Source organism: Nerophis ophidion, linkage group LG06, assembly GCF_033978795.1.
Source record: "Nerophis ophidion isolate RoL-2023_Sa linkage group LG06, RoL_Noph_v1.0, whole genome shotgun sequence".
Taxonomy (NCBI): Eukaryota; Metazoa; Chordata; class Actinopteri; order Syngnathiformes; family Syngnathidae; genus Nerophis; species Nerophis ophidion.
The window spans coordinates 65,573,327-65,717,505 of NC_084616.1; the positions used below are offsets into that span (position 1 = coordinate 65,573,327).

The 144,179-nt window shown below is 40.1% G+C and overlaps 8 protein-coding genes across 16 annotated transcripts in view; 5 read left to right on the forward strand and 3 right to left on the reverse strand.

Annotated features, from left to right (window-relative positions):
- The window catches only part of LOC133555117 (IQ calmodulin-binding motif-containing protein 1-like), an 11,336-nt gene extending 10,732 nt beyond the window's left edge, over nt 1-604 (forward strand). For both annotated transcript variants that reach the window (XM_061904611.1, XM_061904612.1), the window contains exons 14-15: nt 97-253; nt 338-604. In XM_061904611.1, coding sequence (XP_061760595.1) covers nt 97-253; nt 338-513 — 333 coding nt within the window. In that variant the 3' untranslated portion in view covers nt 514-604. The remainder of the gene's footprint in view (nt 1-96; nt 254-337) is intronic.
- A 13,093-nt stretch (nt 605-13,697) lies between these two features.
- LOC133553980 (pro-opiomelanocortin-like) lies at nt 13,698-14,831 on the reverse strand. The gene is made up of 3 exons (XM_061902303.1): nt 14,699-14,831; nt 14,313-14,427; nt 13,698-14,237 (listed from the first exon to the last, which is right to left on the reverse strand). Exons 1-3 carry the CDS (start codon nt 14,722-14,724, stop codon nt 13,758-13,760), a joined length of 621 nt encoding a protein of 206 aa, XP_061758287.1. The 5' UTR covers nt 14,725-14,831; the 3' UTR covers nt 13,698-13,757.
- Nucleotides 14,832-35,353: 20,522 nt separating this feature from the next.
- Nucleotides 35,354-45,113, reverse strand: ftcd (formimidoyltransferase cyclodeaminase). The gene is made up of 14 exons (XM_061904618.1): nt 44,957-45,113; nt 44,043-44,226; nt 42,677-42,805; nt 42,521-42,609; nt 42,268-42,447; nt 40,204-40,341; nt 39,484-39,615; nt 36,451-36,512; nt 36,262-36,388; nt 36,037-36,198; nt 35,914-35,957; nt 35,715-35,853; nt 35,548-35,643; nt 35,354-35,484 (listed from the first exon to the last, which is right to left on the reverse strand). The coding sequence occupies exons 1-14, from the start codon at nt 45,008-45,010 to the stop codon at nt 35,401-35,403; spliced, it is 1,620 nt and encodes a 539-aa protein (XP_061760602.1). The 5' UTR covers nt 45,011-45,113; the 3' UTR covers nt 35,354-35,400.
- Nucleotides 45,114-49,112: 3,999 nt separating this feature from the next.
- On the forward strand, nt 49,113-64,840 carry LOC133555121 (sentrin-specific protease 7-like). Of its 4 annotated transcripts, none has more exons than XM_061904624.1 (20): nt 49,113-49,219; nt 51,737-51,780; nt 51,847-51,977; nt 58,539-58,642; nt 60,307-60,446; nt 60,516-60,768; nt 60,841-61,052; nt 61,206-61,239; nt 61,311-61,511; nt 62,778-63,001; nt 63,076-63,140; nt 63,197-63,313; nt 63,381-63,500; nt 63,568-63,660; nt 63,723-63,790; nt 63,869-63,909; nt 64,017-64,060; nt 64,129-64,197; nt 64,267-64,417; nt 64,618-64,840. In XM_061904624.1, exons 4-20 carry the CDS (start codon nt 58,582-58,584, stop codon nt 64,744-64,746), a joined length of 2,022 nt encoding a protein of 673 aa, XP_061760608.1. In that variant the 5' UTR covers nt 49,113-49,219; nt 51,737-51,780; nt 51,847-51,977; nt 58,539-58,581; the 3' UTR covers nt 64,747-64,840. The 4 variants fall into 4 exon arrangements, with proteins under 4 accessions (XP_061760608.1, XP_061760609.1, XP_061760606.1 ...); XM_061904625.1 differs by lacking the exon at nt 63,076-63,140 and having other exon boundaries at nt 60,841-60,876; nt 60,937-61,052; nt 62,778-63,052; nt 63,141-63,313; XM_061904622.1 differs by lacking the exon at nt 63,076-63,140 and having other exon boundaries at nt 62,778-63,052; nt 63,141-63,313.
- A 1,309-nt stretch (nt 64,841-66,149) lies between these two features.
- LOC133555120 (interphotoreceptor matrix proteoglycan 2-like) lies at nt 66,150-91,246 on the forward strand. 3 transcript variants are annotated; one of them, XM_061904619.1, is made up of 20 exons: nt 66,150-66,339; nt 66,403-66,570; nt 66,751-66,917; nt 66,989-67,017; nt 68,985-69,017; nt 69,149-69,204; nt 69,918-71,401; nt 71,470-71,622; nt 71,701-71,759; nt 71,848-71,868; nt 71,965-72,218; nt 72,307-72,368; nt 72,443-72,671; nt 75,764-77,250; nt 77,333-77,552; nt 80,303-80,513; nt 84,192-84,380; nt 84,463-84,658; nt 86,029-86,108; nt 86,211-91,246. In XM_061904619.1, exons 1-20 carry the CDS (start codon nt 66,261-66,263, stop codon nt 86,242-86,244), a joined length of 5,211 nt encoding a protein of 1,736 aa, XP_061760603.1. In that variant the 5' UTR covers nt 66,150-66,260; the 3' UTR covers nt 86,245-91,246. The 3 variants fall into 3 exon arrangements, with proteins under 3 accessions (XP_061760603.1, XP_061760604.1, XP_061760605.1); XM_061904620.1 differs by having other exon boundaries at nt 69,918-71,398; XM_061904621.1 differs by having other exon boundaries at nt 66,222-66,339; nt 66,473-66,570.
- A 7,523-nt stretch (nt 91,247-98,769) lies between these two features.
- On the forward strand, nt 98,770-113,747 carry cdk15 (cyclin-dependent kinase 15). Of its 3 annotated transcripts, XM_061904627.1 has the most exons (14): nt 98,770-98,903; nt 100,577-100,775; nt 102,476-102,607; nt 102,692-102,786; nt 102,877-102,956; nt 103,075-103,169; nt 103,242-103,304; nt 104,568-104,691; nt 110,102-110,222; nt 110,294-110,387; nt 110,450-110,513; nt 112,563-112,611; nt 112,751-112,893; nt 112,964-113,747. In XM_061904627.1, exons 2-14 carry the CDS (start codon nt 100,617-100,619, stop codon nt 113,074-113,076), a joined length of 1,332 nt encoding a protein of 443 aa, XP_061760611.1. In that variant the 5' UTR covers nt 98,770-98,903; nt 100,577-100,616; the 3' UTR covers nt 113,077-113,747. The 3 variants fall into 3 exon arrangements, with proteins under 3 accessions (XP_061760611.1, XP_061760612.1, XP_061760613.1); XM_061904629.1 differs by lacking the exon at nt 100,577-100,775 and having other exon boundaries at nt 98,771-98,903; XM_061904628.1 differs by lacking the exons at nt 112,563-112,611; nt 112,751-112,893; nt 112,964-113,747 and adding an exon at nt 110,577-110,707.
- Nucleotides 113,748-135,477: 21,730 nt separating this feature from the next.
- On the forward strand, nt 135,478-137,130 carry LOC133553981 (frizzled-7-like). Its single transcript, XM_061902306.1, has one exon. It carries the CDS (start codon nt 135,478-135,480, stop codon nt 137,128-137,130), a length of 1,653 nt encoding a protein of 550 aa, XP_061758290.1.
- Nucleotides 137,131-142,049: 4,919 nt separating this feature from the next.
- Nucleotides 142,050-142,880, reverse strand: LOC133553982 (claudin-22-like). Its single transcript, XM_061902307.1, has one exon. The coding sequence runs from the start codon at nt 142,821-142,823 to the stop codon at nt 142,188-142,190; it is 636 nt and encodes a 211-aa protein (XP_061758291.1). The 5' UTR covers nt 142,824-142,880; the 3' UTR covers nt 142,050-142,187.
- Between the last annotated feature and the right edge of the window lie 1,299 nt (nt 142,881-144,179).

The following is a 144,179-nucleotide window of genomic DNA, read 5'->3' on the forward strand; positions in this document are numbered from 1 at the left end:
GTCAGTAATAATGTGTGTGTGTGTGTGTGTGTGTGTGTGTGTGTGTGTGTGTGTGTGTGTGTGTGTGTGTGTGTGTGTGTGTGTGTGCGTGTGTAGTCAGTGGGTATCAGCAGTGAGCAATGTGAACATCTCCATGTAGACGTGCAGTGGCGGTTGCAGGCGCTGCTACAGAAGACAATACAAAAGAGTCGAGAAGAGCAGAAAATTGAATCTCTACTTGCTCACACTCACACTCAGCTGGACCTTCTCAGAGGTTCTAATCTTTTCACTTATATCACATGCCTCGGACACGCCCTTTTGCCCTATGTTTGATTCGTATTGTCCTCATTCTCCGCAGACACGCTTCCCCTCTCCGATGTCAAGGTGGCAGATATCCAGCGTTTTCTCAGCCCGTCTCGTGCCGTGGCCGCGAAAGCGCGTGACGCACACAACGCCAGGCTTCAGGCCGACAGGCTACCCTGGTGGCGGACTTTGGATGACGAGACAGCACAAGGCGAGTTTATGGGGTTATAGATAACATTAACTTTCACAGTCACAGTATATATTTTGTTTATGTGGTTGCTCCGTGAAATTAAAAATAAACTTGCTGCTTTTTGTTTTTAAACTTGTTACCCTGTTGTTGTGACCCTTTGGATCTTCGCATCGGTTTGATGCTCATTGTCGTGGTTGCTGTGTTGTCGTTCTGATCTATGTTTCAAAGTTTTCTGGATATCTTAAAGAAAGTATTTGATGTGGAAATCTCAGCTTGAGGAAGAAAACCCTCAGTGAATGATGATCAGTTCTATGCACATCACTGCTTTTTTCCACGCCATTTCATTTTTTACTGTACTATTTTAGTTGTTTTTTTTCTAAATACGCAACGCAAGTATATATGTGGGTGTGTAGCAGCTATATATATATATATATATATATATATATATATATATATATATATAATATACATAACAATGGACAGGTTTGCTCGTATGAACAGTTAGGTGCTAGAAATAGTTGAACCCATTTTTACAAGGCTGTCAGTGTGGTAAACATGAAAAGTAACCACCAAACTACCCCTTCTAACTGGACAACTCACTTTAGTGTTAACAGACAAGTGCTCTCTAGGGGACTGGAAAACATTCACAATGCTTCACTTTTTCCTATGTTACATTCTTATTACAAAATAAGGGAACAAATGTGCTTAATGACAATGTGAATTTTTGAATTCCCCCTTCCCCCCAATTTATTATAAATAAAAATAAATACGAATTCACATGCACATGAGTATTCACAGCCTTTCCTCAATGCTTCGTTGTTGCGTCTTTGGCAACAATTACAGCCTCAAGTCTTTTTGAATAAGATGCCACAACCTTGGCATACCTATCTTTGGGCAGTTTTGACCATTCCTCTTTGGGGAGCGCAGTGGACTAGATTAACCTTATACATTGTTATGGTGAAATAGGTTAAGCTTAAACGCGGGGAGTTGAAATGTGATTGTATACATGAGTGTATGTACAGCATGTGTATGTATGTACAAAACCCAAACCCAGTAAAGTTGGCACGTTGTGTAATTGTTAAGTAAAAACAGAATACAATGATTTGCAAATCCTTTTCAACCTATATTCCATTGAATAGACTGCAAAGACAAGATTTTTAATGTTCAAACTGAGAAATATATTTATATATTTTTTCGAATAATCATTAACTTAGAATTTAATGGCAGCAAAACATTGCAAAAAAGTTGACACGGGCATTTTTACCACTGTGTTACATGGCCTTTCCTTTTAACAACACTCAGTAAAAGTTTGGGACTGAGGAGACCATTTTTTGAAGCATTCCAAGTTGAATTTTTTCCCATTCTTGCTTGATGTACAGCTTAAGTTGTTCAACTTAAGCTGTAGTACTTTAGGCTTCATATTGCGTCACACATTTTCAATGGGAGACAGGTCTGGACTACAGGCAGACTGCCCTGAGATCGGTAGATTTGGAGTTCAAACCCTGGCCGAGTCATACCAAAGACTATAAAAATGGGACCCATTACTTCCCTGCTTGGCACTCAGCATCAAGGGTTGGAATTGGGGGTTAAATCACCACAAATGATTCCCGGGCGCAGCACCGCTGCTCCCCTCACCTCCCAGGAGGTTACTAAGGGGATGGGTCAAATGCAGAGGACAAATTTCGCCACACCTAGTGTGTGTGTGACAATCATTGGTACTTTAACTTCACCATTGTAGTATCCTCACTCTTTTACTATGAAGCCATGCTGTTGTAATACGTGGCTTGGCATTGTCTTGCTGAAATAAGCAGGGGTTTCCATGATAAGGTTGTTTGGATAGCAACATATGTTTTTCCAAAACCTGTATATACCCTTTTGAATTAATGGTGCATTCACAGATGTGTAAGTTACACATGCCTTGGGCACTAATACACCTCCATACCATCACAGATCCTGGTTTTTGAACTTTGCGTTGATAACAATCGGGATGGTTCTTTTCCTCTTTGGTCCGGAGGACACGACATCCACAGACTTGTCAGACCACAGAACACTTTTACACTTTGCATCAGTTCGTCTCGGTCCCAGCAAAGCCGGCAGCGTTTCTGGGTGTTGTTGATAAGTGGCTTTTGCTTTGCATAGTAGACTAACTGTAGTTACCGACAGTGGTTTTCTGAAGTGTTCCTGAGGCCATGTCGTCATATCCTTTACGCACTGATGTCGCTTTTTCGAGGGCCGTGATATCCCCGCTTACCTGCAGTGATTTCTTCAGATTCTCTGAACCTTTTGATGATATTACGGACCGTAGATGATGAAATCCCTAAATTCCTTGCAATAGCTTGTTGAGAAATGTTCTTCTTAAACTGTTGGACAATTGGCTCACGCATTTGTTCACAAAGTGGTGACCCTCGCCCCATCCTTGTGAATGACTGAGCATTTCATGGAAGCTGCTTTTATACCCAATCATGGCACCACCTGTACCCAATTAGCCTGTTCACCTGTGGGATGTTCCAAATAAGTGTTTGATGAGCATTTCTCAACTTTCTCAGTCTTTTTTGCCACTTGTGCCAGATTTTTTTTAAACATGTTGCAAGCATCACATTCCAAACGAGCTAATAGTTGCAAACAATAACAAACGTTTTCCAGTTCAAATGTTAAGTATCTTGTCTTTGCAGTCTATTCAATTGAGTATTGGTTGAAAAGGATTTGCAAATCATTGTATTCTGTTTTTATTTACGATTTACACAATGTGCCAACTTCACTGGTTTTGGGTTTTGTATGTTTTTACAGTGAACGTGCGTTTGGATGTGTGTACCGTGTGTGTTTGTTTGTATGTATGTATGTATGTGTGTATATATGTACAGTCGCGGTCAAAAGTCTACATACGTTTGTGACGGACATAATGTCATGGCTGTCTTTGAGTTTTCAATAATTTCTACTAGTCTTATTTTTCGTAGTAGAGTGATTGGAGCACATACTTGTTTGTCACAAAAAACATTCCTGAAGTTTGGTTCTTTTATGAATTTATTATGTGACCAAATCTGCTGGGTCAAAAGTATACATACAGCAACATACATGATATTTTTTGGTGATGTAGAAAAGTTACAATCACATCAATTTAGCATCATGGCTTGGTCTCTTAACTTTATGTGAGTGATAATGATTGATGACACCTGTTGACTTCTCTGAGCCCATTTAAACAGGGCTCATGCGATGTAGTCATTAGACTCGGTTACAAACGCGACAATGGGGAAAGTCAAAGGAACTCAGCACAGATCTGAAAAAACTAATCATTGACTTGAACAAGTCAGGAAAGTTACTTGGAGCAAGAGCAACTGTGCAGACAATTATACTTAAGTATATAGTGCATGGCACAGTTTTGTCACTGCCACCATCAGGTAGAAAACACAAGCTATCACCTGCTGCTGAGAGAAAATTTGTCCTGAATATCAAGAGTTAACTGGGAACCACCAAAAAGCAGGTTTACAATAAACTGTAAGCTGCTGCAACACAGGTGTCAGTGTCCACAGTCAAACGTGTTTTGCATTGCCATGGACTGAGAGGCTACCATGCAAGAAGGAAGCCATTGCTCCAGAAGCGACACCTTAAGGCTCGTCTAAAGTTTGCTGCTGATCACATGGACAAAGATAAGACCTTCTGGAGGAAAGTTCTGTGGGCAGACGAAACAAAAATTTAGCTGTTTGCCCACAATACCCAGCAATATGTTTGGAATAGAAAAAATTAGGCCTTTAATCCCAGGAACACCATCCTACCGTCAAGCATGGTGGTGGTAGTATTATGCTCTGGGCTTGTTTTGCTGCCAATGGAACTGGTGCTTTACAGATAGTAAATGGGACTATGAAAAAGGAAGATTACCTCCAAATTCTTCAGGGCAACCTAAAATCATCAGCGCGGAGTTTGGATCTTGGGTGCAGTTGGGTGTTCCAACAGGACAATGACCCCAAACACACATCAAAACTGGTAAAGGAATGGCTATATCAGGCTAGAATTAAAGTTTAAGAGTGGCCTTCCCAAAAGTCCTGACTTAAACCCCATTGAGAACATGTAGACAATGCTGTAGAAACAAGTCAATGTCAGAAAACCAACAAATTTAGCTGAACTGCACCAATTTTGTCAAAACGAGTGGTCGAACATTTAACCAGAAGCTTGCCAGAAGCTTGTGGATGGCTACCCAAAGCTCCTTATTGCAGTGAAACTTGCCAAGGGACATGTAACCAAATATTAACATTGCTGTATGTATACTTTTGACTAAGCAGATTTGGTCACATTTTCAGTAGACCCATAATTAATTCATAAAAAAAACAAACTTCTTGAATGTTTTTGGTGACAAACAAGTATGTGCTCCAATCACTCTTTCCCCAAAACATATGAGTTGTAGAAATGATTGGAAATTCAAGACAGCCATGACATTATGTTCTTTACAAGTGTATGTAAATTTTCGACCAAGACTGTATGTGTGTGCATAAGTACGTATGTATATATGTATGTAAGTATGTATGTACGTGTGAATATGCGTCTGTACAGTGGGGCAAAAAAGTATTTAGTCAACCACCGATTGTGCAAGTTCTCCCACTTAAAATGATGATAGAGGTCTTTAATTTTCATCATAGGTACACTTCAACTGTGAGAGACAGAATGGGGGGAAAAAAACCAGGAATTCACACTGTAGGAATTTTAAATAATTTATTTGTAAATTATGGTGGAAAATAAGTATTTGGTCAACCATTCAAAGCTCTCACTGATGGAAGGAGGTCTTGGCTCAAAATTTCATGATACATGGCCCCATTCATTCTTTCCTTAACATGGATCAATCGTCCTGTCCCCTTAGCAGAAAAACAGCCCCAAAGCATGATGTTTCCACCCTCATGCTTCACAGTAGGTGTGGTGTTCTTGGAATGCAACTCAGTATTCTTCTTCCTCCAAACACGACGAGTTGAGTTTATACCAAAAAGTTCTATTTTGGTTTCATCTGACCACATGACATTCTCCCATGTGTTCTCTGGCAAACTTCAGACGGGCCTGGACATGTACTGGCTTAAGCAAGGGGACATGTCTGGCACTGCAGGATTTGATTTCCTGTCGGCGTAGTGTGTTACTGATGGTAACCTTTGTTACTTTGGTCCCAGCTCTCTGCAGGTCATTCACCAGGTTCCCCCGTGTGGTTCTGGGATTTTTGCTCACCGTTCTCATGATCATTTTGACCCCACAGGATTAGATCTTGCGTGAAGAAGCCCCAGATCGAGGGAGAGTATCAGTGGTCTTGTATGTCGCAGTTGATTTTTTCACACCAAGCTGCTTGCCTGTTGTAGATTCACTCTTCCCAGTCTGGTGCAGGTCTATAATTCTTTTCCTGGTGTCCCTCGACAGCTCTTTGGTCTTGGCCATAGTGGAGTTTGGACTGTTTGAGGCTCTGGACAGGTGTCTTTTATACAGAGATCGAGTTCAAACAGGTTTCATTAATACAGGTAACGAGTGGAGGACAGAAGAGCTTCTTAAAGAAGAAGTTACAGGTGTGTGAGAGCCAGAGATCTTCCTTGTTTGAAAAGACCAAATACTTATTTTCCACCATAATTTACAAATAAATTCTTTAAAATTCCCACAATGTGAATTCTGGATTTTTTTTTCCACATTCTGTCTCTCACAGTTGAAGTGTACCTATGATGAAAATTACAGACCTCTGTCATTATTTTAAGTGGGAGAACTTGCACCATCGGTGGCTGACTAAATACTTTTTTGCCCCACTGTATGTGTGTATGCACCGTATAAATGTCTCCCAGTATATGCGGCTGCAGCCACCCAGTGAGCCCAACCCAAAACAGCAGGTCCGGTGCCCAGGGAACAAGGGACCAGCGACCCTATGCTGTCAGGCCGGCCAGCGAAAGGACCCCCGGGACCAGGCCCACCGTGCCTCTGGGCAGGCCACCTGCAGGCCGTAGACAGATGCCCTCGGCCATAAACAAGGCACAGGGGAAGCAGGAAACAGCCAGCCCTTAAGCCCACGTGGGCAAAAAGATGGGGTGTCCCGCTCTGAGGGGCCCAGAGACTCCCCATAGCTGCACGAGAAGACAGCCCAGCCCCGCAAGCAACCCAAGAGTCCCATCACTCCCCAAGAGAGTACAGCAGGACTGCTTAACACGGGCCCAAGGGAACAACCAGCGCCCCTGAGGCACAAAACCTCGCCCACAGACAGAGCACAGCTCACTCACACAATCAGTAACCGCAGCCCACAAAGCTTCCACCGGTTGAGGAGGCGACGAGGGGCGCCCCACACTCCCTGGCCCATTTCACCCGTGCGTGTGCTGTGGGAGTGTATAAGGCCCCCAAATTGTCTACTACGTGCTATGCTACTTAGATGATCTATTGGTGTTTTCATCTGATTAAACGATTGCTTTGCAGCAGCCGTTTGTTAAGCTTCGTGGTCATTACTTGAATCTAGCCCCCAAAAAGGACTTCTTCCTCAGAAGGTAAGTAAAATCTCTTCGCCACATTATTTATGACAATGGTGTTTCAGTAGACCTTAAAGGCCTACTGAAATGAGATTTTCTTATTTAAACGGGGATAGCAGGTCCATTCTATGTGTCATACTTGATCATTTCACGATATTGCCATATTTTTGCTGAAAGGATTTAGTAGAGAACATCCACGATAAAGTTCGCAACTGACGGTGCTAAGAGAAAAGCCTTGCCTCTACCGGAAGTCGCAGGCGATGACGTCACATGTTTGATGGCTCCTCACATATTCACAATGTTTTTAATGGCAGCCTCCAACAAAAAGTGCTATTCGGACCGAGAAAACGACAATTTCCCCATTAATTTGAGCGAGGATGAAAGATTCGTGTTTGAGTATATTGATACTCAACCAGCGCCCCTCAGGCACAAAACCTCGGCTACAGACAGAGCAGGCCTCACTCTCACACAATCAGTAACCGTAGCCCACAGAGCCTCCACCGGTTGAGGAGGCGACGAGGGGCTCCCCACACTCCCTGGCCCATTTCACCCGTGCATGTGCTGTGGGAGTGTATAAGGTCCCCAGATTGTCTACTACGTGCTATGCTACTTAGGTATGACATTAAACTACATCCAGGCATGAGATGGGAGGTTGTGTGTGGGCTTAGTGAGTCCCAACTAACGCCTATAAAATGCACACAAAGGACCGTTCGCACCTTCTCTTGTGACTGGCGGGCGGTCGGCGCCATACAGCTGAGCGGGTCCCTGGGTAAATAGGGCGCAGACAACAAACAGGACAGACTAAGTTCAACAGCCCAGTAAGGCAATTAGTCTAGGAGAAGGATCTCTGATATAAAATACCCCTTCCAACCCGCGCCAAGCCAGCGTGGAAGGTGTAGGCTAATAACCAGCATGAAAAGTACGCCAAATGTCAGAAACATGCTGAGGCTTTCGTCCAGCCGTGGACTGACAACGGCTGATGATGATGATGATATTGATAGCGACGGACTAGAAAAAAAACGTGATTGCAATCACGTTGCATTGAGACGGATTCAGATGTTTTTAGAGACATTTACTAGGATAATTCTGGGAAATCCCTTATCTTTCTATTGTGTTGCTAGTGTTTTAGTGAGTTTAACAGGAAGGGTACGTCCACGGCCGGGTGTTGACGCGCAGTGTCTCGGAGAAGTCGACGGCAGCTGTACGGGAGGCGCAAGCTCAGCTGATATCCGGTAAGTGGCGACTTTTTAACAACAATTTTCTCACCGAAACCTGCTGGTTGACAACTTGGTCGGGATCCATGTCCGCTGTGATCCATAGGAAAGTTTCAACTCTGTGAATTTTAAACAAGGAATCACAGTGTGTTTGTGTGGCTAAAGGCTAAAGCTTCCCAACTCCATCTTGCTACTTTGACTTCTCCAATATTAATTGAACAAATTGCAAATAATTCAGCAACACAGATCTCCAAAATACTGTAATTATGCCGTTAAAGCAGACGACTTTTAGCTGTGTGTGTGCGCAGCGCTCATACTTCCTAAAAACCTGTGACGTCTTGCGTACACATCATTACAAAACATTTTTCAAGATGAAACTCTCGGGAAATTTAAAATTGTAATTTAGTAAACTAAAAAGGCCGTATTGGCATGTGTTGCAATGTTAATATTTCATCATTGATATATAAACTATCAGACTGCTTGGTGGGTAGTAGTGGGTTTCAAAATAGGCCTTTAATGAAGGTTGAGAATATCACAAACATGTGACCACATACCAGAAATGGATCAGGGGCCTCATGTATTGGGAATTGTTTAGATTTTTCCTAAAAAATGGCATAAGTTCAAATGCAGAAAAAAACATAAGCAAGAAAAAAAAAAAAAGGTGTATTAAAGTGTGTGTGCTCTAATTAAAGCATATTTCTTTTTTACATCCTAATAAAGGTGGAATTGACCACACATGCTTGTTTGGCTGGGCATGACTAGACCATGTCCAGTCCACACTATGAAAAAAACTGCAACTTATGGTCCGCAAAATACGGTACATCCATTTTTTTTCCCGTCAAAACGGAAACAATGAAAGGAAGATAAAGTATCCAAATCCTTCCCAGGCTTTCACGGGCCACGTTAAATGACATGTCAGGCAGGATCCGACCCACAGGCCTTGAGTTTGACATTTGTGCTATACAGCATTTCAAAATATGACAAAACCAACACAAATTCTTACTAGTTTCTGTCTCCTCATGCCATACCATTCTTCTGTAGAGGAAGTGTAGTGTCTATTGATATTACCACATAGTATAGGCTGCGCGGTGTCTTGGCTGGGTGAGCAGGTGTCGGACACCTCAGTCACCTTGGATGTATCCTCTCTCATCCATGTGGACTGGACACTGGCCGAGAGTGGAGTCGGCTGTCTTGGTTGCTTTGTTGGGTCTGCTCCTGTCTCTGGCCATGCTCCCTCCTCCCCAGCGGACGATGGCGTGGAACACTGCAGAGGCCACCACAGTGGATATGTTTCTTTTACTTTTTATTCATAGCTGTATGTAGAAGTGTCTGGTTGTATCTGCTGCTTTAATGTCTTTAATGTCCTCTTTGTTCTTTGATGTTTGATGTTTCCCTCTTACACACATGTAAGAGGTATGTGTACTATGGCTATGAGTTGTTGTTTTCCATTGGCCTCCGTCTAAACCCCCTCTCCAGGGCCCAGGCTAAGACCGATTTTTTTATTTTATTTTATTTTAATCTTTTATCCCCCCCCTGAGTAATCAATCCCGGTCTCAGGATCGTTCTGTGTGGAGTTTGCATGTTCTCTCCGTGACTGGAACAGGCAGAGCTTATATAACATAATAGTGCAAAATCAACTTTCAAAAAACAAACGTAAAAACACCAGTGGTATATTAAATAAAAATTAATGCCTCTTTTCTATTTGCAGCCTTCTGAGGTAAATATCAACATTAACTTTTTCCACAGGCTAATAAATTAGAAAAGAAAATAAAAATGAGGTGGGCGGGGTTTGGTGGTAGCGAGGGGTGTATATTGTAGCGTTCCGGAAGAGTTATTGCTGCAAGGGGTTCTGGGTATTTGTTCTGTTGTGTTTATGTTGTGTTACGGTGCAGGTGTTCTCCCGAAATGTGTTTTGTCATTCTTGTTTGGTGTGGGTTCACGGTGTGGCGCATATTTGTAACAATGTTAAAGTTGTTTATACGGCCACCCTCAGTGTGACCTGTATGGCTGTTGACCAAGGATGCGTGGCATTCACATATGTGTGTGTAGAAGCCGCATATATTATGTGACTTGCCCAGTACGCTGTTTATATGGAGGAAAAGAGGACGTGATGACATGTTGTAGAGGACACTAAAGGCAGTGCCTTTAAGGCACGCTCCCAATATTGTTGTCTGGGTGGAAATCAGGAGAATGGTTGCCCAGGGAGATTATCGGGAAGGGCACTAAACTTCGGGTGTCTCCCGGGAAAAGCGGGAGGGTTGGCAAGTAAGAGTATTAGCGGTGATTTTGGTGTTCCCGGCGGGCCAGCTCTAATGTTAATTTGATATTGCCTCAAGGGCCAAATGAAATTAAACGGCGGGCCAGATTTGGCCCGCGGGGCAGAGTTTGACACCCATGCCTTAGATGGTTTCAAAAGTGCACATGTCCATCACAAACTCCTCAGAGAGCAGTTGCAATTGCCCCGGGGAAATTGGAATCCAGGAATGCAGGTTTGGATTTCAGAAGTGATAACAAAAACATTCGCAACATCTGGTAGGAAGCCCCCACAGGGAGGAGTAGAGGATAGGGCTCAGAGGTCACCCGACTCAAACTGATAAAAGGAATATCGTCAGGGAAAGATTGACTGGCCGGCTCCAAGGCGAGAGTTACAAAGTGCGGGGGTCTTCGGGAAGGGGTATTTAGTCACTGTGGTCAGAGAAGACATCAAAGGAGTGATTGTCCGCCCTGAGATCGGTAGTTCGTGTGTTCAAACCCCGGCCGAGTTATATTAAAATGGGACCCTTTACCTCCCTGCTTGACAGGGGTTGGAATTGGGGGTTAAATCACCAAAAATGATTCCCTGGCGCGGACACCGCTGCTGCTCGCTGCTCCCCTCACCTCCTAGGGGGTGATCAAGGGTGATGGGTGAAATGCAGAGAATAATTTTGCCACACCTAGAGTGTGTGTGACAACCATGTGTACTTTAACTTTTTAAGAAGAGTGATCAGGCCCATACTCTTTCTGCTGGAAGCTGCAGTCCCAGTCAGAGGCTCGCTGAAACAAATAAAGCCTTTTGTTCGACGATTCCTCGTTGGTGTCTTTTAGGCTCATCAATCATCACAAGACCACTAAATATATAACAGCAGAACTAAGAATCTAACAAAACATTCATATAAAGCCATCCAATTATTTGTGACTTTAATAATGTCTTCTACACTTCAACTTCCATCCATCCATCTTCTTCCGCTTATCCGAGGTTGGGTCGCAGGGGCAGCAGCCTAAGCAGGGAAGCCCAGACTTCCCTCTCCCCAGCCACTTCGTCCAGCTCTTCCCGGGAGATCCCGAGGCGTTCCCAGGCTGGCCGGGAGACGTAGTCTTCCCAACTTGTCCTGAGTCTTCCCCTTGGCCTCCTACCGGTTGGACGTGCCCTAAACACCTCCCCAGGGAGGCGTTCGGGTGGCATCCTGACCAGATGCCCGAACCACCTCATCTGGTTCCTCTCGATGTGGAGGACCAGCGGCTTTACTTTGAGTTCCTCCCGGATGACAGAGCTTCTCACCCTATCTCTAAGGGAGAGCCCCGCCACACGGCGGAGGAAACTCATTTCGGCCGCTTGTACCCGTGATCTTGTCCTTTCGCTCATGACCCAAAGCTCATGACCATAGGTGAGGATGGGAATGTAGATCGACTGGTAAATTGAGAGCTTTGCCTTCCGGCTCAGCTCCTTCTTCACCACAACGGATCGATACATCTTCCGCATTACTGGAGATGCCCCACCAATCCGCCTGTCGATCTCATGATCCACTCTTCCCCCACTCGTGAACAAGACTCCTAGGTACTTGAACTCCGCCACTTGGGGCAGGGTCTCCTCACCAACCCGGAGATGGCACTCCCCCCTTTTCCGGGCGAAAACCATGCACTCGGACTTGGACTTGCTGATGTTCATTCCGGTCGCTTCACACTCGGCTGCGAACCGTTCCAGTGAGAGCTGAAGATCCAAGCCAGATGAAGCCATCAGGACCACATCATCTGCAAAAAGCAGAGACCTAATCCCGCGGCCACCAAACTCGGAACCCCTCAGCGCCTTGACTGAGCCAAGAAATTCTGTCCATAAAAGTTATGAACAGAATCGGTGACAAAGGACAGCCTTGGCGGAGTCCAACCCTCACTGGAAACATGTTCGACTTACTGCCGGCAATGCGGCAACTAGGGTGACAAGTTGAAGTGTAGCTTATTGTCACCCTAAAAATATTATTTATATATAACCTTCACTCTCATTGTTATTCAGATGGTTTAGTCCAAGGATCACCAACCTTTTTGAAACCAAGAGCTACTTCTTGGGTACTGATTAATGCGATGGGCTACCAGTTTGATACACACTTAAATAAATTGCCAGAAATAGAAAATTTGCTCAATTTACCTTTAATAAATACATTTATATATATTAAAAAAAAAAGTGGGTATTTCTGTCTGTCATTTCGTCGTACATTTTTTTTCCTTTTACGGAAGGTTTTTTGTAGAGAATAAATGATAAAAAAAAAAAACACTTAATTGAGCAGTTTAAAAGAGGAGAAAACACGAAAAAAATGAAAATTTAATTTAGAAACATAGTTTATCTTCAATTACGACTCCTTAAAATTCAACCGAAAAAAATGAAAAGAAAAACTAGCTAATTTGAAACTTTTTAAAAAAATTAAAAAAAGAATTTATGGAAAATCATTAGTAATTTTTCCTGATTAATATTAATTTTAGAATTTTGATGACATATTTTAAATAGGTTAAAAACCAATCTGCCTTTTGTTAGAATATATAACAAATTGGACCAAGCTATTTTTCTAACAAAGACAAATCATTATTTCTTCTAGATTTTCCAGAACAACAATTTTAAAATAAATTCAAAATACTTTGAATTAAGATTTAAATTTGATTCTACAGATTTTCTACATTTGCCAGAATCAGTTTTTTGAATTTTAATCATGATAAATTTGAAGAAATGTTTCACAAATATTCTTCCTCGAAAAAACAGATGTTAAAATGAAGAATTAAATTAAAATGTATTCATTATTCTTTACAATAATAAAAAAAAAATACTTGAACATTGATTTAAATTGTCAGGAAATAAGAAGAAGGAATTTAAAAGGTAAAAGGTATATGTGTTTAAAAATCCTCAAAACATTTTTAAGGTTATAATTTTTACTCTAAAATTGTCTTTCTGAAAGTTATAAGAAGCAAAGTAAAAAAAATAAATGAATTTATTCAAACAAGTGAAGACGAAGTCTTTAAAATATTTTCTTGGATTTCCAAATTCTATTTGAGTTTTGTCTCTCTTAGAATTAAAAATGTCGAGCAAAGCAAGACCAGCTTGGTAGTAAATAAATACAATTTAAAAAATAGAGGCAGCTCACTGGTAAGTGCTGCTATTTGAGCTATTTTTAGAACAGGCCAAAGGGCTACTCATCTGGTCCTTGCGGGCTACCTGGTGCCCGCGGGCGCTGCGTTGGTGACCCCTGGTTTAGTCTTTCTGAAGAAATATTGATGATTGTGATATGGTAATAAACGAGCAGTCAGTTTGTTTGCAGAATCTTTATGTATAACTTTATTCATTTACAGTGGTAATTGTTTGTATCACTAATGCATCTGTCCATCTTTGTTGATGACGTTTTTGAGAAACGTGACCAAAGGCCTCTGCTTGCCGTCCTCCCAGTTCTTCATGAAGCCGCCATAGCGTTTGCTAGCGGGGGGGCTGCTCCAGCGGAAGTGCTTCATCTTGTAGGAACCGTCTTTCTTCTGGACGCCGTCCGAGAGCTGCTCCTCCATCACCTCCTCGGCCACCGGCACCTCCTCCACCTCCGCTCCCGTCAGCAGGTCTTTGGTTACATCTCGCCTCATCACAGCAGGAAACACCTCAGAGGACTCTTCCTCCACCCCGTTGGGGGTGTACACTTTGACGGGGCGGCGTTTTCGGCCAACGGGCTTCCCCCAGCGGAAGTGCTCCATGGAATACGAGCGCTTGGCCGGTAAAGAGAAAGGGGAGTCCGGCGGAGAAGGTAGCCGGAGTTGGCCGGTGTTCGGGTCCCTGAGGTCCGCTGGACACAGCCGCAGACAGTCCTGTAGACGGGGAATGATGCAAACACCAGTCAGTACATCGATGCTACAGACAGGATGACCAATTTTGAGGTTTACCAATACGTCCGCCGAGTCCGACCCTTGGCAGTCAGATTGGTCCCAACATTGGCTGACGGTTCCTTTGGACCAACCTACCAGAACCACATACACCAACACCCATGCAGGACACATCCTGAAAACCACACACACACACAAACACACAGTTTCAACCATCAGTAAAGTTGACGAATGATATTAATCACTCAGTGGAGTCACTGGGGAAAGTTTCGGGAAAGTTTCGTTTTAGAGTAGGCTACAACCGAAAAAAAGAATCCACTTCTCCACATGTAAACACAATGTCACAATACAACACATGTTAGAATTTGTGACATGTTACTACATATATCTGTCGTAATATATATTAGTGAGTGATGAATGAAAATGGAAATAGAGTAAAATCTGACCTTTGTTGTGTCATTGTTGTTCTCATATGAACGCTGTGTTCTTCTTCCTCTTCTTCCTCTTGGGTCAGCCTGCTTTTATTCTCTCAGCCAAGGACGCACGCAGACGTACACACACGCACGCACACACACACGCACGCACACACACACACACACACACACACACACACACACACACACACACACACACACACACACTGGTTATCATTGTGAATGAGGACCAATTTTCTGATCAGGACTTGTGGGGACCATCCTTTTCTACAGGTTGTGGAGGCATGAAAAAAATGAGGTCTTTGAATCTCTGGATTGATGAAGTAATGTGCTGATCATACTTACCGGGGATCCTTGGGAAAAAGAGTTTATACGGTTCATGGGGACCAAATTGAAATAAGTTTTCATAATTCACACAAATTTGTTCGTGACTACTGAGGACCATTTAAAAAGAAAAGTAAGTTCATATTAAATATGACATGATCAAGCTTAAAACAACACTTTGGCATCTTAAGAATGGATCTAACTATCATTTAAAAAGGTTTTTGTTTAGGGAACCAGTTTTTTTGTCCCCATACCGTCAGAGGTCCCCTAAAGGTAACTGTGTAAACAGAGTTATGTCCCCATTACGTAAGCATTGCCAGAACACACACACACACACACACACACACACTGGTTATCATTGTAAATGAGGACCAATTTTCTGATCAGGACTTGTGGGGACCATCCTTTCTACAGGTTGTGGAGGCATGGAAAAAAAGAGGTAAAATGGCCACTGCCCAGTTAACTCATACACTTCTTTGAATCTCTGGATTGATGAAGTAACGTGCTGATAATACTTACCGGGGACCCTTGGGAAAAAGAGTTTATATGGTTCATGGGGACCAAATTGAAATAAGTTTTCATAATTCACACAAATTTGTTCGTGACTACTGAGGACCATTTAAAAAAAAAAAAAAGTTCATATCAAATATGACATGATCAAGCTTAAAAAATCTCTTCGGCATCTTAAGAATGGATCCAACTATCATTTAAAAAGGTTTACGTTTAGGGGACCTGTTTTTTTGTCCCCATACCGTCAGAGGTCCCCTAAAGGTAACTGTGTAAACAGAGCGATGTCCCCATTACGTAAGCATTGCCAGAACACACACACACACACACACACACACACACACACACACACACACACACACACACACACACACACACACACACACACACACACACACACACTTCTATTTGTTACCTTCTTGAGACCTCCGAAAAATGCCTACCTACCTATGTCTTTAGGACCACCCTTTCTAGATATATAAAGATTTGTATTGACAACATTAATGATAAATACATACTTTGCAAATATAAAAAAAAGTTTTTGGGGATTTTTTGTTTCTAATTGTTTTTAAAGCTCCATTAGTTACTTCAAGTTCTTATATGTCCCTATATACATATATATTAGATTTTTTTTTAATTAATTTTGGCCGAAAGGAGCGCATTTCAAAGTCTTACACATTCTTCTTATTACATATGTTGGCCAGAGGGGGAGCACTTCAAATTTTCACACACTAGTTATTTCATACATTGACCGGAGGGGGAGCCCTTTTAAAACCGACGCAGTTTGAAAAATCCCTCCTTTTTGGGACCACCTTAATTTTGGTAAGACATTCCCTATCATATAAACATATTATTTTCGGGTCTCCCCATGTCTAGCATTACAAGATTACAGTTGGTACAAAATGCGGCTGCTAGACTTTTGACAAGAACAAGAAAGTTTGATCATATTACGTCTATACTGGCTCACCTGTACTGGCTCACCTGCACTGGCTTCCTGTGCACTTAAGATGTGACTTTAAGGTTTTACTACTTACGTATAAAATACTACATGGTCTAGCTCCATCCTATCTTGCCGATTGTATTGTACCATATGTCCTGGCAGGAAATCTGCGTTCAAAGGACTCCGGCTTATTAGTGATTCCCAGAGTCCAAAAAAAGTCTGCGGGCTATAGAGCGTTTTCCGTTCGAGCTTCAGTACTCTGGAATGCCCTCCCGGTAACAGTTCGAGATGCTACCTCAGTAGAAGCATTTAAGTCTCACCTTAAAACTCATTTATATACTCTAGCCTTTAAATAGACCCCCTTTTTAGACCAGTTGATCTGCCGTTTGTTTTCTTTTTCTCCTCTGTCCCCCTCTCCCTTGTGGAGGGGGTCCGGTCCGGTGGTCATGGATGAAGTACTGGCTGTCCAGAATCGGGACCCAGGATGGACCGCTCGTCCAGAGTCGGGACCCAGGATTGACCCCTCGCCTGTGTATCGGTTGGGGACGTCTCTGCGCTGTTAATCCGCCTCCGCTTGGGATGGTTTCCTGCTGGCTCCACTATGGACGGGACTCTCGCTACTGTGTTGGATCCACTTTGGACTGGACTCTCACGGTTGTGTTGGATCCACTATGGATTGAACTTTCACAGTATCATGTTAGACCCGCTCGGCATCCATTGCTAGGGAGGGGGTGGTTGCCCACATATGCGGTCCTCTCCAAGGTTTCTCATAGTCGTCACTGTCACTGACATCCCAACGGGGTGAGTTTTCTTTGCCCTTATGTGGGCTCTACCGAGGATTTCGTTGTGGTTTGTGCAGTCCTTTGAGACACTGGTGATTTAGAGCTATATGAATAAACATTGATTGATTGATTGATTGATATCAGATGTAATGTTTTCCCGTATTGGGACCATGATTTATGTCCTAACTTGTTCACTGGTCCTCATATGGAAGGTACTTTTCCTTGTTGATGTCTCAAGAAGAGTAGGAATACACGAACACACACACACACACACACACACACACATACACACACACACCCACACACGCACGCACACGGACATACTCACGTACGTCATGGGCATCCGTCGGTGCCGCCAATAAAATTAGTAGTTTGAGTTTTCTGTGAATGGATGAACCATCAATGCAGAACCACATCGGAGAGGATGCTCAATATCAAATACCAATATCAGTGGGAGCAGATTAGCACCAGGCTGACATGTCGTCAGTGGGATTAGAAAGTGTGATAGGAGGTGTACGCTTACATGCAGTGCAGCAGCTTCTTTTGTCTGAAGGCTCAGCCTGACTTTTTGGGATTCTCTATGCTGGTTGTGTGTGGAAATGGACAACAGAAACCTCTAACACCTGACCTTTGTCTCTGCTTTCAAACGGAAGCTGTACTTACTTGCCATCTTTCCATTGTTGGTAAATGTCTATAACAGTGGTTCTTAACCTTGTTGGAGGTACCGAACCCAATTAGTTTCATATACGCATTCACCGAACCCTTCTTCGTGAAAAAAATAAAAATGTTACAATTCAAGACAAAGTTATGTGGTTTTGGTAACACTTTAGTATGGAGAACATATTCTAAGTAACAAAGACTTAATTTAGAGGTTTTTGGACAGTACGGGAACATATTCGAAGTAACAAAGACTTAATTTAGAGTTATTTGGTTAGGGTTAGGGTTAGAAGGTTAGGGTTATAATGAGGCCATGCCGAATTAGGCATTAATAAGTATTTAATAATGACTAGTTAAGCGCCAATATGTTACTAATTTGCATGTTAATAAGCAACAATAATTAATGGTGAATATGTTCCCCATACTAAAGTGTTACCATGTTTTTTTAGTGGTGCACAAAATGAACCGTGCATGAACATCACCTTGTTCAAAGAACAAAAATGACACCAAACTAACACTAGACTGCATAAACTCACAACAATTTACACACCTGCAAATCAGTGTGACTTCTGCTGTTGCCGTATCCGTAATATGCCGATAAGGGATAAGTTTTTATTGAGACGATGAGTCGGGTGTGTTTTGACCTCTGCCGAACCCAGGTTAAGAACCACTGGTCTATAACTTTCACTTCACCACCAATCTGGGGTCTCATCTATAAAGTTTGCATAGGGATAGAAAGTTGTTACGGAGTTATTCACAAAGTATTTTAGCTCTAAAAACAACCTGAAGTGAGAATATGCCTTGTAAACATTCAGACATGTGGTTCTTAACCTTGTTGGAGGTACCGAACCCAATTAGTTTCATATACGCATTCACCGAACCCTTCTTCGTGAAAAAAATAAAAATGTTACAATTCAAAACAAAGTTATGTGTTTTTGGTAACACTTTAGAATGGAGAACATATTCTAAGTAACAAAGACTTAATTTAGAGGTTTTTGGACACTAGGGGAACATATTCTAAGTAACAAAGACTTAATTTGGAGTTGTTTGGTTAGGGTTAGGGTTAGAAGGTTAGGGTTATAGTGAGGCCATGTCGAATTAGGCATTAATAAGTACTTAATAATGACTAGTTAAGTGCAAATATGTTACTAATTTGCATGTTAATAAGCAACAATAATTAATGGTTATTATGTTCCCCATACTCAAGTGTTACCATGGTGCACAAAATGAACCGTGCATGAACATCACCTTGTTCAAAGAACAAAACTGACACTAAACTCACACTTGACTGCATAAACTCACAACAATTTACACACCTGCAAATCAGTGTGACTTCTGCTGTTGCTGTATCCGTAATACGCCGATAAGGGATACGTTTTTATTGAGACGATGAGTCGGGTGTGTTTTGACCTCTGCCGAACCCAGGTTAAGAACCACTGGTCTATAACTTTCACTTCACCACCAATCTGGGGTCTCGTCTATAAAGTTTGCATAGGGATAGAAAGTTGTTACGGAGTTATTCACAAAGTATTTTAGCTCTAAAAACAACCTGAAGTGAGAATATGCCTTGTAAACATTCAGACATGTGGTTCTTAACCTTGTTGGAGGTACCGAACCCAATTAGTTTCATATACGCATTCACCGAACCCTTCTTCGTGAAAAAAATAAAAATGTTACAATTCAAAACAAAGTTATGTGTTTTTGGTAACACTTTAGTATGGAGAACATATTCTAAGTAACAAAGACTTAATTTAGAGGTTTTTGGACACTAGGGGAACATATTCTAAGTAACAAAGACTTAATTTGGAGTTGTTTGGTTAGGGTTAGGGTTAGAGGGTTAGGGTTATAGTGAGGCCATGTCGGATTAGGCATTAATAAGTACTTAATAATGACTAGTTAAGTGCAAATATGTTACTAATTTGCATGTTAATAAGCAACAATAATTAATGGTTATTATGTTCCCCATACTCAAGTGTTACCATGGTGCACAAAATGAACCGTGCATGAACATCACCTTGTTCAAAGAACAAAACTGACACTAAACTCACACTTGACTGCATAAACTCACAACAATTTACACACCTGCAAATCAGTGTGACTTCTGCTGTTGCCGTATCCGTAATACGCCGATAAGGGATACGTTTTTATTGAGACGATGAGTCGGGTGTGTTTTGACCTCTGCCGAACCCAGGTTTGATCGAACCCAGGTTAAGAACCACTGGTCTATAACTTTCACTTCACCACCAATCTGGGGTCTCGTCTATAAAGTTTGCGTAGGGATAGAAAGTTGTTACGGAGTTATTCACAAAGTATTTTAGCTCTAAAAACAACCTGAAGTGAGAATATGCCTTGTAAACATTCAGACATGTGGTTCTTAACCTTGTTGGAGGTACCGAACCCAATTAGTTTCATATACGCATTCACCGAACCCTTCTTCGTGAAAAAAATAAAAATGTTACAATTCAAAACAAAGTTATGTGTTTTTGGTAACACTTTAGTATGGAGAACATATTCTAAGTAACAAAGACTTAATTTAGAGGTTTTTGGACACTAGGGGAACATATTCTAAGTAACAAAGACTTAATTTGGAGTTGTTTGGTTAGGGTTAAGGTTAGAGGGTTAGGGTTATAGTGAGGCCATGTCGGATTAGGCATTAATAAGTACTTAATAATGACTAGTTAAGCGCCAATATGTTACTAATTTGCATGTTAATAAGCAACAATAATTAATGGTGAATATGTTCCCCATACTCAAGTGTTACCATGGTGCACAAAATGAACCGTGCATGAACATCACCTTGTTCAAAGAACAAAACCGACACTCAACTCACACTTGACTGCATAAACTCACAACAATTTCCAGACCTGCAAATCAGTGTGACTTCTGCTGTTGCCGTATCCGTAATACGCCGATAAGGGATATGTTTTTATTGAGACGATGAGTCGGGTGTGTTTTGACCTCTGCCGAACCCGGGTTCGATTGAACCCAGGTTAAGAACCACTGGTCTATAACTTTCACTTCACCACCAATCTGGGGTCTCATCTATAAATTTTGCATAGGGATAGAAAGTTGTTACGGAGTTATTCAAAAAGTATTTTAGCTCTAAAAACAACCTGAAGTGAGAATATGCCTTGTAAACATTCAGACATGTGGTTCTTAACCTTGTTGGAGGTACCGAACCCAATTAGTTTCATATACGCATTCACCGAACCCTTCTTCGTGAAAAAAATAAAAATGTTACAATTCAAGACAAAGTTATGTGGTTTTGGTAACACTTTAGTATGGACAACATATTCTAAGTGACAAAGACTTAATTTAGAGGTTTTTGGACACTAGGGGAACACATTCTAAGTAACAAAGACTTAATTTGGAGTTGTTTGGTTAGGGTTAAGGTTAGAGGTTTAGGGTTATAGTGAGGCCATGTCGGATTAGGCATTAATAAGTACTTAATAATGACTAGTTAAGCGCCAATATGTTACTAATTTGCATGTTAATAAGCAACAATAATTAATGGTGAATATGTTCCCCATACTCAAGTGTTACCATGGTGCACAAAATGAACCGTGCATGAACATCACCTTGTTCAAAGAACAAAACTGACACTAAACTCACACTTGACTGCATAAACTCACAACAATTTACACACCTGCAAATCAGTGTGACTTCTGCTGTTGCCGTATCCGTAATACGCCGATAAGGGATACGTTTTTATTGAGACGATGAGTCGGGTGTGTTTTGACCTCTGCCGAACCCAGGTTTGATCGAACCCAGGTTAAGAACCACTGGTCTATAACTTTCACTTCACCACCAATCTGGGGTCTCGTCTATAAAGTTTGCATAGGGATAGAAAGTTGTTACGGAGTTATTCACAAAGTATTTTAGCTCTAAAAACAACCTGAAGTGAGAATATGCCTTGTAAACATTCAGACATGTGGTTCTTAACCTTGTTGGAGGTACCGAACCCAATTAGTTTCATATACGCATTCACCGAACCCTTCTTCGTGAAAAAAATAAAAATGTTTTAATTCAAGACAAAAGTTATGTGTTTTTGGTAACACTTTAGTATGGAGAACGTATTCTAAGTAACAAAGACTTAATTTAGAGGTTTTTGGACACTAGGGGAACATATTCTAAGTAACAAAGACTTCATTTGGAGTTATTTGGTTAGGGTTAGGGTTAGAAGGTTAGGGTTATAGTGAGGCCATGTCGAATTAGGCATTAATAAGTACTTAATAATGACTAGTTAAGTGCAAATATGTTACTAATTTGCATGTTGATAAGCAACAATAATTAATGGTGAATATGTTCCCCATACTCAAGTGTTGCCATGGTGCACAAAATGAACCGTGCATGAACATCACCTTGTTCAAAGAACAAAACCGACACTAAACTCACACTTGACTGCATAAACTCACAACAATTTACACACCTGCAAATCAGTGTGACTTCTGCTGTTGCCGTATCCGTAATACGCCGATAAGGGATACGTTTTTATTGAGACGATGAGTCGGGTGTGTTTTGACCTCTGCCGAACCCAGGTTCGATCGAACCCAGGTTAAGAACCACTGGTCTATAACTTTCACTTCACCACCAATCTGGGGTATCGTCTATAAAGTTTGCATGGGGATAGAAAGTTGTTACAGTGTTATTCACAAAGTATTTTAGCTCTAAAAACAACCTGAAGTGAGAATATGCCTTGTAAACATTCAGACATGTGGACAGTAATTTGATATGTCAGATTTAGGTTGACATTTTGGTTCAATTGTTAAACATCATTTTCACTTTTTCATTATGATTTCTTTGATTTGTTGGTACTTAAAAATAAGAAAAATCAAGTCAACAATGAGCTTGAGTAAACTGAACACTGGCCAATAAGTTGACGTTCATTCAATACAAATTTCATTTTGTGCCAATCTGACATCAAATTTTAGTTTGGGATTTGATCAAAAATGTTAAATGACATTTTTCAAATAACATTTCCACATTGATAAAATCCAACACCAAGAAAAGACATTTGAAAGGCAATTTAAAATAAATAAATAATAGTGAACAAGAGGCTGAATAAGTGTACGTTATATGACACATAAATAACCAACTGAGAAGGTGCCTGGTGTGTTAACATAACATATTATGGTAAGAGTCATTCAAATAACTATAACATATAGAACATGCTATACGTTTACCAAACTATCCGTCACTCTTAATTGCTAAATACAATGAAATCTTATACAGTGGGACAAAAAAGTATAGTAGTCAGCCACCGATTGTGCAAGTTCTCTCACTTAAAATGATGACAGAGGTCTGTAATTTTCATCATAGGTACACTTCAACTGTGAGAGACAGAATGTGAAAAACAAATCCAGGAATTCACATTGTAGAAATTTTAAAGAATTTATTTGTAAATTATGGTGGAACATAAGTTTTTGGTCAACCATTCAAAGCTCTCACTGATGGAAGGAGGTTTTGGCTCAAAATCTCACGATACATGGCCCCATTCATTCTTTCCTTAACACGGATCAATCGTCCTGTCCCCTTAGTAGAAAAACAGCCCCAAAGCATGATGTTTCCACCCCCATGCTTCACAGTAGGTATGGTGTTCTTGGGATGCAACTCAGTATTCTTCTTCCTCCAAACACGAGGAGTTGAGTTTATACCAAAATGGATACATGGAGGATATAGCAGAGGATTGGGAGAATGTCATGTGGTCAGATGAAACCAAAATAGAACTTTTTGGTATAAACTCAATGCGTCGTGTTTGGAGGAAGGAGAATACTGAGTTGCATCCCGAGAACACCATACCTACTGTGAAGCATGGGGGTGGAAACATCATGCTTTGGGGCTGTTTTTCTGCTAAGGGGACAGGACGATTGATCCGTGTTAAGCAAAGAATGAATGGGGCCATGTATCGTAAGATTTTGAGACAAAACCTCCTTCCATCAGTGAAAGCTTTGAATGGTTGACCAAATACTTATTTTCCACAAAAATTACAAAGAAATTCTTTAAAAATCCTACAATGTGAATTCCTGGATTTTTTTTCACATTCTGTCTCTCACAGTTGAAGTGTACCTATGATGAAAATTACAGACCTCTGTCTTCATTTTAAGTGGGAGAACTTGCACAATCCGTGGCTGACTAGATACTTTTTTTGCCCCACTGTATGACTTAAAAGAAGGGCTTCACGGTGGAAGAGGGGTTAGTGCGTCTGCCTCACAAAACGAAGGTCCTGAGTAGTCCTGGGTTCAATCCCGGGCTAGGGATCTTTCTGTGTGGAGTTTGCATGTCCTCTCCGTGAATGCGTGGGTTCCCTCCGGGTACTCCAGCTTCCTCCCACCACCAAAGACATGCACCTGGGGATAGGTTGATTGGCAACACTAAATTGGCCCTAGTGTGTGAATGTGAGTGTGAATGTTGTCTATCTGTGTTGGCCCTGCGATGAGGTGGCGACTTGTCCAGGGTGTACGCTGCCTTCCGCCCGATTGTAGCTGAGATAGGCACCAGCGCCCCCCGGTACCCTGAAGGGAATAAGCGGTAGGAAATGGATGGACGGATGGACTTAAAAGAAGGAGTGTATTATCAATTACATTAGAATGGTGGTGGTCATGACATATTTATCTTTCTTCAATAAAAGCTCAAAGTGTCTCAGTTAAAACTGTGAGAGTCCAAATACTTAAAAAAAAAAAAACATTATTTCTTCTTTCACTTTGTGCTTCTATAGAACACGTGTCCACGTCTCGAGGACTGCTTGTGTGTCTCTAATGGAAGACGTGGTGCCATTAGCTGCTCTGCTGGCCTTGAACATCCCGGACAAACACACGTTTAAAGGAAACAGGTAATGGCCGACTCGGAGAAGACATTTTAATGACTTGTGGTCAGACGTTTTTGTTGGAATGAGTCAACCATGTTGTCAGTGATATTAACGAGACATTCAAGCCAACCTTAAAAAGGACCTATTATGATTGTTTCCCTAATTTTTAAATCACTTCATTTTGGTGTACATAACATGTAATGATCTTTCTTTGGTCAACATGTTGCCTAGCTTTGTGTGTTAAGATATATCTTCAAGCCACTTTTTGGTTGCCCCGGGAAATGAGACGTTTTGAGAAGCGGATTTATTAAAGTGGAACATTATCACAATTTCTGAAGGGTTAAAATCAATAAAAATCAGTTCCCAGTGACTTATTTTATTTTTCGAAGTTTTTCTCAAAATTTTACCCATCACGCAATATCCCGAAAAACGGCTTCAAAGTGCCTGATTTTCACGATCGGTATATCCACCCGTCTATTGTCCTGTGACGTCACAGCGTGACCACGCAGAAACAAACATGGCGGATAGCACAGAAAGGTATAGCAATATTAACTCGGATTCAGACTCGGATTTCAGCGCCGTAAGCGATTCAACAGATTACACATGTATTGAAACGGAGGGTTGGAGTGTGGAGGCAGGTACCGAAAACGAAATTAAAGAAGAAACAGAAGCTTTTGAGCCATATCACGACAGACAGCGGCACGGGAGGAAGCGCGGACGAATTCTGCGATCGCCTTCTAACCAACGATTTGTATGTGTTTGTTTGGCATTAAATGTGAGTGGAGGGAAAGGCTGAATGCAAAAATAGCTACAAATGAGGCATAATGATGCAATATGTACATACAGCTAGCCTAAATAGCATGTTAGCATCGATTAGCTTGCAGTCATGCCGTGACCAAATATGTCTGATTAGCACACTCCACATAAGTCAATAACATCAACAAAACTCACCTTTGTGCATTCATGCACAACGTTATAAGTTTGTTGGACAAAATGGGACAGAAAAAGAAGTGGCATTAATCACGTCTTAGCCAACATATCCAGGGGGTTTACCTCGCTTGTCTGCGAGAACAGACTGCCGTCGTCCCTGAATAGCTCGCACTCCGGCAGAATCAGAGGTGGTCTATTTTCCAATATTGCAGATTTATTTGACTTTATCGTTGGAAATGCATCTGCTTTGAGTGTCGCAGGATATCCACACATTCTTGCCATCTCCGTCGTAGCATAGCTGTCGTCGGTAAAGTGTGCGGAACAACTTGAATCCGTCTCTGTTCGTGTTGTTACACCCTCCGACAACACACCGACGAGGCATGGTGTCTCCAAGGTACGGGAAAACAGTCGAAAAAACGGAAAATAACAGAGCTGATTTGACTTGGGAAAATGGCGGATTGCTTCATGTTGTGACATCACGGGTGAAAGGTCATCGCTCCGACAGGCTATCAATTAAAATGCGTTTAAATCGCCAAATTCACCCTTTTAAAATTCGGAAATCGGTTAAAAAAAACATATGGTCTTTTTTCTGCAACATCAAGGTATATATTGATGCTTACATAGGTCTGGTGATAATGTTCCCCTTTAAGATGCAAATGAACCCCTCTAAAGAGAGTAGGCCAACTAAACAACAGGCACCGTGTTTGCTACAAAGGAAGCATGCATTGGGGTTTTCCTGACAAAATAAACTAAAATAAATGTCAAAATATTGTTTTAAACAAACTCCAGCTCATAAATATGATGTCGTGGTTGTATTTGATGCACTCCACTGTATAGATTCTGGCTGTATTTAGTGAAAAGCAGGCTGTCAACACGCTCCCAATGGTGCAATACACAGAACGAGCAAAAAAAATCCTCATTAGCTTTGGACAAACAATGAAAACAAAAACAACAGAAAAAAATGTGAAGAATTTGTGTCAAGTATTTTAACTGTGGTGGCTGCTTTTGGGATTTAGACTGCCTTTAATGATTGCTTATATACAGGAAATAAAACCCAAAGCCAGTGAAGATGACACGTTGTGTGAATCGTAAATAAAAACACAATGATTTTCAAATCCTTTTCAACTTATATTCAATTGAATAGAATGCAAATACAAGATATTTAATGTTCGAACTGAGAAACTAAAAATGTTTTTGCAAATAATCATCCGTACATCCATTTTCTACCGATTTATCCGTTTTGGAGTCACGGGTGGTGCTGTAGCCTATCTCAGCTGCATTCGGTTATATAATCATTAACTTAGAAATTAATGGCAGCAACAGTTGGCACTTGGGAATTTCTATCACTGTGTTACATGGCCTTTCCTTTTAAAAACACTCTGTAAACTTTTGGGAACTGAGGAAACCAATTTTTGAAGCTTTTCAGGTCTACGTTGTGGTATTTTACGCTTCATAACACGCCACACATTTTCAATGGGAGACAGGTCTGGAGTACAGGCAGGCCAGTCTAGTACCTGCACTTTTTTACTATGAAGCCATGCTGTTTTAACACGTGGCTTGGCATTGTCTTGTTGAAATAAGCAGGGGCGTCCATGATAACTTTGCTGGGATGGCAACATATGTTGCTCCAAAACCTGTATGTACCTTTCAGCATTAATGGTGCCTTCACAGATGTGTAAGTTACCCATGCCTTGGGCACTAATACACCCCCATACCATCACAGATGCTCGCTTTTCAACTTTGTGCCTTCAACAATCCGGATGGTTCTTTTCCTCTTTGTTCAGGAGGACATAGTTTCCAAAAACTATTTAAAATGTGGACTCGTCAGACCACAGAACACTTTTCCACTTTGCATCAGTCCATCTTAGATGATCTCGGGCCCAGAGAAGCCGGCGGCGTTTCTGGATGTTGTTGATAAATGGCTTTTGCTTTGCATAGTAGAGCTTTAACTTGCACTCACAGATGTAGCGACCAACTGTATTTAGTGACAGTGGTTTTCTGAAGTGTTCCTGAGCCCATGATGTGATATCCTTTAGAGATTGATGTCGGTTTTTGATACAGTGCCGTCTGAGGGATCGAAGGTCACGGTCATTCAATGTTGGTTTCCGGCCATGCGGCTTACGTGGAGTGATTTCTCCAGATTCTCTGAACATTTTGACTATATTATGGACCGTAGATGTTTAAATCCCTAAATGTCTGAAAATGATTCATAAGTATCGCACTACTCCACTAATTATACCGTACAACCCTAATATATATATATATATATATATATATATATATATATATATATATATAGAGAGAGAGAGAGAGAGAGAGAGAGAGAGAGAGAGAGAGAGAGGCTATTTCCCTGTTTCACAGGTTTTCCTTCTCTTCAGGGGATTTTATTGAAGTGTCTGTGGTTGTTACATCTATATAGGGTACATTGCATGGGGGTGTGGCCATTGTTTCACAGTAGTGCCTTGCTTCTGTGCCGGCATGATGAGACCAGTTAGTTGCGTTTGTTTAAAGTGGACATGCTGGGGTGGTATATAATAAACATTTTTTCTTTCAGGCTGAAGAAAGTGAGAAAAAAATGTTTATTATAAAATATATATATACAACAACCACAGATACTTCAATAAAATCCCCTGAAGAGCAGAGAAAAATGTGAAACAGGCTTGTGAGGATGAAATAGCCTCTGTGTTTGTGTGTGTGTATATATGTATACATATATATATATATATATATGTATATGTATATATATATGTATATATATGTATATATATATGTGTGTATATATATATGTGTATATATATGTACATATATATGTGTGTATATATATACACACATACATATACATATGTATATATATATATGTCTATATATACATAGACATATATATATACATATATATATATATATACACACATATATATATATACATATATATATATATATATATATATATATATATATATATATATATATATATATATATATATACACACACACACACACACACACACGTTCCAACCAATGTGGCCCCGGGTAAAAATAATTGCTCAGGCCTGCTTTTGACAAATCATTTATGGAGTCGCATGAAATCGAGTTGGCTAACCTTTCTCTATACGCTACTCTGCCGCTCCTCACCGTGCCCCCTCTCCTCTGGCTGACTGAACATTCGTCCTTGGCCGTATTTGTTGTTTATGTCAGAGAAACTTTCTGCAGGAAAAAATAGCTCCTTCTAAGTATGTTCAACGTTTGCGATGCAACATACATGACAACAGCGACTGATATTAGCCTTCAACCATATATTAACGAGTCCGAGTCAGATTTGATGCAAAAAGGAACTGAAAAAGAAACTTGCCCTTTAAGGCTTGAAATGAATGTACCTCAATGGTTCTCATTATGTCTCCCGTTCCAATTATCTTAGCCTTAAAAAGTAGGTGTTGGAAAAATAATTTATAAACTACCCGAGGTTGATGAAGCTGGTGTCCTACATTAGAAGGCTAAGCTACAAGATACACTACAAATCGAGCTAACGTTGCTCATGTATCATTCAAATGTGCTCGAGTTATTTATGTGACTATAGGAAAATCTCATGGTTACGTTGTTCAGTCATTCACAAGAGAAATAACCATTCTGCTTCCTACCCTGATAGAACACAATAATGTCCCCAACTGCTGAGCACAGATTCTAACTCCAGAGGCAATAAACCACCGCTATTTCATGCGAGCTATCGCGGACCAAATACCTCCCAGGATTCTTCTGCGAACATTTTGCTCCTGTTATAGGACAGCACGTTATTTTGGTCCAAAAGGTGCGTCAGCAGTATAGTGGACCTGTAATGCTCCCTTTGCCCAGGAGCATGACCTTGGTTGGGTCATTGTTGGAGACGTCTACCTAGGTAATGGGTGTCAAACTCTGGCCCGCCGTTTAATTTAATTTGGCCCTTGAGGCAATATCAAATTAACATTAGAGCTGGCCCGCCGGTAACACCACATTCGCTGCTAATACTCTTACTTCCCAAACCTCCCGATTTTCCCGGGAGACTCCCAAAGTTTAGTGCCCTCACGAAAATCTCCTTGGGCAACCATTCTCCCGATTTCCACTCGGACAACAATATTGGGAGCATGCCTTAAAGGCACTGCCTTTAGCGTCCTCTACAACATGCCGTCACGTCCTCTTTTCCTCCAAATAAACAGCGTGTTGGCCAAGTCACATAATATTTGCCGCTTTCACACACACATACTTGGTCAACAGCCATACAGGTCACACTGAGGGTGGCCGTATAAACAACTTTAACATTGTTACAAATATGCACCACACTGTGAACCCACACCAAACAAGAATGACAAAACACATTTCGGGAGAACACCCGCACCGTAACAAAACATAAAAACAACAAAACAAATACCCAGAACCCCTTGCAGCACTAACTCTACCGGAATGCTACAATATACACCCCCCGCTACCACCAAACCCCGCCCACCTCATTTTGATTTTATTTTCTAATTTATTAGCCTGTGGAAAAAGTTAATGTTGATATTTACCTGTGAAGGCTGCAAATTTTTTAAATTAAATGTTATTTAATATACCACTGATGTTTTTTCGTGTTTTTTTTAAAGCTATTACGTTATATAAGGGGGCTTCACGGTGGCAGAGGGGTTAGTGCGTCTGTCTCACAATACGAAGGTCCTGCAGTCTTGGGTTCAATCCCAGGCTCGGGATCTTTCTGTGTGGAGTTTGCATGTTCTCCCCGTGACTGCGTGGGTTCCCTCCGGGTACTCCGGCTTCCTCCCACTTCCAAAGACATGCACCTGGGGATAGGTTGATTGGCAACACTAAATTGGCCCTAGTGTGTGAATGTGAGTGTGAATGTTGTCTGTCTATCTGTGTTGGCCCTGCGATGAGGTGGCGACTTGTCCAGGGTGTACCCTGCCTTCCGCCCAATTGTAGGTGAGATAGGCGCCAGCGCCCCCCGCGACCCCGAAAGGGAATAAGCGGTAGAAAATGGATGGGATGGACATTATATAAGATCTGCCTGTTGCATGGGCGGAAGCCTGAGTACCCGGAGGGAACCCACGCAGTCACGGGGAGAACATGCAAACTCCACACAGAAAGATCCCGAGCCCGGGATTGAACCCAGGATTACTCAGGACCTTCCTATTGTGAGGCAGATGCACTAACCCCTGTTCCACCATGCTGCCCTATTTAAGCCTTGCTTGTTCAATATTCAATGCAAAACTTGTTTGGGTCCCTATTAAAAGGTTAATTTGTTCAACCTTGGCCCGCGGCTTTGTTCAGTTTTAAATTTTGGCCCACTCTGTATTTGAGTTTGACACCCCTGACCTAGGTGGAGCACACACTCCTAAGAAAGAGAGCACATTCAAACTTGCACATGAAGTCAGGATCCAGGGTGACCACTCCGTATGCATCAGCCGGTGACGTCTCTGTGCCGCGACGTGTCTACATGAACAAGGTATCCCCGCCGGCCCCTCTATGGACTGGACTCTCACATTATTAACTGTATTGACTCAGCATCCAATGCACCGGTCACCCAGGAGCCAGGGTGGCTCCACATCTGCGGTCCCTTCCAAGGTTTCTCAATGCGCCCGATGGGCTGAGTTTTTTCTTGCCCTGATGTGGGATCTAAACCAAGGATGTTGTTGGGGCTTGTGCAGCCCTTTGAGACACTTATGATTAAGGGTTATATAAATAAAAGTTGATTGATTGATTGAAACAAATGCTGATGGACTGAGAAGGTGTCCCTGCAAGAGAGGGTTCACAGGCAGAAATTAAAAACACTCGCACTACAATCCTGAATGCCCATCCATCCATTTCCTACCGCTTGTCCCTTTCTGGGTTGCGGGGAGTACTGGAACCTATCTCAGCTGCATTCGGGCGGAAGGCGGGGAACACCCTGGACAAGTCGCCACCTCATCACAGGGCCAACGCAGATAGACAGAAAACATTCACACTCACATTCACACACTAGGGCCAATTTAGTGTTGCCAATCAACCTATCCCCAGGTGCATGTCTTTGAAGGTGGGAGGAAGCCGTAGTACCCGGAGGGAACCCATGCAGTCACGGGGAGAACATGCAAACTGGTTCAGAGACAGAGACTGTGCGAATGATGATCATCACGGTGATAACAGACAGAACTTTAAATCACACTGTTCCCCATCTACTCGTCCAAAGAAAACAAACAAGAAAAAGTCCAGCCAAAGAAGAAGTCGGTTTGGCTGGACATCACCTACTCGCAGAGCTGACGAAAAAGAAAAGAGTGGGAATAAACACAAATGTCAGGTATAAATCTGGCTCCAGTAAAGGGAGGAGGTACAGATCAGGAAAACCAAAGCACAAACACAATGACAAGAGCCAACAAAAAGGAACTACTGAGAAACCCAGGACTATACAGCGTCAAGACAGATGCTGCAGCAACTGCAGCGCTTCAGTGACGTCCAGGCAGAGCACCTCTAAGTCTCCCAGCAGACTGGACACCAAACACAAGAAGAATATAAAATAAGATTCAAATATGAGGAGATCTGACAAAAAGTTGCACAGCTAGAAGCCAAACCTCAAGGTAGGTGGACGTAAAGGTGTAGTCCCACCTGCACCTAAAGACATACTGTACCTCAGGCCTGTCTCCTAGTTGGTTCTACTGTTGGACTCAGGCATTATGTAGTTGTGGAATCTTCTGGAGTGTATTGTAACAGATTAGGGACTTAATTTGCTAAAATTTATTTGGAAGTTGGGGCCTTTATTTTGGCACATCCTGTCATGCAGAAACTATATGTAAGATCCAGAGGGCAGTAATTTTGTTGGGGGAGACATGTGTTGGTGCATGTTGGCACAATCATTCACCTTTTGCATTCAGCTCCTTTCCCGTGGCATGGCCAGGAAGTACATTTTAGTTTAATAAGTTTAGGAAAAGTTTTATGTTGATTATTTTTCACAAACTGTATTAGATACAGTGGGGCAAAAAGTATTTAGTCAGCCACCGATTGTGCAAGTTCTCCCACTTAAAATGATGACAGAGGTCTGTAATTTTCATCATAGGTACACTTCAACTGTGAGAGACAGAATGTGAAAAAAAATCCAGGAATTCACATTGTAGGAATTTTTAAAAATTTATTTGTAAATTATGGTGGAAAATAAGTATTTCGGTCAACCAATTAAAGCTCTCACTGATGGAAGGAGGTTTTCGCTCAAAATCTCACGATACATGGCCCCATTCATTCTTTCCTTAACACGGATCAATCGTCCTGTTCCCTTAGCAGAAAAACAGCCCCAAAGCATGATGTTTCCACCCCCATGCTTCACAGTAGGTATTAGAGATGCGCGGATAGGCAATTATATCATCCGCTACCGCATCACCAAAGTCGTCATCCACCCACCGTCCACCCGAACCAACATTTTATCAGAACCGCAACCGCCCGCCACCTGCCCGTTAAAATACATCAGAGGTCGGCCACCTTTACCACTCAAAGAGCTATTTAAACCCGCTTCACAGAGTAAAGTACACAATGGGTGCCGCTTACGTTCTCGTGAATATCCAATGGTGTTCATTCTGATGACAAGCATAAGGGCGTGTTGTGAAGTCATTGCCTTTGACACCTTCAACAACATGTACAAAACAATTGTTAGTCCAGCAACATGTTGTGGGCAGCTTCCGTAATCACACGTACAAGATTGAAAGGCATACTGGGTGACACAGCGTACACTGATGGTTGTGATATAAACGATTTTAACACTCTTACTAATATGCGCCACGCTGTGAAGCCACGCCAAACAAGAATGACAAACACATTTCGGGAGAACATCCTCACAGTAACACAACATAAACGCGACACAACAAATACCCAGAATCCTTTGCATCTGTGACACTTACTGAATATATTTTACACCCCCGCGCCCCCAACCCCGGGGGGGGTTGCTGCTAGCGGGGTGTATAAAATAGTCAGAATGTGTCATGTATACAAAGGATTCTGGGTATTTGTTGTGTTGCGTTTATGTTGTGTTACTGTGAGAATGTCCTCCCGAAATGTGTTTGTCATTCTTGTTTGGTGTGGCTTCACAGCGTGGCGCATATTACTAAGAATGTTAAAATTGTTTATATCACAACCATTAGTGTACTCTGTGTCACCCAGTATGCCTTGCAGTTGTGTGCGTGAGTTTGTGGAAGCCACACACAACATGTTGCTGGACTGACAAGCAGATCGTACATGCTGTAGAAGGCGTCAAAGCCAATGGCTTCATAGCACGCCCCAATACTTATTATCTGGGTGACTGCCTGCAGTCATTCTAGAGAATGTTTGCGTCTCCTATTGTCTTCTTTTCTTTGTGACACGGGTCCTAAATGGCTCTCTGTATGGTAAAGGATACCGATCCCTGAACCATGTATATCAAATATTTCCAAATGGTTCAACCGCCACCTGCCCGAATCTAATTAAAATCTATTTTTTCGTCATGTCACCCGCCCGACCTGCAGTTTATCCGCGGACTCCACCGAAGAGACCGCAAACCACGCATCTCTAGTAGGTATGGTGTTTTTGGGATGCAACTCAGTATTCTTCTCCCTCCAAACACGACGAGTTGAGTTTATACCAAAATGGATACATGGATGATACAGCGCAGAGGATTGGGAGAATGTCATGTGGTCAGATGAAACCAAAATAGAACTTTTTGGTATAAACTCAACTCGTCGTGTTTGGAGGAAGAATAATACTGAGTTGCATCCCAAGAACACCATACCTACTGTGAAGCATGGGGGTGGAAACATCATGCTTTTGGGCTGTTTTTCTGCTAAGGGGGCAGGACGACTGATCCGTGTTAAGGAAAGAATGAATGGGGCCATGTATCGTGTAATTTTGAGCCAAAACCTCCTTCCATCAGTGAGAGCTTTAAATGGTTGACCAAATACTTGTTTTCCACCATAATTTACAAATAAATTCTTTAAAATTCCTACAATGTGAATTCCTGGATTTTTTTTCACATTCTGTTTCTCACAGTTGAAGTGTACCTATGATGAAGATTACAGACCTCTGTCATCATTTTAAGTGGGAGAACTTGCACCATCGGTGGCTGACTAAATACTTTTTTGCCCCACTGTATATTTTACTGTATATTTGTGGTAGTTAACAGTGTACATGTTTCATTGCAGTTTGACATTTTTTACAATAAACATGTCTGCCAATTACAACATGTCGCCTGTTCATTGGAGGAATCTTTTAGGAAATTAGTTTATGCTAGCGGTTATATCTCGCATGGGAACAGCATATCTACCAAGCATAATCCATCCCATCCATTTTCTACCGCTTATTCCCTTTCGGGGTCGCGGCCGGCGCTGGCGCCTATCTCAGCTACAATCGGGCGGAAGGCAGGGTACACCCTGGACAAGTCGCCACCTCATCGCAGGGCCAACACAGATAGACAGACAACATTCACACTCACATTCACACACTAGGGCCAATTTAGTGTTGCCAATCAACCTATCCCCAGGTGCATGTTTTTGGAGGTGAGAGGAAGCCGGAGTACCCGGAAGGAACCCATGCAATCACGGGGAGAACATGCAAACTCCACACAGAAAGATCCCGAGCCTGGATTTGAACCCAGGACTGCAGGAACTTCGTATTGTGAGGCAGACGCACTAACCACTCTTCCACCGTGAAGCCCCACCAAGCATAATGATATCCACAAAGGTATATGAATAAGAAGGCATTTTTGAGCATGGTGCTGACAATTTCTGGATTGGAAGATTTTAATACATTTTCACGTCAGCGCTCAGGTGCGCTTGTCCGCAGCGTCGAGGATATCGGCGACGCAGCTTTTGGCTTCCTGCAACAACGCTGTGACTCTGGACTGAGTCTGCAACACAAAACAAGAGGTCAGGTGTGTAAACGCGAGCCTCATTCAATGTTGGACATCTACCTCCATCTTAAAATGATCATCTGTGATGTCCTGAAGGTTGATGATGACGTTATAGTATGCCCCAAAAACCGCCATCTCCAATGCTTTGGCTGCAACCTAGAAGCCACACAACCTTTTAAGTTTTCTACAGTAACATGACCGGGTGCACAAATCTCATGGTCACGCACCTGAGCGTCGGATTTACAACTGATATTCCCATAGAGGACAAGTTCTTTGAGCGGCGACCACAGGACACTGATTTTTAGGGCCAGAGCCAACGGGACACTCACCGCTCGCTTCAGACCGTCCTGCATTGCTGCCTCACGTCTGCCAGGACGCAACACAACCTCCGTCAAACGTTACTGCAACATGACCACACTTTTCTACCTTTTTAGTTCCTCCTGGGAATGTTTGGGCATCTTCAAAGCTGCCTACAATCAAACAATGAGAGAATGGGGTGTGACAATGGAATGGATACGGATGACGTGAATGCAGGAAGTGAATGGTCACCATGTAAGTGTTGAAAGCAGAAGAGTCGCTGTCCACCATGTCCAGCAGCTCGTTCATGGCCTGATGGAATGGAGGAATCAGCCTTCTCATCACACCGTCCACGCTCTCAAACTGTCTCTTGCCGTATGTCATTTGGCCAACCATGGCGCCAAGCGCCGCTCCCTGCAGTAAAAATATTATCATGGCAACAGAGTCGAACCGGATTAGGAACAAACAGCTTGTTACCAGGGCAGCCACGGCAGCAGACACTGATCCTCCACCGGGGGCTGCTGTTCGAGCTCCAACGCTTTGAACAAACTCCTTCAGAGGAAGAGACACCAGGCGGCCGTTGTCCTGCGACCTGACCATGTACCTGCACAGGTATACAATACGTCACGTTTGCGCGTTTAACAACATTAGTCGAGTTGAACTCACTCGATGATTCGTTCTTTTGCTTTGAAGATACCCAGCGAGTCCAGACCCAGCTTGCTGATCACCTGACCATGCACATTAAGTTTAGAAGGTTAGAAACCTGGGGACATACTTGTCAACCTTGAGAACTCCGATTTCGGGGGGTGGGGCGGAGGCGTGGTTGGGGTGGAGGCGTGGTTAAGAGGGGTGGCGTATAATTCACCAACTTGAGTATTTCATATATATTTCATACATATATATTAGATTAGATTAGATTAGATAGTACATTATTTATTCCGTCAGGAGAGTTCCTTCAGGAAAATTACAATTTTCAGCACAATCCCATTCAAGATCAGACAAACATTACAGGGAGACAGAACAGGATCGCTGACGGGTCTGCCGGCTTCCAGCGCCCCTTACAAAAACGACTCATAGCCATAGTACACATCCCTCTTACATTTGTGTAAGAGGGAAACATCAAACATCAAAGAACACAGAGGACATTAAAGACATTATATATATATACAGTACATATGTATGAAATACTTGCCTTTCAGTGAATTCTAGCTATATATATTTATTTTATTATATATAAATAGACTCCCTTTTTAGACCAGTTGATCTGCCGTTTCGTTTCTTTTTCTCCTATGTCCCACTCTCCCTTGTGGAGGGGGTCCGGTCCGATCCGGTGGCCATGTACTGCTCGCCTGTGTATCGGCTGGGGACATCTCTGCGCTGCTGATCCGCCTCCGCTTGGGATGTTTTCCTGCTGGCTCCGCTGTGAACGGGACTCTCGCTGCTGTGTTGGATCCGCTTTGGACTGGACTCTTGCGACTGTGTTGGATCCATTATGGATTGAACTTTCACAGTATCATGTTAGACCCGCTCGACATCCATTGCTTTCCTCCTCTCCAAGGTTCTCATAGTCATCATTGTCACAGACGTCCCACTGGGTGTGAGTTTTCCTTGCCCTTATGTGGGCCTACCGAGGATGTCGTAGTGGTTTGTGCAGCCCTTTGAGACACTAGTGATTTAGGGCTATATAAGTAAACATTGATTGATTGATTGATTGATATGAATAAAATAAATAGTTGAATTTCCGACGGCACCTATCAAATACACAGTAATAAAAACACAGTTGTTCTGAACATCCTTCACGAATTTGTTGTAGACATCCGCAAATAAGAACGGGATGTTGCTTCCAGCTATCAGCATAGCCATCTTTGTCTCAGCATAAGTTACACCATCGGGTCTCCATTTTGCGAGGTGGGCCATAATACTGGGTTGTGAACGATACTGCGCTGCGGACGCTTTGTGCTTCGCTGACCGTTCATGACTGAATATCCGTTCGGCCGCCGTGTTAAATGGAGAAGTCTGTTCTACAAAATTTCCAGGCAACATACCCCTTCCCCTTCGAAGTCTCCTGGATAAACTGAAATTCTTCTTTCCAATCGTTCTGGAACTTGCAAGCGTATTTTTTCATTTTGCCCGTCGACGGTGTAATATATTGGGTTGGAGTCAATAACCAGGCGACGTGATGAAGTTACGTCTCTTTACTGTGGGCTTCAGAACAGACTGTGTAATGCATAATCCTTGACTGCGCTTAAATGTAGAATATATTTACATTCTATTCTATGTACAGTAGATGGCAGTATTGTCCTGTTTAAGAGGGTCACAACATTGAGTCGGGTCTGTCTGCATGGAGCTGGAGGGGGCGTGACCTCCAGCTCCGCTTGAATTTCGGGAGATTTTCGGGAGAAAATTTGTCCCGGGAGAGGCGCTGAATTTCGAGAGTCTCCCGGAAAATCCGGGAGGGTTGGCAAGTATGCCTGGGGAGTCGGAACCAATGAACTCTTTTACCGTGTCTCTATTGGTGCTCTTACATACTTACCCGTAGTCTTTCAAGTTTGTAGTATGAATAGTAAAATGCGGTACAGTAGAAAAATGGGTGGGTGTGCAGTGACGAACAATTTCAACCCTCAATAGTCACCACATTGGCTTTAGTACATAGCAGAATGGGAGTGTAAAACCTGAAAAAAATCTCAGCTTAGGAGCAACTCAAACGGTGCAAACTAATACACATAAACATCCATCCATCCATCATCTTCCGCTTATCCGGGTCGGGTCACGGGGGCAACAGCCTAAGCAGGGAAACCCAGACTTCCCTCTCCCCAGCCACTTCGTCTAGCTCTTCCCGGGGGATCCCGAGGCGTTCCCAGGCCAGCCGGGAGACATAGTCTTCCCAACGTGTCCTGGGTCTTCCCCGTGGCCTCCTACCGGTTGGACGTGCCCTAAACACCTCCCTAGGGAGTCGTTCGGGTGGCATCCTGACCAGATGCCCGAACCACTTCATCTGGCTCCTCTCGATGTGAAGGAGCAGCGGCTTTACTTTGAGTTCCTCCCGGATGGCAGAGCTTCTCACCCTATCTCTAAGGGAGAGCGCCGCCACACGGCGGAGGAAACTCATTTCGGCCGCTTGTACCCGTGATCTTATCCTTTCGGTCATGACCCAAAGCTCATGACCATAGGTGAGGATGGGAACGTAGATCGGCCGGTAAATTGAGAGCTTTGCCTTCCGGCTCAGCTCCTTCTTCACCACAACGGATCGGTACAACGTCCGCATTACTGAAGACGCCGCACCGATCCGCCTGTCGATCTCACGATCCACTCTTCCCTCACTCGTGAACAAGACTCCTAGGTACATGAACTCCTCCACTTGGGGCAGGGTCTCCTCCCCAACCAGTAGATGGCACTCCACCCTTTTCCGGGCGAGAACCATGGACTCAGACTTGGAGGTGCTGATTCTCATTCCGGTCGCTTCACACTCGGCTGCGAACCGATCCAGCGAGACATAAACATAAGGTACACAAATATTCTGATGGTCATGTTTTATAAATGTGCAACAATGCTAATAAATTTGAGACACTAGTGTACTAAGAAGTAAGTACACTACATATACTTTGTACACACAGACGAGTAAACTAATTGAAGTATACTGACGCAAGTATTCCATTTGAGACACAGCCTGCCCTTGAGGTACTGTACACTATTCCTCACCATCCGCAATTTGTGCTCCTCCTCCAAGATGAAGAGTTCTTCTTTATGGATGTAGAAGTCTGCCGCATCCAGAAGAGCTTTAAGAGGAATCAAACCAACAATCTGGGAGCCGACAACCGGCAGCTTGAGATCCTGAAGACATGAGTGTAAGTTGTCAGCAGACGGAACTCATTTTACTTTTCCAAAGGTTGCTTTATTTTTTTGCGTAGTCACAACGTTACGCTCCTTTTATAATTTTGTGTCGGGGTTGAGCGTGTGACATGCAATTTGCCACTGAAACGCTGGGAGCAGTGTTTTCATATGAGTCACATAGTAAGCAACCAAGACACTCATCAGATAGTGTTACTGTACAACATATCACAACATCATTATATCCCAGCATCGTAGCATGGCAACATGATATCTTGACATATCATGAAATCGTGCCATCATCATCATCATATCATGACATCATAATATGGTATCATTATATTTTGACATCACCATACCATTGCATTATTTAACGATGGCATTATTAGACCATCCTTGAGTCATGAAATAATATTATGGCCTCATTATACCAGGGCATGAGTACATCATGACATCATTATATGGAATTATTGCATCTGACATCATGATGTATTACATATGGTGTATCATGGCATCATAAGATGACATCATCAGATAATGTCAACATGAAATGATGTCATGATGAGCATGTGTGAATGAGTAACGTCAGACCTGAGCTTTCTTGCAGACGGCTTCATAGGTGCAGTGAAGGGAGGTTTGTTGGTAGTCCAGGATGTTGGTGGACACCTGAGCAATGTTAGCTTCTTCCAGGTACCAGCCTATAGCTTGCACCTTTTTCAGCAACCCTGGCTGAGAAAAACACGTGGCTGAGCGTTCATAAAAGAAATCGATAGTAAAATGAGTTGCCAACAAATTCCATGTTGATGATTGACCTAGAAAACTTGAGTTTAAAAAAAAAAAAGTTTTTAGTCCCACGATTCGATTCAATATCGATTCTTGGGGTCACGATTCGATAATATATCGATTTATTTATTTTTTTCGATTCGATTCGATTCTCGATTCAAAAACGATATTTTTCCGATTCAAAACGATTCTGTATTCATTCAATACATAGGATTACAGCAGGATCTACCCCAGTCTGCTGACATGCTAGCAGAGTAGTAGATTTAAAAAAAAAAAAGCTTTTATAATTGTAAAGGACAATGATTTATCAACTGAGTGCAATAATGTAAATTTGTTTTAACTATTAAACGAACCAAAAATATAACTTATTTGATCTTTGTGAAAACATTGGACACGGTGTGTTGTCAAGCTTATGAGATGCGATGCAAGTGTAAGCCACTGAGACACTATTGTTCTTTTTTATTATTTTTATAAATGTCTAATGATAATGTCAATGAGGGATTTTTAATCACTGCTATGTTGAAATTATAATTAATATTGATACTGTGGTTGATAATATTCATTTTTGTTTCATTACTTTTGGTTTGTTCTGTGTCGTGTTTGTGTCTCCTCTCAATTGCTCTGTTTATTGCAGTTCTGAGTGTTGCTGGGTTAGGTTTGGTTTTGGAATCGGATTGCATTGTTATGGTATTGCTGTGTAGTGGTTTGTTGGATTGATTAAAAAAAATACATAAATAAATAAATAAAAATAAATAAATAAAAATCGATTTAAAAAAAAAAAAGAGAAGCGATTCTGAATCGCACAACGTAAACAATCCGATTCGTATTCGAATCGATTTTTTTCCACACCCTTAATATATATATATATACACATAAAATGTAGATATATGCATATATAAATACACATGCACACACACATACAGTATGTGTGTATGTATATATAAATATATACAGTATATTTCCTAGTGTAGATTCACACTGTCATGTCTGGGATCATGTTTTGTTTAAGTTCTGTTCTGTTTGTTTTTTGGACTCTTTTTAGTTCGTGCTTTGTCAATCCCTTGTCTAGTTTCCACGGTTACCCATTAGTTTCACCTGTTCCACGTTTGGACTCTCACACCTGTCACCAATCATGTCCTGTCTTTTTCTGTTGGTCGGTGTCGCGACAATAACGCTGTTGGACTTCTGCTACCATAGTTCCATGCCAAGTGAGTTTTGTCTAAATTAGAGCCACTTTATAGGTGTGTGCTTCATAATCCGATTAGTCGACTAATTGTAAAGATGTCATTATAGTCGTTAGTTGTAGCCCTTATTTGATCATATATATCATATCTAACATTATCAATCCAATCCAATCCACTTTATTTATATAGCACATTTAAACAACAATAACATTTCCAAAGTGCTGCACAGCCATGTTAAAAACAATTGTAAATAAATAAATAAATAAATACAATAAAATAAAAAAAGTATATATATATATATATTATGCTCCACCAATGACTGAATAAAAACAAATAATAAATAAATATGAAAACAATATAAAAACAAATATGATTAAAAATTATTTTAAAGGGTAAAATCAATTAAAACAGTAAAATAGAAATCAAAGTGTATAAAAAACACAGAGGACAACAGAGAACAGAGGACCACACAACTCACATAGTGTTAAAAGCCAAAGAATAAAAGTGGGTCTTAAGACGAGACTTAAAACACTCCACTGTGGAAGCAGTTTGAACATGGAGCGGCAGAGTGTTCCAGAGCTTAGGGCCGACCACAGAGAAGGCCCTGTCTCCCCTGGTCTTAAGTCTGGTTACTTATCAGTTTCTCAATTATGTCATGAAGTAGACATCCAATATTCCCAACATGTACCTGGTCTTTGCCTCGTCCTTGTTCCCTGATGTCCAGGGCAATGCGATGTGCCTGCTCTTTGGTACCGATCACGTTGACGTTGTAGGCTATGAGGAACTTACGAGCGCCAGTTACTGTAGCCCCCCAGGACGCCACAAAGGTGCTGGGTCCAAAATCAGGTGCCCACTCTGTCTGTTTCACCTGGAAAGAGAGTGAACGAACTCAGTTTTTAAGTAAAAACTAATTGTGTCTGATTTGTTCAATGACCCATCACCTTGTCAGGTAAAGCTTCGTACTCGCCAGCTCTCACTGACGGGAGACTTCTTCTTGCTTCGTTTTTTGCTGCTTCGCCATAAAGGAACACTGACAACACAAAACTGGTTCAAGTTTTCGATTGACATTTGATTTATTTTCTTGAGAGACGTCCAACCAGGCACGTGTAGCAAGGACGCCAATTTCTGTCCAAAGATGTTGGCGCAGTGGACGCAGTCCTCCATGCTGACGTTCTGGACAGGAATGAACGGACAGACATCTAGCGCTCCCATACGAGGGTGCTCCCCTGTGCGTGCACACACACACATGAAAGTAATAATGGTGTGTTCGTGTGTACAGTGGGGCAAAAAAGTATTTAGTCAGCCACCGATTGTGCAAGTTCTCCCACTTAAAATGATGACAAAGGTCTGTAATTTTCATCATAGGTACACTTCAACTGTGAGAGACAGAATGTGAAAATCCAGGAATTCACATTGTAGGAGTTTTAAAGAATTTATTTGTAAATTATGGTGTAAAATAAGTATTTGGTCAACCATTCAAAGCTCTCACTGATGGAAGGAGGTTTTGTCTCAAAATCTCACGATACATGGCCCCATTCATTCTTTCCTTAAAACAGATCAATCGTCCTGTCCCCTTAGCAGAAAAACAGCCCCAAAGCATGATGTTTCCACCCCCATGCTTCACAGTAGGTATGGTGTTCTTGGGATGCAACTCAGTATTCTTCTTCCTCCAAACACAACGAGTTGAGTTTATACCAAAATGGATACATGGATGATACAGCAGAGGATTGGGAGAATGTCATGTGGTCAGATGAAACCAAAATAGAACTTTTTGGTATAAACTCAACTTGTCCTGTTTGGAGGAGGAAGAATACTGAGTTGCATCCTAGGAACAGCATATCTACTGTGAAGCATGGGGGTGGAAACATCATGCTTTGGGGCTGTTTTTCTGCTAAGGGGACAGGACTATTGATCCGTGTTAAGGAAAGAATGAATGGGGCCATGTATCGTGAGATTTTGAGCCAAAACCTCCTTCCATCAGCGAGAGCTTTGAATGGTTGACCACATACTTATTTTCCACCATAATTTACAAATAAATTATTTGAAATTCCTACAATGTGAATTCCTGGATTTTTTTTTTCACATTGTGTCTCTCACAGTTGAAGTGAAGTGAAGTGACCTGTATTTATATAGCGCTTTTCTCTAGTGACTCAAAGCGCTTTACATAGTGAAACCCAATATCTAAGTTACATTTAAAGCAGTGTGGGTGGCACTGGGAGCAGGTGGGTAAAGTGTCTTGCCCAAGGACACAACGGCAGTGACTAGGATGGCAGAAGCGGGAATCGAACCTGCAACCCTCAAGTTACTGGCACGGCCACTCTACCAACTGAGCTATGCCGCCGCAGTGTACCTATGATGAACATTACAGATCTCTGTCATCATTTTAAGTGGGAGAACTTGCACAATCCGTGGCTGACTAAATACTTTTTTTGCCCCACTGTATATGTATCTTGGGGGATTCACCTGTGTGTTGGCTCATGTCGATCAGGTTGAATGCATGACGGGCAGCGTTCAGCGCGCCTTCCACCACAGCTTCAGGACTGCCCACAAACGTGTAAACAGTCCGGTTGGTGGAGGCTCCGGGGTCGACGTCCAACAGGCTGCAGCCAGGCGTGTTGCTGATGGCCGCTGAGATGGCATCAATAACCTGAAAGGTGATCACTAGAACATTTATTCTTCTCTCACATAAGCAAAACAAAGACTCCAGGATTAAGCATGTTGAGCTTCCTGCAGCTTGCTTCTCAATCAATCAGTCAGTCAATCAACTTTTAAAAGCTATTTTTAAGTGTCTTAATGGATCAGCCCCTGATGTAATGTGTAAAGAAATACAAAGATACAGTAGTGAAGGTGTGCAAACTTGAGCTGCAGTCGGTGGGAGATGTAAAGTGTAAAGGTGCCGGACCACTCTGGGTCAGTCTGCGTTCTCAGTGAAGGCTTCACATCCGTGGAACTCTCGGCCTCTGGAGTTAAAGTCAGTCGAACATTAACCTTTTCTCCAAACAACTGGAAAAGTGGCTTAAGGAAATTCCGAATTGTGAGCAATAGAACTGGATGCCGTATGGACAAATGGGGCCAACGATTTTCAATGTATTTTTATGTTATACTTGTCTTAATCCTTTTGTATGTGTTTTTCCACTTTTCTCAACGTTCCTTTAAAAGCCTAACCAGGGACGAGGGTTGCAAATTAGCCTGTGACTGGAAGTCTTATGTACTTTGACAGTTGTTACATACATATTTTTAAAGGTGTGTTGAAGTGTGCCCAGACCTGAAATTGAAATTGTGTGAACCACAACCAACAGACCATAACAAAATTCCTGTAGGACACATCTTACATAATAATAATGATGATAATAAAAACAATAATAACAAAAGATTACCTCTTGATTTCGCCCCTCTGAGAAGTTTGGGACACATTCCACCAGTTGAGCCATGCTGTCTTCACACGGAGCTCCAAATGGAACCGCCTGGACCAGTCACTTCACTCCTAAATCCTAACAAACATGCACACACACACCCATAATATGTGTCTGCACAGCCGGAGGCTGCAGTATTAAATCATTAACATCTGCGCCCCTGCAGGATAGAATGTGTACTGGAGATAAATGTGTTCATTACTAATGTGTGTCACTGTCAGGGATTTAAAGACACAAAACCACATGACTCCACTGGACAAAGGTCCTGCCCACAAGTTCTGTGTACAATATTTGTTAAGTTAATGTTAAAGTTGAAGTACCAGTGATTGTCAGACACACACTAGGTGTGGCAAAATTATTCTCTGCGTTTTACACATCATCCTTGATCACCCCCTGGGAGGTGAGGGGAGCAGTGGGCAGCAGCGGTGGCCGCGCCTGGAAATCCTTTTTGGTGATTTAACCCCCAATTCCAACCCTTGATGCTGAGTGCCAAGCAGGGAGGTAATGGGTCCCATTTTTATAGTCATTGGTATGACTCAGCCAGGGTTTGAACTGACAAAATATACATTTAGGCCTCCACTCAGGCTTGATCCCAGGGACCCCAAAGGATTTTGCTCAAAAAATATTTAAAATGTGTCATTATTTTGTATTATTGTTATTCAACGTTTAAATCGCTAGATCAACATTAGGTCTATCTGTCAATATAACGTTTTTAAAGATTTAAGTCATATCAATCAATCAATGTTTACTTATATAGCCCTAAATCTTGCACATTTTGTCAAAGAAAACCCTGTTTTGTTATGGAAAAAAAAAACACAAAATATGCAATAGTTTACCCCAATAGAATTTTAAAGTGGAATATTTGTTGAGTCCCACTTCTCTGTGAGCGCTTTGAGTGTCTAGAAAAGCACAATATAAGTCTAAGTTATTATTTGAGATTATAGAATAATTGGAGCCTTAAAAATGTCAACACATAACACCATTGATTTCAATTTTTTTTTTTTTTCTTTAGCAATGACACACAAAAAATCGCACTAAAATTATGGGCATCCAAAAGGGTCCTACTCAATTAAAATAAACCCTTTTTTTTTTTTTTTACTGTTTACTTTAAACACAATCTTCTTGAGATCAACTTCAGATCCATCTGTCAATTATAACTTTTATTGTTGTTGATGTTTTTTGTGTCTTCTTATTAGGGCCTTCTTTAAAAAAAATTAAAAGAAATTGTTTTTTATATGGCAAACACAAAATGTGCAACATTTTCCCCCCCAAATTTCTCAAAGTGGTATATTTAATGTGACATTGATTTTGATTAAAACAAAGAAAAAATTAAAAGAAAATAACAGCCTGCATGGCAGCTTTGTGTTATTAGAGTAAACATTGCAACATTTTCTTGTCACATTTCACCTGTTTTACTCTTTTATACCACTTTTTCAGTTTTTAATTTTTTTCATCGTATTTTTAGAATGTGCTTAGGGCCGGTAAAAAAATTACCCGCGGGCCGTACTTTGGACACCCCTGACGTAAACAAACTGAAAACATGTTTTTTGAAAGTCAAAGGTCATGTTAGCTCATTAGTTGACCATCAACTACTATTTCATAAAAAAAATTACAACAGTTAAAACAACATTCTTTGGCTCACTGTTGCTTGCATTGGAACTTTGAACTATGGACTTGAGCATGTCCATGTTTACTTTTTCTTTCTTTCTTTCTTTTTTATTTTATTTTGAACATGAACGTGAACACACTTACAACATAATACATCAACAATCCCACATCATTTCACATCACATCATGTCCGAAAAAGAGTAGGAAGAAGCAAAGATTATTTAATCCTACCCCTTTCCCACGTCAGAGCGTCTACAATTATATACATTCACCCACTGACCTCTTTTATGATAAAATGTCTTCCGTATGTTTAATATGTTTTAATGAATTCAGTCATTATTAACAAACTGAGATGAAAAATATCTTATTTTCAATAAGGTTGAAAGTGTTACTCATAATTCTTCTTCTTTGTACTTTGTAAGCACTATTAATTTGAACAGCCTCTAAACTGGATCATATCAGTACAATGTTTAACTTCTGTTTTAATTCCACATACTGATATGCTAAAGGTTGTAAGTGTTGTACGTGCATACAAATGTTTTAAATTAGATTGTCCTCTAAGGTTATATTTCTCCTCATTATTTGAGAAGAATTGTTGTACATTCTTTGGTAGCAGGTTATAATTTGCTTTGTACATCGTTTTAGCTGTTTGCAATTTTACCAAATCATCGAGCTTTAATATTTTTGACTCAATAAATAAAGGGTTTGTATGTTCTCTATATCCAACATTACGTATTACTCTAATTGATCTTTTTTGTAACACAGTTAACGAATGTAACGCACATTTGTAGTTATTTCCCTATATTTCTGCACAATAACTCAGATATGGTAACACTAGCGAGCAGTAGAGAATATAATGTTTTCTGTTAAAAAAAATGCACTTTTTCCAACCTTTATATCTGTTATATTGCTTAGGGAGGACATTTGTTAACAACAGTATTTTAGGGAGGGATGGATGAAATCTTAAAATAGAGAGGAAGTAAAACAATGTCCTCAACGCCTAAATAAATCAACACTGAACTCCCCTGCAAATACTACATACTAAATTCTACACAAGTGGTTCTCAAATGGGGGTATGGGTACCCCAGGGGGTACTTGAAGGTATGCCAAGGGGTACGTGAATTTTTTTTTTAATATTCTAAAAATAGCCACAATTCAAAAATCCTTTATAAATATATGTATTGAAAAATAGCAACAATTCAAAAATCATTTATAAATATATTTATTGAATAATACTTCAACAAAATATGAATGTAAGTTCATAAACTGTGAAAAGTAATGGAACAATGCAATATTAGGTGTTGACAGCTCGATTTTTTTGTGGACATGTTCCATGAATATTTCTTTTTTTGTGAAGAAATGTTTAGAATGAAGCTGATGAATCCAGATGGATCTCTATTACAATCCCCAAAGAGGGCACTTTAAGTTGATGATTACTTCTATGTGTAGAAATCTTCATTTATAATTGAATCACTTGATTATTTTTCAACAAGTTTTCAGTTATTTTTATATCTTTTTTTCCAAATACTTTAAGAAAGACCACTACAAATGAGCAATATTTCGCATGTTATACAATTTAATACATCAGAAACTGATGACATAGTGCTGTATTTTACTTCTTTATCTCTTTTTTTCAACCAAAAATGCTTTGCTCTGATTAGGGGGTACTTGAATTAAAAAAAATGTTCACAGGGGGTACATCACTGAAAAAAGGTTGAGAACCACTGCTCTACACCAGTGGTTCTCAAATTGGGGTACGGGTACCCCTGGGGGTACTTGAAGGTATGCCAAAGGGTACGTGAGATTTTTTTAAATATTCTAAAAATTGCAACAATTCAAAAATTCTTTATAAATATATTTAGTGAACAATACTTCAACAAAATATGAATGTAAGTTCATAAACTGTGAAAATAAATGCAACAATGCAATATTCAGTGTTGACAGCTAGATTTTTTGTGGACATGTTCCATAAATATTGATTTTAAAGATTTCTTTTTTTGTGGAGAAATGTTTAGAATGAAGTTGATGAATCCAGATGGATCTCTATTACAATCCCCAAAGAGGGCACTTTAAGTTGATGATTACTACTATGTGTAGAAATCCATCCATCCATCCATTTCTACCGCTTATTCCCTTCTGGAGTCGCGGGGGGCGCTGGCGCCTATCTCATTATTTATAATTGAATCACTTGTTTATTTTTCAACAAGTTTTCTGTTATTTTTATATATTTTTTTCCAAATAGTTCAAGAAAGACCACTACAAATCAGCAATATTTTGCACTGTTGTACAATTTAATAAATCAGAAACTGATGACATAGTGCTGTATTTTACTTCTTTATTTCTTTTTTCCAACCAAAAATGCTTTGCTCTTATTAGGGGGTACTTGAATTAAAAAAATGTTCACAGGGGGTACATCACTGAAAAAAGGTTGAGAACCATCATTATTGTTACTTCATGTATTTCTAATGTGTGCTTTCGAGTTATGCAATTTGTCATCGAAACGTTCCAACGACGTGTAAATAGTGGAATTCTGTAGATTACGCATTTACGTCACGTACGTAACTAGTTACTGTTTCTTGACGACTAACAACTGATTCGGGAGATGCTTGCGGAATGATGGTATGACACTTTACTGTCGGAATTAAGAAAACTAGCGCAAGATATTGCACACAAACCGACTTTGCGGTTTTTGGGGACGACGCGAGGACAAGCGAGAGGTTTTTATTTCGATGTCATTCAGCTAGGAAGCTAGGCTAGCAACTTGCTAGAGGCTGGCTCACAAGCTAACTAGTTGTTAGCAGTCTTGTGTTACCAGCAGCATACTCTAAATAGTTGTACAGGTGAAGCTTCGACATGGGTTATTTATCTCCAAAGTCTATATAGAGACGTTAGTTGTAATGGTAAAGTTTCTGTAGGGACTTGCGTTTGTTAAAGTGTCTTAATAACGTTCTGCAACAAAATCGATGGTATTTTTTTTTACTCTCCCAAACTAAAGTGAGTGTTTGTTATAATGGTACAAAGAACAAACATATTATTCATCCATCCATCTTCTTCCGCTTATCCGAGGTCGGGTCGCGGGGGCAGCAGCCTAAGCAGGGAAGCCCAGACTTCCCTCTCCCAAGCCACTTCGTCTAGCTCTTCCCGGGGGATCCCGAGGCGTTCCCAGGCCAGCCGGGAGACATAGTCTTCCCAACGTGTCCTGGGTCTTCCCCGTGGCCTCCTACCGGTTGGACGTGCCCTAAACACCTCCCTAGGGAGGCGTTCGGGTGGCATCCTGACCAGATGCCTGAACCACCTCATCTGGCTCCTCTCGATCAATCTCTATATAAATGTCATTTGTAAAGTTACAAGAGATTTAAAGTTAGTATTATTTGCGGATGATACAACAGCGTTTTGTTCAGGAGAGAACACACAGAATATAATACAAATAATAACAGAAGAAATGAACAAAATTTAAAAAATGGTTTGACAAAAACTGACTATCATTGAATCTCAGTAAAACTAAAATAATGCTATTTGGTAACAGTAGAAGAGAAAGTCAAACACAAATACAGATATACGGAATATAAATTGAAAGAGTAAATAAAACCAAATTTTTAGGTGTAATGATTGATGATAAATTGAACTGGAAATCTCATGTAATAAATATACAACATAAAGTAGCAAGAAACACGTCAATAAGGAATAAAGCCAAATATATTCTAGACCAGTGGTTCTGAAATGGGGGTACGCGTACCCCTGTGGGCACTTGAAGGTATGCCGAGGGGTACGTGAGATTTTTTTTTTAATTCCTAAAATAGCAACAATTCAAAAATCCTTTATAAATATATTTATTGAATAATACTTCAACAAAATATGAATGTAAGCTCATAAACTGTGAAAAGAAATGCAACAATGCAATATTCAGTGTTGACAGCTAGATTTTTTTGTGGACATGCTCCAAAAATATTGATGTTAAAGATTTCTTTTTTTGTGAAGACATTTTTAGAATTCAGTTCATGAATCCAGATGGATCTTTATTACAATCCCCAAAGAGGGCACTTTAAGTTGATGATTACTTCTATGTGTAGAAATCCTTATTTATAATTCAATCTCTTGTTTATTTTTCAACAAGTTTTTAGTTATTTTTATATCTTTTTTTCCAAATAGTTCAGGAAAGACCACTACAAATGAGCAATATTTTGCACTGTTATACAATTTAATAAATCAGAAACTGATGACATTGTGCTGTATTTTACTTCTTTATCTCTTTTTTTCAACCAAAAATGCTTTGCTCTGATTAGGGGGTACCTGAATTAAAAAAATGTTCACAGGGGGTACATCACTGAAAAAAAGTTGAGAACCACTGGCCTAATGGGTAGAATGTCCGCCCTGAGGTTGGTAGGTCGTGAGTTCAAACCCCGGCTGAGTCATACCAAAGACTATAGAAATGGCATCCATTATCTCCCTGCTTGGCACTCAGCATTAAGGGTTGGAATTAGGGGTTAAATCACCATAAATGATTCCCGGGCGCGGCACCACTGCTGCCCACTGCTCCCCTCACCTCCCACGGGGTGATCAAGGGTGATGGGTCAAATGCAGAGAATAATTTTGCCACACCTAGTGTGTGTGTGTGACAATCATTGGTACTTTAACTTTAACTTAAATCAATTCATGGTATCATCACCCATCACCATCACCCTTGATCAACCCTGGGAGGTGAAGGGAGCAGTGGGCAGCAGCGGGAATTATTTTTGGTGTGAAGAGTAATAATAGTGTTAGCGACAATCACTCAGTTATGTTGAGTCAGGTACTCACTAAACTGTACATTGGTATGATACAAATTAAGAGTGTGCAAGTATATGGATTTTGGTATATTTTTGTCTCTGAGGTGTTCAGCACACTCTGGCTTGTCATATTGATTGCGATGTCCAGTATTTTGTGAAATATCAGAAAAAATGTAGCATTGAATTAAGCAGTATTTCGTTTTAATTATTTTTTTTTTAGATTGATCGCGTCTCTGATTGTTAAAAGATAACAACTGACTGTGCCTACCAACATTTGCCCTCCCCTGGGAATCCCCTTAACATTAAGATGATGCTTTTTGTTAAGTTATTTAAGTATTCAGAACTCTGTTTATATTTGTTTTGTGTCTAGGGTAGAATTGTCCACTGCAGAACCTCACCAAGACGTTGAAACAGGTTAGTAGAGTGTTAGTATGCGTCTCATTGAGTGACAGGACCTAAGTGTTTTTTCTGCTTTGTCAGTGTGTTTTTCAAAGAAGCAGCCAAAACAGTTGGAACTGAGGAGACTGAGCACATCAACCAATCATAGGACAGTCCAAGGTGGACACAGCCAATCAGCAGACACATGAAGAATCAATTTCTCTGTTATATGGGTGAGGCCTCCTTGTCTGTACACCTCTGCTGAAAAGTTTGCCAAAACATATCTTGTAATTGAATACATTTCACAACAATCAATATGAAAATTTACATGATTTAATTAATTTCATCAATTTAAAAGGGAGATGGATTAGGGATATTCGGCTTCCTTGACCTAAAAATCGCCTTAGCCTTTAGAAGTTAATTTGACCTTCTCTAAAGTTTCGAATGGACACGTCCATCTGTTCAATGTTTCACTACTTTTTTGCACATCTTCTTGTTTTCTTATAGGGACAGGCTTTCCGTGGGTCTTTTAAAAATCATTTAATACAGTGATGTTGCTAGGTACGTGTCATGCGTCCCTTTCACATTAAAATCTGAAAGGATGCACTAAAACTACTACCCATATGTCCCGCGGACGCAACCAATTTTTCCCATTAAAAAGATACATTGTGAACATTAAACAATCACACAGTAAGTGGCAACAGAAACCTTGTTGTTAGCAGACTGGACAAGCGCTGTTCCAACCTTCTGCGCATCTACTCGTCGCAGACGTGATCTCCTGGAGTATTGCGACCTGCTAATTTAGCTGCTACAGAAATAACTAGCCTGTCACCGCTGATTTAATTTCAACAATTAAAAATACAAACTTCATAGGAAATAAACCCATGTTTCTACTGCTCCATGCTGTGCTCATTCATGTCGATTACGTTTTAACGATTAGAGGATGGGCTGTAATGAAATAAATAAAACATAATCCGGTGGTGGTGATGAAAATTACATTTTATGCCCAAACGGCATCTGCGCATACATTCTTCCAACGAGAATAGTTTTTTTTCTCTTTTTTTTTCCTCCACTGTTTTAGTTATGTTTCATTTTTGTGTGAATACAGTAGCTAAATACACAAGGTTTCCCAGTGACTGATCAAATTAAACATTTATTTGATGTTCAGATGAAAATATTTTGGTGACACTTCTTTCTTTGACTGTCATGGTGATGACAATGTTTTGTTAATTTTTTTAAAGTAGCACTATTGAAATTTTCGTTTGGTACTACAGACCATAGAGACACCATTTTGTTATTTGAATTTTATTCATTGGTATTATTTATGTTGTTACAAAATTTTTTTGATTTTAAAGTCATACGTCATGCCACTGTGTTATTTGGAATTGTATTTAATTCAAGATACATTTTGAACATACATGAATACAACCGTCTATTATAACCAAATCATACCACCGTCAAAGGAGTTTAACCCTCAATAGAGAAATACACTTTTTTAACTGAGTAGTTGGGACTCATTGAATTTCCCACTCAATCAGTTAGTCCTGGGGACTCACTACATTGAAAAGCTATCAACACTGTAAATAGATTTTTCGAAAATTAAGGCTTTGAAGGCCTACTGAAACCCACTACTACCGACCACGCAGTCTGATAGTTTAGATATCAATGATGAAATATTAACATTGCAACACATGCCAATACGGCTGGTTTAGTTTACTAAATAACAATTTAAAATTTCCCGCGGAGTTTCTTGTTGAAAACGTCGCGGAATGATGACGCGGCTAAAAGTCGTCTCTGTTCATCGCGCAATTACACAGTAATTTGGACATCTGTGTTGCTGAATCTTTTGCAATTGGTTCAACTAATAATGGGGACTATAAAGAACAATGCTGTTGGTGGAAAACTGTGTATTGCAGCTGTCTTTAGCGCTGAGACACATCCGGTGTTTCTTTGTTTGTTGTGAAGCTTTAACACAGAGCGGTCAAGCGAACATGTTTCTCTACGTCAACCAGCATGTTTTTGGATGGGAAAATTGTGATATATATCTTACCGGAGACATCAGTGGATTATTCGTCCTCCTGCACTACCTGTCAAAAAAGGCAGCTGTGAGCTTGGCTCTTCGGCTTCTCTCTGAGAAACTGGCGTGTTCACCGCAGCCATCCGACCTTGATGTATGTCTTTACAATCTCAATAAAACACCATTAAAACAATAAGCAGATAAGGGATCCTCCAGAATTATCCTAGTAAATGTGTCTAATTACATCTGAAATGCTCACACTGCCGCCTCCCGAAGCAGTCGCTTTTAATTTTTTTCCTAGTCCTTCACTATCAATATCCTCAGCCACAAATCTTTCACCCTCGCTCAAATTAATGGGGAAATTGTTGTTTTCTCGGTCCGAATAGCTCTTTTTGTTGGAGGCTCCCATTATAAACAATGTGAGGAGCCCTCACACGGTAGACGTCATCGTCTGCTACTTACGGTAAAAGCAAGGCCTTTTTATTAGCGACCAAAAGTTGCAAACTTTATCGTCGATGTTTTCTACTAAATCCTTTCAGCAAAAATATGGCAATATTGCGAAATGATCAAGTATGACACATAGAATGGACCCGCTATCCCTGTTTGAATAACAAAATCTCATTTCAGTAGGCCTTTAAATTACTGATGGGACCAAATGTGCCGAGGCTTTGAAGCATGTGTCGAGTTATGGAGGGGGCGTATCTCAGGAACCTCGCTGCCCGCTCGTCCCACGTGACTGTTTCGATATGCGGTTCAGATTTGCCGGGAGATTCGACATCTTATAAACCGCCCAAGCTCCATTGAAAATGTGAGCTTTTGAGACTTGTGGTCAGTGTGGAATATAGATAGAAAATAAAAATCGTTTTTTTTAAAATACCGCTAGAATCAAGAAAGGACGACAAACAGAATCCAAATGGCAAACTTGATGTCCATTTGATGAACATTTATTTGCCGTGCCTAAAGAATCGTCTAAAACCAAAAATAAAAATAAACTAAATCTCCTCTGTTCTGTATGTCATTATCCAAGTTACATTATATTATGCCTCTTTATGCCATTTTCTCAAGGTAACAGAAACACATTACACAACCTGCCCTATCATATGATTCTATCATGTTGGCAAAATACAAACACACAATATATGTATATATACAAAGGTGGGTAGTAATGCGCTACATTTACTCCGTTACATCTACTTGAGTAACTTTTGGGATAAATTGTACTTCTAAGAGTAGTTTCAATGCAACATACTTTTACTTTTACTTGAGTATATTTATAGAGAACAAACGCTACTTTTACTCCGCTCCATTTATCTACATTCAGCTCGCTACTCGCTACTGATTTTTATCGATCTTTTAATGCACGCTTTGCTTGTTTTGTTTATAAGACAGACCTTCAAAGTAGGCTCTATCACATGCCTGCGTTTCACCAATCAAATGCAGTCACTGGTGACGTTTGACTATGTTTCACCTATCAAATGCAGTCCCTGGTGACGTTTGACTCCGTTTCACAAGCAAACAGAGCCAGGCGGTCACATGATTAACTGCACAGTTTTAAAAAAAATAAACCTTTGTTTATCAATTTCAACATTTATAAACAGTTGAAAATAATAATCAAAGTAAGTACAAAAATTGTACAAAACGGTATAAAAAATGTACAAAACAGCGCCAGGGGGTTGTAAATTCAAAGTAACTAAAATAGAATGCAAAAAAAATATATATATATAATATAAACAAAGTGCAAAGCCATAGGCTCACTCAAGCTCAGTAAATAACTTAAATTTGGAACACAGCATCATCGTTTTCACAGCTTTTTGGATGTTAAAGTTAGAGTGTTTTAATGTAGAGTTCTAAATCTTTTTTAAAGGCACAAAAACAGGTCGGGTATCGAGAAACTTACATTTATGAATATAAAATTTAGCCAATAGTAAAATGAGGTTGCTAAGTTAAAATTAATTTTCAAATTTTTTTTCAATACAATGTAAAACCAAATATATATATTATTTAATGTGTATTTTTGTTTTAGTTGCTTAAGAGATATTCCTGGCTCTGAATTTGTTCATTGCTATTTTTATGTTTTTGTGCTTTACTTGTTGCCGTCATCATTAAACAAACAGGTTACTCATCAGTTAATCAGTACTTGAGTAGTTTTTTCACAACATACTTTTTACTTTTACTCAAGTAAATATTTGGGTGACTACTCCTTACTTTTACTTGAGTAATACATCTCTAAAGTAACACATACTTGCCAACCCTCCCGGATTTTCCGGGAGACTCCCGAAAATTAAGCAGCTCTCCCCAAAACCTCCCGGGCCAAATTTTCTCCCGAAAATCTCCCGGAATTCAGGTGGAGCTGGTGACTACGCCCCCTCCAGCTCCATGCGAACCCGAGTGACGTGTCGACAGCCTGTTTTCACGTCCGCTTTCCCACAATATAAACAGAGTGCCTGCCCAATGACGGTATAACTGTACAATGATCGAGGGCGAGTTCTTGGTTTCTTATGTGGGTTTATTGTTAGGCAGTCTCATTAACGTCCTCCCAGCTCGGCAACAACACACAACAGCAGCAGTCACGTTTTCGTCTACCGTAAAGCAGTTTGTCTGCCGTAAACAGCAATGTTGTGACACTCTTAAACAGGACAATACTGCCATCTACTGTGCATGCATATGTGACAATAACATCTACGGATTTTAAAGCAGTGGTTCTCAACCTTTTTTCAGAGATGTACCTCCTGTGAATTTTTTTTCAATTCTAATCAGAGCAAAGCATTTTTGGTTAAAAAAAAAAAATGATAAAGAAGTATAATACAGCACTATGTCATCAGTTTCTGATTTATTAAATTGTATAACAGTGCAACATATTGCTCATTTGTAGTGGTCTTTCTTGAACTATTTGGAAAAAAAGATATAAAAATAACTAAAAACTTGTTGAAAAATAAACAAGTGATTCAATTATAAATAAAGATTTCTCCACATATTGCGATGAGGTGGCGACTTGTCCAGGGTGTAACCCGCCTTCCGCCCGATTGTAACTGAGATAGGCACCAGCGCCCCCCGCGAACCCAAAGGGAATAAGCGGTAGAAATGGATGGATGGATAGCTGTAAATATACTCCTCCCCTTTTAACCACGCCCCCAACAACGCCCCAGCCACGCCCCTCGCCCACCCCCCGACCCCGCCACCTCCCGAAATCGGAGGTCTCAAGGTTTGCAAGTATGAAGTAACAGTACTTTTACTTGAGTACAATATCTGGATACTCTACCCACCTCTGCATATATATATAAAATACATAAAACATATTTTATTATACTTTGTTGATTTACCTAGTAAAACCATTTTGTCAAACATTTAGTGTTTGAATTTGAGTGTGAATGTTGTCTGTCTATCTGTGTTGGCCCAGCGAAGAAGTGGCAGCGACTTGTCCAGGGTGTACCAATGTAGTTGTTAGTAATTATACATTTTACCAGCAGGTGGAGTCTTGTCGAAGCATGCATTGAAGCTTTGAGAAATTTTAGAACCAATTGGCTCAAGTGGTTCAATGTCTCATATGACCAGCACTACTTCAAATGGTATTAAAAAACATTACATTTGATGTTCATAGGCATTGAAAAATGTAATTTATTTTCTTCGTCTCTGGCTTTCAAGATGGATACAAGAGATTAGATTAGATTGATTGATTGATTAGATAGATTAGATAGTACTTTATTTATTCCGTTAGGAGAGTTCCTTCAGGAAAATTACAATTTTCAGCACAATCCCATTCAAGATCAGACAAACATTACAGGGAGACAGAACAGGATCGCTGACGGGTCTGCCGGCTTCCAGCGCCTCTTACCAAAAAGATGACATACAGGTAAACGGGGGGTCCCAAACTTTGCCATTCTTTGGTCTCTGTAGGCGCGTAGTCCTTAACTCTGACACCATGTTATGTAAACAAGGAAGCTGAGCTTGTTTCATGCACGACCCCTTCACACATAGGCTAACTTGACTATCATTAGCAATTCTCCAGATGCACTTCAATTGACCTACGTTTTTTTCACTGACATTCCCACGGTAAATTAAATAATAGGTACTTTAGCTGCCTAACACTCTATACAAAACTTGCTATCTACTATACCCGTTTTAAACAAATGAGAGGGTGTAAAATACAATCTATTTAAGATGTTAAATTGACTCAGTTGTTTTTTTATTGCACTGAGTGCATATTGGCATTTTTCCCCCAAAAATCATTTAATGACATCTAAAGTCAGTCATTCATTTCCAAACATGTGTCATTTGTATTTCTCATATGATGTTTGATGAGGTGACGACTTGTCCAGGGTGCACTCCGCCTTCCGCACGAATGCAGCTTGTCCCCGAAAGGGACACGCAGTAGTAAATGGATGGATGGATGGATGTTCATTTATTATTTCATTAAACCTTTTAAACAATTTTTAAAATTATTTCCTGATTAAAAAGTGTATTTTACAGTTTTGGTGACAAATCTTATGCCGTACAAAAGGGCATGTTTACATGGCAAAAAAACATTGAGTAAAAAAGAATTGTCGAATGAGGAAACGTAGTGTGGCTTAGCGGCAGCTCCAAAATGGTGTTCAACATGGGGTCCTGTAGTCACGCAAGGGGGTTTTTGGACCATTCCTTTGGGAGATCTTCTAAAATCGAGTTGTCCATACTCTTTCTATACACAGCTCTGTATGAAAGGCAGCTGAGTGAACCACTACACTATGAATCAGTTGTAATTTTATTCAATGAAACAGCTGTTTTACATCTCGTCCACCAGATGGCGGCCACAGAGTGCCTCAGATCAGCTTCTGCAACCTTCAATGGATTCAGAGCGCCTCTCTCCAACACTTAAGAGTGACCATATAAGTGAGGGAAGAACAGGTGTGCATTTTGTCTGTTCAATGTCTGCATATCACAAGAGACAACATACAACCTTAGAGCATGAAGTGGGGTTTGTTTGAAGTTTCAGGCCAAGTATCCATTTTGATGATGTCTTCAATAGTTCAAATGTTATTTTGTCCTTGTGGTTTAGAAGATGCTTGTTCAGATCTCAATTTCTAACATGTTTTAGTGCTGCAACGTTTAATCGATTAATTCGATAAGAAAAATATTTGATTCATATTCAGTTGCTTTGATTGTACGTTCAATTAGGGTAACTAATACAATTTAATAAAATCCAGGTGTATGGAGTGGCAGGAACTTTAAACACAGACAAAGTTTCCAGAGTGCACATGAAAGCGGTTGTGTGTAGGTGCCGTGATTTGTGTTGCGGCGAACAACGGATATATATATATATAAGTATATATATATATTTGAACTGCCATCCCTTTCGTAACCCATAGGGTTCAATATGATGTCGGTCCACCTTTTGCAGCTATTTCAGCTTCAACTCTTCTAGGAAGGTTGTCCACATGGTTGCGGAGTGTGTATATAGGAATTTTCGACCGTTCTTCCAAAAGCTTTTGGCAATATGTGTATGAATGTATATACACTATATGCACCAAATACTTTCGACAACATAGTGTATGTATATACAGTAAATTATATTAATGCACTCATTTTAAAAGTGCAATTTCACTGTTGATTATGTCCATTTATTAGAAAAAGAATGAAGGTAATGGCAAGCAGAAAAATATATTTTCTAAAATACACATTGAGGGTAATGTGTGATTTCTCCAATTAGTAAAAACTCTATGGATGTGTTGATTACTAAAATAATCTATAACTACATTCCTAATGTGTTCTTGATACATTTAGATCTTGAAAAATAGAAGTTGACGTACAGGTTATACCAAATACCGTGACATGATTTGAAATGGGAATATCTGAATAAATACATGTCCAGGGCAAATCATATAATAATAAGTGGTATTTGTTCATTTCGAAATAATAGCAATTGCTAACAATTTTTTTCACATCCTGTGTTTAACCTGTAACACAAAAAAAACAATAAATACATTGATAATAAGTTCACGTGACTATAAAGGAATAGACAGTTCGTAATACATTGTGATTCACATAATTTCCTGAATATGTAATAGATGGTAGATTGTGTCTAATTTGTCAGAATTTTTCTTCGTTAGGTTTTGTAAACAGTTTGAGTTTGAACGGTTTCTTCAACGGAATCATAATACAGTGGTACATTGTTTGATTTCTTTGCTTAATCTATTCCATAATCAAACTCCACATACTTATACGCTAAATGTTGTAAGTGTTGTATGCAGCACATACACTTATATTAAGTAAAATTTTTCCCCAAGATTATATTTCTCTTTATTTGTTGTCTCTGATTGTAGGAGAGATACAAAAAAGTCATTTCCTTATAGCACATAGAAAAAAATCGAAAAAATACACTACAAGTATTACATTAAAATTAGTCACTGTTTTCAAAAATCTTGTTTACATTTGAGTTCATTGGAATGAAAACTGTCTGTTTCTAACTAATAGGGTGTCAAATGTTTTGGGACACCATGTACTGTACTAAGAAAAAATGTACTGAGGCAATAGGACTAGAAAAAGATCAATATAGATATTTGTCCCCACAGGTGTTTGTTCGCTCCGTAAAAGTGTATCAGTGGAGGCGCGGGACTCTCTTGCTGAGCTAAGAGAACATGTGCACGATGGGAGCTTGACTTCCCCCTTGCCGGGACACAAAACATGGAAAAAAGCTGATTATGTGCAGGAGGTAAATGTCAAGGGTTATTAATACTGTTTCTGTGCTCCAGTAAATAGAAAATATCTTGCTTCTTCTCAGTCTGCTTCAGATAGCCATGCAGACTTTCCTGCTACAAACAAAGCATCTTATTCAAACAAGTACAGACATTCCCCCTCCTCGTTGATGGAAGCAACATCTAGTGGGGTGACGGACAACAGGAAGTCCTCCAAGGCAAATGAGGAGCTGGGGGAGGAAGAGAGAAGGAGGTGGATGGCCTTCAGGCAGAGAAAGAAAACCAGTAGGGTAGTTGGTCTGCATCCTGGTCGAAGGAAGCAAGCCCAGTTGGAGCCAAGTGAGTTAAGCAAATTCTGCTTCTTACGTTCTTGCAACAATCGTCTCTTAAGAAACTTAATGTTCCTTCCAGTCGTTTTATCGAGTGAGGAAGACGAGCGGGATGAAGGTGATGAGAGCAGCCAGATGGACAAAACCGGTCAGAATATAATTCCTCATCAGTTTCCAGGAAGACACTCTCTCCCAAGGCAAGACGTGGTCTCAGAGCTGCCTTCCTTCCTGGAACTGGACTTTTTGTTGCTTCACTGCGGCCTGACACGTGCTGATGCCAATGGAAAGATGATGGTGACATGCCACGTTTCACTTTTACAGCACTTTAAAACCAGATTTCTTTCAGGAACATTCTATACGCTCAATTTATTTTTTAAGCAATTAGAACAAGTGTGTCCTTTTGGAAACAAATGTGCACCTAATGACACATTGTGTCTTTGTGTGTAGATTACATCAAGTGGAATCTTTCTACCTCTAAAAGGTACTAAACTTGAGATTTTTTTTCCCAACAACTGTGTTTTGCTAAGTGACGTGTCAGTCTCTGTCCAACAGGAAAAGAAGAAGGCGAGGTCAGTGTTGTGGCGTCACAGGTGCGAGGGTATGGTTTATGGGACGGTGATGTAGTTCGAGGCGGGACTTTGCTTGATGAACTGGAAGGGCTGACCCCCTCGCTGCTCATTCTGTGGGTGACGGACGCTCAGGCCAACATGTTACAGCGAGAGATGGCTATCCTTCACAACTCTACTGCCAAAGGTTGTTAAAATCATAACCACTTAAGTTTAAAGTGTTCTTTTAAACTGACAGCTCAACATTACAAGTTCTAAATTTACCAAGGCTTTTTGACCATTAAAGGCCACCACAGTGAATGGTCGCCAATGCAAGCAAATGTTTTTCCAGACCCTAATTTGTGAAAAATATATATTAAAACCCTTGTTTCTATTCCAAACCTTATTTGTGTCACACAACTACTTAAACTGGATTCAAAAGAAAATCAGGGGAGCAGCAGGAGGACAGCTAATAACATATATAATGTACATACCTAAATGTGTTACCCGCCTGGTTCAGTCCCAGCATTTCTTTTCCGCCCGGGACTCGAACCTGGCTGCTGAGCTAAATAAAAGTCTAAGCGTTCAACCTGGTAACCATTATTGCTTTTGAGGTTGTCAGGGAGTAAGTTTTATCAACATACAAGTGGACCAGCCACACTGGCTGGCCTTCGTTAAACATGTAATGCTGTACATATATACATCCAGTCTAAAACAAGTATTTTTAAGGAAGACATTTTTTTTCTTTGGGTTAGAAGAACATTTTAGAAAGAAATGCATGAAAATTATTGCTTTTACTAATAAAATATATGAGCGGTAGCGATGCTCAATAATGGCCTTTATACCGATATGCCAATACTGTCCAGTATATGATTTACAATGCCGTTAATCATTTACAACAACAAAATAGTCATCAAATATAAAGTGTCATATTTGAAAATGTTGAGAACATGTATAAATGCCACAAGTAAAAAATAAAACAAAATGAAAAATAATATATATATATATATATATATATATATATATATTTTTTTTTTTTTTTTTAAGATTTTGCAATGCAGGAAAGTAACACTTAATCTTCCAGGTGATATAAGTGCTGCCTTCTGTCAATCCTGTTTACAAAAAGTAAAGTAAATAAAGAACTATGGTAACACGCCAGAATGTACCCTGGATACCGGGATCAAAGGGGTCTCTGAATCAGAAACAACTGACAACAACAGCTTTGTTTTATCACTAGTTGCATTTCTATCAAAATGTATTGCTTTTATGTTAGTTCTTCGAAAGGTTTTATTAAGTTGGGTAATGTATCTTACTGTTTGAGCTTGTTGAATTAAAACACGGCCATCCAGCATTTGATTGTTTTAAGTCATATTTAGAACATGTCTGTTAGCCCTTGTGGAGATCTAAAAACCACTCTGTCTTTTTCGTTTGTTTTAAATTGAATATAAAAAGTGAAGAATGTTTCTTCCCTCAGGTCCAGCCTGCTTCATCCTGCTGCTGGTGATGACAGAGCAGCTTTCTGACCTGCAGGCTGCACTGCTGGCATCTATGTTGGAGATGACGGACTTCAGGGAGGGCCGCTCTTCTTCAGCAGAGCAGCCGACTTCTCCCCTGGACTGGAATGATGGACAGCTGCTCCTTCAGAGCTGCCCGCCACCTTTGGATGAGCACCTCCTCGATCTGCTGGGCCAGTTGCCAGTAAGACTAACTTGTCAGGGGAAAGTGCAAGTGGAGGTCCACCTCCTTCATGTGAGATTATGTTTGTGTTCAAGGAGGTTTCTAGTACGTCGACAAGACAAGGCATAAAACAGTCATCTGCTCTGCCATTTGCCAGCAGGTAAAATGCTTAACTGCCAGTTGTTGGAGCATCTTTATGACGTTTTTGCTGGGCAGGTTGATTCAGTATCCAGCAGCACCTTCCAGAGGCCGTATCACAGTAACTAAAGAAGACTTGTCCTGTCTGGAAAGAGGCGAATTCCTGAATGATGTCATCATCGACTTCTACCTCAAGTGGGTCAACAAGAAGTGTCAATCATTGGAGGTATTGATGACTCCAAATACTTTTGTCTTCTTGCAGGTTCCTCCTCCTGGAGGGTGGAGGCTGTGCTGTGGCGGAGCGCAGTCACATCTTCAGCAGTTTCTTCTTCAAACAGCTCAGCAGAGGGCAAGTCGCTGATGAAAGTATCGCTGCTTTCCAGTGAGAATACTTGATTGTGTGTCTTATAAGGAAATTAAAATGTTATAATTAAAGATAATTTTGTCAGAGATCCATACATGAGACACCAGCGTGTGAAGACGTGGACTCGCCATGTGGACATTTTCAACAAAGACTTCTTATTTGTGCCCATTAATCAAGAGTAAGAAACAATTCATTTGAAATCATTCTTTCTCTTCGTGCCTGACCTCATACTTTCTGCAGCGCGCACTGGTTCCTGGCGGTGGTTTGTTTCCCAGGTCAGGATGGTGTTCATTATGAGCAGCAAACAAGTAAGCTAATTTTCACGGGATATGCAGTTACACCCAATAATGCAGCAGCAAGGCAGTTTGATATATCATCTCTCTTAGGTGCATCCAGGCTGGTCAGTCTGAGATCAGAGCAGCCGCCGGTAAATACATAAAAAAGATATCATCATTCCTGGTAGCAGAAAGCCAAACTAAGGCTAGCAAGCCCAAATGCATGTTTGGGGATCAAAAATGTGTGTCTGTTTTGCAGGCATGTACACAGCAAGGCTGCACGAGGAACACTGTGTTGACACGGTGAGTCGTCTCTCATGGATCGGCTCTGTGTGACCACTTTTTTTAGCAGCTTTCCTCTTCTGCTGCAGGCCGTGTATCCTGGTCATGGATTCTCTGAAACTATTGCATCATGAACATGTTTGCAAGCTTCTGAGAGAGTGAGTGTTAACATTCAAAACATTTTCTAATGCCAGTCACAAAAGTGCTTATCAGGCAAGTGTGTGCAGTTACCTGCAGGTTGAGTGGGAAGAGCGTAGGGAGCTGCGTCGTGTCTTCTCCTCAGACAACATGCACAACTGCAGCTGCATCGTCCCACAGCAGGACAACAGCACTGACTGCGGTCTGTACCTGTTGCAGTACGTGGAGAGCTTCCTTCAGGTGATGCACAGCAACATTCCTAGCTTAAGTTATAAAATTACATTTAATGACATGTACAGTAGTTCATGTGGCTGACTTGACTACTAACAGATTGACACAAGTCCAAGTCGCTGCAGGCCTCTTTAGCAAGCCAACATGTTGTATTTTGTAGGAGACAATATACGAAATTGCACATTAATTACATCTCATTGAATTCCCAGAACCCTGTGGTGCACTTTGACCTACCTCCACATTTGGTTAACTGGTTTCCACGACATCGTGTGCGACAGAAACGTGAGGAGATCCGAGCCTTGATCATGAGGCTACACAAAAGTCAGTCACAAGCCTAAACTTTCTGATGATTCACTGTATAGTGTTTGTCTTCTTTGCCTTAATGTTATTTTATTTATAAATCTTCAAACTCAATAAAGTCTCAATCAGCTATATTGTGTTTGGGATCCTTTCAGTTCTGTAAAATAAGACACATATATCAGATCAACAAATCATTTTAATGGAGAGCCTTACTGCTCCTAATTTCTCTTTGTTATAGTATTTTTGTGAGTGAAAGTATTGTGATTATATGTATTTTCGTCACCATATGTTTCAAATCTATTTTGTTTTCTGTCTGGAGTTTTGATTTGTCAGTTAAGGTCAAAGGTCACAATAACACAAGTGTGTTTGTGTGTGTGTGTGGACGAGCAGTCATCTGAAGGCTGGTTAGAAGGATAAAATGATTAGAAATTAGATTTTGTCTTCTTAAACCATACTGTCAATGTTTGGTATTTTAGTGGGACGAGGGTTGATGCTGACATGTTCAATCATGTAATGTCTGATATCCAACCGCCATGGTCAGACCTTAAATATGAATACTCCAAGGTTATGGTCCCAGCAGGTTCCGAGTTCGAGGTCCTGATGCTGTTTTAGCCTCATCTAATCTACGCAATGGGAGGGAAAGATTAACGGCTTTGTATCCCTGACTCCAAAAATAATCTTTGTCCTTAAGATACTGATCCTGATTGGCTGCATCCAGTGGACTTCAAAGTAAAACAAGCGCCACAGGGGGACGCTGAGTATGCTGTGATCTTTAGGCAAGCGGGCCAGAAGACGTGATTTTGCACCCTGCCGTCTATTAATCTGATTATCCAATAAAAGATGTCCGCCTTTGTTGATGTGTGGGGGAGGGGGAAGCAAGAATCACATTTGCGTTCTTTCTCGGGGTTAGGTCACGGAAATAGTTTCGAAATGTACTATATTCAAATATTTTACTTTACAGTATTTCCAATTGACTTTATTTCAAATGTGGTATCCATCAGGAAACACTAATTTGAAGATGAAAATGATAGTGGAAAAAATTAATGACCATAAATAACATTTCCTAATTACAAATGGTAATGATAGGAAGCAGACATTCCATCTGTCATTGCTGATATTTGGAGAAGGGTTAGGATTCATACCATAATATGTTCCCTACTGTAATTAACATTTTGCAAATAAAGTAAAGCATCACCACTACAAGTGTTAAACACAGAATAGCAAATTAAGTACACATGTGGTAGATGAACATGTACTTTCTGAGTAAATTAATCCTAAAATAGATATAATGAAGAAAGTTGATAGTAGTAAAATGTGTGCTTCGTTTGATACGAGAGAACTGCACCTAACCCGGGTCAAGAAAATAATGTTTGCCCACTGACACTCATCCAACCCAACGGCTTAGCAAATAGGATTAAAGTGCCCATCTGCTCACCTGAGATGAAGCCATCCGGCAGGTTCTGTTCAGCCACGACGTCACCAAAGGCTGTCTGGACAAGTGTGCAGGAACCTCTACATGAGCTGAGGACGTGAGCTGCGGTGTTGGTTCCAAATGGCGGGAAAGCATAGCCAGTTGTGGATCTGGACGATAGGAACGCTGCTGATGTGTGTCTGCGTCAACATGGATACAGGTCTGGAAATGTTCACTCAGCTGTGTTCTCACCCGCATTGACCTCTCACCTCATAACCCTCAGGTGAGCAGACAAAGAATTCTTCTGAAGATCTACAGCTTCTATTCAGACATCACGGATCTCTGGCTCGCAGAAAAAGAAACCTTCTGTTCCCCAGCGGGGTGAAACTTTGCAGTCAGGAGACATTGGACCAAGCGGTCTCCAACCACCTTAACTATTTTCACCTCAGAGGTTTGTCTTTGAACATTTGGCCTTAAGTGCTGGAGTAGCTGTCTCAAAACACTTTGTAAATTAAATGCTGCACATGCAGTCCATGGCAGGGGGGGTCGGAGAGCTTGCAGTCATTGCTAAAAACCTACAACATGGCTCAAACACATCTTCTTACTTCCACCTTTTTCTGCTTTGTTACAGTGTGTCAGGAAACTGTGTGGGAGGCCTTCAAGATATTTTGGGACCAGCTGCCAGAACGTGATCAGTACCAGGACTGGGTTGGCCGGTGCATGGACGGCTCAATCAGCATCACAGATATCGGCGGGTTCTTCAGTCAATCAGAGGAGCACATAAGCCTCATTAGAAGTGTGAGTGTTCAGTGTTTTTCTCCTTTACATTGTCTACAAGTTTCAAAGATAGCTTTTCATGTCTCTTTCAGAGAGTTGGCAAGGCAACACCCCTGAGCAGGTCAGTGTCATGTTAATGTTGAGCCATGCCCTTTTTACATGCTCTCAGTGCTTGCTTTTAGACTCCCACAAAGCAATAAGGAATTATAGAATAGGATAGCATAGACTTTATTCATCCAACAATTTATCTATTTTGTGGTTGCTTTGCAGATGTACACGCAATAATAAGATAAGTAACATATAATTAAAAACTATGAAAAAATTAACAAGTAATAATATTACTACATATTGCACACTAAATGATTACACTATGTACACATAATTAAAAAAAAATATATCGCTACGAAGCTACTCAGGGACTCCACATTGTGCATAGAAAAGGACTTGGATGTACATTATAGAGTAGTCAGTGTATAGCCATATATATATATATATATATATATATATATATATATATATATATATATATACATATATATTTTTTCTACACACAAACGTTATTGTGTAAAATGTACAACACAAGTGAGTACAGTCACAAATAGTGTGGTTGGTGTGACTATTTAATGTGAGCACCATTGTTATCTGGCACTGCCTTAATCCTCTTGGGCATGGAATTGAGCAGAGCTACAGGTTGTTACTGGAATCTTCTCCACTTCAAATCTATTTTGAAGTAGTATCCAGCAGTGATATAACATCCATCACAGCTGGTTGTTATATTCCTTCCTTTCTTCCTGCCCTTGTCATCTTGGAGGTGTGTCCGGATGCCTTATCATGATGAAAAACTACACACTCGTGTAGCCAGATATTTACACAATAATGGTTGTGTCAAATAAGTTTAACTCTATGCTGCTACAAAGACTACTCAAAGGTATATCCTAGTTTATTTGCTATACTATTGACATACATTAGTGTAATAAAATGATTCCTTGAATGCAAGGGGTGTAATGGCTTCTGTTTCCAAACTGGACATACGACAAGTGCTGGAATGTACTCTAATGGCTGTTAGCATTGCATCCAGGCCAGACCGGCCACGGACCTATCCCCCCCATTTGTTAAAATCATGTAGACACTCATGTAGCTATTTTAGGGGTTAGGGTTAGTTTAACGATTATCTTATGGGTTGAATTGAAATAGGTTGTTGAGTTTAACAGTTGAGAACACATAGTAAGACACTTATCAAAAAACACATTACCCAATCCACTTTATTTATATAGCACATTTAAACAACAATAATGTTTCCAAAGTGCTGCACAGCCATGTTAAAAACAATTGTAAAATAAATAAATAAAATAAAATAAAAAAAGTATATATATATATATATATATATATATATATATATATATATTATGCTCCACCAATGACTGAATAAAAAAAATAAATAAATAAATATAAAACCAATAAAAACAATATAAAAACAATATGATTAAAAACTATTTTAAAGGGTAAAATCAATTAAAACAGTAAAATAGAAATCAAAGTGTATAAAAAAAAAACACAGAGGACAACAGAGAACAGAGGACGACACAACTCACGTAGTGTTAAAAGCCAAAGAATACAAGCGGGTCTTAAGACGCGACTTGAACTGTGTATATTAGTCTTCGGTTTCTGTCAAGACCAGACTAAAAGTTATTGTGGCCTGTTTTTCCTTTTCCAGGGATTTTCCAAATTAGTATGAACCACACCTAGGTGTATGGTGGCCTTTAAGGGTGAAATTGTGTTTTGTCAAAGCGCTCCACTGTAGATTTACAAGAGTCTGCAATGTTGTCAGTCATAAAAAGTGTGTTTCCGTTCTTACACTACCAACACACTACCTGTGTTTTGTCTCTGTTTTCATGAAAAATGCAAATGCTAAAATTTCAAAATACAAGGTGCCGTATGCTTAACATTCTTAGGCTGATGCTCTAAAATAGTCTTGGCTGACAATATGTAAATTTTGTGGTAAGTATGATAGATGGCTCCACATTTGTCAAAAATGTTTCGTATGTTGTTGTTGATGAAACGTGTGTTGTGTGTCCTCAACTGCTACAGTGCTGCAAGCAGTTCAGGCCTACCTTTGTGCAGGTATACTATCTCCAAATATTAATCCGACTGTACCTCTTTTCATTTGTAGTTGTATTGTTTTGACAATATTTTTTACACAACTGATCAAGGATTTGTTTCTTGTGTTTTTACTTTCGTTTTGTGTCCTTCAGTTCGGAAAATACAGCTGGGGCCAATACTGGAGGACTTCTGACCAGCGCTCAGCCAGGTAAATTGTTACCTGGTATTAAAGGGGTCCTTTTATGCAAAACCGACTTTTCTTACCCATTGGTGCCTGTTCTTATCTTTTTCGGATTACCAAAACTCCCCAAAATTAAAAATCCAACCACGGAGGCATGGCATAAAACAATCTTACCTTATTTAAAACTTGCTTTAAAAAAGCTGTCTAGAACTTGATATTTTTGTGACACATTTTTAGTATTTTAGTATTCAGTCATTATAACGAAAAGTGATGAGATGATTGGTGACCATGTTGTGAATAAGTAAAAGTATTCCACAGTGGTCACGAGAGCTGTGGAGACGATAGGTGTAGAATGGTACTTACAGGTTTGTGATCTGTTTCTGCTGTCACTCACCTTCCACCCCATTTGGTCTTATCTGAGCAAGCTGTGGGTGCTGGGACTCCCAGAATAGCATATTAAGCCTATTTACAGGCCACAGCCTGGTCAATGGAGGACCAGCCGCTGAGGTGTTCCCGAGCTTACTGCTGGAGGAGTATCAGGGTCATTGCACCCACATGGGCGCGCTGACGCACTAGGTCTGGGGTTTGTTCAAAAAATGGTCTTGGAACTGTCCGAAGTTTGGTTGAGAACTATAGTTTGATGTCTCTGTGTTATGTTTGTGCTTTTATGATGAAGAAGGTTTATCTTAACTTTATGAAAGTAATTAACATGAATTTTATGTTTCACTGGAATGTTCCAGGTGAAGAGATCTCCCCCACTGTCTTTGAAGAAGAATTAACAGAGATTCCTGTGGATTTCCCCTCTGACCCGGCAGTCACTGCTGTGCCAGACAAGCCGAGAGGCTGTGGCTCTAATGCCACAGGTCAGTCTGACGGCACTACAACAGTGGTAAAGTTAATCTCTAAGCCGACTCCCCAGGACATGACTGTCCTACAAGAGGACAGTTCTGCCGGGGTCACCTCCTTTGATGAGGAAGTTTCGCCCGAGAGTTTTGATCAGCCAGATGTCGTGACTGAAGAACTTGAAAGTGATGCAACTCTTACCCATATTGGAAAAGAAGATGATTTCTCCCAGACTTTAGTACTCACTACTAAAGAAGAAACTAGCCACAACATAGAGACAGGTGAAATTCCCATTCTAGAGGCAACTGTGATGTCTGATCATAGTGGAGTGACCCCTCACCCTGTAGATGGAGCTATTCCCTCACATGTTGTAAAGGACCACATAGAGCTGACTGATACGGCGGAAGAAGCAGTTCAGTCACTTGAAGTGGAAACAACAACACTAAAGAATGCAAAAGAAGATGCCCCAAACAAAGGAGAATCAGTGGAAGACTCACCCAAATCCATCGAGGAGACAGCTCTGAAGCAAGATGAAACTCCTCTTAAGGATACTGGAAAACTGGGGGAAATCACAGCTGAAGCAGCCATTGTACCAGCAGGGGCAGAGGTTGTCGTAGAAACAGAAGACAAACAGCTGTCACCTGATATAGAGCTTGTAGAGGAAATTAACCCTTCGGAAATAGCAACACAAGAGGTCAAATATGTAGACCCTGTTAGTGACAATAAATTAGAACCACACAGAAACCACCTTGACTTGCCATTTGTCGACAAGACACCTATGGTTGAAACTACGGAAGCAGTACAGGTTACAGTGGAGTCCACATCAGAAGGTTCTGAAACTGAAGTTCCAATAGAAGAAATAATTGAAGAAGCACATCCAGAGTCATATGATGACACTACAGATTTTATAGTAGATGGATCGGATGTATTACTGGCAGGGACCGAATCAGAGGAACCTAAAGTAATGTTGGACCTTAATGATGAATCTGAGGTGGGGAATACATCAGAAGAAACCAGTTCTTCACCTTTAGGTGATAATACAAGCAAAACGAAACAATTTTCTCCGGGAGATGGGGTTACCGAACAACTTGTCCCAATGGTATCACATGAGGATCATGTCACCCCGCTTGAAGAAAGCGCCCAGACAACTCCAACAGGACTTCTCCCTGACAAAGTCCAGCTCATCCCTACAGATGTTACAGCAACATACAGGATACATACAGAGGCGCCTGTCCATGAAACAGTCAGCCTAGCAACAGGTGATGCCACCACAAGGTACATTGTCGAGTACAATAATGGCAACTACCCAGATCCCACCGACAGCGCCCTGAAGGCTGATGACAACTTGTTAGATTTCCCCTTTGAGGAGCAGCAGAACGTGGTGAGTTATTTGTATTCCAGAAGTTTCTTCGACAACACCATTTTTTTTTTGTATCCGTGCACAATCAGCTGGGTAATGAAATCGACAACACCATCCTGAGGCCACTTAAGGATCAAATTGTGGAGCTGAGCATTACACTGAAAGAAGAAACCTACAACAACGCTCTCAGAGACCCGAGTAGCTTCCAATACCAGCAGCTTGTCCGACACTTCACCCGCAAGGTACTATAATATGCAACCCATGAGGATGATCAATTGTTCTTCAGACATAAAAAATTGCAAGTTTGTTTCTTTGTCTAGATTGGTGATGTGTTTGAGAAAGTGCCAGGCTTCAAAAATGCCTTTGTGATTGATTTCAGGTATACAATTGTTACAGTAGGATTAAATCATCAATATACTTGTTGAGACCTTTTTAGACTTATGTTTATCTTTTATTTATGATGTCAGGCCTCAGAAGGACCTAGAGCGGTAAGTCTGCGTCCTTTTAGAATTTAGACAGTTGCACTTATACGAAGAAAAGAACGACAGAACAGATTCATTTTAGGTATTTTTTTGTATTTTCAGGGGTCTGGTTGTTCATGTCCACTATGCCATTACTTTAGAGGTGGACAGTGGTGGCATCTCGAAGGAGACATTTGATTTCATCACGCTGCAGAATAACCTGGTGGAGAAGAATTACCCTGTCACCGCCGAGCAGCCAACTGTTGTATATACCATCACCGACTTCCGCAACTACATTACAGAAGCACTGCGCAAAGATAACTTCCTGACCAACAGCAGCCTGGAGACACTCGCTAACCCGCTTTTGACAGAGAACGGTAACTAGACGCTGATTCACGAGCAGTTTTATTTCCTAAAAACAAGAGAAGAGCAGTCTCATTGTCTCTTTTGTTACTTGCCCTTCAGCTGACAATTGGTTGCCTCCAAGGAATCCTACTAGTCGACCACCTGACACCTTTGATAACATGGTGAGCTTCAAACACAACTTTTTTTCATCAATTGTCCTCACCGCTGATTAATGTGTAGTAATCACCTTGGACAGGATAATGTCCTTGCTGCAGAGAGGCCACCGGATGCAACAAGTCCGGGGATGGAAAGCAGTGATGTTTTATTGAAGAAAGATGACTTCCTTTTCGACTCGTTTGACTCATGGAAAGGCACAAACATTGGAGCGGTGAGCGAAAATGACGTCTTCATGGTTGATGAGAGTACTACTTTCCCAACGTCAGTTCCTGAGGGAATATCACATCAACTGCCAAGCACACAAAACAGTGAGTTGTTACTATATATGATATATTTTAAATATCCATCTATCCATTATCTACCGCTTGTCCCTCTTGGGGTCGCGGGGGGTCGCTGGATCCTATCTCAGCTGCATTCGGGCGTATATATATTTTAGGGCTGTCAAAGTTAACGCATGTGATTATAAAACATTTTTGTCGCGTTATCATGAATGGATGAAAATATTAATCACAGTGTTTGTTTTGACCGCCAGAAGATGGTGCACATTGCACAGGCAGTGAGGCAGTGACCACATCACATGCCAATGTGATGATAGTCAGAGTGATGTGCTATGTGTCGGTCAAAACAGAACTTTAGATTAAACCGAGGTTACTAGTAGAGGTGCAAATCTTTGGGCACCTCACGATTTGATTACGATTACGATTCAGGAGCTACAATTCGATTATGTATATTGATGCAGTGTTATATTTATTTTCATTTCACTAAATAAGCCTTTATCGCTTGCAACATAAAAAAAAAAATATATGTTTTTAAATATAATCGATTCGATAATCTTCCATGTCCGAATTGCGATGCATCTAAAAATCTATTATTTCCCCCACCTCTAGTTATTAGTCAGTCTTGAAGCGACAAAGTTTCCTATACTTTCCTATAAGCGAAACTTGAACATGACGATGGTATCTCTAGTATGAATGCTACATGGACAGCAAACAACGCTGGCGGCTGTTTACTTGGGTTTACCATAGATACATGAAAATTGGAAAAATTATTTTATAAATGGACAGCCACCGTCTGCAGTGTTGTCAACTTGGCGACTCTGTCGCTAAATCTGGTGACTTTCCAATCCTCTTGGCGACTTTTTGTAAACAGGTATGAGCGACAAATCTTGCGACTTATTCTGGTGTCATTGGAGGGTTTTTTTGTGTCTTGGAGACTCAAAAATGCAGCAGTACTGTCCTCAACGAGCAGTGACGGTTGCTGCTGTGAGGCTCTACCTCATTCCAAAGCACTCACAGGCTCACAGGTCAGCAATGCTTTTGTTGCGAGAGCAGACTGCAGAGCGGAGACCCTCACAGGGCAGGAATTGCAGCGGTTCACGCGTGCGCAAATCATTTTTGCAGTCTGGACTTTATGGTGCATTCCATACTGTACATCCCTACCTAATTTGCTGTATTATTGCAAATACTTTTAAAATATACACATAATTCTTACTATACTTACCGTCACTAAGGTTTGAGCAAATCAACAACTTGTAGTTTAGCAAAACATTTTAAAAAGTTTGTGTTTGACATTCTGACTACCAAATTCCATTTGTATCCCAATATTGGGGTATTTTCTTATCTATGCAAGCAAAATAATAACCGGTGATTGATCATGATTGATTTCAGTAAAAGAGTGTGATTAATCTGATTTAAAAAATAATCACTTGACAGCCCTTATATATATATATATATATATATATATATATATATATATATGTATATATATATATATATATATATATATATATATATATATATATATATATATATATATATACCGTATTTTTAGGACTATAAGTCGCAGTTTTTTTCATAGTTTGGCCAAGGGTGCTACTTATACTCAGGAGCGACTTATGTGTGAAATTATTAACACATTACCGTAAAATGTCAAATAACATTATTAGGTAATTCACGTAAGAGACTAGACGTATAAGATTTCATGGGATTTAGCAATTAGGGTTGACAGATTGTTTGGTAAACATATAGCATGTTCTATATGTTATAGTTATTTGAATGACTCTTACCATAATATGTTACGTTAACATACCAGGCACCTTCTCAGTAGGTTATTTATGCGTCATATAACATACACTTATTCAGCCTGTTGTTCACTATTCTTTATTTATTTTAAATTGTCGTTCAAATGTATATTCTTGGTGTTGGATTTTATCAAATAAATTTCCCCCAACAATGCGACTTAAACTCCAGTGCGACGTATATATGTTTTTTTCCTTCTTTATTATGCATTTTCGGCCGGAGCGACGTATACTTCGGAACGACTTATACTCCGCAGCGACTTATACGTGAAAAAAATACGGTATATACTGTGTGTGTGTATATATATATATATATATATATATATATATATATATATATATATATATATATATATATGTATATATATATATATGTATATATATACAGTATATATATATATATATATATATATATATATATATATATATATATATATGTGTGTGTGTGTGTGTATGTGTGTATGTATGTTTGTTTGCATGTGTGCATGGATACATACAGTATATATATATACTGTAAATATTTATATATACATACACACATACTGTATATGTGTGTTTGTGTATGTGTATTTATATATCAATCAATCAATCAATCAATGTTTACTTATATAGCCCTAAATCACTAGTGTCTCAAAGGGCTGCACAAACTACGACATCCTCGGTAGGCCGGTGACAATAATGACCCTGTTGGACGTCGGTGACAATGATGACTATGAGAACCTTGGAGAGGAGGAAAGCAATGGATGTGCATATATATACATTTTATGTGTGTGTATATATATATATATATATATATATATATACACATACATACAGCACAGGCCAAAAGTTTGGACACGCCACCTTCTCATTCAATGTGTTTTCTTTATTTTCATGACTATTTACATTGTAGATTGTCACTAAAGACATCAAAACTATGAATGAACACGTGGAGTTATGTACTTAACAAAAATAGGTGAAATAACAGAGCATGTTTTATATTCTAGTTTCTTCAACATAGACACACTTCTCTGATTACTGCTTTGCACACTCTTGGCATTCTCTTGATGAGCTTTAAGCACACATGTAAAGTGAAAACCATTTCAGGTGACTACCTCTTGAAGCTCATCGAGAGAATGCCAACAGTCTGCAAAGCAGTAATCAGAGCAAAGGGTAGCTATTTTGAAGAAACTCGAATATAAAACATGTTTTCAGTGATTTATTTATGCTTTTCTTCAAAGTGGTCTTCTTCAATAAAGTATCCTAGCATCAGAACTCCTTACAGTCTGTACATGTGTTGTTATACGTTCTAGTAATCCCACTATGTGTGGTTTTGATTGACAGCTGTTGGGAATATTGACAAGGAGGGCTTTCTCATACGTTACTCTACTGGTTCTGGAAACGAACCCTTCCAAGAGGACCGTGACAGTGTTGAAACGCCACTCAATACTCAAAGAGGCCAGAAGTTCACATTAGATGATGGATCTGGCTCTGGCTTTGGCTTCTCAGGAGAAGGACAAGAAATCGTTCCCCAGTCTTGGGAAATGGCAGCAAACTTTTATGGTGAAAGCCATCTTGAGATTCTGCCACCACCAGATCTGGAGGAGTTGGATGAGGAGGATGGAATCCAGAATGAACGGGATGCTCTTGTTCAGTTACTAACCAGTGAAAGGGATGATGTTATGGGTTTCAACTTCACCCCTGCTACACCTTTACCAACACTTTCCACATTAGAGGACTATAAGCCAAGTGGCAGCATGGAGGACCTAATCTTGGATCAGGTTTTAGTCACACCACACATTAGCACAGACCCTCGGTTCTCTACCACTCATGCACCTGTATTTTCACCCAAGGGCACCTTAACCGTTGAGTTGTCTGTGCAAACCGTGGAAACATCCGGCCCGTACGAGGAGTTTCATTTGACTCAGGCACATCACAATTTTGTGGCAGTTACAAGAACTCCTCACTCGCAGACGTGGACTCATGAGCACCCAGTCATTGCAACTCGACAACATGACGACACTACACAAGAGCCAGTATTTGAAGAAGTACAACCAGTCACAGTCAAAGAATCACACTTGGATGCAATCACACTACAATGGCCTGATAGAGAGTTTCTACCTGAAGAACCAAATTTTTCACTTCCAGAAATCCACCATGATGAGGTTGAGGTGATAGAGGAGCAACTCGAACTTTCCGAACCAACAAAACCAATACCTGGGACCCTTGAAGATGACCTGATTGTGGATGAAATATTAACAGTTACAACAACTGCTGCCTCTGTGCCTGTCACCACTTTGTCTTCCCTCAGTTTAGACCCAAACCCCATTGCCCTTTCTCCTGAAAAAGACTCGCCCTTTACACGAGTGTCAGACTCTGCGCCTGAAGATGAGGATTCGCTTCAGCCAGAACACCCAAATTATGACCATAGTCTATCAAGCACAATGTCTTCAAAAGTCACTGATACAAAAAGTCATTCATCAGACAAAGATTCCAGCACGAGCTTGGAGGTCTTAAAAACACAGGAAATCTCTCAAAGTACAAAAGCAAGCAAAATTCAGCCAATCAAAGATAACATGTCGGATGTGCCAGGTATTGATGTCAGCCTTGACATGTTCCAGTATGGAGGCGTGGTGACAGAAGGTGACAGCAGTGGTTATTCCAGTGAGGTGCAGGGCTCAGAATTGGACGCAATGGCATTGCCAACTAGGCCAGTTCAAGCCTTGACTGTGTTCTTCAGACTCCGAGTGACAAACATGGCATTCTCCATGGACCTCTTTAACAAGAGTTCCCCTGAATACAAGGCACTCGAGCAACGATTTCTACAACTGGTGAGAAATTGGACGATTGCAAAGCAGATTAAACATTTTAGACAAGAATAACATGCTATTTGTTACTTTGTCTTCATTTCAGCTCGTTCCGCACTTGCAGTCCAACCTGAACAACTTTCAGAACCTGGAGATCCTCAACTTCAGAAATGGCAGTATTGTGGTCAACAGCCGTATGAGGTTTGACAAACCGGTTTCTAATGGGGTTGCCAACGTTGTCTTCCTCATTCTTGAGGACTTCGCTAACACGGCCTATCAGACCATGAACCTCGCCATTGACAAGTATTCACTGGATGTCGAATCAGGTAAGACCAAAATTAAAAACAAAATTATTAAAATAACTATACTATTTTAAGTTTTTATTCCTAGCTATCTTCAGCACGGTGAAACAGTGGTTAGTGCTCGTGCCTCTCAATAAGAGAATGTCCTGGGTTTGATTCCAGGGCTCAGGGTCTTTATGTGTGGAGTTTGCATGTTCTCCCCGTGACTGTGTGGGTTTCTTTCGGCTGCTCCAGCTTCCTTCCACCTCCAAAGATATGTGCCTGGAGATAGGTTAATTAGCAACACTGTATCACAATGTGACCGTTGAAACTAACATATCCTAACTAAGACTTGGCTGAGCGATAAATAGTGAGGAAGTAGTAAGAATTCTCAGAATTTTTTGTTACTTAAATTTTGAAATCCCAACATTTTCGGGATGTGAAAATAGCCCAGAATGTGAGAACATTTTTGACTGTAGTATGGTTTACATCAGGTGAGGAATGTGGAAGTAGTAAACATGTAGATATGCACTATTTAAATGACTACAACTCAAACATCTAACAGTTAGTTTGCTTGCACTTGACATGCAAGCAAGATAGCAAGGGGTACCCAAATATGTTAAGCAGATCTACAGAGATATGCTATGTAGTTGAAGACTATTTAACATGAGGAGAAAGGCTATGCTAACACCCACCAAACTATTCTAGCATGTAAGAAAATATATCTCAGTATAAAATGTGCTAAAAGTACTGTAAGAGCTAAAGCTTTCTTCAGCTGTAATAGTTTGAACTACAAAGTTTGTAGTTGACATGTGGATGTAGTAAGAGATGTCAAATAATCTTGATTTAATTGATGTGTTGGCCAATTCATTGACCACACACCTCCTGGTTGGAGGATAAAGGGTGCTCTGGTATTGGGTTTGTGCATTTCGGAGTTTTGGGATGGGATTGCCTGTCGACGTGGACGTGCGTTTAAGTCTCGTCCTTAACACTTTGCATGGGAGTCTGATGTCGTTAAGTTTTTGTGATTAGGTTACGGAGGCGGACCCAGGTTTGAATTGTGTAACTATCTATGAGTCTGTGATTTTTGTATGTATGTTAGAAATAAACTAAAACCAATTTCAATGGGACATTCTGTTACATAAGAATGTGGAATGTTGGAACAAGTGGTACTCTTTGAATGTAGAAATTGTTAGCAAAATGTCGCGTTGAGTACATGCTTTGAAGCTCAAAGCGTTTGATTTGACTTAGGAATGTAAATTAAAGAAAAAGTTCTCGCTTCTTCTTTTTTTCTTTTTAGTGTCTTTGTTTTTCAAAGTCAACTTCCTGTTTGATTGTTAAAACCTATGACAGTTATTTGCTGTAAATAGGCATGTTCCAGGGGAGGCGTGAGGAATTAAAAAAAAAAAAAAGGGAAAATTGTTACTCTAAAAGGGGCCGTTGTAACTTGCTCAAAGTTGTGTTTATAAAACAAAAAATATAACAAAAAACACCATCAACAGCTTATGTTATACCATAAATGGTTTAACAAAAAACATATATTTTTTAAATTGCTATATTTTTCAGATAACTAAATATATTGAATAAAAATTGCTTGTCGGTCAGAAGTATTTATCTGGCATTTAGGCTTGGCTCATACAACACGCACACAAAAGCAGTCAATGAGAAGCAATAAACAATTTGCAGCCATGTTGTTTTTTCAAGTCTACACATTTAATGATTGCCAACAGTTGTAGCTAAACTTTGCCAAATTGCTGTCATTATCTAACAACACACAAAATTAACGTAAACATAGTAAATATTCTCAAGGTCAAAGGGAATTAATTTTGTATGCGCAATTAGAGAAAAAACAAGTTTTGGAAAGTGGAAAATTGTTAGCCTATATGTCCCAAATGAATGAATGTTTTGACAGTGAAATTTGTTAACAAATTACAGAGTGTCTTCATTCATTCCAGTGGGAATTAGTTTTGGAAAAATTTGGAATTTTGAAAAGTGGAAAATTATTTGGCTGAAACTCATTTTGACGTGTGAATGTTGTACATCATTTCATACGTGGGATTTGCAAAATGTATTTTAAATGGAATCGTATGCGACACTTTGACTTTTGTTGCGATGGTAAGATGAAATGTTATGAACTGTATAAAACACTCTCAATGCCATTAAAACAAATCTTCTGATGTAACGTGGGGTTTTCTTCCAAATGGACTGCATTGCTTTGCAGTAAGCACTCATGTTGGCTGCTTTGCTCTTCAGCATTCACACGTTTATTTCTTGAGACCAAATTGGACAAACTATGAACTATGCAAGCATTGCATTTTTTTTTTTTTACACACAAAAAGCACGTCAAACAAACTATGAACTATGCAAGCATTGCATTTTTTACACACACAAAAAGCATGTCAAAGTAAAGCTCTCATTGGGAACAAGTTCCATTTTTTACATTTTGGTGTGAAAAGCTCTCACAGGACAAACTAAAAGCCTGTATTCAATAAGGTTGAATTTTACTTGTGTAATTTGTATTTTACATGCTGATTGTCTATTTGCGTACTGCTGTTAATTCTATGAGTGAGTAACAGGCTCTGACATGTTATAAAAGCTGTCATAGATCAGTTAATCCGTCTGGGAATAACGTGAGTGACTAATGCTGGTAAGACACCTTCTTGTTGACATCTGTTGCACTTCTGTTACTGCCTGTTCTTATTTCAAAAGTTATTCTAGAACACACAACGAGAAATATGTCAAACAAAGCATATACATCCAAAGCCATCATTTTGTGTTTTGTGTTCTGTGTCCAGGCGACAAAGCCGACCCCTGTAAGTTCCAAGCATGTAACGCCTTCTCACAGTGTATGGTCAATCAATGGTCTGGCGAGGCAGAGTGTGTGTGTGATGCTGGATACCTGAGCGTGGATGGGCTACCATGTCAAAGCATCTGTGACGTGCAAGAAGACTTCTGCCTCAACGATGGAAAATGTGATGTCATCGCTGGCAAAGGCGCCATTTGCAGGTCAGACTGTTTTTTCTACAAAACTCAAAAAAACCAGTGAAGTTGGCACGTTGTGTAAATTGTGAATAAAAAAAGAATACAATGATTTGAAAATCCTTTTCAAATAATATTCAATTGAATACACTGCAAAGACAAGATATTTGTTTGAACTTATTTTTTTCTTTTCAAATAACCATTAACTTAGAACTTAATGGCAGCAACACATTGCAAAAGAGTTGTCACAGGGGCATTTTTCCCACTGTGTTACTTGGCCTTTCCTTTTAACTACACTCAGTAAATATTTGGGAACTGAGGAGACCAAATTTTGGAGCTTTTCAAGTGGAATTCTTTCCCATTCTTGATGTGCAGCTCAAGTTGTTCAACAGGGTCTGCGTTGTTGTATTGTATGTTTCATAATGTGCCAAACACGTTCATTGGGAGACAGGCCTGGACTACAGGCAGGCCAGTCTAGTACCCGCACTCTTTAACTACAAAGCCATAATGCTGTAACACCTGCAGAATGTTGGCTTGGCATTGTCTTGCTGAAATAAACAGGGGCGTGCATGAAAAAGACTTCGCTTGGATGGCAACATATGCTGCTCCAAAACCTGTATGTACCTTTTAGCACTAATGGTGCCTTCACAGATGTGTAAATTACCCATGCCTTGGGCACTATTACACCCCAATACATCACAGATGCTGGCTTTTGAACTTTGCGCCTATACCATTTTGGATGGTTATTTTCCTCTTCGGTCCGGATTTCACAACGTCCAGTTTCCAAAAACAGTTTGAAATTTGGACTTGTCAGACTACAGAACACTTTTCCGCTTTGCATCAGTCCTCTGGCCCAGCAAAGCCGGCAGCGTTTCTGGGTGTTTTTGATAAATGGCTTTCGCTTTGCATAGGAGAGTTTTAACTTGCACTTACAGATGTAGCGACAAACTGTACTTACTGACAATGGTTTTTTGAAGTGTTCCTGAGCTCATGTGGTGATATCCTTTACACACTGATGTCGTTTTTTGATAAAGTGCTGCCCGAGGGCTCAAAGGTCACGGCCTTGCCACCTATGTGCACTGGTTTCTCCAGATTCTCTGAACCTTTTGATGATGTTACGGTCCTTAGATGATGAAATCCCTAAATTTCTTGCAATAGTTCGATGACAAATGTTGTTCTTAAACTGTTCGACAATTTGCTCACGCATATGTTCAAAATGTGGTGACCCTTGCTCCATCTTTGTTTGTGAATGACTGAGCATTTCAGGGAAGCTGTTTTTATACCCTATCAAGGCACCAACCTGTTCACTTGAGGGATGTTCCAAATATGTTTTTGATGAATATTCTGTTTTTATTTACGATTTACACAACGTGCCGACTTTACTAGTTTTGAGTTTTGTAGTAAAGCAGATTGTATTTTCTCTTATAAATATTTTACAGCCATTTTTACAGTTTTTCTTTGGAACAAACATCTCCTGCAAAAACACAATCATTCCTCACTGTGTTTTTTTTAATCGTACAAAAACAGAAGTGTAGTACTGTGAAGCCAAATAATAAAAATATTTTTTTATAGAGAATATTTATTGTCAGGGCCAAGATTTTAGACTTGCATAAGACTGGAATAGATTACAAGACTATCATTAAGAATGATTGTGAGAAAGGTGAGGGAGCAACCCAGAATTCCAAGGCTGGAGCAAGAAAAGCATTAGTAACACATTTTTCTGTAATGAACTGACATCCTGCAGTGCTTAAGAAAACACACGTACAGTCTGAAGTATGACAATCAACACCTAAATGAATCACACATGGGCACCAGGCGAATATAATGTGGTCACATCGCAGCAAAATGGAGGTGTTTGGCATCCAGTGGACTGTTTGCAGAGAAATGTTGAATATGAATCCAACAACAGCGTCACTACTGTCAAACATGGAGTTGAAAATATTCTGTTTCCCTCACCCGCAGTTGCACTAGTTTGGAGTTTAAAGAATAAAACAAGTGCTCTGCAAGTGAAACCCTATTTATCCTCCACATGTTACATATATGGTTTAAGTTTATTTTAAACATGCTTATAGTTACAACATGACACATTTCCAGTTTATCTTTGCAACATCCTTAAACAACACTTTACATCATTATAACATCATTAACAAGTATTTTGCATTATTTTTAAAACCAAAAAATGTACTTAACGTAATGTTAGCAGCAGTGTTAATTTCGTTGACTAATATTTTTTGTCTTGGTTATCGTCAAAAACCTATTTTCTACTGATGAAATTAAGATTGCGAATCAAAACAAAATGCACATTGACTAAGATCCTATTTATCCTCTACATGTTACAATATGGTTTAAGTTTATTTTAAACATGCTTATAGTTACAACATGATACATTTCCAGTTTATCTTTGCAACATCCTTAAACAACACTTTACATCATTATAACATCATTAACAAGTATTTTGCATTATTTTTAAAACCCAAAAATGTACTTAACGTAATGTTAGCAGCAGTGTTAATCTCGTTGACTAATATTTTTTGTCTTGGTTATCGTCCAAAACCTATTTTCCACTGATGAAATTAAGATTGCGAATCAAAACAAAATGCACATTGACTAAGACGATAACAAAATTACCTAACATTTTCGTTGACTAATAAAAACGAGACGAAAATGTTGACAGAAAGGAAATCCAGTCATACTTAATTTCATCTTGTATAGATGGGTGGAACGAGTTCGGAATACGTCCAATCACAGTTATTTAACAGCACACACATTTGAAAGAAGACCGGCAGTTAGTTACGAAGGCGAGACAATCAAATGCTTTTCCTTGTGAGATGAGGAAGTTGCATTTTTTTCACAGCAAAAACAATAATGTATGGATTTAAAAAGTTCCACATCGTAATAGCTCTACACCTAGGAGATAGAGAAGAGGACACATTTTATTTTGACGCTATATGATGCCATCAGCAGATGAATCTTTGTGACATCTACACAACTATAAGTTATGTGTATTTGCTGCTTCTGGTTTGGGTTCATAAAGAAATTATAATAAAGCCATGCATTGCAACTCAGTTTCACAAGACATATAAATACAGTACCTGCTTTGCCAGAGACATAGCATAAGAAATAGAAAAGGTGCCTGAAAGATATTTATCACCGTTGATCCTCGTATGCATCGTACATTACGCTTGACAATAAGATAATGCTACTTTTGTGTTAAACAAATGATTTGCAGCTAATCTAAATAAAGGTGCTTTCAAATAAATACGCCTTATATTTTATACTTTATATTTTGGTCGACGAAATTTACTGTTTTTTAGCTGACTGAAATGCTGTGTAATTGTGTTAACTAAAACTATGTCAATTTAGATGATTAGAATTAGACTAAAATACATTTTCATCTAGAGACTATGACTAAAACTAAATTAAAAACTGCTGTCAAAATGAACACTGATTAGCAGTTGATGCTCGATCACAAATTAAGAAGTAACAGCAGAGGAGTAATAATGTTATCATCAGACAGCAGCAACATACAGTAACAGTACGGTACCAAGAGCCAAGATTTGGACTGCAGTGAAGATTGTTAGTTTAGATTTTTGCTATTTTCGATCCGAAAATGAATTTTCAATATAAATAACTGGTTGTTCAACAAGCAACTAGTATCATATTGTTCAATCTGAAATAGGACTTTGAAGTTGTTTCTCCATGCAGATGTCGTGTAGGTGAGAACTGGTGGTACCGTGGTGAGCACTGTGAGGAGTACGTCTCCGAGCCACTGGTGGTCGGCATCGCCATCGCTTCGGTCGCGGGTTTTCTAATGGTGGCGGCTGGAATCATCTTCTTCCTGGCCAGGACTCTTCGGGACCAATATGACAGTGAGGACATGGAGGATCCGCTGAGGTTAGCACAGCAGTCATTCTGTGTTTACATGACACCACTTCTTATACTAAGAAAAGCTAACTTTACAAATGTTGCATTGCAGACGAGGTGACAGCATGGCAACACTGGAGCGCGCAACCAAATTCAACCCCATGTTTGAGAGCGACCCTATCACCACTCAGTATTACCGGCGCTACGACGATGACCGTCCCCGGTACAGCAGCCCCACAACTTCCTCTAATGATCTCGGAAGTGATGAGGTCCGACACATCTACCAGAACACGGCACTCACAAAAGAAGTGCGACATTTTTCTCATTCAATGTTCATATCAGGGTCTCAGGCCACGTCCACAACAGCAAGCATGTTTACAAAAACACTTATCCACTTTGCTGTTAAAAAATGTTCATGTAATCCAATGGAGTTCAAAAATGTCTGTCATACAAACGGATTAATTGACTCCATGTGGACAAAACTCATTGATAAAGATGGTTTGTAAAATACAGTGGGGCAAAAAAGTATTTAGTCCGCCACCGATTGTGCAAGTTCTCCCACTTAAAATGATGACAGAGGTCTGTAATTTTCATCATAGGTACACTTCAACTGTGAGAGACATCCATCCATCCATTTTCTACCGCTTATTCCCTTTCGGCGTCGCGGGGGGTGCTGGCGCCCATCTCAGCTACAATCGGGCGGAAGGCGGGGTACACCCTGGACAAGTCGCTGCCTCATTGCAGGGCCCTGTGAGAGACAGAATGTGAAAAAAAAAATCCAGGAATTCACATTGTAGGAATTTTAAAGAATTTATTTGTAAATTATGGTGGAAAATAAGTATTTGGTCAACCATTCAAAGCTCTCACTGATGGAAGGAGGTTTTGGCTCAAAATCTCACGATACATGGCCCCATTCATTCTTTCCTTAACACGGATCAATCGTCCTGTCCCCTTAGCAGAAAAACAGCCCCAAAGCATGATGTTTCCACCGCCATGCTTCACAGAAGGTGTGGTGTTCTTGGGATGCAACTCAGTATTCTTCTTCCTCCAAACACGACAAGTTGAGTTTATACCAAAATGGATACATGGATGATACAGCAGAGGATTGGGAGAATGTCATGTGGTCAGATGAAACCAAAATAGAACTTTTTGGTATAAACTCAACTCGTCGTGTTTGGAGGAAGAAGAATACTGAGTTCCATCCCAAGAACACCATAACTACTGTGAAGCATGGGGGTGGAAACATCATGCTTTGGGGCTATTTTTTTGCTAAGGGGATAGGGTGATTGATCCATGTTAAGGAAAGAATGAATGGGGCCATGTATTGTGATATTTTGAGCCAAAACCTCCTTCCATCAATGAGAGCTGTGAATGGTTGACCAAATACTTATTTTCACCATAATTTACAAATAAATTCTTTAAAATTCCTACAATGTGAATTCCTGGATTTTTTTTTCACATTCTGTCTCTCACAGTTGAAGTGTACCTATGATGAAAATTACAGATCTCTGTCATCATTTTAAGTGGGAGAACTTGCACAATCGCTGGCTGACTAAATACTTTTTCGCCCCACTGTATGTGTTGTGGACATAGAGTCAATGTCCTTAATCTTGGACATTGATGACCTACTCATACCTGCAGCTTACCGGTTGTCTCACTGACCTTTAACCTACTGCAGGAAATCCAGGAGCGTCTCAGGGTCATCGAGCTCTGCAGCAGAGATCAACATTTTGCTGACTTTGTGCGACAGACGCAAGTGTGAGTGATTGTGTTATAAAGCGATGGTAATTCTAAAAGAAGCATCAAGTATGAAACAATTAAACTAATGAATTCTTCATTTTGTGTTTCTTTCTGGAGCAGTTTCCTGGAGCGACGAGGAAGCTCCACCACATAATAAACATGGAACTCTGAAGTACGGAACCTTTTTCTAAAGTAACATCCATGAAGTCAGTGTGGTTACGCTAATGAACATGTTTGTGCAGTCACCTGATGGGAGAGAGCTCCTGATTGGACAGGACGGTGCTCACTTTTATACCTTTTTCTTTGTTGTTCTCTGCTAACATCGGCCTTTTCAGGCTATGTCTACATAAACAAAATACAGGTGTTTGTGGTTAAAAACTGAGTTTTTGGAAAACTTGGCTGATGGTGTGAAAAGAAAACAGCTTATATCGTCTCATGTCATAAGAAATGTGTGACATTACTTCATATATTTAAAAACTTATTTAACAACACAACATTAGGAATGACGTTCTATAAACTTGACCAAATCAACTGGGTGGATTGTTTAGGCCCTCGCGACCCCAAAAGGGACAAGCAGTAGAAAATGGATGGATGGATTATTTAGGCAAACTAACCATGTTTTATGTTGACATACTTTTTTTTTTAACTACACTTGTGGAGAATGGACATTTTTTCAACACCCAAGTAGAGAGAATGTACATTTTTGAAAATGTCTCTGTTGTTATGGACATGATCTAAACCTACAGGAGGTCCTCGGTCTACGGCGATGTACTGTTAGTGGAGTTGTATTTTAAGTTGGACTTCAAACCAGAATTATATCCAAATGAACACTGTTACAGTCAGTCACACTGTGCACACAACACATGAAGTACAAAATGCAGTTACGAAAATTTGAATTAAGGTTCTGTATGACACTAGCTAAAAATGATTTGTTTTAAAGCAAAGCCTGTAAGAACAGCTAGCATATTATACTAATAACGGTTTAAGAGAACAGATTTAACAGGTAAGACTTGTCCTGGGTGTAAACCGCCTTCCGCCCAAATGCAGCTGAGATAGGCTCCAGCACCCCCCGCGACCCCAAAAAGGGACAAGTGGTAGAAAAACGGATGGATGGATGTTTATATTTGTCACAATTACAAGTTAAACTTGTATTGCCATTCTGGCCGAATAAGAATATTGCCGTTCAGGCTTTCAATCACGACTGTCTCACACAAATGCGCATGTTCGTTGCACTTGCACGTACACAAAAAAGATGATTAAGAACAAAAGGATGTAAAGATGACCTATGATAACTTAAATATACATGTAAAACACATCCTTGTAGTCTCGATAATATGTATTGGATATGCATTGGTGTAAATTTTGCTCCACAGTCACGATTATACAGTATGTCACTTTCTGCATGTGTCTGCATGAGGTTGATTGTAGATGCATTCCCAGATTGCAAATGAAACCTTCATGCCCCACCAAAAAGTAACCGAAATAACTTTTGAAAATCTGCACCGTTAAAATATATATTTTTTAGACAAATATCATCGCTGTTTTTTATATACATCGTATATATTTCTTTCTGCTTGTTTGAAAGTGAGCGCCCTCTAGGCAGCCACTTGTCTGTGACACTCAGTAGCTTTAAACCAGGGGTCACCAACGCGGTGCCCGCGGGCAGCAGGTAGCCCGCAAGGACCAGATGAGTGGCCCGCTGGCCTGTTCTAAAAATAGCTCAAATAGCAGCACTTACCAGTGAGCTGCCTCTATTTTTTAAATGTTATTTATTTACTAGCAAGCTGAACTCGCTTTGCTCAACATTTTTAATTCTGAGAGACAAAACTCAAATAGAATTTGAAAATACAATAAAATATTTTAAAGACTTGGTCTTTACTTGTTTAAATAAATTCATTTATTTTTTTACTTTGCTTCTTATAACGTTCAGAAAGACAATTTTAGAGAAAAAATACAACCTTAAAAAGGATTTTAGGATTCTTAAACACATTTACCTTTTAAATTCCTTCCTCTTCTTTCCTGACAATTTAAATCAATGTTCAAGTATTTTTTTTTTATTGTAAAGAATAATAAATCAATTTTAATTTAATTCTTAATTTTAGCTTCTGTTTTTTCGACAAAGAATATTTGTAAAAAATTTCTTCAAATTTATTATGATTAAATTTCAAAAAAATTATTCTGGCAAATCTCGAAAATCTGTAGAATCAAATTTAAATCTTATTTCAAAGTCTTTTGAATTTCTTTTTAAATTTTTGTTCTGAAAAATCTAGAAGAAATAATGATTTGTCTTTGTTAGATATATAGCTTGGTCCAATTTGTTATATATTATATCAAAGTGCAGATTGGATTTTAACCTATTTATAACATGTCATCAAAATTCTAAAATTAATCTTAATCAGGAAAAATAACTAATGATGTTCCATAAATTTTTTTTTTTTTTTTTTCAAAAAGATTAAAATTTGCTAGTTTTTCTCTTCATTTTTTTCGGTTGAATTTTGACTTTTAAAGAGTCGAAATTGAAGATAACTGTTTTCAAAATAAAATTTTAATTATTTCATGTCTTCTCCTCTTTTAAACCGTTCAATTAAGTGTTTTTTTCATCATTTATTCTCTACAAAAATGAAAAAAAATGTAAGACGGAATGACAGACAGAAATACCCATTTTTTTCTATATATAGATTAATTTATTATAGGTAAATTGAGCAATTTGGCTATTTCTGGCAATTTATTTAAGTGTGTATCAAACTGGTAGCCCTTCGCATTAATCAGTACCCAAGAAGTAGCTCTTGGTTTCAAAAAGGTTGGTGACCCCTGCTTTAAATTAAGGAATAATACAAATTGAACTAATCCTTAATTTTATTCCTGTAGTTGTCTTGTAAACTAGGAGGGGTGTTGCAAGCGAAATAGAAACAGGAATAATGAAAAAACTATGCTGCTTGGATATCAATGTCTATTTCATAGTAGCAGATCCTTTCACAGGATCAAGAATTCCATTTTTGTCTTCAATGATGGTCGTAACCTTTAAGCGGCCTGGACCAAGCATGCAACATATGTTTCCAATGTTGCAACTGTGCCTGATGTTTGGGAGACATGGCGAATGGAAACAGTTAACTAAAAAGAACAGAAGTGACGTGTCCTCTCTCAGTCTAGCGATGCATGACTATGTATTCTTCCTTAACGTGCGCATAACTACTTTTTTCTGTTTGTAAAGTATGAATGCATTATGGTCTTGCGTCAACGCCACAAAACGTCGATACATGAAATGTTGTAACTCGAGGACCTCCTGTATTCTGGTTCTGACCTGCCTCATTATCTGTCCACATTGCTGTCAATGCTTGTCAAAGCTGCTCGTGATGAGCAAGAACTGTGTTGATTGTCTTTGTGTGTGTTAGTTGTTTGGGCCAGTGTGATGCCTCCTCAGTGCCTTTGTCGCTCTTTGGTTTGTGTTGCTCTGTTAGCTTGTGTAGCTTTGTTAGCTGGGCCGCTCTACCCAGTAGGCCAAAAACTTGCTGTGTGTAGGGCCCCCCGATCCATTGGAAGCCCCACTTTGCATGAAGAAACACATATAAAGTGTCAATTATTGAATGGAAAAGAAAATAAATTCTGCTTAGGGCACCAGTTTCAGCATGGGGCGGCCCCGGTTTTTATAACTTGCTTAGCTTTGTTAGCTCGTGGACGCGACGCAGAGCCCTTAAAACAAACATTACAAGTTCACCTCAGATCAATTAACGTCATCCTGTGGTCTCGGTCCAGTCAGCTGCCTGCACAGAGTGCAAGCATGCACGTTTACATCAATCATACATATGTACTGTTTTTTTTTTTTTTTTGTATGAATGTTTTCATGATAGAATCATGATTGTGCTGTATGTCTTTTCTAGAATGTGTTTAGCCTGTGCGTATTGTGTTACTTAATTTTTAGTTGTTGTTTTTTTAATCGCAGCAGCAAACAAACATTGCCATGACATCAGTGTAAATAATGTGACCACTACACTGCTTAGTTATATTTAAGAACAGATATTTTCACATTTTCAAAGTTTAATATTTATCCTTCACGATGGTCGTGACATTTAAGCAGCTTGGACCAAACATGCAACCAAATTTCCCTCCAATTTTTCATATATGTGAGCAAACGCTAAAACTCTTTGAGCATTCAGTGGCCCACAAGTGAGCAACGGCAGACGTGCACACTGATATGCGCTTATATTTTTATTCGATTTTATGTGCGGCCTAGATTTGGCGTGCACAGAGGACGCGTGAGCAGTATGCAATTGCACTGGCGCGTACCTTAGAGTGAACGTTGCATGCAACCAATGCTGATTTCCACACTTTCTGAACATTTTATACCATGTCTAGTTTCACGACAGTTTGTTATTTAACTTTCCTTTTCTTTGACACCTGCCATCAAGAGTCTGCCTCATGTTTGGGCGACATAAAGGGAAAAACTAAACTACAAAACTAAAAAGAACAAAAAAGATGTTGTCGTTATTCAGTTTAGCAACACACAACTATTCATTATTCCACTTTTGTATTCTTCTGCCACATGCAGAAGTTCTCTTTTTTTCTCGCGCTGTATTATTTATGGCAACGCGTTCCAATATGCGGACTGTATGACTTGTTTGTTTTTACAATCACACAGTGAACAGAGAGCTGTGTAATTAATGTGTTTGATGGAAATGATATAATTGGTGGTTCGTTGACCCTGCTGACAGTGCATAAAGAGAAGACACGTTAGTTCCGGAATTACTTGATCAATTATTATAGATATAATGTTTTTTAGCATTAAAAAATGGCATTTAGAACGGTAAGATATTTAATCGAGCGCCTTGGTTTTTAGGGTCTCCCCAGTATTTGCATAAAGTAAGGAAAGCATGATTTCTAATAAGTAGATACAAGTTCGTGTTTTTTTTTTTTGCCAGGCTTTCATTACATAAATTTTATTTCTGATTATTTACCTTCACTTTGTGCTTTTAATTTGGTTGTCAGTCAGTGAAAGTGAGGTATTTGAGCTCATCATTCTTGACTCTAATAATGCATTATTGTAATGACCCATTTATCCACAACCTCAACAAAAGTTATTCCTGGGTCCATATGCACCTCTACAAAGTTTGGTGGAATTGGGTTTTATATTTTTTTTAATAAAAAAAAAATCCTGCAAATTGTGTCTTTCCTTCAATTTGGCGTTTTACTCTGAAAAGTTGATTAAGGCAGTACTGTAGTCCCTGCTGAGTGTCCCAAGAATCTCCCAGTTGGACATGCAGGGTGTCCTCCAGGGTGGCTGCCTATATAGAGGTCCATCCCACAGTACATCTCTAAAGGTAGGTCCAGCCAGCCCATACTTGCCAACCTTGAGACCTCCTATTTCGGGAGGTGAGGTGGTGGGGGCGTGGTTGGGGGTGGGGCGGAGGCATGGTAGGGGCGGGGGGTGTGGTTAAGAGGGGAGGGATATATTTACGTCCAATTCACCAACTCGAGTATTTCATATATATTTCATTTACATATATATATGAAATACTTCACTTTCAGTGAATTCTAGCTATATATATTAATTGTATTATATATATATATATATATATATAAATAAAATAAATAGTTGCATTTCAGAAGGCACCTATCAAATACACAGTAAAAAAAATCACAGTTCTACTAACTGTACTGTGCTTGCTGGTTACTAAAAAAACAACACTTACCTTTCACTATTTGAGTAACGTCACTTCTGAGTTTCCAGAAGATGGCACCAGTATGTGCTTTGGCTGGCTGTCTCTCGCTGTCGGCTCTGTTCCTTTTTGTGTGGTTTGGGTCTCTTTTCGTCTCTGTCAGCTCACTGCTTGTGTATGACCGCCAAACACTGTTGGATCTTTGCCCTTCTCCCACTGATATGATCAACTTCGACGTTGGTTTTTCGACATCCCAGTCCGCTTTTTCACCTGGCCGGATTCCTGCCTTCCTTTCCCGCCTCGTGACTCCTCTCCCCCGCCACCTGCGGGCTGTGTGTCGGGCCGCAACTGGATTAGCTGCGCCCTTGGACGTGCTGTCCCCCGCCAGGTTCGGCCTTGTGAACGCACAATCTTTGACAAACAAAACGTTTATCCTGAAGGATTTCTTCACTTCCCGCGGACTTGACTTCCTCTGTGTGACAGAAACATGGCTGAGAGCCGGTGAGTCCGCCCCTCTTAATGAACTTCTGCCTCCGGAGTGTTCCTAATTTAATTCTCCCCGGTCGTCCGGTTGAAAAAGAGGAGGATTAGCATTCGTTTTTGAAAATTACTTTAAATGCCGTCAGATCCGACTGCAATCCTCGTTTTCAAGCTTCGAACTGTGCATGTTTGAGCTGGAGGGGGCGTGGCCTCCAGCTCCTGTTAAATTTCGGGAGAAAATTTCTTCCGGGAGGTTTTCAGGAAAGGCGCTGAATTTCGGGAGTCTCCCGGAAAATCTGGGAGGGTTGGCAAGTATGAGCCAGTCTGCAAAGGAAACATTTGATTAATACCAAAAGCTCTTGAGCATCAGTGAGGGTAAGAACCTAGATGAATTAGTAAATTGAGGTAGGACTTCGCCCCTGACCTGAAGGCCACAATCAAGCCTTTTCTGACCTTGGATTTGAAAATGCTGATTCCCAACCTGGCAATCAAACAGTCACTGGAGATGTCACACTAAAACAACATCACAATTTTTCCAGTCAAGTGTTACCTTGTCTCTAATCCAAAGTCAGCTGGGATAGACTCCAGCTTACAGTACCCCAAATAATGACAAACACTATATAAAAAAAGGGTGATAGAATACATGCTGATGATTACAGAGAGCAATGCAGTGACAGCGTGGTGAGGATGTGTTCATGCTGTGTAGATCTAGTTAGCAGCTGATTATCTCGACAAGCTGAGGTGATGAATCGGAAGACGAAACCAGGCAGTAACTGTAGCAACAAGAAGAAGACTCTGACAGCTATCAAGATGATATCATCAAGGAAGATGACCAAGAGAGGAAACTATTAGCCCTAACAACTGGATTAAAGACTGATGCAGCAATCTCCGTACCACAGGGTTTTCAGAGAGAAAATCAATCAATCAATCAATGTTTACTTATATAGCCCTAAATCACTAGTGTCTCAAAGGGCTGCACAGACCACCACGACATCCTCGGTAGGCCCACATAAGGGCAAGGAAAACTCACACCCAGTGGGACATCGGTGACAATAATGACCCAGTGGGACATCGGTGACAATGATGACTATGAGAACCTTAGAGAGGAGGAAAGCAATGGATGTCGAGCGGGTCTAACATGATACTGTGAAAGTTCAATCCATAATGGATCCAACACAGTCGCGAGAGTCCAGTCCAAAGCGGATCCAACACAGCAGCGAGAGTCCCGTTCACAGCGGAGCCAGCAGGAAACCATCCCAAGCGGAGGCGGATCAGCAGCGCAGAGATGTCCCCAGCCGATACACAGGCGAGCAGTACATGGCCATCGGATCGGACCGGACCCCCTCCACAAGGGAGAGTGGGACATAGAAGAAAAGGACTCCTTTGATGAATCATGAGATTAAACAACTTGTCAAAGATTTTAACAGACTCTTTAGAGCAGTGAAGTGCGGTGAACTAAACACCAGGTGAGGCATACATACTTTTTTTTCTTCTTCTTTTTTTTTTTTAACTTAAATTCATATGTGCAGCTCTAGTCGTTGTTTATTTAGGTTGCATATTAGAATTACAGGAAAAAAGGGAGTTATTCGCTTTCATAAAAACATTATCATAATGATATTATAAATGGTTCCAAAAACTATTTGATAAAGTTGTTATTAAATACTTTTTGGTCCCATTTGCTTTTAACAAAATAAATCAAGTATTGTGAGTTTATTTTACCTTTCTGTATTTGTATCTGAAGCAGCAATAGCTATCCTCCATGAAAACGTACTTTGTATGATCGCATTCATTTTGTCTTAAAGTCCAGTTTAGAGACTTATTTCATCTTGGATACAGTATATAATCCTCAATATTGGCAGAAACATTCATTTAATTCAATATCATTCTAAGAAATTAAACAATATTTTTGCATCTGACAAAAAACACCCACAAATGTTGGCTTACTTATAAAAATGCCATGTTTGTTATAAATACAGTTAAAAAAAAATGCTGGCTCCTGCTGGAAAGACCTGTGTCTGCTAGCTTGAGCGCCCCCACTTCTCCCAGTGTGGCAAGTCAGAGTACCGCTGAGGCATTGAACTGCAAGTTCACAATATATCGCCCTCTACCTTGAGGCAGAGGTACTTGCTGCCTCAAGACCTGCCTTTTCCACATGGCAACAAGCATGCGCCCCCTCGCACGCACGCCCAATACACACTGTGTGTAGCCGTGGAGGCACCGCCTGTGTCTGCCTCACTTCTCGTATACTGCGTTGTTTTGATCAGGAAACATGGAATTTCCGCGATTTTTACCATGAAAATTATCAAAATATACAGAAACCACACCAAAATCACATAGAAAGCATAAACCAAAAGAGAAATATTAAAACTTATTTTATTTTATTACTTTGTTTTGGAACATCTCATGGTTAAGCCACCTGGTGGCAGGTGAGGCACTGCCTCACTCGCCTCCCCTGACAGCACGTCACTGCTTTAGAGACTCGGCAAACCATCAAACGGCCTGGCTGGAAATAACAGAAAAATTGTGAAAAAAACAACTCAGAAACAGCAAAAAAGTCGGCCTGGCAAACCCGTCTTGAGGAAGTTAAGACCTAAAAAACATAGCAAGCGTGGGGGATGCTGCGAGCATTGAAACTGTAGGGAGCCTAATAGAGAGCCATACTTAAGTTAAGTTAAGTTAAAGTTAAAGTACCAACGACTGTCACACAAACACTGTGGTGAAATTTGTCCTCTGCATTTGTAAGGGAGGTGAGGGGAGCAGTGAGCAGCAGCGGTGCCACGCCCGGGAATCATTTTGGGTGATTTAACCCACAATTCTAACCCTTGATGCTGAGTGCCAAGCAGGGAGGTAATGGGTCCCATTTTTATAGTCTTTGGTATGAACTCACAACCTACCAATCTCAATTGTTGATTATTATCAGAAAAAAAAAAAAACAAATATTTTAGACACACCTATTGTATTATTATCAAAAAACACACTTGTAAACAATTTGAAAATATATACATACTACGGCTATTTTGCGGCTCCAGACATATATTTTTTTTTTTTGTATTATTGGTACAAAATGGCTCTTTCAAAATTTTAGGTTGCCGACCCCTGCCCTAAGTATATACTGAATCAAAGTATATGGATTTGGTTAAATCAGGGGTAGGGAACTTTTGGCTCTAGAGCCAGATGCGTCTCTTTTGATGACTGCATCTGGCTCTCAGATAAATCTGAGTTGACATTGCTTAACACAGGGGTGTCAAACTCAAAATTTTAAACCGAAAAAAGCCGCGGGCCGAGGTTGAACAAATTAACATTTTAATTGGGACCCAAACAAGTTTTGCATTGAATATTTAACTAGCAAGGCTTATATAACTTTACAGTGACATGCAAAATTGAGTTTCAAATCATAATAAAAAAATATCAATGGCATATCAAATAAAATTTAAATAAAAATTGAATGCCTCTTTTCTATTTGCAGCCTTCTGAGGTATATATCAAAATAAACTTTTTCCAAAGGCCAATAAAGTAAAATATTGAAAGTAAAATAACAATAAGGAATGAACCAAACGTTCAAGCCTTGAAGTAGCAAGAGAAAGTGAATGAATAAAACCTTAATTATTGCTCAGTTTGCTACGCTGATTTGCTTTAACAACGCTTATACAACCTAATAGTGCAAAATCAACTCTCAAAAAACAAACGAAAAAACATTACAGAAATAACATAAAAAAAAAAAATGTAATGCCTCTTTTGTATTTGCAGCCTTCTAATGTAAATATCAACATTAACTTTTTCCACTAGCTAATAAATTTGAAAATAAAATAACAATAACGTGGTCGGGGTTGGGGTTCGGTGGTAGCGGGGGTGAATATTGTAGCGTCCAGGAAGAGTTGGTGCTGCAAGGGTTTCTGGGTATTTGTTCTGTTGTGTTCATGTTGTGTTTCGGTGCGGTTGTTCTCCCGAATTGTGTTTGTCATTCTTGTCTGGTCAGGGTTCACAGTGTGGCGCATATTTGTAACAGTGTTAAAGTTGTTTATACGGCCACTCTCAGTTTGACCTGTACGGCTGTTGATCAAATATGCATTGCATTCACTTTTGTGTGTGTGTGTGTACAAGCCGCATATACTATGTGACTTGGCCGGCACGCTGTATGTATAGAGGAAAAGCAGACGCAACGACAGGTTGTGGAGAACGCTAAAGGCAATACCTTTAAGGCACGACCCCAATATTGTTTTCCGGGGAGAAATTCGGGAGAATGGTTGCCCCAGGAAATTTTCGGGAGGGGCACTGAATTTCGTAAGTCTCCCTGGAAAATCAGGAGGGTTGGCAAGTATGAGTATAAGCGGTGAATGCAGTGTTAAAGCGGCACTCCCGCTGTATAATACCGGCGGGCCAGCTCTAATGTTAATTTGATATTGCCTCAAGGGCCAAATGAAATTACACGGCGTGCCATATTTGGCCCGCGGGCGAGAGTTTGACACCCATGGCTTAACACGATAAGTAATGAATAATTCCGCTGGTAATCACAGTGTTAAAAATAACGTTCAAAATATAAAACATTCTCATGCATTTTAATCCATCCATCCGGTCCCTACCGCACCTGTTCAAGAAGTCGCATTAATGTTAAGTAGTATTTTATTTATTGTTGGTTTAGCTTCAGAGTAACAATGTAATTAAAAAGAATAAGAGACTAATTACACTCTAAAAATGCTGGTCTTTCTTAAAGATGCACGCATTTAGTTGTATTCAGTCTTGAAAAAAAATATCATATGGCTCTCACGGAAATAATTTTTAAAATATTTGGCTAGTATGGCTCTCTCAGCCAAAAAGGTTCCCCACCCCTGGGTTAAATGATGGCAGAAGTGCTACAATAGCGCACTCTAGTGGTATAAAGGTAGCTGTGCAGCTCACATGTTTGCAACTTTGTGATACTGCGGGTAGTGCCATCCATCCATCCATTTTCTACCACTTATTCCCTTTGAGTTCGCGGCTACAATCGGGCGGACAAGTCGCCACCTCATCGCAGGGCCAACACAGATAGACAGACAATCACATTCACACACTAGGGCCAATTTAGTGTTGCCAATCAACCTATCCACAGGTGTATGTCTTTGGAGGTGGGAGGAAGCCGGAGTACCCGGAGGGAACCCACGCATTCACGGGGAGAACATGCAAACTCCACACAGAAAGACCTGAGCCCAGGATCGAACCCAGGACTACTCAGAACCTTCGTATTGTGAGGCAGGCGCACTAACCCCTCAGCCACTGGCGCCGCCAAAATTTTGGGCACCATGAAAATAATCTTTACAGGGCCCCTGTATCTTTACAGGACCCCTCTGTATTATAAATTCATCATCATTAGGGGCTTCTCTGGGCCTCCCGCCATCATGGGCCCCTAGAATCCGTCTCCTTTACCCCCCCTTTTCGGTGCCCCTGACTGCGGGTAGTGACCAAATCCAAATCCAGTAGATGTGAGACAAAGACTATGTTTGTGTGGGACAGGGTGGTACATCAATGCATCGAGGTCGTCTAGAAAAGCTTTAAAAAACAATCATTTCTTTGCACTTTGTATTCTCAGAGCGTTCAATCGTTTGCCCCACTAAAATATTCTTAAACCGGCCTAAATTTTTTGGGTGTATTTTTTTATTTTATTTACAAAAAAGCGCAGACAAATTCAATATAAATATTCAGGAATATGAGTTTAGATCAATCATAATATAACCTGTCATTATTCAACATGATGATTAATCGTTTGGTATCCCTTGATTTAGAATCAGTAGTATAACACAGTGGTTCTTAACTTTTTTCAGTGATGTACCCCCTGTGAACATTTTTTTTTATTCAAGTACCCCCTAATCAAAGCAAAGCATTTTTGGTTGGAAAAAAAAGTAAAATACAGCACCATGTCATCAGTTTCTGATTTATCAAATTGTATAACAGTGCAAAAATTTTGCTCATTTGTAGTGGTCTTTCTTGAACTATTTGGAAAAAAAGATATGAAAATAACTAAAAACTTGTTGAAAAATAAACAAGTGATTCAATTATAAATCAAGATTTCTACACATAGAATTAATCATCAACTTAAAGTGCCCTCTTTGGGGATTGTAATAGAGATCCATCTGGATTCATCAACTTCATTCTAAACATTTCTTCACAAAAAAATAAATCTTTAACATCAATATTTATGGAACATGTCCACAAAAAAGCTAGCTGTCAACACTGAATATTGCATTGTTGCATTTCTTTTCACAGTTTATGAACTTTGATTCATATTTTGTTGAAGTATTATTCAATAAATATATTTATAAAGCGATGAGGTGGGGACTTGTCCGGGTGTACTCCACCTTCCGCCCAATTGTAGCTGAGATAGGCACCAGCGCCCCCCGTGACCCCACAGAAAACAAGCGGTAGGAAAATGGATGGATGGATGTCTATTGTAGAGGCAGGGATTTGTTTCTCACTTATCACCTTGGATAGTGGGTGTGGCTAAATGTTTGTGGGTGGAGTGTGTGTGTGTGGGAGGCGTGTCTGTGGGGCTGAATGATTGCTAAATGAATATCACCTGCACTTATTTGGAGGAATTGTTTGGCTTGTTTGGAGAGAGTGTGAACCTGGGTGCCGTTACTTCTGTTGACCGCAAAAGGAGCGAAAGGGGACGCAAAATCACTGCAGAGGAACCACAAACCGTCTGAATGTAATGTATTGTATTTTTACTCAAAGGGACAATAAATTACCCTCAAAACAGCAATAAATGCTTCATGTTGCATCCTTGGACCTAGCGTGTCAGACAGAGCCCTGCTTTCCACTCTCAGTAACTAATTACTTTTTGATAGTTACACAACAGATATTTATAAAGGATTTTTGAATGGTTGCTATTTTTAGAATATGTTTAAAAAAATCTAACGCACCCTTTGGCATACTTTCAAGTACCCCCAGGGGTACGCGTACCCCCATTCGAGAACCTCTGCCCTAGGACCCAACGGCAGTGACTAGAATGGCGGAAGCTGTATTCAGTGTGCTAGTGGTTAGAGTGTCCGCCCTGAAATCGGTAGGTTGTGAGTTCAAACCCTGGCCGAGTAATACCAAAGACTAAAAAAATGGTACCCATTGCCTCCCTGCTTGGCACTCAGCATCAAGGGGTTGGAATTGGGGGTTAAATCACCATAGATGATTCCCGGGCGTGGCACCGCTGCTGCTCACTGCTCCTCTCACCTCCCAGGAGGTGATCAAGGGGATGGGTCAAATGCAGAGGACAAATTTCACCACACCTAGTGTGTGTGTGACAATCATTGGTACTTTAACTTAACTTTAACCAGAAACCCTCAAGTTTCTGGTAGGCTGCACTACCATATGAGCCACATTGCCTCGAAGACATAGGCGACATAACCGGTGTTTCCTCGTGCTCTTTCAGCATTTCTTCAAGCATATTGAGAAAAATATCAGGAGGACACAAAATATAATATTAGCAGCGTACTTTCTTTTTCTTTCGTTTATGAGGCAGCGTGGCCCGGCTGGTCGAGCAGCCGTGCCAGCAATTTGAGGGTTCCAGGTTTGATCCCTGCTTCCGCCTTCCGAGTCATTTCTGCTGTGTCCTTGGGCAAGACACTTTACCCACCTGCTCCCAGTGCCACCGATGCTGGTTTGAAATGTAGCTTAAAGATGTAGATAATGGTGTGAGGGGCGTGGTCTGTGGACCTGCAGCGAAGCTCGGTGTGCCAGGACCGGCTTCGAGATCAGCGGCAGGTGTCTGATCACCTGTCGCTCTGTTAAAGGCAGCAGTCGGGAAGGAGAGAGAGAGTGGTTGTTGGAGTTGAGCACAACCGAGAGACAAACTGATGGCTGAAAAGCAGAACGAGAGAGGATTGAGAAATAAATTGTTGTTCTTAACCATGAACGAGGCTGTTATGTCCGTCCTTGGTGGTCCAAGGAACCCAGAGGAGCGAGATCTCCACAAATGGGTTTCACTATTGATTGAAAAGCACTATACAAATATAATTCACTTCACTTTGAGTTCCGAGTCTTCTGTTCTTTCTTAATTTTTGTGCAGGTTCTGACTAATTTTTCCGAAGTCCGAATCAGAAAGCTTATTATACCACTCCTCTTTGTAGTCAATTTGGCTGGAAATGTCCATACTTTGTATCGCATTGAGTGTTTCTATGCATTCATATTGAAAGTCAAAGTTAAACAAAATGGAATAATATCCCAAACAAATCCCTTTCTTAAACATAGTAGTTGCAGTACTTCTTGACTGTGGCCACTGTGGGGCACTTGTCTGCCAAACGTTGAATGGCACTGTTGTGCTGCTTGGTGGGGGGATGGAAGGGTGCAGGAGTGGTCATAAGACCATGTTTGCTCTTCTCCTGGCAGCGCGGTGGTCATATGAGCAGCGGCAGCAGAAGAAACAGTGATGGAGGATGTGTGCCGCTGGATAAGGAGGCGCTGTTGTGGTGAGGGCGATGAGGCCCGTGAGCCGGGGGAAACAGAGAAGGAAGAAATGGAGGTAATGAGGATGGAGGAGAGGGCTGTCAAAAAGAGCAGGAGTTCCTCATCACTGCCAGCCACCGAGGTATCTAATGAAACTTTTCACATTCTTTGTTGTTGGGTTGTCATTGGGATACATTTTACAGTGTGTTGTCCTCGTCTATACTTTTTATAACTGCTTCACAATGGATATATTCATTGTTCATGAAGTTGTATCTGATACATACATTCATTAATTGCTTATTACAGTGTGTGAGACTGTCTTTGTTGAGGGCAGCACGGTGGCCAGGGGTTAGTACGTGTGCCTCACATTACTAAGGTCCTGGGTTCAATCCTGGGCTCAAGATCTTTGTGTGGAGTTTGCATGTTCTCCCTGTGACTGGTTGGGTTCCTTCCGGGTACTCCGACTTCCTCCCACCTCTAAAGACATGCACCAAGGGATAGGTTGATTGGCAACACTAAATTGGCCCTAGTGTGTAAAAGGGAGTGTGAATGTTGTCTGTCTGTGTTGGCCCTGTGATGAGGTGGCGACTTTTCCGGGGTGTACCACGCTGAGATAGGCTCCAGCTCCCCCCCCCCCCCCTCCCGGACAATATGTAGATATAAATAGATAATTTATTCAACCACTTGTCGTAAAAACAAGACAACGTAAATACTAGGGGTGTGGGAAATACGAATCGAATCGAATACGTTGTGCAATTCAGAACCAGCATCGGTGGCACTGGGAGCCGGTGGGTAATGTGTCTTGCCCAAGGACACAGCATCAAGACTGGATACCTTCTGGACGCACCTGGTGAGGTGTTCCTGGCATACGCAGCCAGAAGGACACCATGAGGTAGACCTAAAGTACACACTGGAGGGTTTATGTCCTGGTGAAACTGGAAGAGATAGATAGATAGATAGTACTTTATTGATTCCTTCAGGAGAGTTCCTTCAGGAAAATTAAAATTCCAGCAGCAGTGTACAGAGCTGAGATCAATTTAAGAAAAAGTAAAAAGTAAATAATGGGGGTTTAAAAGGAAACAAAATAGAGAAATATTACAAAAAGAATAAAAACAATGGGAATAACAATATAACAGTAAAATAAGAATATAACAAGACAAAGTAGGCAGTAGTGACCATGTTATGAAAACGTATTGCACTGTTAATGTTTTGCATCCCCTGTCATCCTAATCCCCCCCCCCCCCCCCCCCCTCCCCCGTCCCAGAGAGGAGTTGTACAGTCTAATGGCGTGTGGGACAAAGGAGTTCTTGAGTCTATTAGTCCTGCACTTGGGATGAAGCAGTCTAGCACTGAACAGGCTCCTCTGGCTACTGATAACGCTATGCAGAGGGTGACTGGCATCATCCAGGATGCTCACTAGTTTGTCCACAGTCCTCTTCTCTGCCACCGTCACCAGTGAGTCCAGTTTCATTCCGATTGTAGAACCGGCCCGCCTGAACAGTTTCTCAAGTCTGGAGCTGTCCTTCTTAGATGTACTGCCCCCCCAGCACACTACCATGTAGAACAGAACACTGGCAACCACAGACTGGTAGTACATCCACAGGAGTTTTCTACAAATGTTGAAGGAGTGCAGTCTCCTGAGGAAGTACAGCCTGCTCTGTCCTTTCTTGTACTGGTGGTCCGTGTTAACAGTCCAGTCTAGCTTATAGATGACCAGAGACTAGAAAGTCTGGGCTACCTCTTCGCCCCATGCCCTGGTTGAACAGAAGAACACATTGAGGACAGCTTACCGTGCATTAATCAACTATGGATGTTTGTTCTTTTGTTTGTCTGCGGGGCCAGCTTGATGAAGACAGTTCCGGAACTCAACCCCACTGGTTCCACACGCTGCAGATGCGACGACTTCGAGTGCAGCGAGAGCGCAGCAACAGTGACCCGTGGAGCAGCAACAGCTGCCAGAATCCCTTCATCTGGGTCAGCTGTTGAACAATCCTACATATCATGTAACTTGTTGTAACCCGTAGGTGTGAGGTGTGACCGCTCTGTATGTGTGATCAGAAACCAGGGCTTCAGTTCGGAACCGCCAACTCGTATGTGAGTCTGGAGAAACTTGGTGAAGGCTCGTACGCGTCTGTTTTTAAAGGAATCAGCAGGTCAGAGGTCACATGGTTTATGATATCGTCACTACAGACATTTGGGGTGATGACAAAGATAATGATGATACATCCTCCATTTGTGTCAAGGATTAATGGGCAGCTGGTGGCGCTGAAAGTGATCGAGACAAAGACAGAGGAGGGTGTGCCTTTCACTGCCATCAGGGAAGGTGAGCAGGTCCTACACTCACATACAATACATAGACACAACTGTAATGGACACATCTTAGGAAGTTTAAAGGTTTATGGCTCTTTATGCGCTAAATTATGCCGTGTGTGTGCGTGCAGCCTCTCTGCTTAAAGGCCTGAAACACGCCAACATCGTCCTCCTTCATGACATCATCCACGCCCGAGACTCGCTCACCTTCGTCTTCGAATACGTGGTGAGACATAGGAGGTGTCACATGATCAACATTTTCAATGATTATTGTGTGTAACCACTTGTGTTCTTGCAGCAAACAGACTTGGCTCAGTACATGAACCAGCATCCAGGAGGTCTGCACTCTCACAACGTGCGGGTACGACTCCTGACCAAATGTTTGTCCAGTTTAGGGACCCAAGCTGGAGCCCATCCCTGCTGACTGAGATTGAGAGGTGGACCGACTGTTAATCGCATAGATATGGAGATATGAATAGATAATTTATTCAACCACTTGTCGTAAAAACAAAACAACGTAAATATTAGGGGTGTGGGAAAAAATCGATTCGAATACGAATCGAATTGAATACGTTGTAAGATTCAGAATCATTTAAAAAAAATCTTTTTTATTTGTTATTTTTTTACCAATCCAACAAACCACTACACAGCAATACCATAATGCAATCCAATTCCAAAACCAAACGTGACCCAGCAACACTCAGAACTGCAATAAACAGAGCAATTGAGAGGAGACACAAACACGACAAAGAACAAACCAAAAGTAGTGAAACAAAAATGAATATTATCAACAACAGTATCAATATTAGTTATAATTTCAGCATAGCAGTGATTAAAAATCCCTCAATGATATTATCATTCCACATTTATAAAAATAAAAAAAAATGAATAGTGTCACAGTGGCTTACACTTGCATCGCATCTCATAAGCTTGACAACACACTGTGTCCAATATTTTCACAAAGATGAAATAAGTCATATTTTTGGTTCGTTTAATAAATAGTTAAAACAAATTTACAATCAGTTGATAAAACATTGCACTTTACAATTATAAAAGCTTTTTTTCTTTTTTAATCTACTCCTCTGCTTGCATGTCAGCATACTGGGGTGGATCCTGCTCAAATCCTATGTGTTTAATGAATACAGAATCGTTTTGAATCGGAAAAATATCGTTTTTGAATCGAGAATCGAAAAAATCGATATACTATCGAATCGTGACCCCAAGAATCGATATTGAATCGAATCTTGGGACACCCAAAACTCGCAGCCCTAGTAAATATTACGATAGAAGTCTGTCAAAAGGTGCATTAAAACTCAGCATCATATTTTTTGGCAAATCATAAACTTAATAGTAAACTCACCACTTTACAACTAAATGTTAGTTTTTCACATAAAATAAAACCCCATGAATATTTGTTTACAGTACATTTGAAACTTTGCGCATCAAATTACAATTGGAGCTTTACAAGCTAAATTTGGTTCCAGGACATATTGGTGTATTGCAGAATACGATGCTGTCTTCCTTGATGCTGGTGTATTGCAGAATAAAACACCGTCTTGCTTGATGCCAACATACACATCACCGTTTTCCAAGTAGAGAAAATCAACAGATCCTCTCCTTGTAGATCTTCATGTTCCAGCTGCTACGGGGCCTGGCTTTCATCCACAGTCGCCGCATCCTCCACCGCGACCTGAAGCCTCAGAACCTGCTCATCAGCTACTTGGGAGAACTCAAACTGGCTGATTTTGGTAGGTTCCTTCATGCTGACCGTAATATTGCTGCACTAAAACCTACGAAAGTGGTGTTGTAGCAAAATATTTACAAATGTGTATCTCAATCTGTGCGTCTGAAATCTGTGTACTAATGTGTGTGTCTGTATCTCAGTGTGTGTGTGTGTGTGTGTGTGTGTGTGTGTATTAGGGTTGTGGGGAAAAATCGATTCTCATTTAAAAATTTTTTTTTTTTTTTTAATCAATCCAACAAACCACTACACAGCAATACCATAACAATGCAATCCAATTCCAAAATCAAACCTGACCCAGCAACACTCAGAACTGCAACAAACAGAGCAATTGAGTCATATTTTTGGTTTGTTTAATAGTAAAACAAATTTACATTATTGCAATCAGTTGATAAAACATTGTCATTTACAATTATAAAAGTTTTTTGTTTTTTTTAAATCTACTTCTCTGCTAGCATGTCAGCAGACTGGGGTAGATCCGGCTGAAATCCTATGTATTGAATGAATACGGAATCGTTTTGAATCAAAAAAATATCGTTTTTGAATCGAGAATCGCGTTGAATCGAAAAAATCGATATATTATCGAATCGTGACCCCAAGAATCAATATTGAATCGAATCGTGGGACACCCAAAGATTCGCAGCTCTAGTGTGTGTAATCAGAGCTGCGTGTTGTCTCTCCTTCATTTGTCTGTATTTCCTCAATTGGCTCTTTTTTCACACGTGCCTTTTTTGTTTTTGCTGTGAAAGCCTTGTGTGTAATCACAGTTGTGTTGTCCGTATTCAGAGCTGTGTACGTGTAAAGCAATCTGTGTCTAAGTTGTGTGTGCGTAAAAAATTTGTCTGTCCTTAATCAGATTTGTGCGAAGCAAGAACCCTGATTGGCTCTCTGTTTACATGTGACTTTTGCATCACTCCTGCTGTGTGAGAGCTGTGTGTCTGTGCAGAGATTCGAAGTTGTAAAAAAAGAATCGTCTCTGTAACTTCAGCTTGCTTTTCCCTATACTGACCACTAGTCAGCGCCTTGCATCCATTCGCACTCCTGTTGGTGTTGAAGCCAAGAACAATTATAATCAGAATCAGACATACTTTATTAATCCCCGAGGGGAAATTAAACATTTTCAGCACATTCCTATTCAAGATCAGACTAATGGACTCTCTATCATAAATAAAAGTTCATGTTTTAGCAGTAGTTGTCAGAAGTATTTTGTACTGAAATCATCATGGAGTATCAGGCCTGATGTTTGCAGGGCTCTCCAGTCTTCTCTTGTCATCCACCTACGTATGAGTCCTCCATCCATTCGGGGTTGCGGGGGGGTCGCTGGAGCCTATCTCAGCTGCATTTGGGTGGAAGGCGGGGTACACCCTGGACAAGTCGCTACCTCTTCGCAGGGCCAACAGATAGACAGACAACATTCACACTCACATTCACACAGTAGGGCCAATTTAGTGTTGCCAATCAACCTATCCCCAGGTGCATGTTTTTGGAAGTGGGAGGAAGCCGGAGTACCCGGAGGGAACCCACGCAGTCACGGGGAGAACATGCAAGGGATTGAAACCAGGACAACTCAGGACCTTCGTATTGTGAGGCACATACCCTAACCCCTGTTTCCACCGTGCTGCCCCCGTATGAGACCTATATTAATATATCCAATAAAATTTCCTAGGCCAGTGGTTCTCAAATGGGGGTATATGTACCCCTGAGGGTACTGGAAGGTATGCCAAGGGGTACGTGAGATTTTTTTTAAATATTCTAAAAATAGCAACAATTCAAAAATCCTTTATAAATATATTTATTGAATAATACTTCAACAAAATATGAATGTAAGTTCATAAACTGTGAAAAGAAATGCAACAATGCAATATTCAGTGTTGACAGCTAGATTTTTTGTGGACATGTTCCATAAATATTGATATTAAAGATTTCTTTTTTTGTGAAGGAATGTTTAGAATTAAGTTCATGAATCCAGATGGATCTCTATTACAATCCCCAAAGAGGGCACTTTAAGTTGATTACTTCTATGTGTAAAAATATTTTTTTAGAATTGAATCACTTGTTTATTTTTCAACAAGTTTTTACGTATTTTTATATACTTTTTTCCAAATAGTTCAAGAAAGACCACTACAAATGAGCAATATTTTTGCACTGTTATACAATTTGATAAATCAGAAACCGATGACATAGTGCTGTATTTTACTTCTTTATCTCTTTTTTTCAACCAAAAATGCTTGCTCGGATTAGGGGGTACTTGAATTAAAAAAATGTTCACGGGGGGTACATCACTGAAAAAAGGTTGAGAACCACTTTCCTAGGCCATTGAATGAATGTTATTCGTTGTCGACCTGGAGCTTTTCTTCCTACTCGTTTTCCTGTTAACATCAGTTTTTCTCAGCTGTCTTTTCTAATAAAAAATTTCAGGAATTTCAGCTGCCTCTTTCAAATCGTTGCAATAAGAGATCACTTTGTTTTCGCCCACACCAATACATCTTCATTACTTTTCTTTTAAGGCATGATATGCAGTGTATTTTTTTCTGAAGAACCACATTTCATCTGCCTCTAAATTTCTCAATTGTTGATTATTTCAAGTCCAGAATTCACTGTCGTAAACTAAAGTAGGACAGACCATACATACGTTTTGAGGACTCTGAGTTTGGTGTCAAGTAAGATGTTTCCATTTCTAAATATAAGACTTATGTTGAAGCTGTCTTTTGACTAGGCAATTCATTTATCTCTTTTTCACATCTTTTATCAGATGGTAGTTGAATTGATCCACTTGTTTTATTTTCTACTTGTTGCATGTAATGTTCCATGCGGGTGGTGCTGTTTTCTTGGAAACTGTCATGTGTTTGGTTTTGTTGATGTTTAGTGCCAGTCTGTGTACTTCACATTGGGCTGTTCTGTAACGTTTCCCCAAAGTCTGCCACAAGCACAGTGTCATCGGCATATTTGAGGTTGTTAACATTAATTCCTCCAACTTTTATTCCATCTTGATGATTGATGTTGTGTAAGATCATTTTGCTGTAGATGTTGAACAGATCAGGAGATACACCCTTTTAAATGGCTTTGAATTGACTGCATTCACCATCCATTCAGATTAGTGCTTTTTTCCCAGTAAAGATTTCTGATAATCTCCAGTTCTTTCCCATCGATATGCAGCTCATTCAAAATTTGTATAAGGTTTTTATGCTTCACTTTTTTGAATGCTTTGAAATAGTCAATAAAACACAGGTATACATCGGCTTGCACTTCTATTGAACTTTCCATTAACATACGAAGTGTGAATATAGTAATTCTGGTGCCCTGGTCCGGGAGAAATCTGAATTGCGTGGCCAAAAGCTCTGCATGCATCTTATTCCTTGCTCTTGCCATCAGTACTCTAAGAAGAATTTTGGAGACATGACTCATAAGGCGTATTAATCTATGTCGATCACAGTCTGTGGCTCCTGGTTTCTTTGACACAGTAATAAAAATAGATTTTTTTCATATCTGATGAAATTTGCCTGTCGTCGTAAATGATAAACAATTTTGTCAGCTCTGATTTTTTTAATTTCTTTGAGTACTTCTATGACTCCAATTGGTATCCGATCTGGTTCAAACGCTTTGCCATGTCTCATTTTATACATGAAACTTTTCACTTTCATCTTTTGTTATGGGTGGGCCTTCCATGTTTTTTCTTGTATTTCTTCCACTTTTCAATCTGCCCTGACCATCTTGACAGAAAGTCTTCCTTATCCTTTAGTACGTTGCCTTCCTTTGATTTGGTGCCTCCTGACTTCGAGGGGCCCTGTGTGCCCTTGAGTTCTTTGATCTTTTGATGCATGTACTTGCTATCAGTGTCCTTGTGTTTAATCCAATCCAATCCACTTTATTTATATAGCACATTTAAACAACAATAACGTTTCCAAAGTGCTGCACAGCCATGTTAAAAACAATATTACGCTCCACCAATGACTGAATAAAACAAAAAAATGAATAAAAATAAAACCAATAAAAACAATATAAAAACAAATATGATTAAAAACTATTTTAAAGGGTAAAATCAATTAAAACAGTAAAATAAAAATAAAAGTGTATAAAAAAAACACAGAGGACAACAGAGGACCACACAACTCACGTAGTGTTAAAAGCCAAAGAATAAAAGTGGGTCTTAAGACGAGACTTAAAACACTCCACTGTGGAAGCAGTTTGAACATGGAGCGGCAGAGTGTTCCAGAGCTTAGGGCCGACCACAGAGAAGGCCCTGTCTCCCCTGGTCTTAAGTCTGGTCTTGGGCACCACGAGCTGGAGCTGGCTTTCGGACCTCAGAGCGCGCGCAGGGATGTAAATTTGGATGAGGTCCGAGATATATTGAGGTGCCAGTCCATGTAAAGATTTAAAAACAAACAGCAATGTTTTAAAATCAATTCTAAAATGAACAGGGAGCCAGTGCAAACTCTGAAGAATTGGGGTTATATGCCATCAGTTGTTCAATTTCTTCACATTGTGAGTTTATCCAGACTTCTTTAGTCTTGTTGCATTTCTTCTTTAAAAGCTTATCCAGTCTGTTGTATTCACTTTAGTTTCGTTTTGATACTCTCTCGTGTGTCCATTAAATCAAGAATTTTATTGACTCATTTATTGTACAGGGACGGCGTAGTGCAGTGGGAGAGTGCGCAACCCAAGGGTCCCTGGTTCAAATCCCACCTAGTACCAACCTCGTCACGTCCGTTGTGTCCTGAGCAAGACACTTCACCCTTGTTCCTGATGGGTGCTGGTTGGCGCCTTGCATGGCAGCTCCCTCCATCAGTGTGTGAATGTGTGTGTGAATGGGTAAATGTGGAAGTAGTGTCAAAGCGCTTTGAGTACCTTGAAGGTAGAAAAGCGCTATACAAGTACAACCCATTTATCATTTATTTACTCTAAGTTATCAGTAAAGTTATGACATGGGGGGGATGATTAGCACGTTTTCTCTGTCGCAAGGTTGTGATTGGTGATCTACGGTCTTTCATGTGGCCTCCTACCGGTCAGACGTGGCCTAACCACCCCAGGAATGCGTCCGGGGGCATTCTAACTAGATGTCTGAACCACCTTATCCGGCTCCTCTCAATGTGGAGGAGAAGCGGCTTTACTCTCAACTCCTTCCGAATAACAGGTCACATCACATAGTCACGCTATCTTTAAGGAAGCTCCGCCCCCAACACGATAGTTTTGATTGCTATATGTCATAACATTACTGATAACTCATTGGAGTGCAAAAATACTTCTGACAACTTTATTTACATAAAGTGATGGAAAGTCCATTATAATTGTTATTGCCTTCCACACCCACATGAGTGTGAGTGTGTACAGCACTTTTCCTTGTTGATGTCTCAAGAAGGGTAGGAACACACACATGCAAATAATTTGGCTACAATTAAACTTCCATATTGTGCATGCAGGTTTGGCCCGGTCCAAGTCGGTGCCCTGTCAGAGTTTCTCCTCAGAAGTGGTCACGCTGTGGTACCGGCCCCCTGATGTCCTGTTAGGCTCTATAGATTATTCCACAGCTTTGGATATCTGGTGCGTTTGCTTCAAGTCTGCTGTAGAGCCACTAGATTCACGAACTTTGAGAGCCTTTTGATGTGTGTCAGGGGAGCTGGTTGCATCTTTGTTGAGATGCTGCAGGGGGCACCGGCATTCCCTGGAGTCACTGATGTGTTTGACCAGCTGCAGAAAATATGGACGGTGGGTACAACACGCAACAAGTTTGCTGCAATAATGAACACAAATGACCTTGTTCCCTGCAGGTCCTTGGCATCCCATCGGAGGACAACTGGCCTGGAGTGACTCGACTGCCCAATTATCAATCAGGTCAGTCTTACTGTAGGTTGGTTAGTTGGAATACATAGCATGTTTCCTCTTGTTTCATTACAGCATATCCGAGAAGGAGTAGGAAGAAGCAAAGTTTATATAATTGGACCCTTTTTTGTATCAAAGCAGTTTTATCCTTTTTTTCTCTCTTTGTAACCCAACAATGAATAAATAGATGAATAAATCAGTAAATTGATAAACAATGAGAAAGTAAATGATTATTAAATACAAAAACAGTAAATAAAGTTATCATAAATAAATAGTTATGTAATGTATGAGATAAACACGATTATTTAATTGTCCCGAGTTTCTGCTTGGCCTTGTGATTTTAGGGTAAACAGTATACTCATGCTATACATTGTATCAATGCAGTCATTTATGACCTTTTGTTAAGATTCAATAGGTCAATGTTAAAATCACCACATGAAGTTATTTTTTCACTGATTTCTGTAAAAGTTGCCCTAATCCAGTTCTCAAATGCAGTAACGTTTCACTTAGGTGTTCTGTATATGCAGTTGGTTAATAAGTTTTTGCTTTTTCCATGATATATTTCGATGGTTGAATATTCTAAAACAGCTAAAGATATGTTATTTTTGCCACAAGTTCTTTATCGCGTACACAGCTACTCGTCCTCAGTATTAGTTGCTTCTGTTGATATAATTCACTTCATATCTTCCCAGGTCAAAATATATTCCTTTTTTAGTATGTATCCATGTTTCTGAGATAGCAATCACTTTGCAGGCTCCGTCGTTGAATTGTTCCAAAAATGTATTCACGTTGTAATTTGCATACAAGTTTCTGCTGTTGACATGAATAAGCAACAGTTTTTTGTCAGTTTTAGTGTTGCTTTTATATTGTTCATTTGTATACTGCAGTGGTTCTCAACCTTTTTTCAGTGATGTACCCCCTGTGAATTTTTTTTTAATTCATGTACCCCCTAATCATACCAAAGCATTTTTGGTTGAAAGAAGAGATAAAGAAGTAAAATACAGCACTATGTCATCAGTTTAGGATTTATTAAATTGTATAACAGTGCAAAATTTTGCTCATTTTCAGTGGTCTTTCTTGAACTATTTGGTAAAAAAAAGATATAAAAATAACAAAAAATTGTTGAAAAATATCCAAGTGATTCGATTATAAATAAAGATTTCTACACATAGAAGTAATCATCAACTTAAAGTGCCCTCTTTGGGCATTTTAAACTTATAGTGACCTCTTTGGGGAGTTCATGAATCCATTTGGATCACCCCAAGTTAAATCCATCTGGATTCATGAACTCAATTCTAAACATTTCTTCACAAAAAAAGAAATATTTAACATCAATATTTATGGAACATGTCCACAAAAATCCAACTGTCAACACTGAATATTGCATTGCATTTCTTTTTACAGTTTATGAACTTGCATTCATATTTTGTTGAAGTACTATTCAATAAATATCTTTATAAAGGAATTTTGAATTGTTTCTATTTTTAGAATATTTAAAAAAAAATCTCACATACCCCTTGGCATACCTTCAGGTACCCCCAGGGGTATGCGTACCCCCATTTGAGAACCACTGGTATAGTGAAAACAGTTATTCCTGATTTGGGAGAAAAAAAATGTGTCTGGATCTATTACGGTAGAAAATGGATGTACAGTATCTTTCTTCTCTCATTGCAAATTATAATGATCTGTGTTGAATGTCCATCAATGTGAATTAGTCTTTCGCCTGGTCTTTCAGGCTTGCACTACCACTGTGCTTCTGTTTGTTGTGGCCCTGCCCTCATCCTCCTCTAAAGCAGACAATGGTGGTAGGCGGCTCTGCTGCTCTGCAGGCCACTTGGTCTTCCCGCCAGCTGTCCGAGAAGACAAATATTTACAAACATTCGGGGATCCACTGCATTGCTTAAAAGTAGGGAAAGTGGGAACGTTTTACTTCTACCTCATTCAGTACAGTTGGCCCCCACTAGGGCGTGCCATCAGACAGTGCTGAGTCTATTGAGGCTGATATTTTCTCATGATTGACAGCATGAATTAAAAAATCACCAGGTCTCCTTTTTGTTCCAGACTGCTCTCTTCCCCCCAAGTTAAAGCCAATTCGCTGTGTATGGAAAAGGTGAGGAATGAGCATTTTGGATGCTAAAATGCTAACTTTCCACATTCCTAACCTTGTCATGTGCTAATTTCTGCTAACAATAAACCAATAGTGACTTTTTGGTAAAATCATCACTTATTCAACTAGTTTGTTTGGATAGGTTAAACCAACTACCGTACAAAACTGAAGACCTTGTTCAGAAGATGCTGATGCTGGCGCCTGCAGACCGCATATCAGCACCAGATGCCCTGCGTCACTCCTATTTTAGCACGCTGCCGGAGGCCGTCATGCACCTGAGGGACAGTAAGTAAATGAACACGCCTAATGACGTGTTCATCATTTAACATCCCAAGTCATGTTTGTGTCCTCCCAGCCGTGTCCATCTTCAAGGTGCCCGGCATTTACCTGGAGACGGAGGTTCGTGACACCTTGAACCCCAGCAGGCGAGTCAGACCTTCACTGCTGCTTGCCGCCAAGTTCTGGTGACCTCATCAATACAAGTAATCAAGTTGTTACAGTCCAACTTGTGCTATGAGTCCAAGATGTGTTGGAGTGGAGGAGCTGACTTGTATATTTCATTCATTGCTTGCTCTTACGGCATCAGTTATCATCTCTTATCAGCTGTCTTCAAATGTCCACTGAGAGTTATCAGCCTCCATGGGGCCCTAAGCAAAATTAGATTTTGGGGCCCTCTATTTCTGCCAATAATATTGATTGTTGATCTTTCACACACCTTCTATAAATCATTGCGGCTCTGGCAGTGTTGTTTACATTATCCTGTTTTCAGCCTGGCATGTCTTTACAAATGATATGTCATTTTTATAAAGATATGGAGGTGGCCCAGTTAAGAACATAAATAATACCAATGAATGAACGAATGATGTCCAGAGTGCCACATATGGTTCCTAATCTTAAAATGTAGAAAACATTCAGCTACAAGAGTGGCCTGGGGTTGAACAGTCCAAGTGATAAAGCTTTGTATTTACAGTAAGTGTCATCTTGTTTCATCAGTCTTGTACATATTAGTCTTTATTTACTAGTTTATATTTTTAGTTAATTGTTCATATTTAATGTTTACATTGTACAAAGAGAGCGCAGTCTACTAAAGTTAAATTCCATGTGTGTTAAACATAACTGGACAATAAAGCTGATCCTGATTCACTTTATTATTTTTGGTAACAAAAACCTGAAACAGCAATGTGCAAAAATAATTCGTAGTGCAAGAAAAACAATAAGGTGCAGCAGCCACACTCTGTTGACCTAAAATTGTGTTTTTGTACAATAATATATCTTTGATCATTTAGAAATCTTCAGTCAGACTCGTACATGCAAAAAATAAATATGATTTTTTTTTGTTAATTGGTTTTGGGGGCCCCCTGGTGGCTGCGGGGTCCTTCGGAAGCGCTTAGTTCGCTTATGCTTTGGGCTGGCTCTGGTTATCATAAATAATTAATCGCCTCATTCCTTTCCAAAAAAGTCCTTGTTGGTCACAGCCAAAGCACATCTGTCATTAAGGCCTTGTTCACACTACAGGTCAATTACGATTTTTGTTTTTGCCCCTGTGTGACTTGTATCAGATTTTTACATGTCAAAGTGAACAGTTCAATTCCGAATTTTTCAAATCCGACCCAGGCCTCTTTCCCATGTTGTTCATCCTTTCTTTATACACGGCTCTGGCTGACCTTAAGTATTTAGCTTGGCATGCTAATGTTAGCAGCTAACATCGCAGCCAGTGCAGTTTCCAGCGCATTTCTCTTATTTTGTTCTGTTCGTTAATTATTATAAAAATAATTTACAGAAAGGAAACAGTGATTGTTGTAAACAAAAGTAAATCAAAATATGTACAAAAGAACATGACAATTGTATTAAAGTTAATTGAAGGCATTTCAAAAGCACTAACATACATCAGTCACCACCCATCCATCTTCTACCCCGCTGTCCCCTCAGGATTGCAGGTGGGCTGGAACCTATCCCAACTGCACTTGGGCATAGTTTATCAGTAACCTTCCATGCCAATCCACTGTATTCACAGACAAAATTAAAAAGTATAAACTTTTCCCCCTTTATAAGATTGAGGACAGACCACTGTACAGGTCGCTTCCTAGCAGTACCACTGCTACACACATCACAGGAGTCAGGTCTGCAGATTTGAATAAAGATTTAATGTACCTCTAGAAACTCATCAATGATCTTTCCAGATACACAAGACTTTGCAGTCTCTCCAAGTTCCTCGTCCTCCTGTTTTCGGCCGCGACTGTTAAAGACACAGATGATTAGATAACTCGTACTACCTTGGAAATCTAATCATCTGTTCAGCTGTGTCTTGCAGCCGGCACTGCCACGCCCTCGTTTGATGGTGCTCTGTCCTCAGCACCATGGACAGAGGCAGTGACCTCCACTCCTGCAGGCAGCGCTGGCCACACCTCCCTCCACAACCACTTTTCAAGTAACAGACCAGGTTATTTACTTTCTCAGTTTTCAAATATTCTGTAAAAAGCTATTCAACAATAGATTAGTTACATTAATACATAAACATGCATTGCTTTCAAACAGTTAATATAGATTCAGAGCACACACATCAACTTCATTGGTACTAATTGAATCAATTGGAGAAATAGCCAATGTATTCAACAATACAGGTGTAATCAAAGCTGCAAAGGGCGATGGACGGGACCGCTTTGGCTGCTGCTCCTGCGCTCCAAGCCCGGATAAGTGTTAAAAGATGGATGGATAGTAGCTACTATTAGCAAACAGATAGACTTACCAACTTGGCGTAATATCTTCACATTGACACACTCTCTCGTCGCAACTCAGCCCTGATGGTCGGCACCTGTAAGTTTACAATTAGTTGTAAAATGTTCGACGGTTGTTTTTACGATATGCAGGCAAACGACAACTGTAAAACATACCGGCTTAGCTACGGCACCTGGCAGCCATTTTGGTATAGACAATCAGAGTCCCTCCCTCACGAATGTTGGTGCGTGCGCACCAGCAGCAGACGGTACAAAAAAAAAGTCTCCCTCACTGTGTCTGTGCACGACGGCCATCTTTGAAATGGTTTTAAGTGCAGCGGTTCTTTGAAGGCTGATAAAATCACAACCGTAGCAGTAATTAAGTCTTTCATCAACTTTTAATCAGAAGGGTTCAATCTCTCTCCTGTGGTAGTTTGAAGCCGACACGACAAACGCGCTCAGAAGAGATAATGTTTGAAAAAAAAGGGTGACCGGTTTTTAAAAAACTTTTGTTTTGAAGGGGGAGTTGCAAACTTCATGTTAATTTTTGCTGGGGGTTGTCAATATATAAAATGTAGGTCTAAGTGAGACCTACATAGAGGTTTTATATCATGTCTCTATGACATTCCAACTGGAAATTACAGGCAGTTTTGTCTGTGTTTTCTTCCTAGGAGCAGTTTTCTGTTTTATTCCTAGGGGGCGCTAGAGCGAAATTTTGAGTTTTGGGGTTAGGTTTTTTGATTAGATCGCAATTTTTGCCAGTCCTGATGTGTGTGTACGGTTTGGTGAGTTTTGAAGCATGTTGAGGGGGTCAAATTACAGCTCAAAGAGGCAAAGGTGAGTGTTTTTACAAAACTTGTTTTGAAGGGGGAATTGCAAACTTCCTGTTGATTTTTGCTTAAGGATGTCAGTGTATGAAATCCAGGTATAAATGAGATCTACGTAGAGGTTTTTGTTTCATGTCGCTACGACTTTCTTACTAAAAGTTACAGGCAGTTTTGTCTGTGTTTTCTTCCTAGGGGGCGCAATTTTTAGTTTTGGGGTTAGGTTTTTTTGATTAAATCGCAATGTTGGCTACTTCTGATGTGTTTGTCAAATTTGGTGAGTTTTGAAGCATGTTAAGGGGGTCAAATTACAGCTCAAAGCTGTGGAATAATATTAAAGAAAGAATAAAACGCTAGAAATTTAATAGGGTCCTCTGTCCCAAAGGGACATTCGGTCTCTAACCATACCACATTTTAGTACAACTGATAGTTTCCATCTGTTTCCCCAGGCAGATATCGTAATAAAATAACAGTTACAGAAACAGAAATTGTAATAATTAAAAAAACACAACATTAAAACATAAATTGAATGCTACAAGTGATCACAGACTTAAAGGAGTCATATGTAGTAATGTGGCCAGAAATGGTACTGCAATCATGGTCAAAATTCTGTAGTCTCCTCCGACTCTCCATGACTGAGGTCGCCAGATACGCAGCCAAATCTGAATCCTGCTCCAAGGAACTTCATATGTCAATTGACGAGTCCAATGCTGTAGGTTTCTCTTGTTTATGCTTCTTGCAAGATGGTTTATTATTCCACATTTTACTGATGTCGATTAGCCAAATGTATTTATAAAGGCACACAGCAACATTTTTGTCAGTAGTCCGGACAGATTGTTGGCTTTACCCCGCTTAAATGTCTAGTTTGTGTCAAGTCTTGTTGATCATGTCTTGTTTGGCTATGTTCTGTTGACCTTTGGACTCTTCAAGTTCCTGTTTCTTCACTCTGTTTTGTCACCATGACGATCAATCAGTTCACATGTCCTCACAACTCACACACCTGATTCATTTGAACTCACGCACCTGTTTTCAATCACCACATTACTATTTAAGCCTGTCATTTTCTGTTGGTCGTCCTGTTGCCATCGTGTTCTTTTCTTGTTCTGTGCTGACTTGTTTTACGCCTTGCCATAGTTTCGTGCTTCATGCAGTGCCGAGTAAGTTTTGTTTGATTTATGTTCATAGTCTGTTTATGCGTTAGTTTTGTTCCTTAGCCCAAGTTGTGCCTCCGCTGTGAGCTGTTTTTGTTTGTATCTTTTTTTAGTTCAAATTAAATCATGTTTTGACCTAAACGCCATGTGCCGATTAGTCCGTCTGCCTTCCTTGGAGAACGACTCCGCAGCAAGCTGCGACCCCCCCATCTTGACAGTTTGATTCCACAGACCACCATCAAAATAATTATATACAAACCCTGTTTCCATTTGAGTTGGGAAATTGTGTTAGATGTAAATGTAAACGGAATACAAAGATTTGCAAATCATTTGCAACCCATATTCAGTTGAATATGCTACAAAGACAACATATTTGATGTTCAAACTAATAAACATTTTTTTTTTTTTTTTGCAAATAATCATTAACTTTACAATTTGATGCCAGCAATATGTGAGAAAGAAGTTGGGAAAGATGGCAATAAATACTGATAAAGTTGAGGAATGCTGACCAAACGCCTATTTGGAACATCCTAAAGGTGTGCAGGCTAATTGGGAACAGGTGGGTGCCATGATTGGGTGTAAAAGCAGCTTCCATGAAATGCTAAGTAATTCACAAACAAGGATGGGGCGAGGGTCAACACTTTGTAAACAAATTGTCAAACAGCTTTAAAAAAACATTTCTCAACGAGCTATTGCAAGGAATTTAGGGATTTTACCATTTACAGTCCGTAAAACCATCAAATGGTTCAGACAATCTGAAGAAATCACTGCACGTAAGCGATGATATTACGGACCTTTGAGCCCTCAGGCGGTACTGCATCAAAAACCGACATCAGGGTGTCAAGGATATCACCACATGGGCTCAGGAACACTTCATAAAACCATTGTAAGTAACTACAGTTGGTCACTGCATCTGTAAGTGCAAGTTAAAACTATACTATACAAAGCAAAACCCACTTATCAACAACACCCAGAAACACCGCCGGCTTTGCTGGGCCCGAGCTCATCTAAGATGGACTCATGCAAAGTGGAAAAGTGTTCTGTGGTCTGACGAGTCCGCGTTTCAAATTATATTTGGAAACTGTGGACGTGGTGTCCTCCGGAACAAAGAGGAAGATAACCATCCAGATTGTTATAGGTTCAAAAGCCAGCATCTGTGATGGTATGGGGGTGTATTAGTGCCCAAAGCATGGATAACTTACACATCTGTGAAGGCACCATTAATGCTAAATTGTCCATACAGGTTTTGGAACAACATATGTTGCCATCCAAGCGATGTTATCATGGACGTCCCTGCTTATTTTAGCAAGACAATGCCAAGCCACATGTTACAGCAGCGTGGCTTCGTAGTAAAAGAGTGTGGGTACTTTCCTGGCCCACCTGCAGTCCAGACCTGTCTCCAGGTGAAAATGCGTGGCGCATTATGAAGCGTAAAATACGACAGCAGAGACCCCGGACTGTTGAACGACTGAAGCTCTACATAAAACAAGAATGGGAAAGAATTCCACTTTCAAAGCTTCAACAATTAGTTTCCTCAGTTCCCAAACGTTTACTGAGTGTTATTAAGAGAAAAGGTGATGTAACACAGTGGTGAACATGCCCTTTCCCAACTACTTTGGCATGTGTTGCAGCCATGAAATTCTAAGTTAATTATTATTTGCAAAAAAAAAAAAAGTTTATGAGTTTGAACATCAAATATCTTGTCTTTTTAGTGCATTCAATTGAATATGGGTTGAAAAGGATTTGCAAATTATTGTATTCCGTTTATATTTACATTTAACACAATTTCCCAACTCATATGGAAACGGGGTTTGTATAATATATGATATATTATACAGTATATCGCATAGGCATACTTTGATGGCAAGCCAAGGCCAACAATAAAATTACATTTGGTCAGCATAACCCCATGTTGCATCCAATCTGACGCACTGCATTATATTCCATGTACGCACATCACCATCTTTCAGTGCAGAGTGCAATTCTATGAGCCAACCCACGTTACGCAAAAACCACGTTACACATAAATCGTTTAGCCTACAACTGGCAATACAGAAAGTTTAAAATCATTAATTGTGATGCATAATATTGCGCCGAACAAATACCACCCCATATGTGCCTGATGCATGCACATACAGTACCAGAAGCCGCAAATAGCCGTGCTAATGTTGCAACCCATTTCTTCAGCATATTGAGAACAAAATAGGCCCTGACACTACCCATATCCACATAGGTTTTATTTGTCGAAAATATATATTGCCTTGTCAGTTGGATGACACATCCACATAAAGGCTAACGGGCATATTTTTCCCCAATAGCCTATATGTCGATGTGTCATTGACCGGGCTAACATGCTAAGCATTACACTAGGAGCTGAGCACCATCACACTAAGCATTTGTTGCACGAACATACTACCTTTGTTAGACAAGATCATAGACTGTATTGGACAATATAGTTTACATATACGAAATGTCCATTTTTCATTTATTACCAGTAATATAAAAGGGTGGAGTGCCATCTCCGGGTTGGGGAGGAGACACTGCCCCAAGTGGAGGAGTTCAAGTACCTAGGAGTCTTGTTCACGAGTGGGGGAAGAGTGGATCGTGAGATCGACAGGCGGATCGGTGCGGCGTTTTCAGTAATGCGGACGTTGTACCGATCCGTTGTGGTGAAGAAGGAGCTGAACCGGAAGGCAAAGCTCTCAATTTACCGGCCGTTCTACGTTCCCATCCTCACCTATGGTCATGAGCTTTGGGTCATGACCGAAAGGATAAGATCACGGGTACAAGCGGCCGAAATGAGTTTCCTCCGCCGTGTGGCGGGGCTCTCCCTTAGAGATAGGGTGAGGAGCTCCGTCATCCGGGAGGAGCTCAAAGTAAAGCCGCTGCTCCTCCACATCGAGAGGAGCCAGATGAGGTGGTTCGGGCATCTGGTCAGGATGCCACCCGAACGCCTCCCTAGGGAGGTGTTTAGGGCACGTCCAACCGGTAGGAGGCCACAGGGAAGACCCAGGACACGTTGGGAAGACTATGTCTCTCGGCTGGCCTGGGAACGCCTCGGGATCCCCCGGGAAGAGCTAGACGAAGTGGCTGGGGAGAGGGAAGTCTGGGTTTCCCTGCTTAGGCTGTTGCCCCCGCGACCCGACCTCGGATAAGCGGAAGAAGATGGATGGATGGACCAGTAATATAAAAACATAAATGCCTTACATACCTATTGAGGTAGAAATTAGCACATTTGGCGACGGATTAAAAAAACTTCTCCGCCTTTAATCGTCTCCGTCTTTTAAAGGCATCCCCCATACAAATCCTCGTTTTGTTCCTGGCTTTGTCATGAATAAGTTGAGAATCGTAACGACGCCTTTTAGATTTACTAAACTTTACTTTAGGGGCGTCATGGCGTGGTGGGTAGAGCAGCCGCGCCAGAACTTCAGGATTACAGGTTCGCTCCCCTTCTCTTGCCATCCATCGGGACGGCGTGGCGCAGTGGAAGAGGGTCCCTGGTTCAATCCCCACCTAGTACCAACCTCGTTGTGTCCTGAGAAAGACACTTCACCCTTGCTCCTGATGGGTGCTGGTTAGCGCCTTGCATGGCAGCTCCCTCCATCAGTGTGTGGATATGTGTGTGAATGGGTGAATGTGGAAGTAGTGTCAAAGCGCTTTGAGTACCTTGAAGGTAGAAAAGCGCTATACAAGTACAACCCATTTATCATTTATCATTTATCCAAAGCACTGATGATGTGTCGTTGGGCAGGACACTTCACCTGTGCAAAAGACTGTGTCTCTGAAACGCTTGTTTTCTTTTTGTGTCATTGGGTTGCTTGAGTGTAGTTCACTTTTACGACACAAGAGGGGGCATTGAACGCATCATTGCATCAGCAAGCTCTGAAAGTTATGGTGAACTTCGATGTCAATTGTTTAATTGGCAGTGTGCGTCACAACAAAGTGAGTTACTTTATATACACTTTAATATCACTTGTGTGCTTAAAACTATAATGCAACCCATTTGGTCAGTTTTATTGTAGTCTAATGACTGTTTTGGCATCAGGTTCACAAGCTAACTACTAGCTAAATATCCTGATTTTGATTTTGATTGATCCTGTTTTTAGCATTGGATATGTTTGTTAGCCCCAATTGACAATTTAGAATTATTGTTGTGATGCTATTTACATTATATTAATCATTACATTACTTAGGGTCGGGATGTCAAAGTATGTGCATTTATGTAAACTGTATACACAGCTAAGTAATGTATATTTAACAGCCCCGTTGCAGGCTTGTGCTTATATTTCATTGCATTGTGGTCACTTTAGTTCATTTATATTGATTGTATTTGTTTGTATAGGAAACCACAAACACACGCAAACGAACAACTCACGCATGTCTTCAATATACAATTGAACCTTAAACTAGTTGAAAAACTTATTCGGGTGTTACCATTTAGTGGTCAATTGTACGGAATATGTACTGAACTGTGCAATCTACTAATAAAAGTATCAATCAATCAATCAATCAATCACCTGCAAATTTGGACTTGGACAATCTATTAATTCTCCTGCACTCACCTGAACGAATAATTGCTGCCCTGACCCGACACCCTGAAGTGATTTCTAATCCATATTTAACCAGTCATAGTCGTCACTACATCACCCTTACCCCCAATGCCGCTCACACTGGTGAATGAATGGTGGTCGGAGGGGCCGTAGGCGCAAACTGGCAGCCACGTTTCTGTCAGTCTACTGCAGAGCAGCTGTGGCTACAAGTGTAGCTGACCACCACCAGGCGTGAATGTAGAGTGAATGAATGCTGGGCTTTCACTTCTCTGTGCAGCGCTTTGAGTGTCTCGAAAAGCACTATCCATCCATCCATTTTCTACCGCTTATTCCCTTTCGAGGCACGGGTGGCGCTGGTGCCTATCTCAAGTACAATCGGGCGAAAGGCAGGGTACACCCTGGACAAGTCGCCACCTCATCGCAGGGCCAACACGGATAGACAGACACTCACATTCACACACTAGGGCCAATTTAGTGTTGCCAATCAACCTATCCCCAGGTGCATGTCTTTGGAAGTGGGAGGAAGCCGGAGTACCCGGAGGGAACCCACGCATTCACAGGGAGAACATGCAAACTCCACACAGAAAGATGCCGAGCCTGGATTTGAACCCAGGACTGCAGGAACTTCGTATTGTGAGGCAGACGCACTAACCCCTCTGCCACCGTGAAGCCCTCGAAAAGCACTATATAAATTTAATCCATTATTAATATTGTCATTCCTAACGTCATGTTTAGTAACTTTACCAGTGGCAGTAGTTTGACGAAGAGGGTGGTGCGTAACTGGCAACCTGGATGTGACACACTCACAGACTTTCTAATTGGTCAAACGGTGGAGGGCGGGACATCGAAATTAAAATAGTAACAAGATTTCGGGGCTATAAATTTAATTTTTAAATGAGTATATCCCAGCTGAACTACTGTTATCAGTTATAAACGTATTAGAAAAGAACATGATCTATGGATGCCTTTTGACGTATCAGGACCATTTAATGATGACTTGATATGAAATTATTACATATAACGCCTTTAATGCAATTGATCACGAGAGATATGCAGCTGGACTTTTTGTCATTCCTAAAAAAAACATTTGGTACTGATCATGATATTTTAATCAACACATTTTAAAACGTTATTGCTGATGAAAAGCTACTTGACAAAGAGCAAGTTGGGAGTATATACAAATATGTGCTTGGACATTCCTTTGGCATCCTTAATTGGTCAGTATTGAGACCAAAATATTGTATTTACATCTACCAGAAGATATATGTAACTGCCAGTGTTTGTCTGTTTGTTTGTTTCTTTCTTAGTTAGAATAAATACCTCACAAAATAATGGGCGGATTCTGATTGTGATCTGGATCATTTCCAATATGTTATTATGTCTGTTTAGTGAGGCTCAACTTCTCTGTGTGTGTGTATGCTAGCGGCATTGCTTCTACCCACACAGACAGAGTGGATGACTGAAAAAAAAGAGGGTCCACTTTATTTAATTCCGATGGGGATAGTGCCTGGTCGACGTCTGTTGTGTACACACAAATTAAATCTGTAAGGTCTCGAAAGTATTACTATTGGTCCTTTTTGCATATCTAACAACTATATTTTAATCATAAGAGAATTTAGAGGAGCTACTAAAAACAATTATGGAAGAAATGTTGAACCTAAAAAAGTGGCTGGAAGGGCACAAATTATAATTACATTTAAGTAATACTAAAATAGTATTTGGTAAACACAGAATGTACTTAAGTATAGTCAAATATAGAGTATTACAATTCAAAGAGTTCATGAAGATGTTTCTAAGAGTAATAACATAAAATAAGTTTGAAATCACACAAAGAACAACACAAAGTTTGCCTCTAAGAATTTCAATAGCAAACAAAATCATGTTCTGGACCACAACTAATTTCCCATTATTTACTGTTTACTGGTGTAACTTTATTTAAATTTTTGTGCAGAGGTCTGGGAAAATACTTTGAAATCACTAATTATACTACAAAAAACAAGCATTCAGTGTAATTCCCAATTGTACTTATAACGATCAAACAAATCAATTAGAAAATATTGATATTCACAGATGTGGTTAATTTCCCAATGGCAGAAACTAATATCCTGCTCTACAATATCATCCAAAAATATTGTTTTTGACAGATATGGTGAATATAACTGGCTAAAGTTATACTTTTCTACCTCTTGTTCCTCTCGTACTTTAGTGTGGCACTCAAATAATGTTTAGGCATGAGTTTAAGCAATATAAAATATATATATTTTTTTTACAAAGTAGGCCTACAGTTAGGGATGGGAATTGATAAGATTCCACTTTTGATTCTGCTTAATGATTTGGTTCATCAACGGTTCTCTAATTGATTCTTATTTGGAAAAAATAATAATAATTTTGTATAGTTTGGAGGTAACATGCCCTCAAAAAGCACACACAGTACAGGCCAAAAGTTTGGACACACCTTTTCATTCAATGCGTTTTCTTTATTTTCATGACTGTTTACATTGTAGATTGTCACTGAGGGCATTACAACAATAAATGAACACAGGTGGAGTTATGTAATAGCTCACAATAAAGGGTGAAATAACTGAAAACATGTTTTACATTCTCGTTTCTTCACCAAAGCTACCCTTTGCTCTGATTACTGCTTTGCACACTCTTCTCTCGATGAGATTCAACCACACCACAAAGTACATAACTCCACATGTGTTCGTTCATAGTTTTGATGCCTTCAGTGACAATCTACAATGTAAATAGTCATGAAAATAAGGAAAACCCGTTGAATGAGAAGGTGTGTCCAAACATTTTGCCTGTACTGTATGTAGTACAGTGATTTTAAATTGGACCGTCAGATTGGCACAGTGGTGAAAGCCAACTTTTTTTTATTTACGTCAGATGGCCGAGGTTAAAAACCTCCTTTTTAGGCAAAAATTTGAGACAGTAATCCATGCATTTATTACATCTCTGCTGGATTACTGTAACTCTTTGTATTTTGGTATTAATCAATCCTCCCTCTCACGTCTGCAGCTGGCCCAAAATGCAGCTGCCCGACTTTTAACAAACACAAGAAAAAGAGAGCACATTACTCCTGTTTTAGCCTCCCTCCACTGGCTGCCTGTGTCTTATAGAGTCCATTTTGAAATTATCTTACACGTTTTTAAATCCTTACATGGTCTTGCCCCACCTTACCTCTCTGAGCTGCTCCACCTCTATGCCCCCAGCCGGTCCCTCAGGTCAGCTGATCAGCTGATCCTGGAGGTCCCCAAATCAAAGTGCATGCTCAGAGGGGACAGAGCCTTTTCTGTTGCGGGTCCCAAACTCTGGAACGATCTCCCTCTCCATATGAGACAGGCCCCTTCTTTAGCTATTTTTAAGACTCTTCTTAAAACCCACTTTTATTCACTGGCTTTTAACCCAGCATAAGACTTTAAACTGTTTTTAACGTTTAACTTTTTTAACTGTTTTTAACTTTTTAACTGTTTTTTATCCAACAAATTGTTTTTAGGGTAATTTGTATTTGCTATTTGAATGTGTTTTTTTTACTTCTGTTTTAAATTTTATTTTTGCCTTTATTTCTTTGTTCTTCAACTGTGGTTGTTTTTAAAGGGCTTTATAAATTAAGTTGGTATGGTATGGTATGGTAGTAGGGTATAAGTAAATATAAGAAGTAATAATAATTTTTGAATTACACAATAATGTAATATTTGATATTAACATGTGATATTAACTTAATACATGCAGATTGAGCTATGTCAAGCCTTTATTGGTTTTAATGTTTATTATGGCGTACAGTTTATGAAAACTGTGAATTTAAAACTTCAGGAAATGTAACATTTCAAATAATGTTAGCCATGGTGATCAAAGTTATAACAAATAAAGGCTTGACACATCTCACTTGGCATGTATGATTAGTTTCACATTTGAAGTTAATTGCTGACATGAATGGACTTTTACACCATGTTCTAATTTTATGAGTCTTACCTGTATAATATAATGTCGGAGAGAAAATCTGGTTGCAGGAAAACATGCAACTTTCCTCTGAGTACAATCGAACATTCACCTACAAAAATGCAAACTTTTGACCACAAACTTAGTCAGTGCTCGGTGACATTCGTCTAGCGGCGGAAGAGAACTGGGGCTGTTACCCTGGGAGCCATTATGCTCATCTAAATGAAAAGCAATTCATTTCAAATGAACAAATAACAGTGCTAACATGATAGGAGGTTTTAGTTGGTACCTGTTGTAATCTGATGACGTGCTTGTTTTACTCCCGCTGGGATGAGACCAGAGCCGTTTAAAAGGCGACTTTCATTTAGAATTATTGCATGCTGCGTGTTAAAATGTTTCCGCATATTGCTCGCATGTCCTCTTGATGAACTAGCAACCTTATAATTATCACAAGTAGCGCAGTTGCAATCTTTTTTTGTAAAATGTAGTCAACTGAAGAACGCTTGCTGTGCGCCAACATTTTGCAATCTGATGTCACAACGCTCGTTGTGTAATGGCGTTGTCCCCACGCCGAACAATCAATAACAGATTCCAAGGAATCGAAAAAACGGTTTTCCATTCCCATCCCTGCCTACAGCGCATGAAGGAAGAAGGGTACAGACAACTATTAGGGGCTTTCAAACATTTTTTGGTTTCTGTTTTATGTACATATGTAAATATAATTATTATTTGTGCTTGAAAACATATTTAATCATAAGAAATACATACAGTACATATGTTTACACACATACATATGATTTATACTGTGATATAAAGAAAAAAACAGACAGATCCGAAGCACACAGTTTTGCTGAGAGATGAAGAAGGAGTGGGATTGGATAAGCTTGTTTCTTTCTAGTCCTTTGTGAGTTTTCCTTGCCCTTATGTGGGCTCTACCGAGGATGTCTTTGTGGTTTGTGCAGCCCTTTGAGACTAGTGATTTAGGGCTATATAAATAATCAATGATTGATTGATTGGTTTATAGTATGTTTACTAATGTTTTTTTTCTTTCATTGTGTATTGTATTTTTCAAACATGTCTGAAGTTACTATTTCCATCCAAATCAAATCAAAAACACCAGCGGTGCCACTTTCCATAATAAGACAAGGAAACTTTATTCTTGTTTGTTTTGTTCGAGGTGGAATGAAACTTGTCGGCAATGTCAAACATATTGTACATGTTTGCTAGAAAAGTCGTTTTCCCTGATGAGTTATTGAGAATATAATAACGTTTGACTGACAGGATGTTGCATGAAGATAAAAGAGCAAAAAGCTTTGTGTGACTATTAACTGCTTGTTTGTTTTTGCGGCGGATGTCTGATGTCTGAAAAAATTCATTCACGACGCAAACAATTCTGACATAAATAAACATTAGCCTTTGATTTTTGGCTTTGTAGAATGTGGCAATTATTTTAATGTGCCTTATTTTTATATCCTTGTATTGCTAATGTGATGCAAACAGCTGCTTCCTTCTTTGTTTACATTTTTCTGAAAGTCATTTGAAAAAGTGAAGAATAAAGTGTGTGTGTGTATGCGCGCGGATTTCCGTGTGAGTGTGTGAGTGTGTGAGTGTGTGAGTGTGTGAGTGTGTGAGTGTGTGTGTGTGTGTGTGTGTGTGTGTGTGTGCGTGCGTGCGTGTGTGTGCGTGTGTGTGCGTGTGTGTGTGTGTGTGTGTGTGTGTGTGTGTGTGTGTGTGTGTGTGTGTGTGTGTTTGTGCGCGCGCGCGTGTGTGTGTGTGTGTGCACGGATCATGACAAACAAAGATAATGCAGGTTTCAGGGGAGACGTCTTACTATTCACTAAATGGATGTATAAAGTTGTGAAAGTACAAAAAAATTGTGACGTAAAAATAATCAGTAATGGAGAAGTAATTATGCTATAGTATCAATAATAGTAACTAATGACAGAGTGAGAAATACATTTTTGTCGTGATGCTTTTCCTTGTCCACACGTGTTCTCTTGCACTTTTATAAGCTTGAAGTCTGAAGGTTTTCTCATCCATCTTTTACACTTCTCAGCATATTTGTTCTCATTCACACTATTTGGTGCATCTGAGATTTTATATATATATATATATATATATATATATATATATATATATATATATATATATATATATAGGGTTGGGCAACGATTAAACATTTTAATCGAAGTTAATCGCACTTTTTCTCTGATTAATCGCGATTAACTGCATTGTATACGCAAAGCCCAATAATGAATTCAAAAGTAGTGTGTAGTGCACCTTTATTGGAATATTCTCCCACATGAACAAAAGCGCCAAAACATTTGTTGTGCTAACACAATTCAAATCAGTACTTGTTAAACAGTAGCAGTTAAATAGCATATTTAATGAAAATCAACTCAAAAAATGTAAATACAAACATTTAAGCTTATTGCCACTGCCAGGGTATTTAAGTTATCCTGTTTGTTATGGAAAATAAATATAATCTACATACAAATCTCTGAGCCACAATCATAACATCCGAACAGGCAATTTCTGAGGTAACAGCAGAAACATTTTTTTTTATCCGGGATCTTATGTTTAAAAAAACTATATTATAGGTAGTGGGCTGTTTTAGGGAATTTTTGATCAAATTATCTGTAGTAGAAATATTAATAATGTTGTGTTTATTCTGCGTAGTGCACTTAAAATAATTATGACCATATCTAGGAATTGATATGATGGGAATTTTCCGATTGTTTGCTTGGTGCTTTGATAAACTGAACGCATCATATACATGGTACTATATTGTGATGTTATGAGCCACGGAAATAAAGAACTACCCTACCCAGCATGCAACAGGAGTGATGAGCATGCGCGATAGCCCGGTATAGGTTGTGTCGCCATGACGGCATCTTGTATGTTGTGATATGCACGCTCTGAAAGTAAACGTTTAGAACTCAGCCAACACTCCTCGTCTGCATTATTCATAAATAGACAGACAACACATATACTCCGCTGCATCACAGGCCGCTGGATGTAGCCGGCAAAGTATTCCATGCTAGCTAGCCGGTCTAGCAAGCACGCGTCATTCAGTCCAAAACGGCCCGATCTAACCACATCCAGAATTGCCTGGCGGTCGTAAGTGATCCCGGAGTGACCACGCTTAAGCCAGCGATGAAATTTGCAGTATTGTCCGGTATTTTTGCCGAATGTTCCATCTTTACCAACAGCCCCTCCACGCCGAAGCCCGTCCGGGCGCCGCCATCTTTATAAGAAAAGGCGTTAACAAAATAAAAGCATGTAAACAACAGACGCAAATACGCGATCAAATAATTGTCGGCGTTAATAGATTGATGAGTTAACTCTTAATTAACGCATTAATTTGCCCACCCCTAGTATATATATATATATATATATATATATATATGTATATATATATATATATATGAATTAGTATTTTCAAACAATTAAAAAATTAGTAAATCATTAATTATCATCCGTAATTAATTAACTTAATGGTGGCACAGGGGTTAGTGTATGTGCCTCACAATACGAAGGTCCTGAGTAGTCCTAGGTTCAATCCCGGGCTCGGGATCTTTCTGTGTGGAGTTTGGATGTTCTCCCCGTGACTGCATGGGTTCCCTCCGGGGATAGGTTGATTGGCAACACTAAATAGGCCCTAGTGTGTGAATGTTGTCTATTTGTGTTGGCCCTGTGATGAGGTGGCGACTTGTCCAGGGTGTACGCTGCCTTCCGCCAATATGCAGCTGAGATAGGCTCCAGCACCCCCGCGACCCCAAAAAGGGACAAGCGCTAGAAAACGAAAGGTATTTTTTAATCACATCCAAAAAATTAATGACATTATCCATCCATCCATCCATCAATCCAATTTCTACCGCTTATCCCTATTTATTGTATTTAACAGACTTAAACAATATAGTCTGTTTTATTTACTAAAATAAAGATGTCCATATAAAATTAAATTAGAAACCAGTTAAAACACTTTCAAGATATCTTCACACTGGAGGTCAATTCTGATTAGTTTCACCTTATGTGACATTCAATATATCTGATTTTCTTATGTCTATATGAACAATACAATTAAGATTTTTCCAAATCCTATTAACGCCTTTCTTGTATGTGGATATATTTGGACAAAAACCGACGTGACTGCAGTTTGGATGTTCAGTTTGGGCATGGCAGTAAAACGGCTGATCCAACACAACGGAAGTCATTGTCATGAACCCACTATTTGCAGAAAATAGCTCTCCAATCAACCAAACAGAGTAAATAACTCCTCAGTGACATTTTGATGAATTTACAAAACTGAAACAATACAAAAAGAACGCCATCATAAATTAACAATACTAACACAGACACTTGTAAATGTGTCAGAACATTCAGTAATGCTAACAATGCTAGGTAGATTACATTAGGATAGCACGTACAAATATGTATGAAAAAACACTCCTACAGCATCCCACATGGGACATTTTGTTTTAAAGATGAATAGTTTTAGTTATATTGTTACAGCACGGGTCCCCTACTGTTTTTGCACCAGATTAATGTAGGCATTATTTTCATGTACCGGGCTTCCCACTCAAGAGCAGAGAAACATTACAGGGAGACGGAGCAGGACCGCGTCAGCCAACTTCCGGCGCCCCTAAATATTCAGTCTAAGGCTGGACTCTAGGGGGGGTGGGGGGGTCCAGACTTAGGCCAAAAGACCTCGATAGCCATAGCACACAAAAACAAGTTACAAAAAATTCACAAGAATTGCAAAGGAGGGGAGGGAGTGGGGGCTACAGTGGCAGGTTGCAGGTATCTAAGCGCTGCCCAGCTGTCCATCAACCTTAAGGAATTTAAGCGTCGAAGGCGTGGGATGGGGCGTGAGGTATATGTGTTGGTGGCGTGTATCTATCCTGGATGCATATGTGTGTGTAAGACTGCAGCGTGTCACTGTTCCGAGACCTCTGTGTTCTTGCAGCCGCAAGTCAGTCCAAAGTCAACAACAACAGGTGTGTGTCCATGAGAGACAAGAAGGCAGTTTGTTGTGTCTTCGCTGCACTGTCCGTCAGGAGAGTCTTGAAGCTAGGGGATCAATCCAAGTAAAATGTTTTGTTTGGGAGCAAAAATAAAATGTGATTTTCACTCTAATTTGCCTATTACTGGTCCTCAAATTCATCCTGCAGGGCAGACGATCCGATGTTATCCAAATCACAAAAGTGTCCAAAGTTCTGCCCACATCCTCCAATCATTTGTGGCAGCTTTGGGGTACTTTGAAGGCTGCCAGCAACTTTCAATTTGTCGACAAACCAGAGCAACAATTACTGCAATCAGCAGATGTCCTGCTGTCATTATTCTGAAGAGGTGGGTATCTTCACAACCTCAACTGAAGGCTCGCCAGGCACGCGGCACTCCTTGTTCTCCCAAGAGTCCGTTGTGTGTCTATCAACCACCGCTATGTCAAGTCAGGCAGGTTCCCCCAAAATCAAAATAATGTCAATTTTGTTGAGAGGTCAGTTAATCAGTTCCATTGTTCAGATTTTTAGAGAGCAGTGCAAAAACAGGCAACACGAACGTTGAAGACAAGGCAAGACAAAGAAGCAAGCAGGAGAGATAAGAGAAAGGAAAGGTGAGCATCCGCCCTCGATGAGAGCCAGTGAAAAAATTTCAATGTTGGTGCGTGGATGTTATAATAATATAAAGTCATCTGGGGCAAGCGGTATAAAATGGATGGATGGATCTTAAAGTGGGTTTAAAACGCACCCGTAAGTGACGCCATTACTCCATACCTTGTGTTGTGGATATATGTGCTTTATGCTAAAATAAACTTTAAAAAATGTTTTCTATTCTACGCTAAAAACAAGACATTATTCAAATTTAAGCCATAAAAATACTTCCGATGTGTCATGTCTTGTGATCATGTTTTAATTCTGTTCTGTTTTGCTTAAGACTCCACTGTTTCTTGTTTTTGCACTTCCTTTTTTGCTTTGTTTCCATGCCAATCAATCTCCACAGTCCAAGTCTTGACAGGACTTGGACTGTGGTGGGGATTGCCTCACTGTGGTGCAAAACGACTGTGTCGGACAACAGTCGAAGGTACGAACATTATTTAATTTTAACACTCAAAAAAGGAACAAACGAAAGGCGCTGACAAGGAGGTACAAAAACTTGGCTGTGAAAACAAAAACTTGCACTATGGCATAAATAACGAGAAAAATTACTTGGAACGGAAAAGAACGGGACATGGATCATTGGCATGGATTACAAGGTGCGTAGAAGGTGATCGAGGGTGATGTCGCCAGGCTGACTACCTGGCAACTGTGGCTTAAATAATACTGTGGTGATTAGTGAAAACTGGTCTGTGACATGGGAACAAGGTGAAAACTAATGTGTTGGCATGGAAACAAAGAAAACAAGGAAGTGCAAAAACAGGAAACAATGGAGTCTTAAGCAAAACATAACATCCATCCGTCCATCCATCTTCTTCTGCTCATCCAAGGTCGGGTCGCGGGGGCAGCAGCCTAAGCAGGGATGCCCAGACTTCCCTCTCTCAAGCCACTTCGTCCAGCTCTTCCCGGGGGATCCCGAGGAGTTCCCAGGCCAGCCGGGAGACATAGTCTTCCCAACGTGTCCAGGGTCTTCCCCGTGGCCTCCTACCGGTCGGACGTGCCCTAAACACCTCCCGAGGGAGGCGTTCGGGTGGCATCCTGAACAGATGCCCGAACCACCTCATCTGGCTCCTCTCGATGTGGAGGAGCAGCGGCTTTACTTTGAGCTCCTCCCGGATGGCAGAGCTTCTCACCCTATCTCTAAGGGAGAGCCCCGCCATCCGGCAGAGGAAACTCATTTCGGCCGCTTGTACCCGTGATCTTGTCCTTTCGGTCATAACCCAAAGCTCATGACCATAGGTGAGGATGGGAACGTAGAACGACTGGTAAATTGAGAGCTTTGCCTCCCGGCTCAGCTTCTTCTTCACCACAACGGATCGATACAACGTCCGCATTACTGAAGACGCCGCACCGATCCGCCTGTCGATCTCACGATCCACTCTTCCCCCACTCCTGAACAAGACGCCGAGGTACTTGAACTCCTCCACTTGGGGCAGGGTCTCCTCCCCAACCCGGAGATGGCACTCCACCCTTTTCCGGGCGAGAACCATGGACTCGGACTTGAAGGTGCTGATGCAAAAAGGAACATAACTAAACAAAACATGATCACAAGACATGGCACGATGCCTCTTATAGGCGGTCTTTTTATGGATTTCATTTTTTCAGACTCATAAATGTTTTTACAATGTTGGTCTCGTGTGTTAAACAATAACCAACATCAAATTATAAGGTTCATGCTTTTGGGCGTGAGCTTGCACACAGTTTTGGATGCTTCTGAAGGCCATGTTTTACAGTTCTGTTTTGTTTTGTTTTTACCAGTGGGCCAATTGTGACATCGTAGATTGACAGACCTAATTATGGGGGCCATCCTAGTACAGTAGTGAGCACCTCTGCTTCCAACCTTGCAGAACGATAACTTTATTTTTTCTTTATTTGTAGAAAGCAACAACATAACAGTGACATCATCCATGGCGAGTGTTGAACACACACACACTTATTCAACTCCAGCTAACCACTCCCCTCTTTCCCTGCCACCAGTATCAGCTGGTATTTGACATGAGACCCCATATCATGGTTGTCCAGGATATGCCTGTATTATACCATAACACACCATACAATGATTTGATTTTAGTTTGCTAAAATCAGCATGTCCTTATCCATTTCTGTCTAACGTGTGGCATTACGTCTGAAAACGTTTGACAAGTTGACCTAATGTACGTTTCGCCCATTAGGACGTTTCAAAGTGTAAAACCCGATATGCCTTGAAAATGGGGTATTTTATTCTAAAAGTAGAGCGGATAATGTATTTTCTGTTAGTGCATAACTTCTTAAATTGATCCACCGTCTTGCGCTGTCTGGCAAATATAGGGGCTCTGTATGTATTCAGCGCAGGGAAGCAGTACGCCTTGTGCTGCACAAGCAGTGGAAACGGACACATTGACTTGAATGGAAGTGGAAAGAGTCCTCCGCCGTGGCGGCGCCGTTTTGCAGCCATTCAGCATCCATTCCGCATCCAGTAGAAATCCAAGGTTAAAGATTTTAAATTAGATCAAGGCGGTTAAAAAATGTAACGCACTAAATTTGACTGTAAATAATTAACAGGAAATTAACGCGATGATTTGACATCCCGAATATGTATAAATGTATGTTTCAGACTGCGATGAGGTGGCGACTTGTCCAGGGTGTACTCGCCTTCCGCCCGATTGTAGCTGAGATAGGCGCCAACGCCCCCCGCAACCCCAAAAAGGGAATAAGCCGTAGAAAATGGATGTATGTTTGAGATTGTAATCATGTATAATATAATACATGTTTGTCTGCAAGTGTAGGCTTTCTTTGTTTATTCTGAAATAGATTAACACATTGTGATACTTTCCGTACTTTCAGTCCTGGTATATAGTGCCTTTACTATTTACACAATGTTTGCAAAAAGTGAAAGCTTAATCCCAAAAATTTCATGAGAAATTATTCAGTGGGCTGCTTTTGAAGACCACTCAGTGCTTCCTTTTCTTAATCTGTCCTGCTTTGTATCCCAGCCAATTGTTTGAAATGTGGCTGCTTTTCAGTGTTTAAATCCTAGGTCAGTGGTTCTCATTCTTTTTTCAGTGATCTACCCCCTGTGAAATTTTTTTTAATTCAAGTACCCCCTAATCAGAGCAAAGCATTTTTGGTTGAAAAAAAGAGATAAAGAAGTAAAATACAGCACTGTGTCATCAGTTTCTGATTTATTAAATTGTATAACAATGCAAAATATTGCTCATTTGTAGTGGTCTTTCTTGAACTATTTGGAAAAAAAGATATAAAAATGACTAAAAACTTGTTGAAAAATAAACAAGTGATTTAATTATAAATAAAAATGTCTACACAGAAGTAATCATCAACTTAAAGTGCCCTCTTTGGGGATTGTAATAGAGATCCATCTGTATTTATGAACTTCATTCTAAATATTTCTTCACAGAAAATAAATCCTTAACATCAATATTTATGGAACATGTCCACAAAAAATCTAGCTGTCAACACTGAATATTGCATTGTTGCATTTCTTTTCGCAGTTTATGAACTTACATTCATATTTTGTTGAAGTATTATTCAATAAATATATTTATAAAGGATTTTTAGATTGTTGCTATTTTTTAGAATATTTTTAAAAAATCTCACGTACCCCCATTTGAGAACCACTGTCCTAGGTGATCTTTTCAGCGCTAAGATTCATAAACAAAAGAATTGAAGAAGCTTAAATTAATTTTTACCACAACAGTCTTCTGTTTGGCTAAACACTACCTGCAGCGCAGCCCCCTGAGCGAATCAGTGCCAAGAAAAGGGATGAACAAAGCATCCATCCAATTGGGGCCCAGTGGATGGAGGCTCAGTGGCCCCCACCCCACGGTGAAGCAGTGTGGGGCGCCTGAAAACCGACCACCAAGCTTCAGACTCAGCGAGGATATAAAGGTCTGCAGATGAGCTGCTGGGACAACTTTGCTTGTGAGAGCTCTGTGAGGTACAACCTGAGGGTCCGGATGAAGCACAGCCACGCTACACAGTAAAGAGCTCGTTAGCTGAACTATTATCCCCTTGTCGGTGTGAACCGAACCATTATGGCTACTGTGGGGACCTGGCCGTTGTGGTTAAGCTATGCCTTCCCCCTGCTGCTTCCATGGGGCTGTGCTCAACAACACAAGGGGTTTTCTATCCCTGGACATGGATTTTGCCAGACTATCTCGATCCCACTGTGTACTGACATCGCCTATAATCAGACCATCATGCCCAACCTACTGGGCCACACTAACCAAGAAGACGCCGGGCTGGAGGTTCACCAATTCTACCCACTTGTCGAAGTCCAGTGCTCTGCAGACCTTAAGTTCTTCCTGTGCTCCATGTATGCGCCAGTGTGCACCGTTCTAGAGCAAGCTATTCCACCCTGCAGGACTCTGTGTGACCGCGCTCGGCATGGCTGTGAGGCACTAATGAATACATTTGGCTTTCAGTGGCCAGAAAGACTGCGCTGCGAGAATTTCCCTGTCCACGGTGCCGGACAGATCTGCGTGGGTCAGAACACATCTGGGAGCAGTGATCCAATGCCAGATCCTACTCTGAATCTCCCAGAGCTGTTCAACTTGCCGTCACACGCCTTCAGCAACCCACCCTTTTCCTGCCCATCACAACTGAAGGTACCGGCTTACCTCAGCTACCGCTTCCTCGGTGCAGAGGACTGCGGTGCTCCCTGTGAGTTCTCCATGCCTGGTGGACTGATGTACTTCAGAGAGGAGGAGCTCAAGTTTGGACGGCTCTGGATTGCCTTTTGGGCTTTATTGTGTTGTGTCAGCACTCTCTTCACCGTCTTGACTTACGCAGTAGACGCACAGCGCTTTCCGTACCCCGAGAGATCTGTTGTCTTTCTCTCAGGTTGCCACTTTATGGTTGCCCTGGTGTACATTGCCGGCTTCCTGCTGGAGGAAAAGGTCATCTGTGTGGACAAGTTTAAGGTGGACGGTTGGAAGATGGTGGTTCAGGGTACCAAAAAAGAGGGCTGCACCATCCTCTTTATCGTGGCCTATTTCTTCAGTATGGCGAGCTCCAACTGGTGGGTCATTTTGTCTTTCACCTGGTTTTTGTCAGCGGGGAAGAAGTGGGGACACGAGGCCATACAGGCAAATTCCAGACACTTCCACCTGGTGGCATGGTCGATGCCAGCCTTGAAAACTGTCACCATCCTGGCTATGGGGCAGGTGGAGGGTGACCTCTTGACCGGCGTGTGCTATGTGGGTGTGTACGATGTCAACGCTCTGCGGGGCTTTGTGCTGGCCCCGCTCTTCATCTCCCTCCTCGTCGGGACTTCTTTTTTGCTGGCTGGCTTTGTGTCGCTCTTCCGCATTCGCACCACCATGAAGCTTGGTGGTACTGAGACGGAGAAGCTAGAGAAGCTGATGGTGCGGATTGGTGTGTTCAGCGTACTGTACACACTACCCGCCACCACTGTGGTAGCCTGCCACTTCTACGAGCAGGCACTTCGACCGCAGTGGGAACTCACGTGGCGTTTGTGGACGTGCAAGCAACTCGCAGTTCCATGCCCTTCCGGCAACTTTACTCCAAAGATGCCGGTATTCACTGTGTTCATGATCAAGTACCTGATGCACATGAATGTTGGGATCACATCAGGCTTCTGGATCTGGTCTGGAAAGACTGTGGAGTCCTGGCGTCACTTTTATAAGAGACTGAGTGGCTCAGAGCTGGGAGATGCAACACTATAGGGATGGTATCACTAAGTTTTGGACCCCTTAACTTGTCCCATTACTTCTATTCTGATGTCTTTCTTGAATTTCTAAGCCATTGTGGTTTATGTTATGTCTTTCGATTGATTGATTGATTGATACTTTTATTAGTAAATTGCACAGTTCAGTACATATTCCGTAAAATTGACCACTAAATGGTAACAACCGAATAAGTTTTTCAACTTGTTTAAGTCGGGGTCCACGTTAATCAATTCATGGTCTCTGAAATAAATCTGAGGATTTCTGTTATGAAAGGCTGTCACTGTAATGAAATATACACGAGAGGAGTGATCCCACTCATGTCATGTTTTTATGAAACATATACCGTATTTTTGGGACTATAAGTTGCATTTTTTTTCATAATTTGGCCGGGGGTGCGACTTATACTCAGGAGCGACTTATGTGTGAAATTATTAACACGTTACTGTAAAATATCAAATAATATTATTTAGCTCATTCACGTAAGACGAGACGTATACGATTTCATGGGATTTAGCAATTAGGAGTGACAGATTGTTTGGTAGACGTATATCATGTTCTATATGTTATAGTTCTTTGAATGACTCTTACCATAATATGTTACGTTAACATACCAGGCACCTTCTCAGTTGGTTATTTATGCGTCATATAACGTACACTTATTCAGCCTGTTGTTCACTAGTCTTTATTTATTTTAAATTGCCTTTCAAATGTCTATTCTTGGATGTGGGTTTTATCAAATAAATTTCCCCCAAAAATGCGACTTGTACTCCAGTGCGACTTAATTTTTTTTTTCCTTCTTTATTATGCATTTTCGGCAGGTGCGACTAATACTCCAAAAAATACGGTAATTGGATTTTATTCAAACCTTAACTTTTATTATGATTTGTGTTGGTTGTGGTCAAACTCTTGGGAGGAGCGATCGCGTGAGAGTCAAATGACCCAAAGGAGAGTGTGCTGAATTTGAGTTTGCTCAAACGTCCAGGTGTGAAATGGACCCAAACACGATTAGCCAAGTGTGAGTCCAATCTGAGTCAAGTCGTCAGTTTTCTGCTCATCTCCTTACACACAGGAAGCTTGAATATGTGATTGGTTGTCGTAGAAACAAAAGTAATTCTTAGCTATGTATAAAGCCACCATATTCAGTTTTTATAACTGCTGTATAGACCCTGACTATTCATTAACTACAAGGCGCTAACTTTGATTATTGTAAGGATATTGTATACCCTGCCCTCCTCCAGCTTTTAGCATGTGATGACATCAAGTACACACATGCATTCGCATTAGCTTTGTGTGTTTTTCAGCTAATAGCAATTTGGCAAAGTGTATCTACTCACGTGAGCTATCATTGAATGTATATTCTTGGTTATCGACAATATGACTGCAAATTGATAGTTCTGGGACTGCTTTTGTGTGTGTGTGCATGCGCTCTCATGCCGTCTCTTACGTGTGTAAGAGACAGCGCTGAGTGACAAGTCTGAACGGCAAACAAGTTCCTCACACCAACGAGCAATTTTTATTCAACGTAAATTGGTAACTGTAAAAACTATAGACACTTTAAAAAAAGATATGTTCTGTTAAACCATTTACAGTAACATAATATACCCGGTCCTGTTACTGTTATGTATTTGGGTTTTAAACATTTAACTGTGAGCATACAGCTCTTTTAATATTAATTCAATTAGTTTGGATTTAAAAGAAAGATTTAACAATTTTTTTATTTTTTTTTCATAATTGTAAATAAACTAAATCTGTGCAATATCCCGCTGAGAATCACAGCTCGCAAAAATGTCCACCGTGGAAGACATTGGTTCTAAGCAGGATATGGCTTACACAAATTAAATATGTGTAACGTATAGTTTTTACTTTTTCTCCTTTCATTTACACATTTTGCTCATTTTCCCACATGTCTTTAGTTTTCTGATTGTTTTTGTAGGACCCAGGTACAGTACTTTGGACCACTGTGATTAAAGTCTCCTGGTGATGTAAATAGTCTATTAGCTCTAAGCGTGTATTCATGTTTTCATATTGACAGCAGCTTTGGATCTACAGTATGTATCATCTTAAAGGTAAATGTTTTAAATGTAACTTTGGAACAATGTCAAACATTTCTATGATGTCATTAAAACATTTACGATGAAATCAACATGATTGTATATCGATCAAATAATGTACATGCAGTTTGATCGAAAATAAATCTTTATTGTCAAGAAAACGTGATATTCTTAATTTCATCATTAACAGAAAATAAAAAATTAACTCCAAGTTTGAAATAGCTGTCACTGGCTCGGCACCAGCAATCCGCCCTACTCTCTTTATAATATACGTAGGAACTTTGTAAGTGAGCTCTAGTGTTTGACATTTTCTTTCTTAAAGGGGAACTGCACTTTTTGGGAATTTTTACTTATCTATCACAATCAATATGTAAGAAGAGAAGACAGATTTGTTTTAATGAATTGTAACGATTAAACAAATGTACATAGTGTGTGACTATCAGTGGTACCTTAACTTTAACTTTAAAAAAAAAGTCTACTTATAATAGTCAATTAGAGGTCCTCTATTCCGCCCATAAAGCCTTTCAAAAAGCATCCAGAATTCACCAACAATACTCCATTTACATTTTGTGACTTGAATATTAACCAAGTATTAGTGATATTTTGGTTATAAGCACTAATGCAGACAAACTATTTATAGCGCCGCCGTGAAGACAGAGAGCCAACTACTGTATTTTGTGTTGCTGTATTGACATCAACAGCTGATGAGGTGCCTCTGAGCTAGTGAAAGTTCCAGGTGATTAATAATGCCTGTCACCTTCATAGTAGAAGAATGAGGACATAATCCGACATTGGTAAACTTTGGCGTCCAATTTAGACTCACAAATAGTGAGAAATACAAGAAAAGACACTCCTTTATGAGTCTTTCTTCATCTAAATGGGAATATATCAACATCCTGTCAGTCATCATCCTAATGACAGCAGACCTAGTACAGTAAGTGATGTTTTGTTATGTTTTGGGAAGTTTGCACTCAGTAGTAATCAGGGATGTTGATAAAGGAAAAGGGGAACTTGGTGATGCGTTTTTAAATAACTGCACTGCTGTATGCTTAAAATTAGTGAAACAATTAAATATAAAATGTTATTATAAATGTGGATGTTACTGCATTACATATATACTTACATCATGTATGTAAATCTTGATGGAAGTGTTTGGATGTTTTTAGGCGCTTTATTGGCAGAATAGAGCAACACCTAATGGCTCCACTGTAAGATGAGTTTTGATAGCATATATTTATGAGTTAGAACTGCATAAAAACATGAATGGGTGTCTTACATAACAGTTATAAAGGATAGGCTTCTTTTTTTTAAGTGCAGTTGCCTTTTAACACTTAAGTGACAAAAACAATATTCTCATGACTGCGCTATTATACGGTAAATGCTTGTGCCAATAAGTTGTTGGTCTATTGAAGTGTAATTGTTTGTCTGCAAAGTGTCACTTTGTGTTACTGAAGCGATGCTTGGCTGCTGATGAGAGGTGTGGATGTTAACAATGTGCGGTGGGTGAATACATCAGTTATTGTTTATAAGATCCATTGTATCACACAGGAAAAGAGCAATTAAGGCGACGCTTTCATCAGACTGCCTTTTACTGGGGAGAGCACTCTTTATCCATCATTTCATACGGAATATACATATGGAAAACATCAATAACTAATGTACAATACAATAGACAGTAAAAACATGCATGAATGAAGTTCCATAATAGCTTCCATACATGAATATGTGATAGGCCTATATAAATGTTATATAATGTTGTATTATGTTTTATATAAAAATATATATATATATATCTTCAAACAGTCTTGCCATTATATTTATATTGTATATGTGCATGTATGTGTATGTATGCGTACATATATATATATAGGTACATATATATATGTATGTGTGTGTATATATGTCCATGTATATACATGTGTATGTATATATATATATACATGAATAAATATACATATATATACACATACATACATATATACAAACATGTATATACATACATATATGTATATATTTATGTAAAAATATATAAATATGTATATATATACACATATATATACATACATATATTTATATACACACATATATACATGCATACATATAAGTATGTGTATATACATATATGTACATGTATGTATATATATATGTATTTACATATATATATATATATACATATATTTATATGTATGTATATATATATATGTATGTAAATACATATATACACAAATATATATATATATACACACATATATAAACATCCATATACACATACAGTATATACATATATGTATAGATGTACATATAGTTATGTATATATATATGTATTTACATACATATATATGTATTTACATGCATATATATACACATACATATACACACACACGTATATAAACTTCCATATACACATACATATATGTATATATTTATGTAAATATATATAAATATATATATATATTTACATACATATATACATACATATATTTATATACACACACATATATATTTATATACACACACATATATACATGCATACATATAAGTATGTGTATATACATATGTACATGTATGTATATATATGTATTTACATACATATATACATATATTTATGTGTATTTACATACTTATATATGCATTTACATGCATATATATATATATATATATATACATACACACACACACATATATAAACATCCATATACATATACAGTATATACATATACATATAGATGTACACAGGCATATATATATATATATATATATATACATATATATATATATATATATATATATATATATATATATATATATATATATATATATATATATATATACAAATGTGTATGTATATTGAACTTTTAAAATAATCAGAATGTTCCAAGGATAAGTTAATGATGTTGTCCCACAAAAATAAATGGTTATAATATGGTTTGGTCCAACTGCATCAAGTAAGAATATTCCTTATGATATTTCCGAAGGTATCTCGGGACTATCCCACCAGTGCTTTCACACGTACTCCGTCCTGGTTCCGAGGGTTCCGGTTTGCAGCGTCTCCACTGGGTCTGCAGCGTGAAAGCTCCGCATGGACGCACAGGAGGCGAGCAGCAGCACACCTGCCGTCAGGTGCAGCACACCTGCCGTCCAGCCGCAGAAGAGCGCGTCGCCGAACTCCCAGCGCGGCATTATCTCCGGCACCGACTCGTCGAAGAAGCGCAGCGCGGCCACATGAGCGACGTAGGACACTGCGACCAGAACCAGGACCGCACTCACAACACTCACCACCCCGCCCGACATCTTCATCACTTTTTTGGCGCGCCGGTCACCCACGTTGATCACGTGCAGGCCCGGGATGGCGCACCCGAGCGCGAGAAGCCCCGCGCACAGCGCCGTGCACACGAGCGCGCGCGCCAGCTTGATGTCGCGCGGCAGCGTCAGTGGGCTTTCGTGCCGCCGACACAGGAGCGCGCCGTGCGCCTGCACCACGCACGTCTCCCACAGGCCCATTTCGTACACTTCCGCCGGAAGTAGCTCCGTAGACAAGGTGAGCCAAGCGGACATAAGAGTGCACGCCAGCAGCAGCCACCATGCGCACGCACTCAGCGCGACCCCGATCAGCTCCAGGACGAGACTCCTCGGGTCCATGATCGTCCTGATCTCCTGCAGGACCAATTCCAAGTTTGTTCAGGACCTTCCAGAAACCACCACCCCCCCAAACAAAGAAAAGGAAAGGAAACACGCCCCCTTTTTACATCTAACTTTTTTTTTTATTCTACTAAAGCAGTGGTTCTCAAATGGGGGTACTTGAAGATATGCCAAGGGGTACGTGAGATTTTTTTTAAATACTCTAAAAATAGCCCATCCATCCATCCATTCCTACCGCTTATTCCCTTTATCGGCTACAATCGGGCGGAAGGCGGAGTACACGCTGGACAAGTCGCTGTCTCATCGCAGGGCCTTTCTAAAAATAGCAACAATCCAAAAATCCTTTATAAATATATTTATTGAATAATACTTCAACAAAATATGAATGTAAGTTCATAAACTGTGAAAAGAAATGCAACAATGCAATATTCAGTGTTGACTGTTAGATTTTTTGTGGACATGTTCCATAAATATTAATGTTAAACAATTCTTTTTTTGTGAATAAATGTTTAGAATTAAGTTGATGAATCCAGATGGATCTCTATTACAGTGGTTCTCAACCTTTTTTCAGTGATGTACCCCCTGTGAACATTTTTTTAATTCAAGTACCCCCTAATCAGAACAAAGCATTTTTGGTTGAAAAAAACACAAAGAAGTAAAATACAGCACTATGTCATCAGTTTCTGATTTATTAAATTGTAGAACAGTGCAAAATATTTTTAATTTGTAGTGGTATTTCTTGAATTCTTTGGAGAAAAATGATATAAAAATAAATAAAAACTTTTTGAAAAATAAACCGGTGATTCGATTATAAATAAAGATTTCTACACATAGAAGTAATCATCAACTTAAAGTGCCCTCTTTGGGGATTGTAATAGAGATCCATCTGGATTCATGAACTTAATTCTAAACATTTCTTCACAAAAATATAAATCTTTAACATCAATATTTATGGAACATGTCCACAAAAAATCTAGCTGTCAACACTGAATATTGCATTGTTCCATTTCTTTTCCCAGTTTATGAACTTACATTCATATTTTATTGAAGTATTATTCAATAAATGTATGTATAAAGGATTTTTGAATTGTTGCTATTTTTAGAATATTTTAGAAAAACCTCACGTACCCCTTGGCATACCTTCAAGTACCCCCAGGGGTACGCGTACCCCCATTTGAGAACCACTGCTCTATATATTACAATCCCCAAAGAGGGCAGTTTAAGTTGATGATTACTTCTATGTGTAGAAATATTTATTTATAATTGAATCACTTGTTTATTTTTCAACAAGTTTTTACCTATTTTTATGTCTTTTTTTCCAAATAGTTCAAGAAAGACCACTACAAATGAGCAATA

Coding starts and splice junctions, on each gene's coding strand:
- LOC133553982 (XM_061902307.1), bottom strand. CDS start 142,823: ATGGACCCGAGGAGTCTCGTCCTGGAGCTGATCGGGGTCGCGCTGAGT.
- cdk15 (XM_061904627.1), top strand. CDS start 100,617: ATGGAGGATGTGTGCCGCTGGATAAGGAGGCGCTGTTGTGGTGAGGGC. Junction 102,957..103,074: donor TTTCACTGCCATCAGGGAAG/GTGAGCAGGTCC, acceptor GTGTGCGTGCAG/CCTCTCTGCTTAAAGGCCTG. Junction 112,894..112,963: donor CGTCATGCACCTGAGGGACA/GTAAGTAAATGA, acceptor GTGTCCTCCCAG/CCGTGTCCATCTTCAAGGTG.
- LOC133555121 (XM_061904622.1), top strand. CDS start 58,582: ATGGATTCAGAGCGCCTCTCTCCAACACTTAAGAGTGACCATATAAGT. Junction 63,314..63,380: donor ATCATCGACTTCTACCTCAA/GTGGGTCAACAA, acceptor GTCTTCTTGCAG/GTTCCTCCTCCTGGAGGGTG. Junction 64,061..64,128: donor AGGAACACTGTGTTGACACG/GTGAGTCGTCTC, acceptor CTTCTGCTGCAG/GCCGTGTATCCTGGTCATGG.
- ftcd (XM_061904618.1), bottom strand. CDS start 45,010: ATGGCTCAACTGGTGGAATGTGTCCCAAACTTCTCAGAGGGGCGAAAT. Junction 39,616..40,203: donor CCGTCTGCAAGAAAGCTCAG/GTCTGACGTTAC, acceptor TCATGTCTTCAG/GATCTCAAGCTGCCGGTTGT. Junction 35,485..35,547: donor ATGATCATTTTAAGATGGAG/GTAGATGTCCAA, acceptor TTTGTGTTGCAG/ACTCAGTCCAGAGTCACAGC.
- LOC133553981 (XM_061902306.1), top strand. CDS start 135,478: ATGGCTACTGTGGGGACCTGGCCGTTGTGGTTAAGCTATGCCTTCCCC.
- LOC133555120 (XM_061904619.1), top strand. CDS start 66,261: ATGGCGGGAAAGCATAGCCAGTTGTGGATCTGGACGATAGGAACGCTG. Junction 71,869..71,964: donor CCTCAGAAGGACCTAGAGCG/GTAAGTCTGCGT, acceptor TTGTATTTTCAG/GGGTCTGGTTGTTCATGTCC. Junction 72,369..72,442: donor CTGACACCTTTGATAACATG/GTGAGCTTCAAA, acceptor CACCTTGGACAG/GATAATGTCCTTGCTGCAGA.
- LOC133553980 (XM_061902303.1), bottom strand. CDS start 14,724: ATGAGAACAACAATGACACAACAAAG. Junction 14,428..14,698: donor ACAACAATGACACAACAAAG/GTCAGATTTTAC, acceptor TGTGGTTTTCAG/GATGTGTCCTGCATGGGTGT. Junction 14,238..14,312: donor CGGACTCGGCGGACGTATTG/GTAAACCTCAAA, acceptor CCCCGTCTACAG/GACTGTCTGCGGCTGTGTCC.